We start from the raw sequence: 144179 nt of genomic DNA on the forward strand, positions 1-144179 counted from the left end.
ATATGAACTTTAAAGTAGTTTTTTCCAATTCTGTGAAGAAAGTCATTGGTAGCTTGATGGGGATGGCATTGAATCTGTAAATTACCTTGGGCAGTATGGCCATTTTCACGATATTGATTCTTCCTACCCATGAGCATGGAATGTTCTTCCATTTGTTTGTATCCTCTTTTATTTCCTTGAGCAGTGGTTTGTAGTTCTCCTTGAAGAGGTCCTTCACATCCCTTGTAAGTTGGATTCCTAGGTATTTTATTCTCTTTGAAGCAATTGTGAATGGGAGTTCACTCATGATTTGGCTCTCTGTTTGTCTGTTGTTGGTGTATCAGAATGCTTGTGATTTTTGTACATTGATTTTGTATCCTGAGACTTTGCTGAAGTTGTTTATCAGCTTAAGGAGATTTTGGGCTGAGACGATGGGGTTTTCTAGATAAACAATCATGTCATCTGCAAACAGGGACAATTTGACTTCCTCTTTTCCTAATTGAATACCCTTTATTTCCTTCTCCTGCCTGATTGCCCTGGCCAGAACTTCCAACACTATGTTGAATAGGAGCGGTGAGAGAGGGCATCCCTGTCTTGTGCCAGTTTTCAAAGGGAATGCTTCCAGTTTTTGCCCATTCAGTATGATATTGGCTGTGGGTTTGTCATAGATAGCTCTTATTATTTTGAAATATGTCCCATCAATACCTAATTTATTGAGAGTTTTTAGCATGAAGGGTTGTTGAATTTTGTCAAAGGCTTTTTCTGCATCTATTGAGATAATCATGTGGTGTTTGTCTTTGGCTCTGTTTATATGCTGGATTACATTTATTGATTTGCGTATATTGAACCAGCCTTGCATCCCAGGGATGAAGCCCACTTGATCATGGTGGATAAACTTTTTGATGTGCTGCTGGATTCGGTTTGCCAGTATTTTATTGAGGATTTTTGCATCAATGTTCATCAAGGATATTGGTCTAAAATTCTCTTTTTTGGTTGTGTCTCTGCCAGGCTTTGGTATCAGAATTATGCTGGCCTCATAAAATGAGTTAGGGAGGATTCCCTCTTTTTCTATTGATTGGAATAGTTTCAGAAGGAATGGTACCAGTTCCTCCTTGTACCTCTGGTAGAATTCGGCTGTGAGTCCATCTGGTCCTGGACTCTTTTTGGTTGGTAAACTATTGATTATTGCCACAATTTCAGCTCCTGTTATTGGTCTATTCAGAGATTCAACTTCTTCCTGGTTTAGTCTTGGGAGAGTGTATGTGTCGAGGAATGTATCCATTTCTTCTAGATTTTCTAGTTTATTTGCGTAGAGGTGTTTGTAGTATTCTCTGATGGTAGTTTGTATTTCTGTGGGATCGGTGGTGATATCCCCTTTATCATTTTTTATTGTGTCTATTTGATTCTTCTCTCTTTTTTTCTTTATTAGTCTTGTTAGCGGTCTATCAATTTTGTTGATCCTTTCAAAAAACCAGCTCCTGGATTCATTGATTTTTTGAAGGGTTTTTTGTGTCTCTATTTCCTTCAGTTCTGCTCTGATTTTAGTTGTTTCTTGCCTTCTGCTAGCTTTTGAATGTGTTTGCTCTTGCTTTTCTAGTTCTTTTAATTGTGATGTTAGGGTGTCAATTTTGGATCTTTCCTGCTTTCTCTTGTGGGCATTTAGTGCTATAAATTTCCCTCTGCACACTGCTTTGAATGCATCCCAGAGATTCTGGTATGTTGTGTCTTTGTTCTCATTGGTTTCAAAGAACATCTTTATTCCTGCCTTCATTTCGTTATGTACCCAGTAGTCATTCAGGAGCAGGTTGTTCAGTTTCCATGTAGTTGAGCAGCTTTGAGTGAGATTTTTAATCCTGAGTTCTAGTTTGATTGCACTGTGGTCTGAGAGATAGTTTGTTATAATTTCTGTTCTTTTACATTTCCTGAGGAGAGCTTTACTTCCAAGTATGTGGTCAATTTTGGAATAGGTGTGGTGTGGTGCTGAAAAAAATGTATATTCTGTTGATTTGGGGTGGAGAGTTCTGTAGATGTCTATTAGGTCCGCTTGGTGCAGAGCTGAGTTCAATTCCTGGGTATCCTTGTTGACTTTCTGTCTCGTTGATCTGTCTAATGTTGACAGTGGGGTGTTAAAGTCTCCCATTATTAATGTGTGGGAGTCTAAGTCTCTTTGTAGGTCACTCAGGACTTGCTTTATGAATCTGGGTGCTCCTGTATTGGGTGCATATATATTTAGGATAGTTAGCTCCTCTTGTTGAATTGATCCCTTTACCATTATGTAATGGCCTTCTTTGTCTCTTTTGATCTTTGTTGGTTTAAAGTCTGTTTTATCAGAGACTAGGATTGCAACCCCTGCCTTTTTTTGTTTTCCATTTGCTTGGTAGATCTTCCTCCATCCTTTTATTTTGAGCCTATGTGTGTCTCTGCACGTGAGATGGGTTTCCTGAATACAGCACACTGATGGGTCTTGACTCTTTATCCAACTTGCCAGTCTGTGTCTTTTAATTGGAGAATTTAGTCCATTTACATTTAAAGTTAATATTGTTATGTGTGAATTTGATCCTGTCATTATGATGTTAGCTGGTGATTTTGCTCATTAGTTGATGCAGTTTCTTTCTAGTCTCGATGGTCTTTACATTTTGGCATGATTTTGCAGCAGCTGGTACTGGTTGTTCCTTTCCATGTTTAGCGCTTCCTTCAGGAGCTCTTTTAGGGCAGGACTGGTGGTGACAAAATCTCTCAGCATTTGCTTGTCTGTAAAGTATTTTATTCCTCCTTCACTTATGAAGCTTAGTTTGGCTGGATATGTAATTCTGGGTTGAAAATTCTTTTCTTTAAGAATGTTGAATATTGGCCCCCACTCTCTTCTGGCTTGTAGGGTTTCTGCCGAGAAATCCGCTGTTAGTCTGATGGGCTTCCCTTTGAGGGTAACCCGACCTTTCTCTCTGGCTGCCCTTAACATTTTTTCCTTCATTTCAACTTTGGTGAATCTGACAATTATGTGTCTTGGAGTTGCTCTTCTCGAGGAGTATCTTTGTGGCGTTCTCTGTATTTCCCGAATCTGAATGTTGGCCTGCCTTGCTAGATTGGGGAAGTTCTCCTGGATAATATCCTGCAGAGTGTTTTCTAACTTGGTTCCATTCTCCGCATCACTTTCAGGTACACCAATCAGACGTAGATTTGGTCTTTTCACATAGTCCCATATTTCTTGGAGGCTTTGCTCATTTCTTTTTATTCTTTTTTCTCTAGACTTCCCTTCTCGCTTCATTTCATTCATTTCATCTTCCATTGCGGATACCCTTTCTTCCAGTTGATCGCATCGGCTCCTGAGGCTTCTGCATTCTTCACGTAGTTCTCGAGCCTTGGTTTTCAGCTCCATCAGCTCCTTTAAGCACTTCTCTGTATTGGTTATTCTAGTTATACATTCGTCTAAATTTTTTTCAAAGTTTTCAACTTCTTTGCCTTTGGTTTGAATGTCCTCCTGTAGCTCAGAGTAATTTGATCGTCTGAAGCCTTCTTCTCTCAGCTCGTCAAAATCATTCTCCATCCAGCTTTGTTCCATTGCTGGTGAGGAACTGCGTTCCTTTGGAGGAGGAGAGGTGCTCTGCATTTTAGAGTTTCCAGTTTTTCTGTTCTGTTTTTTCCCCATCTTTGTGGTTTTATCTACTTTTGGTCTTTGATGATGGTGATGTACAGATGGGTTTTTGGTGTGGATGTCCTTTCTTTGTTAGTTTTCCTTCTAACAGACAGGACCCTCAGCTGCAGGTCTGTTGGAATACCCTGCCGTGTGAGGTGTCAGTGTGCCCCTGCTGGGGGGTGCCTCCCAGTTAGGCTGCTCGGGGGTCAGGGGTCAGGGACCCACTTGAGGAGGCAGTCTGCCCGTTCTCAGATCTCCAGCTGCGTGCTGGGAGAACCACTGCTCTCCTCAAAGCTGCCAGACAGGGACATTTAAGTCTGCAGAGGTTACTGCTGTCTTTTTGTTTGTCTGTGCCCTGCCCCCAGAGGTGGCGCCTACAGAGGCAGGCAAGCCTCCTTGAGCTGTGGTGGGCTCCACCCAGTTCGAGCTTCCCGGCTGCTTTGTTTACCTAAGCAAGCCTGGGCAATGGCGGGCGCCCCTCCCCCAGCCTCGCTGCCGCCTTGCAGTTTGATCTCAGACTGCTGTGCTAGCAATCAGCGAGATTCCGTGGGCGTAGGACCCTCCAAGTCAGGTGTGGGATATAGTCTCGTGGTGCGCTGTTTTTTAAGCCGGTCTGAAAAGCGCAATATTCGGGTGGGAGTGACCCGATTTTCCAGGTGCGTCCGTCACCCCTTTCTTTGACTCGGAAAGGGAACTCCCTGACCCCTTGCGCTTCCCAGGTGAGGCAATGCCTCGCCCTGCTTCGGCTCGCGCACGGTGCGCGCACCCACTGGCCTGCGCCCACTGTCTGGCACTCCCTAGTGAGATGAACCCGGTACCTCAGATGGAAATGCAGAAATCACCCGTCTTCTGCGTCGCTCACGCTGGGAGCCGTAGACCGGAGCTGTTCCTATTCGGCCATCTTGGCTCCTCCCTCCCAAAGGGGTTTTCTTGATGCTTCTCTCACTAGACTTGGAATGAGAAGGCAGCCCCCCTCATCCCTCCCTTTTGTGCTGTGTTGGACCCAGAGAATGGCAGCTCTCTCTCTAAAGAGGTCTCTACAAATCTGCCCCTTTGAAAACCCTCTCTACTCCTTTTATATTCTCAAAACTGGTGAGGGGTTACAACAGAAAACAAAAACACGTTTTTTATATCTTTCCTTTGAAGTTTTCTATTTTTGTCTATCTCAGGACTCACCTTGGTAGCTGATATTTAATGTAACTTGGCACCTCAGCCAAATCATGTAAATTAACACGACACAATTGCAATATCATGTGGTCAGCACAGAACAAGAGGTCAATGTATGTGACATTGGGAAAACAAAGAAAAGGGGCACCTCACTCAGCTGGAGAATGAGTGATCCAGGACATTTTTGGAGAAGGTGATTCCTTTTTTTTTTTTTTTTTTTTTTGAGACAGAGTCTCACTCTGTCACCCAGGCTGGAGTGTGATCTCGGTTCACTGCAATCCCCGCCTCCCAGGTTCAATCAATTTCCTGCCTCAGCCTCCCCAGTAGCTGGGACTACAGGCACGCACCACCATGCCCGCTAATTTTTGCATTTTTTATAGAGATGGGATTTCACCATGTTGCCTAGGCTGGTCTCCTGAGCTCAAGTGATCTGCCTGCCTCAACCTCCCAAAATGCTGGGATTACAGGTGTGAGCCACTGTGGCCAGCCCTTGACTCTTTCTTAGCAGATGCATTAGAGTTAGCAATGAGATCAACTTTTAGGGAGACTTTTTTGGAGAAGATGCTCAAGAAGGCACCCCATGCCATGTACATTTTTAGAGAGAATAAAAAAAATGGTTACAAAGAAAATCTTGGTGGGTTTCCCATTTAGTCTCTGCTATGGATTGAATGTATCCCCCAAAGTTCATGTGTTGGAACTTTGATCCCCAGTGCAGTGGTGTTGGAAGGTGACATCTAATAATGAAAGATGTTTGGGTCATGAAGTCACTGCTTTCATAAATGGGTTAATACTATTATCATGGCAGTGGATTTGTTATCACAGGAGTGGATTCCTTATAAAAGGATGAGTTTAGCCCTCTCTTGCACTCTCTCACCCATGTGATGCCTTCTGCCACACAGCAAAAAGGCCCTCACAAGATGCCAGTTCCTTGATCTTGGACTTCCCAGCCTCCACAATCATGAGTCAATAAATTTCTGTTCACTATAAATTACTCTGTCTGTGATATTTTGTTATAACAACATAAAATAGAGTAAGACAGTCCCTAAATTTTCCATAAACTCATACATGTTAATGTCACTGTAAAATCAGAAACTCTATATTATTATTAATTAATCTTGGGAGATTTCTTCAATTTCACTTATGCTAATAATAAGCTTCATTTTTTAAACAAGAGTATAAGAACGGCCATTTATGGATTTAAAAGACATCCCGATGAAAACTGACGGTGGGAGTAGAGAGGTATGAGTGCTTTGAAATGATGATACCGTTTAAAAAATAGTCCAAATAGAATTTAATGGACTGTGAAACTGCAGTTTCAAATTAATGAGTGTACCTAGTAAAAAGCTTTGCACCAAGAAGGAATATGAAATGTCAACTGAAATATTATAATTAGCTTAATAGTTTAAGCAACTTGCTTATTAATATGTCATTTATTTTGGCAGGTATTTTTTGGGGTAGTGAAGGCAAGGAACTGCATCTTTTAGTATTCTTACCATATCTTTATAAATCATTTTCAGCATGCTCACACATATGCCACACATGATGGATCATGCAATCAAATGCATGCATCATCCAGGCTTCAAGGAAATTTTGACTAAATGCTTTAAAGTCACAATTACATACTTAATACTGGATCTTGATTTGATGTGTCCAAAGTTTGAAAGTCATTACCCAAAAAGAAAGGACAGCAGATATGGTCAATCAACTTTTATTTTTAATTACCCAAGTGTGTACTGTCCTTTGTATGAAGATACAATGGAGGATACAAAAGGAAGAAGAGATAAAATTTCTACCATCAAAAAAGTTAAAATCAGCTGGAGACACACCGCACAAAACAGTAAGACTTAAGGCTATATACTGAGTAGCATTTGAGAAGTGTAAGACAACTTAGCACAGAGTAAACCCACACAACAGGCCACCATCAGTAACTATGACAGGGAGTGAAGGAGGATAATTGGGGAAAACATCCAAGGAGGTGGGAAAAGCGTTGGATTTGTGTTCTAGTCCCCCAGATACCAGTGGCTTATTGTGGCTCTTAGGTAATTAAGTTCCACCTCTGTGGGCTTCAGTTTGCTCAACTCTAAAACAGAAGGTGAGGACTAAATGGTCTTTACTGTCTTTCAGCTGTAACAATACAGTATTCTAAGGACAAATGCAAAGAACTTGGGAAGGTGAGGCTATTACAGGTAAGAGGAAGAACAAGCACAAAGCCACAGTGGTAGGAAAAAATTCATTGCTTGTGCATGGGCAAGGTGTGTTGCGGGGCAGCAAGAACCTTAAACAAGCCAATTTAACTATTCTAAAGATTCTGAGGGCAATAAACTTGGAAACTGGTGAAACAGAACGCTAAGCCAGGTAAGGGACACTAAGCAGGGGCCACAACGGAGAAAGAGATACCATGTATTTTACAGTCAGAGTTGGATTTATCTTCATGCTCCCCGCCTCACTCCACATTATTTGTCTTCATGGAACTTTACTGCAACTCTTTCCCCAAACCCAAATCCCAAATACAGTAAGAAGAGAGTGTGATTACAGACACCCTCTCTCTTTAGACTCGCACAAGTAGCCCCCTTTTGTGGGCCAGGAAGCCAAGAGCCGTTGCTGAAAAGATGGTGGTCAATCCAATCAGCCTGAGCAGGCCTGGCACGGAGGGCAAATGTCTCTCCAAAAAGGTCGTGGTGATGGGCTGTGCAGGGACATCCTGGGTTCAGAAAACATTGGGTATTAGTACAGGGCTTGTGCACTTTATTCCAGAAAGTCTGTACTTTCTCCAGCTCTCTGAACATGACCCATTCTTGCCAACCTCTAGACCAGTAAACACGATGTTCCCTCTGCTTATACTGTTTACCCTGTCTTCCTCACTGGACCCTTCACTTCCTCAGGGAGGCTTTCTTTCCTGAGATCCCAGCCTAGGATGACATTCTCCTTTTGCATTTTTTCTCAGCATGTCTTCTTCACTGTTCTGTACTTTTTGGTTATCATCTGCATTCTCCACCAGATGTTGAGCTCCACAGAAATGCTGCTGTGCCTTTGCCACAATGGCTGATACAGAACACGTGTGCCATAAATACTTGTTAGTAAATGAATCAATGGTCTCCACAGCCCACAATCCCATCCCTGGCAGAAGCACTAAGAGAATGACTGTGGAGTGGCAGGCCTATTCTCTTTGACTTCACACTTAAAAGGATAGAGCAATAATTCTGACCTTTGTGACTTTGTCCTCTAAAGTGCGTTTGCACTCTAACCTCTATGCATCCCTCCTTCCAGCCAGGAAAACTTCCTAGGATTTTATTACAAAAATGATGAGTATATTAAAAATAAAATTTTAATCTAAATATTCTCCATTTCATTCCATTTGTTTGTCCCTGGACAGGAGATGCTAACACACTTTCCTTTCTTTTCCTACCTCATGTGGAGAATCACCAGGCTAGATATTTATTTGACAGGCATTTATTGAGTTATTATTTTTAGAAGTCTCCGATAAATGTCTCCCTCCTCATCAAAAAATATTTTTTCCTAATAATCTGTAATGAATGTGACAGCTACAAATTTATCAAAGTTCATCTAAATCTGTCACCTCTACCCTAACCCATGATATTTATTTAAACATTCATGTTTAAATCACTTAGTTGAATCACTTAGGAAAAGGTATGTGAATATATACAAGTGTGCTCTTCTTGAAAATAATGGGTTTAGAGAAAAGATATCTAATTTCATGAAATAAAACATAGCCTACCACAGACTCTGGTTCTGACTGCCAGATTTCATCCTCTGGAATCTTCCCCATGGCATGCAGGATCTGAAATGAAAAAACACACTGGCAAATAGCAAAAATGACACCATCTTTCTTCTAATCTGCTCCCTAAAGGACTAAGTAACTGTCTCTTGAGATATCCATCAAAAACACCAAGGTAAAGGCCAGAACACTCCATTCAACCTTTAAGAGGTGCCAAAAGGTCTTTCTCCTGTGGTATAAGAGGTTCCAATCATTAGGCTTACCATAAATTTTAATAGTTATGAACACACCTCAAATAGGGATGACATCAGAGGAACTGTCAGAAAATCTTTACTGTGAAATGAATTGAATTTTGAGTCCTAATAGAAGCATGTTTGGTTCTAGAATATCAGACCTAGGTTACCTTTCAAGTATAGTCACGTTGATCATTTGTCCCATGGGCTCTTTTTACTTCGGGTGACATATTAGGTATTTTCATTATTACTTTGCGCTAAGGTGTTCACTTCACCTGAGACAATAGTTAAAATAGTATTTTATGGGTCTTAAGATGGGGGTTACTGGAGAGTTGGTCTCCAGGCTCTCAGATATCTTTGACCTACATGTCAGGACCATGAGTTGCCTCCTTCCCCATAATCTATGACCCCAGACCCTACCTCTCGGGCTGCTCTCTCCCCGGCCTCTACAGCCCCCTCCATGTAGCCGCTCCAGTGTGTGGCAGTCTCGGTGCCTGCAAAGTAAATCCTGTCCACTGGCTGGCGTAGAACCCTTGGAACAAAAGCAAAGAGGCAAAAGTGGTCAGTCTCAGAGAGTCAGAGAAAAGTTTTCCCATAAAGACCAATGCTGGTCAGCTTCCTCAGATTCTAAACAATCAAGAAGGACATCGGCAATTTTGGAATAATGTTTATGTGGTTCCTCCAGCTCTTGCATGATCCTTGTCACAAACAAAATAGAATAAAAGCCAAAGTTCACTCCTGCACCAAGAGTTGCAGGTGAAGGAGCTGACATTAATGGACGTAAATTATGTATTTGCTTCATCAACATGAAGTGAGGGACTGTATAAGCCCAGTCACATGGCTCCCTTTATGGCTCACTGGCTCTGTGGCAAGGTGATACATGCCCCCAATTCCCCACTGGCTATTCCACTAGTGAACTTGGCAAATCACTTACTCTCACTGTGCTCTGGCTTCCTTGCCTCTTAAAGGGAATGGTCCACTGATTTCTAAGACCCTTTCCATCAGTAACATTTAACAAATCTGAGAGTCTGACTATGGCTCCATAACTCCTATTCCTTGAACACTTGCCTGTACTGGTGAGGTCGGTACTATTATTATCACCATTTTGCAGATAAGAATATGGAGGTAGACTGTGGTGGACATTGTGATGAACCACGCAGGCCCCCTTCAAGAATGAAAGACTTATTCCCAGCTGCTGGGAGTGCTGCCAGAAGAGGGCTTACTGATGTCAGCCCTCTTTGGAGATTGCCTCTGCTAAAAAATACTATGTCACCTACTAGGTCATGCCTCCTTCCACAGTTGCATCCAGTGACTGATCACCACGGGCTGTAAATACCTGATTCCCAAGCTCCAACTTGAGACCTCCCACTCTGAAGGGCCGTTCTAGTTCTGGAACTTCCTCTGGGGTCAGCTGAGGCCTTCACTGGAACTGCACTGCAGCCCAAGTTCTCCCTATGCCCACTCCTGCTTCCTTCTCCCTTCCACAGGTGCCAATCCTAAGGGCATGCCTTAATATATATCCTGTCTGCTAATCGTTGTTTCAGGGTCTGCTTCCTGGAACCTAACCAGCAACAAAAACAAAGTAATTTGCTCTCGGTCACAGCTAGTAAGTGGCAGAGTTGGTATTTGAACACAGGCAATCTGACTCTGGAACCTACAGTCTTAACCACTTAGTTATACTTCCTCTCTCTACTGCATTATTTCTTCAATCTTTTAAAGAACTCTGTGATGTAGCTACTATTATCATTATCTCATTTTACACATGAGAAGACTGAGGCTTGGAGAAATGTTCAGTGATATGCCAAGAGCCACACTCCTAGAAAATAGCAAAGCCAGCATTTGAACCATGTCTAACAGATGTCAAAGTCTCTATTTCTATCTTATATTCTTTGCCTGGTGTATCATCAGCCTATAATATTTAATAGTTAGTAGACTGCCCACATGCTATACAAGGGACTGAAATGTCACAGCAGTTGGCCTGTAAGAGGGGCGGTTCATTGTTGCTCTGACAAAAATACCATAAGGAAAGCACCGTCAACATGCCATTATTCATCCTGTCTCAGGGTTCTCTTATATCTGATAAGCGATGTCAAGAACTAACATCCATGTTGCATCTTAGTCAACACTGTACACCACTGGGCCTTTTATTAGAAAACCAAATGAGCTGGCTTGCATTGGTGGGTTTTCTTTCACCTGCTCTGATCGTAGTCATCACAAAAAGGAGAAGAAAATACAAGGAGAGATATTATATAGAATACAGATGGTCTCCAACGTATAATTGTTAACTTTATGATGGTGTTAAAGCAATACACATTCAGTAGAAACCATACTTCAAGTACCCATACAACCATTCTGTCTTTCACTTTCAATACCGTATTTAAAACTTGACATGAAATATTCAACCCTCTATTATAAAATATGCTTTCTGTTAGATTATTATGCCCAACTGTAGGCTAATATAAGTGTTCTGAGCATGTTTAAGGTAGCTAAGCTAAACTGTGATATTCGGTACATTAGGTGTATTAAGCGCATTTTCCACTTATAATATTTTCAATTTATGGTGGGTTTATTGGGATATAACCCCATCATATTTTGAGGAACATCTGTATTAGTATATTGATGACAACACATGAAATATATAGAGAGCCTAAGGGTACTCAGGAAGGAACCCTTCCTACAAGAGAAGGTGGATTGACTTTCCCCATGTTGATTAAACAATGCCGTTTTTCAATACATGTTTACTTTTTTTTTTCAATGGAGAAAACTAACCCCAGCTGGAGACCTCTAGGAGGCCTGGCTAGACCCTAAGAATGAAATATTCGAAGAAAGAACAAAGGCTTAGAGAACTAATCATATTATCAATCAGAATATGTGAAAACCAAGAATTAATTTTAAACAAAGAGATAGTTTCCCTCCACTTGTCATTTGGAAATTATGTTCCTTTAGGGGAAAAAAAGAGTCCAACAACCAGGTAAGAAAAATACCTGCCCCTTCTTTTGCAGGTGCGTGAACAGACAGTATATATTTACAAAAGATATAGGACATCATAAAGGGGAACTCCACATATATTTCTTGTGGCTTATGAGTTTTACTGCATAATCACGACAATCATTTTTTTCACCCTATCCACAAGAAACATTTCTTAAGAAATGTATATTTAGTTCTTTACCAAGTTGTACTGGTAATTCTGTCTTCTCTCTTCCTTCAGAACATGTACTGTGAACTTCCAGGGCTCTGAATATAAAACTTATTGCAATATCTTAAATACCATGGCCCTGAAGGGTCAAGGGAAGTCTTCTGGGCAGGTAGTCTCTGTTCAAGCTGGGAATTATGTTAAGCTATGCTGTGCCTTAGTTTCTACCCTACAAATTGAAGGTAGTTATAGGAAGCCTGACATATATCCCTGGGAAGGAATAAAGATAAAAGAAGGCATTACTGTATCGCCACCAATGCCAGATACAATGGGATTTATCTTGCTTCTCTCACGTGGTCAGGATCAGGCCAGTTCAGGTAAGTGTCCTCTTTGTTCCCCAAACCAAAAGGTATTTATGAAATTGAGCATAAAACCCACCACTCTGTGGTCAGAAATCTAATCATATCACACTTCTGATTTAAAACAAAGCCAAAAACAAAAGTAATGCAGTGATAGCTGTTCTCTGTTGAAATATCAAGTTTTGTATTCCTGAATGTGTCATATAGGGCAAAGTGTTCTTCCTCCCCCTTTGGTCTGATTCTCCATTCTGTCCTTAATATCACCCATAGCCCATCTGATATAATATTTTGATATTTGTCCCTGCCCAAATCTCATGTAGAATTGTAATTCCCAATGCTTGAGGTGGGGCCTGGTGGGAGGTGTTTGGATCATGGGGACGGATCCCTCATGGCTTGGTGCCTTCTTCATGATAGTGAGTTCTAGCAAGATCTGGTCACGTAAGAGTGTATGGCACCTCTCCCCACCACACTTGCTTGTTCCTGCTTTCGCCATGTGACTTGCCTGTTCTCACTTTGCCTTCTGCCATGATTGTGAGCTCCCTGAGGCTTCACCAGAAACTGAGCAGATGCCAGCACCATGTTTGTATAGCCTGCAGAACTATGAGCCAATTGAACCTTTTTTCTTTATAAGTTCCCCAGACTCAGGTATTTATTTTAAGCAATGCAAGAATGGCCTAATACACCATCCATGCAAAGTTCTTCCCCAGACTTTCCAGAAACCTGTGGGATCCTAGCGTTTTCCTCATACCATTCCATCTGCATAGACTGCATCCCCAATAGCCTTTCTGTGCCTCCTACAACCCTCAGGTGGTATGTGCATTATGAAGCCTTCCCAGATTTCTCTAAGTAAAGCTAGCCTGTGCCTCTGTGTGTTCCAGTGGTATCTCTATGCCCCTGTATTAGAGCATTTACCTCAGTGGTAACATTCTGAGTGGTGATACAGTAGTGCCCTCCTTTATCCTTATTCCCTCCCAGGGACATATGTCAGTACTTTAGAGTCAATTTTTGATATCATGTCCTCTCCCCATCCCCACCCTAGCCCTCAACACTGTCAGCTCCTTCTCAGCAGGGAGGCTGTCCTTGGTATTGAAGTTCTCAGCACAGTGCTTCGCAAATGGTTGGCACTTAGCCAATAAATGCAGAATGAAACAAATACCATTAACATATTCTACACTCAGTGATACGATTTGGCTCCGTTTCCCCACTCAAATCTCATATTGTAGCTCCCATAATTCTCATGTGTTGTGGGAGGGACCCGGTGGGAGATGAGTGAATTATGGGCAGGGGTCTTTCCTGTGCTGTTCTGGTGATAATGAATGGATCTCACAAGATCTGATGGTTTTAAAAATGGGAGTTTCTTTGCACAAGCTCTCTCTTTGCCTGCTGCCATCGACGTACGATGTGACTTGCTCCTCCTTGCCTTTTGCCATGATTGTGAAGCCTCCCCAGCCATGTGGAACTGTAAGTCCAATAAACCTCTTACTTTTGTAAATTGCCCAGTCTCAGGTATGTCTTTATCAGCAGTGTGAAAACAGACTAACACAGTCAGCATATCTAAAAATTAACTTAATGACCCAGCAGCTTATCAGGTGCTGCCCCTTGGCCCCAGAATGTTCTCTTGGATAATATTTTGCCATCTTTAAGCAGGTAAAGGAAGTGCTAACCAAAGTTATTACGTATCTTCTGATAAGCAGGTTTTACTCCTTATTCGACCAGTTTTCATGGACAGATTGATTAGCCATTTCCACTTACCCCCTCTGTTTGCTGCATACTTTCAACAGTCTTTGACTCACTAGTCTACATTTCTCATTCTGTTTAGATTAAGCTTTTGGCATTAAATTATTGCTTGGTTTAGTAATAGTATAATAGTCATAAAAATCACTGCTATATTATTAGTTCATTTATTGTCATCAAATAAATTAACTAAACAACAACACACTTGGATGTATAATGCTGTGAATGCTAAAAGCCATTGAAGTATGCACCGTTTTGAATAGGTGAATTGTATGGTATGTGAATTACGTCTCAATAAGGAGTTAAAAAATAACTCATACTTCCCAGCATCTAAAGATTAGGATCAAAAAATAAAAAAACTCATACTTTCTTGAACATACTGATTATTGCTCACTTTTCATCATTTTGTGCTTTCCCATCCACTTGCTAAGAAAGTGAGGTTCAGAAAGGAGAAGTGACCTGTTTGGCATGACAAAGTTTGTTATTGGTAGAATCAGAGCTGGGACCCAAGTCTCTTCATGCCCAGTCTAGAACTCATTTTGTTTTTATAATTTTGTCCCCGTGTTGGCAGTTGTACAGTGGCATTTGAGGAAGTTTTACTGAGTCCTAACTCAGTATAAGGACACTTCTTCTGACACTGTGGGTGAACCCTTGGACTACCTAAAATGCTACTTTTTTTATTTTTAATTTTTATGGGTACAGAGTAGGTGTATATGTCTATGGGTACATGATGTGTTTTGATACAGGCATGCAATGTGTAATAATCACATCATGAAGAATGGGGTAAAATGCTATTCTTATGCTGAAACCTTCTATGGTTATATTGATTGGAATTGCTCTTCCAGAGAAAAGCAGCACCATGATATATGTATAATTATAATGATTTCATTCATAAGATACACGATTTCATTCATAAGATACACGATTTCATTCATAAGATACACGATTTCATTCATAAGATACAAAGGAAATTGGGTTTTTTTTTTTTTTGTATTTATAAGAAACAAGGGAGAAGAGCTACCTGAACCTATTTAGGTTTTGGATTCAGGTGCAGGGGATTTCAGTAACAGCTTAGCATGCTTTTACTCTACCTTCCATATTGAGTCAGGATCCCAGGGGGGAAGTAAGTTGTGTAGCAGCCCCCAGAGTACTGCTCCTCACACCAGTTCTTTTCTTCATAATGCACTGGCTGCAAGATAGAGCAACAAAAACTTGAAGGAGACTCAGAGAAAGCTATTTAGCCTAGAATAAATCGAACAGTTTAGTAGGCTTTGTATTGTCAAACCAATGTATTTTGGAAATAGAGTTGCATTATCCTGATGTTTTTAAAGATATGTCTTTGGGCAGGTAAATGTCCTTGGTAATAAGCTTCTAAGAAATTCAGATCTTAGAATGTTTTTTTCATTTGGTTTCTTCGTATCTTAAGTACTGTTCATAAATTGCGATAGTCTAATTCCATTTTTACCTTGGTTTTACCTATTAAAAAGTTTTAGTGCCTGATGGTTTCAAGAAAAGTTTTTAAAAGGATTTATGTTTACTGGAGTGGCTGGATAGGAAAAAAGGCAGAAAAATATGTCTGTTGAAGAAAAAGGATTATCAGGTTCATGTTTTGGTGGAGGTGAGCTTTCTTGAGGGGGGCTGAACAAACATGTTTTTGTGGCAGGCAAGCACTTCTGTTGATGGTGGTATTTGTAAACAACTATTGGTCTGAAAAATATGTTTTTTGCCACGAACAGGCAAAACTGGCAGAGATTTTGTAAAGCTCAAATGCTTTTTTAAAGTAACCAAACAGAAGCTTTATCATTAAGCATTACTTCGAAAAGATAAAATCAACGTAGCAAGTTTTAAGAAAACAATGTTTGTTTTAAAGGGAGATTTTGAAAAACATTTTGTTTAAAAGAATTGCAATCACACAGCTGACTTTGGACAGTCATTTATAAGGCATCGTATTTACAAAGTATGATTATGAGGTTCTGCCTGATGGGTTAAGTGGCTCCAGGTCTTCTGTGGTATCACCACGCTACACGCCCCAGCACCTGACGGCTACATCCACCTCCTAAGCAAGCTTCTCTGGCTGTCTCCAGCCAATCAGAAGAAAAGTTGGACTTTATCTTTCAATGTATCTTGTTCCCAGGAATTTCTTCCTTCCACAAAATAGACACCAAAGCAAAAATAAAACAAGTGGCCTTCTCTATGCCAAGAGCAAACAAGGACAGGACCAACTTATTTTTATCATCAGGAATTAATCATGCACACCCTTCTTAGGAAAAGAGACTTTCTCAAATGAAAAATGATCAGCCTTTTTCAAAATATGAGGACAAATGCTTTCTCCTTCAACTGAAGTTCCCCAAACAACCATCTCACGAGTTGTTGCAGGAACTTCAATTAACAAACTGCTTTAGCCTGGGAGTGCCTCAGAATGTAACTTCACAAAGCTTGAATATCTACCAGGGTGAAATATCTTGAATGGCTTTTTTTTTTTTAAATCAACTCCACACTCTTTATTCTCCAGACCTCTAGCATTGAATGGCATTTTTTTAAATTATACTTTAAGTTTTAGGGTACATGTGCACAACGTGCAGGTTACATATGTATACATGTGCCATGTTGGTGTGCTGCACCCAGTAACTCGTCATTTAACATTAGCTACATCTCCAAATGCTATCCCTCCCCCCTCCCCCCACCCCACAACAGGCCCCAGTGTGTGATGTTCCCCTTCCTGTGTCCATGTGTTCTCATTGTTCAATTCCCACCTATGAGTGAGAACATGCAGTGTTTGGTTTTTTGTCCCTGTGATAGTTTGCTGAGAATGATGGTTTCCAGCTTCATCCATGTCCCTACAAAGGACATGAACTCATCATTTTTTACGGCTGCATAGTATTCCATGGTGTATATGTGCCACATTTTCTTAATCCAGTCTATCATTGTTGGACATTTGGGTTGGTTCCAAGTCTTTGCTATTGTGAATAGTGCCACAATAAACATACGTGTGCATATGTCTTTTACACTGTTGGTGGGACTGTAAACTAGTTCAACCACTGTGGAAGTCAGTGTGGCGATTCCTCAGGGATCTAGAACTAGAAATATCATTTGACCCAGCAATCCCATTACTGGGTATATACCCAAAGGATTATAAATCATGCTGAATGGCATTTTTAAACAGAAAAAACTAATAATTTTTAACAGATGTTAAGTTCTGTTTTTAGTGAGTATATACTGTATTTTTTGTCTTGATACTTTACTCAATATCCTTGAGCCTGGAGGCTATGCCTATATTTAAACTTGCTAATTGGTATATGAAAGCAAAAAAAAAAGCAAAGCATATTCCTCGTTAATATTGTTTCTCTAATTGTTCTAGTTTATTTGCTGAGAAAGAATTCCAAGAAACATCAAGAGCATGTGTTTCACCTGTATCAAGTACAGAAGATCTGCAATGGTGGGGCGAGGAAGGAGGGAGAGAATTTTGCTTTAAAATAGTGAACAAAAATGACAAATTTGAAAGACACAACGACTTAACCAGGAGGAAGCAAGTCACTCCAAAGCTGAGCAAAGTAAGTGTTAGAGTAACAGGACTAAGTCATGTAGCTGCTCAACTAGATTATGGTATATACTACAGAGACTTGGATTTAAGAGGCTTAACAAGTTAAACATTCTCAGCCTCCTCATTAGACTTTTCTCACGCATTAACTGCTCATTTGTACACTGGTCTCCATTGTCTTCAAATGCTTCACAGATAATTGGATTTAATAATCACTTTCAAAAGGTGACATAGTCTATGTCAAAACATTAAAAACTTAGCAGTCTGATGAATGTCATGAGAACACCAATTCATCATTTTAAATATTGATGAAGGAGGTGATTATGGGTACTTGTTATGAGTACTTTGGGCCCTCTGACTGTCACCAAATGCCCCCTACCCTGCCCCTATCCCACCTTTAACCACCTTAGAGTTCTACTTGATTCATTTGAAGATCACCGTTTTCTCAGGCTACTTCCAAAGGTGTCTAGAAAACTCAACTGGCATACAGACAGCCTGTCTTCTTTACATCTCTCATGTTCAAGGGTAAAACAAGGCAGAAAAGAGGCCATGCAGGAGTGGGGGCAGGTAATCTTATTTTTTAACTGTGAGACAGTGGGGGATGGGGTAGGTATAGGTTTATGTACCTGAGTGAGACTCTGCCCTTCTTACAAGATCACCAGAGAGGGGAAAAAGCCCTTTTCATCCCCATCCTGGCTACCAGGATCTAGGATCTCCCTATGGGTAGTAGAAGCTCCCCTCTTTTACCTCCCTAACAGAACTGGAAGCAGAGTGACCCAATGCCCTCTCCCAGGAAGAAACTCTGAATTCAGGGACAATGTAGCACCACCTAAACCACAGCATATTGCAAGTTCCCTGACCTGCCACCAGCACAGCCAGGGCCCACACTCTCTGGAACCACTTGTAAACTGACCAGTCCTGTGTAGATGCCTCTGCAAATACATTAGGAAAAACATGAACTTCAGGACCCAACTTGCATCAACCTATCCCTGCTAGTCACTTGGGGACAAAGAAAGGCCTCTCACCCTTAGTATAGGGTTGGGAAGCAGCCTTACCTCCAGAGCTTCTGGGGAACCCAGAACCTTGGCATAGAGTTCACAAAGTTTCTTCAACCTGCGAATGAAAAGAGACAAAAGAGAAAATAAAGGAAAGAAGGGAAGGAAAGAAAAAGTGAGAAAGAGGCATTTATCCCCTCATAAAAAAGATTCCATGAGCCATTGATTCCACTCCAGCATTTCATTTTAATTTTTTAAAACAAGGCATTTTGTTCCATTTCAGATGTCTTAAATCTTTGAGGTCACAAATATTAATCACACAGGATTGCTGGTAAGTCTTTAAGAAAGTAAAGCGACATGTTGCCTGAATCATGGTATTATTTTATTATTTTAAATCCAGGAGCCCTTTTGTTTATGAACAAAATATTTCTGAAACAAATGTTTATGAAAATGCCTAAGTTCTTCTCCCTCCCTCTCTTCTTTCTCTTTCTTTCTGTCTTTTTCTTTGTTTTTATACAAATGATGTAACTTGCCACAAGCAGAGGAATGGATAGAAAGAGCAAAGAAATAAGTACAGAAGTAGAACCAAATATATAAGGAAATTTAGAATTCATAAAGGTGGACATTTTAAACCCACAGGGAAAAGACAGCTTTCAATAAAATGGCACTGGGACAAATAGCTGCTCATGAAAGAAATAAAGTAGGATGCTTACATTATTTTCTTACACCAAAATATGTTTCAGAAGGATCAAAGATTTACATATAATAGGTCAGACCATAAAACGAATGGAAGAATGGGTGATTTCTAAAAAATTATCTTGGAATGAGAAAGTCTTTTCTATGTATGATAGATACTCAGAAACCATGGTTTTAAAATGGATAAGTTTGATTACATAAAAAGATAAAATTTTATTATAGTATAAAATGAATAAGCCATAAACAGGATCAAAAGGCAAAGTGGGAAAAGATTTGTTCCAGACATTGGAAACCCAGCAGTGAGCCAATCAGACAAAACATCCTACCTTCATGATCTTATATTCTAGTGGGGACATTTTTAGGGAAGAGGCCCAGGCAGACTGCTACAGCCCTGGCTATGTGCAGAGGTAACATTTGTCATTAAGGAGAACCCTGATGGAATCGGAAAGCATGCATCATAATATAATTCAGGAGCTCTTTCCTGGTAAATAGGTTATTAGCAGTGGTGTGGGAATAAATAATTGGCACTGGTGAACACTAATTGCAAGAAGAAATTGCCACCTCCTGAGGAATTAGTCCCACTGTACCTATAATCTGTAATTGTTATGCATCATTCATGTAGTATGTGTACAGCAGACTTCCCCAAAACACAGTAATTTTTCTCCCTGGTTTATCTCCTTCACAAGCAAATTTTCAGCCCCTGGGTTATATCCATTTTCACATTCTCCGTAGCCCCTAGCATGGTGTCTTATGTACAATAAACTCAATAAATATTAATTTGAATACTTTGGTTCTTAAGTTATCAGCACTATGTCTTTTACAACAAGACCCTTATAATTAACATAGCAAACACGTAGCATTGGCAATACACATATAATTAGGCAGTCCATAAGTTAAAAGTTAAGTAAAAGTGAAAGGCAGGCAAGTAGGTAGAAAAGAAGGAAAGAAAGAGAAAAGGGAGGGAGGGATGGAGTGGGGGGAAAGGAAGGAAGAAACGAAAGAAGCAGCATTTCTTTTGTTACCTTTCCTCTTTGGTAAGACGTGCCAGTTTTCTGGCTTTGTGGGCCAGGATAAATCTAAAGAATATAAACAAGAAAAAGGGGAGAAATTAATGGTTGGTTTCATCTTAGCCTCAGTTTTGTAGCTACACATGTGCCCAGTTTACACAGTTAAGTCAACGAAAAGAAACAAACTATACACTAGCTTTTCTTACGTTCAAAGTTTTATGATTTACATATCAAATTTCTGACACTGAAGAGCACTTTCTAACTTCAAGGAGTCAAGCGACTAAAAGTAAATGACTGGCCATAATTTTTGCCTTGGATAACACTATGGCTGACCCACTTCCCCTCACCCAGCTGGTGGTCAATAAGAATAACACTTGGGCCTCAGATGCCCACTTAAGGCTATGTCTGAGCTCTTCCAATTTCATCCAGTCCTTGCTCTTTGGTTTTGTCTCCACCATGGTGTCTCCCTAGCACCCAACCTTCTAGATTCCATCTCCATTTCTAGCCCCATGATTGCTTTCAACTAACAATTAGCTTTGATCTCCCTGTTCTGACTGTTGGCTCTCTCTGAGATAAACTCATACATGTCCTGAGGCCCATCTTAATTTTGGATACTCCAGGTCACCACCTCTCTGGGCCAGGATATCCTGGTCTTCCCTTCCCATGTGCTGGTCGTCCCTGGAAAGCTGAAGACTGGGCTGGTCTTGGCTCTTCTCTACTGGGACTCAGAAATCTCAGCATCTCATTTAAGTGACATGGATGCCCACACAGCCTCCACAAGAAGTCTCTTAGTAAAACACCCCAAGTCAGGTCTTTTTATCATGCTTTCAACAAAAGATGGGTCACCAAAATATGTCTACCCCCAACACTAAATACTAATAGAAAACTAACATAAAAATTTAAAAATGTTATTGGTATTCTGCTTCCTACCTAGATATTTATTCATTGGAAGACATTATTTAGAAAAGAACCAGTAATAATTTTTGTACCGCTGAATTTGAAAAATAGTACCACTGGGTAAAAAAAAATCACTTAACAAAGTTTGGGGCACATTTGTTAATAGTATGTGATTACCTTGTCAACACTGAATAGCAGCTACAACACCATAATTGTGCCTTACCCCATTATGGCAGCATAGTTGCCTTCAGGTTTGGTATCATCCAATGTGTAGGCAACTGGAGCTTCCTCTCCATCAATAATCATGGTTCCACAGTAATCTTAGAGAACAGCAAAATGGAAGAGCATATTCATCACTCTATCAAAATATCCATTACAGATACAATGAAGTGCATGTTTTTAATTGAGAAGCCCAAAGGCCAAATATAGCATGTTATACTCCAAACATATGAAGGCAAACCAAACTGATGTCAAAGGAGGGATAAGTAGCCAGCATTTTTTGAAAAAATCAAACCATAAGCCCTTCTCTGCAAAGAGTAAAGCATATGATATTAGGAATTCATCCAGGTCACCGTTTAATGAAATCTGGTTCTCCTTGCAGTTAATACTTGGGCTCCCTGTTTTCTCTTTCATAAGAAATCAGAATAAATCCAAAGATGTGTAAAGGAAATACCAGTTCATTACTGTAAAAAGGAAGAGACTGAACACTGACACTTTATGAAAAGTCACTTATTCTGAGTAGTTCTTTATTATCTGGAGGCAGTCTTTAGAGGGAAATTTATAGCACTAAATGCCCATAAGAGAAAGCAGAGAAGATCTAAAATCAACACCCTAACATCACAATTAAATGAACTAGAGAAGCAAGAGCAAACAAATTCAAAAGCTAGCAGAAGACAAGAAATAACTAAGATCAGAGCAGAACTGAAGGAGACAGAGACACAAAAAACCCTTCAAAAAAATCAATGAATCCAGGAGCCGGTTTTTTGAAAAGATCAAAAAAAATAGACCGCTAGCCAGACTAATAAAGAAGAAAAGAAAGAAGAATCAAATAGATGCAATAAAAAATGATAAAGGGGATATTACCAGTAATCCCACAGAAATACAAACTACCAACAGAGAGTACTATACTATAAACACCTCTGGGCAAATAAACTAGAAAATCTAGAAGAAATGGATAAATTCCTGGACACATACACCCTCCCAAGACTAAACTAGGAAGAAATCGAATCCCTGAATAGAACAATAACAAGTTCTGAAATTGAGGCAGTAATTAATAGTCTACCAACCAAAAAAAGCCCAAGACCAGACGGATTCACAGCCAAATTCTACCAGAGGTACAAAGAGGAGCTGGTACCATTCCTTCTGAAACTATTCCAAGCAATAGAAAAAGAGGGACTCCTCCCTAACTCATTTTATGAAGCCAGCATAATCCTGATACCAAAGCCTGGCAGAGACGCAACAAAAAAAGACAATTTTAGACCAATATCCCTGATGAACATCGATGCAAAAATCCTCAATAAAATACTAGCAAACTGAATCTAGCAGCACCTCAAAAAGCTTATCCACTATGATCAAGTCGGCTTCCTCCCTGGGATGGAAGGCTGGTTCAACATATGCAAATCAATAAACGTAATCCATCACGTAAACAGAACCAATGACCAAAACCACATGATTACCTCAATAGATGCAGAAAAGGCCTTCGATAAAACTCAACAGCCCTTCATACTAAAAACTCTCCATAAACTAGGTATTGATGGAACGTATCTCAAAATAATAAGAGCTATTTATGACAAACCCACAGCCAATATCATACTGAATGGGCAAAAGCCGGAAGCATTCTCTTTGAAAACCGGCACAAGACAAGGATGCCCTCTCTCACCACTCCTATTCAACATAGTATTGGAAGTTCTGGCCAGGGCAATCAGGCAAGAGAAAGAAATAAAGGATATTCAAATAGGAAGAGAGGAAGTCAAATTGTCTCTGTTTGCAGATGACATGATTGTATATTTATTATCTGGAGGCAGAGCAGAGAGGACATGTATAATTGAAATTCATAGAGTCCCAAACCCTCATTTCAAACATGACCTCCAAAGATTCTTTCCCCTGTCAAGAACAACTTGAGAAACAATTTCAGCTCATCCTGGATAAGAGTGTCTTCCTCAGTTCCCTCCTGAACAAAATACAGGCACACCTCAAAGATAATGTGGGTTTCATTTCAGATAATGGAAATAAAGTGAATATTGTAATAAAGCAAATTGTGTCACATAAATTGCTTGGTTTCCCAGTGCATATAAAAAGTTATATCTACACAACACTGTAGTCTATTAAATGTGCAATAGAATTATATCTAAAATATGTACATAATTTAAGTATACTTTATTACTAAAAAAGCTAACAATCATCTGAGCCTTTAGTGAGTTGTAATCTTGTTGCTGGTGGAGGGGCTTGCTTCAGTGTTGATGGCTGCTGACTGATCAGGGTGGTGGCTGCTGAAGGTTGGTGTGGCTGTGGCAATTTTAAAAAAGAAGACAACAACGAAGTTTGCCACATCAATTGACTCCTTTTCTTATGAAAAATTTCTCTGAAGGCTGCGATGCTGTTTGATAGCATTTTACCCATGGTAGAACTTCTTTCAAAATTGGAGTCAATCCTCTCCAAGCCTGTCACTGCTTTATCAACTAAGTTTATGTAATATTCTAAATCCCTTCTTGTCATTTCAACAATGTTCACAGCATCTTCACCAGGAGGAGTTTCCATCTCAAGAAATCACGTTCTTTGCACATCCATAAGAAGCAACTCCCCATCTATTTAAGTTTTATCATGAGTTGGCAGCAATTCACTCACATCTTCAGGTTCCACTTATGATTCTAATTCTCTTGCTATTTCCACCATATCTGCAGTTACTTCCTCCACTGAATCCCTCAAAGTCACTCATGAGGATTGGAATCAACTTCTTCCAAACTCCTGTTAATGTTGATGTATTGACATCCTTCCATGAATCGCGAATGTTTTTCATGGCATTGACAATAGTGAACTCTTTCCAGAAGGTTTTCAATTTACTTTGCCTAGAACCATCAGATAGGCAGGAGGACTGTAAGGCAGGTATAGCTTTACAAAATGTATTTCTTAAATAATAAGACTTGAAAGTTGAAATTACTCCTTGATCCATGGGCTGCAGAATGGACATTGTGTTAGCAGGCATGAAAACAACAATAATCTCCTTGCACATCTCCATCAGAGCCCTTGGGTGACCAGGTGCATTGTCCATGAACAGTAACATTTTGAGAAATCTTTTTTCTTCTGAGCAGTAGGTCTCAAGAGTGGGCTTAAAATATTCAGTAAACCATGCTATAAATAAATAGGCTGTCATTCAGACTTTGTTGCTGTTTGATAGCATTTATAGAGCACAGGCAGAGTAGACTTAGCATAATTCCTAAGGGTCCTAGGATTTCCTGAATGGTAAATGGACATTGACTTCAACTTAAAGTCACCAGCTGCATTAACTCCTAACAATAGAGACAGCCTGTCCTTTGAAGCTTTGAAGCCAGGTGCTGACTTCCTTTCTGTAGCTATGAAAGTCCTAGATGGCATTTTCTTCCAATATAATGCTGTTTGGTCTATATTAAAAACCTGTTGTTTCCGGTCGGGTGTGGTGGCTCTTGCCTGTAATCCTAGCACTTTGGGAGGCCAAGGTGGGTGGATCACTTGAGGTCAGGAGTTCAAGACCAGCCTGGCCAACATGGTGAAACCCCGTCTCTACTAAAAATACAAATATTAGATGGGCATGGTGGCAGGTGACTGTAACCCCAGCTACATGGGAGGCTGAGGCAGGAGAATCACTTGAACCAGGGAGCTGGAAGTTGCCGTGAGCCGAGATCGCGCCACTGCACTCCAGCCTGGGTGAAAGAGCGAGACTCCATCTCAAAACAAAACAAAACAAGACAATCTGTTGTTTAATGTAGCCACCTTTGTCAATGTTCTTAGGTAGAACTTCTGGATAACTTGCTGCAGCTTCTTCATCAGCCCTTGCTGCTTCACCTTGCACTTTTATGTTATGGGGAGGAGGCTTCTTTCCTTAAACTTCATGAACCAACCTCTGCTAGCTTCACACTTTTCTTCTGCAGCTTCAACTTCAATTGAAGAGAGTTGGGGGCCTTGCTCTGGATCTAGGCTTTGGCTTAAAGGAATATTGTGGCTGGTTTGATCTTCTATTCAGATCATTCAGTTCTCTGTATCAGCAATAAGGCTGTTTCACTTTCTTATCATTCATATGTTCACTGGAGTGCACTTTTAATTTCCTTCAAGAATTTTTATTTTGCATTTACAACTTGGGTATTTGGCACAAGAGGCCTAGCTTTCAGCCTATCTCAGCTTTCAATATACCTTCCTCACTAAGCTTAATCATTTCTAGTTTTTGATTTAAAGCAAGAGATGTGCAGCACTTTCTTTCACTTGAACACTGGGGAGACCACTGTAGGGTCATTCATTGGCCTTATTTCATTACTGTTGTGTCCCAGGGAACAGAGATACCCAAGAAGATGGGGAGATCTGAGGAACAGTTGGTTGACTGAGCAGTCAGAATACATACAGCATTTATCGATTAAGTTTGCCATCTTATATGGGTGCTGTTTATGGAACTCCTAAACAATTACAATAGTAACATCAAGGGCCACTGATCACAGATCACCATGACAAACATAATAATAATGAAAGTTTGAAATATTGTGAGAATTGCCAAAATGTGACACAGAGACACAAAGTGAGTACACGCTGTTGGAAAAATGATGCCGATAAACCTGCTCAGTGCAGGGTTGCCACAAACCTTCAATTTGTAAAAAGTGCAATTATCTGTAAAGTGCAATAAAGTGAAGTTCAATAAAAAGAGGTGCGCCTGTATATGCAATTTCAAAAGACTGTGACAGGGCACTGGTGAAAATGTCAGGGCAGAGTCTGAAATGTTATAACAATATATTACTGCAGTGTCCAACTCCTTCTGCTCCATCATTTACTTGCAAAATTGAAGTTGTTTGAACAAAATTATTGTGGAAGACTCAGCGGCAAATGTTGTATAGAAAACCCAACAAGAAGATTTCAAAATAAGGAAGAAAGAACAGAGAAAGGGCCTCCCCAACATGTGTGCATACGTGTGTGTAAGCAGACAAACCAGGAAGCCTTTTAAAGGGAACTTGTCTCTTTGTCGTCTGCTGCACCCCTCCCCACTGTGCACCTGTTAGAATCAATGTCCCAATCTGCCACTGGCCTGAGGGGTGTTTGAATGCCCTTCAGGCATGCTGGGGCAGGAAAAGATGTTGAGAAAGTCTGAAGTATGTGAAGAAGAAATGTTTAAAGTCTAAGAGCTCAAGATTTAAAAATACAAGAGAACCATCTTAGGAATCCCCTAATATAAGAAGGCAAGAGAGAGAGCAGACAAATAGGACAAGATCTGATCAAAGAACGTGTGCATACTGATCATGTGGGGATCGGCTGGACAGGACCAGCATAGAACACCAGGCTGGCCAAGGTGGAAGTACTGCTTTCTCGATATAGGGGCTCCTTGGACACTTCCTTCTCAGAGTGAATCTGGCCTCTGAGTCAAGTGAGTGCACTTAATGGAGGTGAAGGAACAAGGAGCAGAGAGAAAAGTCATGTTCATGCCAGGACAAGCTATGCAGCATGGAAGAGATTTCTGCCACTTGCAGACAGAAAGCTCAAGAGCCCCACCCATGCACACAAAACATCTCATCAGCTTTGTAGGGCCTTACTCTGAGAAAAAGAGATGATATTCAAGGACATCCAAACACTTAAAGAAGTTCTTAAAGAATAAATGCAAAGACAAAGAAGCAACAAATTCACAACTAACAAATGAAACAGAAAAACTATGGGGGGGTGGGTAGGGGGAGGAACCCAATAATTCAGGTAGTAGAAGAAATTTCCCCCAAAGTGCTAACTTTCTCAGAGAGAAAAGAAGCCATTGTAGCTGTGGGAGGTAACAAAGAGGCATGTTCAGAATAAAATAATTCAATAGAAGCTTTTGTAATGTAGGGGTGTGGAGGCAGGAGCTTTGATGAGATGATAATAACATTCATCTGGATGAATAACTGAAGAAGTTTACCAAGGACAAAATTAAAGGAAAAATAATAATAAGGGAATGTCCTACCTGACATAGTATATAACATATTATAAACATATCATACAGCTACAGATATTAAAACAGTACAATGCTGCCATAGGATTAGATAATATAAACTTGTGCTTTCCAAAGTGGGGGTGTACACCTAGATTGCACATCTAGATAGTGGAAGAAAATACTAGAGATTCTGGTTTTTCAATTTAAGCTTTTTAAAAAGTCTACTTTTCAAATGTTTTATAGTTACAACGATACAACTTTTCAGAGGTACTTGTGTATAATTTAGGAATACCTATAATGATAGTTTATGTGTACATTTTTTAATAAGTAGAGCTGCAAAAATGTTTAGAACGCAGTGACAAAGGTCAGTGGAACAGAAAGAATCAATGTATATCTGAGAATTTAGTAGGGGGAAACCATCATACGACAAATCGTTAAAAACTGATTCACTGGGAGAAAATATTTGCAATATAAACAGAAAAAAACTTAAATGAGCAAAGGTAATTTACAAAATGATACTTTGTTAATGATAAAAATTACAAATTATAGATAAATGAGGTAATTTCTCCTACCTGATTGACAAAAAAATTTTAAATATTATTAGCTGGTGTCTTAGACTGCTGGTGTTGCTATAAAGGGATACCTGAGGCTGGGTAATATATGAAGGAAAGAGGATATTTACTTGGCTCATGGTTCTACAGGCTGTACAAGAAACATGGCGCCAGCATCTGCTTCTCATGAGGGCCTCAGGAAGCTTCCACTCATGGCTGAAGGTGAAGAGGAGCTGGCGTGTGCAGATCACTTGGTGAGACGGGAGGCAAGAGAGAGGGGAGGGAAGTGCCAGGCTCTTTTTAACAACCAGCTCTCATGGGAACTGACAGAGCAAGAACTCATTTATTACCTCAGGGAGGAGGACGGCACCAAGATGTTCAGGAGGGATCTGTCCACATGACCCAAACATTTGCTTTTAGGCCCCACCTCCAACACTGGGGATCAAATTTCAACATGAGATTTGGAGAAGACAGATATGGAACTTATATCAACTGGCAAGGATGTGAGAGGACAGACCCTAACGAAAATTTCACAGGTCTACCCAAATCAATTGACTTGATAATTCCATCCTACAGCATTTATCAAAAAGAAATGCTCCTATACAAATATGTAGAGCTATATGGAGGATGCTGTTTATTGCAGCATGGTGTATAATAGCAAAAACATGGAAACAAGAAAAATGACTATCAACAGCTGACGTCTTGGGTAAATTCTGATAAGGCACACAATGAGATACTCTTTATTCAGTTGTCGAAAGGGGTTAGATTTAAATGTACTGCTATGGAGAGATGTCCATGGCATATTGTTAACAGGAAAAAACAAATTTCAGTGTGATATGTATGATGTATGTTTTTTAAAAAACATGTTTTTGTAAAAATATATTAACATATTTATTTAAAATTAAAGTTATATTTGTATAAAATATTTATTATATTATTTAACATGTATTTCCAGTATATATAGTTCCCTCTACATATATATAGGGATGCTCACACACATATATTTAAAGTACAGGTTGAGTATCCCTATCCCTTATATGAAATGTTTGAGACAAGAAGTGTTTCAAATTTTGGCTCTTTTCAGATTTTGGAATTCTTGCATATACATAATGAGATTTGAGGGTGAGACCCAAGCCCAAATACCAGATTCATTTATGTTTCAAATACATCTTATACACATAGTCTGAAGGTAATTTTATACATATTTTAATAATTTTGCACATGAAACAAAGTTTTGACTGTGACCCATCACATGAGGTCAGATATGGAATTTTCTACTTGAGACATCATGTCGATGCTTCAAAAGTTTCAGAATTTGGAGCATTTTGAATTTTGAGTTTTCAGATTAGGGATGTTCAACTTGTATTACCTATGCATACAGTAAATCTTTAAGGATAAACAATCTAAATTTTTAACAGTGGCCCTCTAGGGGGAGGAACAATAGAAGAGAAACATTTTTCACATACTTTCAGTTTTTGAAAGTTTTATGGTCATTGTATTTATTTCTGTAATTTACAAAAACAGGTACAGCTTCTGCCATTGAAAACATAAATTGAGATAAATTAGATGTAAATATTCAAGGGAAAGTAGAAACGGTTCATAGATGAACAAAAGCAAGGAGACCACAAGAATTCAGTGCATTGCTAACAGCCTACCCTTTCCACAGAAGTGGGCTAGAATGAAGGGCTGATGCATCCCGTGTAGGGTGGGGTGCTGACGGTGAGGGCAGCTAGACTTAGAATGCCTCAGTGGAAGGCCAGCAAAATATAGGAAGCCTGTCCTTGCAAATTCACAAAGATGTTACACACTAAGAGACTGGGAAGCATTTCCTGGGATAATCAATCTAGAAGCAATCAGGTGCTCTTACCACACACAAGAGATGACCATGTGAGGAAATGGGTATGTTAATTTGCTTGACCACAAATCATTTCACTATGTACATGTGTATCAAAACATTATGAGGTACACCTTAAATATCTACAATTAAAAATAAAATAAAAGCAGTGTTTAGCATGATGCTGGGATTGGGTGGGGAGTGTGGAGGGGAGAAGCAATCAAGAGTTGGCTACCACTGTCTGTATCAAAATACAAAATGTTGCCTTCTCTTTAATAACCCAAGCCACACTGAACTTGTGAAACAAAACAAAGGAACATAAAACCAAAACTCTGGTGATTACTGACTGTGTGCCTGATATGTGCTAATCACTATGCTGGATTGTTGGGGCTGCTTAATTCATACCCTTCTATCTTGTTACCTCATATTGACTGAGCTTGTATGTTACTAGTTAATTACAGTGTCTTTGGCAGTGATGTTGATAGTCTGGTGCAAAGCAAAGATCTTGTTATAAGAGTGAACTTCTTCAGATTTCATTACAGAAACTTTCAAATAAGTGTCATTGAATACACTTATCAATGTAACAGGAATCATATTGGATGTGAGTCTGGAGCCCTACTTGGTGTTTCTATAATAGCCTAGAACTAAATACATTGTGCAATTACCAGTTTGCATGACTGTCTTCCTCCTGAGTCTGGATTTTCTGGGCAAGGAAAAGTGCCTTTGAATTCTCAGTGCCTAGCACTGTGTCTGGCATACAATAGGTGCCCAGTTGAAGAAATACATTAAAGTTGTAACTCAAAAGAAATCTCAAATGCTTTGGTGAGGCTATCTCATGTCAACAAACTTTTTTTTTTTTTTTTTTGAGATAGAGATGGAGTCTCACTCTGTTGCCCAGGCTGAAGTTCAATTATAGCTCATTCACTGTATCCTCCACCTCCTGGGCTCAAGCAATCCTCCAGTCTCAGCCTCCCGAGAAGCTGGTACTACAGGTGTGCACCACTATGCCTTGCCCACAATCATTTTTTAAAAGTCTTATGCAAGGCTCATTACCAACAAGGACCAAGTCAGATTCTGAGGGGTGGAGGTCTTGGGTTTTCTTTCTGATACTAGTGCCTAACAACTTGCCTGGCACATAGCAGGCCTAAGATAAAGATTTGCAGGCATGAATGGAAAGTTACAGTTTCTCTCCATAAATAAAGGCACTCATGCTCATTCAGAGAAGACTGTATTCCTGGTCCTAAACCTTATCTACTTGCCACCAGCCAGTCATTTAAAATGGGTGACCTGGGTCACAAGAGGAAGAGATTCAGCACCAGTGTGTTACAGCCATTAGATTCAAAGACTAAAATGACAGGGCTCTTTGTGGTGGGTCACTGCACTGACTTTGCAAACAGTAGATTACTTGCCCAACTGATGCACCAATCCAATAGCAGTCCTAAACGTGATTATCTGCAATGTGGAGAATGAGGAGCCTGTGATGCAGCGGAAAAAGAGTAGTTACACAGGAAGAAGCACCCTAAGGCAAAATTGTGGCACTTTCCCCATTTGCCTCCAACCTTCTTTCCGCAGTCTTGCTCCTTCTTGGAGTACATCCCGCCCTTCACCCTCAGTTCTAGATACTGACTCTTCTTACATGGCCTCCACTTGGAAGAAAAGTGGGTTCTATAAGAGCAAATATGACAAGATTCTAGCGTTGTCCTGTCTGCATGTGGCTACTTGCATTTATATTTAAAGCAATTAAAATTAAATAGAATTCTTATGCCTGTAATCCCAGCACTTTGGGAGGCCGAGGCAGGTGGATCATGAGGTCAGGAGATCGAGACCATCCTGGCTAACATGGTGAAACCCCATCTCTACTAAAAATGCAAAAAATTAGCCAGGCAAGGTGGCACGCACCTATAATCCCAGCTACTTGGGAGACTGAGGCAGGCAAATCGCTTAAACACGGGAGGCAGGGGTTGCAGTGAGCCAAGATCGCACCACTGCACTCCAGCCTGGGCTACAGAGCGAGACTCCATCTCAAAAAAAAAAAAAAATTAATTAAATAGAATTTTAAAATCTGATTCCCAAGTCTCATTAGCTATATTTTAAGTGTTCAGTACCCACATGTGGCTAGTGACTAGTGTATTAAAGCAGCTCTAGATCATTCCCATCATTGTAGAATCCAGCACTTTAGTGAGCATCCCTGCAATGTTCTACCCAATTGAGTAGTACACTTGTTGAATATGTGCAAATGAATAAATGAATTTAATTTAACATGGTAGAATCGACACTAGTGAGAGAGAGCCAAGACATTTTCAGAATCTCAACCTTGGTGATTGGCTTTATAAACCCATACTTTAAAACACTGAATTAGAAAAGATTACTCATCTCTTTTCATAAGATTTTGGGGGAGGATTAAATAAACCTTTTATTGATTTACAAAGAGTTGGTTATATTCTAAAGAAAGTTAATTCCATGAGTTTGTGCCAATATATTTTATTTGAAAGAACTGTGCTTAGAACCTGGATTAACATTTTATGTCCAGCATTCTAACAAAACAGTTACATGCAAACACATGTCTTTAAGTTTTCAAAAGCAATTGAAACAAAAACAAAAATTGCCAAGTAGGACCTAATTAAACTAAAGAGCTTCTACACAGCAAAAGAAACTATCAAGAAAGTAAACACACAGCCTACAAAATGGGAGAAAATATTTGCAAACTATGCCTCTGACAAAGGTCTAATATCCAGAATCTACAAGGAACTTAATTCAACAAGCAAAAACCAAATAACCCCATTAAAAAGTAGGCAAAATGCATGAACAGACACTTCTCAAAAGAAGACATACAAGTGGCCAAAAAGCATACGAAAAAGAGCTCTGCATTACTAATCGTCAGATAAATGCCAATCAAAACCACGATGAGACACCATCTCACACCAGTCAGAATGGCTATTATTAAAAAGTCAAAAAATAAGAGATGTTGGAGAAAAAGGAGCACTTATGCACTGTTGGTGGGAATGTAAATTAGGTCAGCCACTGTGAAAAGAAATTTGGAGTTTTCTCAAAGAAGTAAAAATGGAACTATCATGCAACCCAGCAATCTCATTATTAGGTATATACCCAAAGGAATATAAATTGTTCTACCAAAAAGGCACATGCACTCATATGTTCATCGCAGCACTACTCACAATAGCAAACATGTGGAATCAACGTAGGTTCCCATCAAAGGCGGATTAGATAAAGAAAATGTGGTATGTATATACCATGGAATACTATGCAGCCATAAAAAGAGAACTAAATCATGTTCTTTGCAGCAACATGGATGCAGCTGGAGACTATTATCCTAAGTGAATCAATGTAGAAACAGAAAACCAAATACCACATGTTCCCACTTATAAGTGAGAGCTAAGCATGGGGTACATATGGATATAAAGATGAAAATAATAGACACTGAGGACTACTAAAGGGGGAGGTAAGGAGTACAGCAAGAGTTGAAAACCTACCTATTGGTACTATGTTCACTACCTGGGTGACAGAATCATTCATACCCCAAACCTCAGCATCATGCAACATATCCATGTAACAAATCTGCACATGTACCCCTGAATCTAAAATAAAAGTTGACATTTTTAAAAAATGCATGCCTTAGCAACAAGTTTCTTGGACCTTCTTCTAAAGGTTTTTATATAAGGAAAGTACTCACCCTTTTTCCTCCAGAAAGGCTCTTTATAATAAACTATACACTTGATGACTGAACCCAAAGGCACACGAGTGATCATCTGGTTTCTCATCATTGGCAGAGGGGGATTGAAGTGAATCTTCATGCCCAGAGTAGGGGGAATAGCACTAATCACATATTTAGCCTGAAAGAAAAGCAACATGGTTAAACATTGTTGCCGTGTTGCTTTTGTTTTTTTCCCAATGATTCTCTCTCATTCTACCGTTATATTCTTTTCAGTCTCTTAAAGAAGTGACAAGGATTTTGTCGAAACCTAAAGTAGCCTTTATTGTTCCTTAGTTCAAAACCTCCAATGACTTCCCATTGCACTTAAAGTCAAAGCCAGATTTCTCACCATCATCGCCGAGGCCACACATGAAATGGGCCCGTTACATCACCGATCTCACCTCCTGTTACATTTGCCCTGACACTCTTACTTCTGCTATTTTTGTTTTCTTTTTGAGACCCAGTCTCATTCTGTCGCCAGGCTGGAGTGCAGTGGTGCGATCTTGGCTCACTGCAACCCCGCGTGCCAGGTTCAAGCGATTCTCCTGCCTCAGCCTCCAGAGTAGCTGGGACTACAGGTGCGCACCACCACACCCAGCTAATTTTTGTATTTTTAGTAAAGACAGGGTTTCACCATGTTGGCCAGGGTTGTCTCGATCTTTTGACCTTGTGATCTGCCCACCTCGGCCTCCCAAAGTGCTGGCATTACAGGCATTAGCCACCACGCCCGGCCCTGCCATTTTGATCACCTTGCTGTTCCTTGGTCACACCAGGCTTGCTCCCACCTCAGTGCCTTGGCACTGGCTGTTCCATCTTCTTCTCTCAGGGAACCACATGGCTCAATCCCTCGTCTCCTCCAATTCTCTATCAGATATCACCTTCTCAGTGAGGCCTTCCCTGATGACCTTATTTAAACTTGCATAACCAATTCTCCCATCTCACTTTCTGGTACGCCCTCTCCCCACCTTCCTGCTTGATTTTTTCCACACTAATTATCACTATCTGACATACTTTATATTATAACTATATGTTTCATTACTGTCTTTCTCCTTCACTAGAAGGAGAATTGTATGTGGGCAGAGAATTGTATCTGTTTTGTTCACGACTGTGTTCTTAACTCCTAGAATAATGTCAGGCACAGAGGAGGTGCTTGATATTTATCAAATAAATATTTTCTGTGTTTTTCTAATTACATAAAAGCAAAATACAGAGGGTTGATAATACCTTTATATGTTTTTATAAATCCTCCCCCACCCCAAATATTCTGGTTCTCTTTTCCTTTTTTTCAGTTAGAGATAGCTTTTTCACTATTGGCAAAAAGACTGTCTATAAAGTGTGTGATATTGTTGACTTTGGCTTTGATTATCTATGAGACTGTGGCCTCTTGCCACTTGTTTAAGTGTCTTGGTAACTCTGAGTGGAAAAATTTCAAAGCAAAGTTGAGTTCAAAGCAAATGTTGAGTGAGAGAATGGAAAAAAAGTGCTTTTTTCCATTCTCTCACTCAACAACGATCACCACAGAAGACTTCTGTGACCAAATGTGGAGTGGGTTTTCCCCACATATTAAGCAAGCAAGCAATTCTATAGCAGACATCAGCCATGTGTCCTCTGAATTCAACTCAATTCTGACAGTATCTACCTGGAGATAACTTCTGATCCTACAGGTTGAGGGCTCAGTCTCCAAGACTGTCCCCCACCTTCAGATGTCAGTCACAAGTCCAGCTTCCAGAATTTCTGGCCAATCTGCTTCCAGTTGATGTTCCTACAACCCCTTCTAGTTTGATTGATTTGCTACAGTGGCTCACAGAACTCTGGGAAACATGTTTACTGTTTTATTATAAAGGATATTACAAAGGGTACAGAGGAAGAGGTGCATTGGGCAAGGGATGTGAGAAAGGGCATGGAGCTTTCATGCCCTCCCCAGGCATGCCATTCTCAAGGAACTTCCAGTTGTGCAGATATCCAGAAGCTCCCAGAACTCGGTCGTTTTGGGTTTTTATGGAGGCTTCCTTATGTAGGCACAATTGATTAAATCATTGGCCTCTGGTGATCAATTCAACCTTCAGCCCCCTGCCTCATCCCCTCCCTGGAGGCTGGGGGTGGGGCTGAAAGTCCCAACCCTCTAGTCTTTCCATGGTCTTTCCTGTGACCAGCCCCATCCTGAAGCTACCTAGCGGCTGCCAGCCATCAATCATTGGCATCAAAGGACATCACTCTGGAGATTCTAAGAATTTTTAAAGTTGTATGCCAGGAAACTGGGATGAAGATCAAATATATATTTCACAATATCACAGTTACCTCATACATCTCATGGTTTAGGGTCTCCACAAGGACATTTTCTCTTGTCTGGTCAATGTAGATCACAGGCCTCTCCAGCTTCACTCGGTCTCCAAGGAGGTCCATTATCCGCTCGCTCACTTGACCAGATCCGCCCACAAATTTCCTCTCCTGGAAAGAGAAAAGGAGGTGAAAGAGAAACGCAGGAATGGGTATAAATTGCTAAATTCTTAGTTGTCCTCACATATGTCTACTCTGAGATGTCTAATATTTCATTTTGCTGCAGTGAATAGTGGCTTTCACCATGGTTTTCTAACTAGGAATTGCTGTCTTTGGACAAAGTTACAGGATTTCTAAGTTACTTTAAAAGCTATGCTCTTGCAGATTCCCAGATTCCAACCTTAGCTGGACATCTTCAGAATGACCCCTGTGTCCCACCTTTCTGGTCACCATCCCTGCTCTCTGTCCTATCTGCAGTCTTTTGCTTGGAGCTGGAACTGGTGAAGCTGTACCTAAAGCTCTTCCCTAGCTTGCCTGAGCAGAGCTAAGCCTGCTTCCCCTTGCTTTGTGGCTCAAGCACAGAACTTCCCTGCCTCCCACCATGTCCCCTTCCCCCAGGCCAGCCTACTCCCTGTTGCGGGCTGCCCATCTTATCCTGGGTCAGATGCCTGCTGCTTCTGTAGCCACTGAACTCATTTCACCTCACTGTACCCACCTGCCCTGAGCCTTGCTAAAACTTCCAAATGTTCTACCTGGCTATGCACACAGTTGACCTGACTGCCTCCTCCTCAATTTTCAGTTAAGGTCAGAGAAGGAGAAGGATAGGGAGAAAGAGAAAAGGAGGAGGAGAAAGAGGAGGGGGAGGAGGAGAAGAGAAAGAAAGAAGAGGAGGAGGGGGAGAGAGAAGAATGGAACATGACAACCAAGCAGATTATTTAAGAACTCCAATATGTTCCTACTGTGTCTAGCACAGTGCCTTATACAGTGCCGGGGCTCAAGAAATGGGCATTGAATGAATGAATAGATAAATGAATTCCATGCATAGTGTGTGTTTTAGATTGAAAATGCATTACTGAATTTCCTTTATAAGCTTTCCAAGAAGTGCTCAAGCTAAGCTTACTTCAGATGGTCTCCTACAAACTTACCAAATAATAATTGAGCGTATGGAAAATGGCCACAGTGCATAAAGAGAGACAAGCCTAGCTTTAAAATTACATTGGACACTGGGTTCTCACAGTGGGTACCTGACAACAGACTGCCTTACAAGAAACACTTTGAGCTGCCATGGTAATGCTCTAAAAGTCACAAGCCTGCTTCCCACTTCAGCAGTTCATGATTGAAGGATGATGATCTTTCATTTCAGTAGCAGTGTTTTTCCATTGGGACTGTGGAAGAATGGATGGGTACCTGTCCTCCATTCGTTGTCGAGATGATTCTTGTTGTGCCTCCACACTGCTTCACATACCACAGGAACCAGAGAGCAGAGACCTCATGGGTCTCTGCAGTGACACACAGGTTCACAAAGAGAGTGGCAAGCTGCTTTGCAGATCTGCACAGGAAGAAACAAGAGCAAAATTGGCAAACGCAGGAGAGCAGCTTCTTAATTCTCTAAAAATTATTTAAGTAACACATTTTCTTGGTTAAGTTTAGAACAATGTGGTAAGGTCAAAAAATTGTCACTAGAATCTAATATTACAAAACGTGACATCAGAGGTTTTTGAAATATCAGATTATTTTCCCTGTAAACAAAACACCTTACTCAGAATCAGCTTCTATTCCAGATTCCATACTTTCATGATTTCTCCTTACATTCCTGCTGCTCTTCCAGTGATCCCCATCTCAGTAAAAAGCACCACCATTTACTCACTGGTAAAAACCAACACTCTAGAAATCAAACATTGTTTCTCTCTTTCCATCAATCTTCCCCCATCCAATTCATTGGGAAGTCCCATTATCTCTCACCACATCACTCCACCTTCACCACAAATTTAGCATCCATCTCTTTCCAGGAGTACTGCAATTACTTCCTTCAGACTGGCCTCTCTGCCTCCATTCATCCTCACCTGGTATCTGTTCACCACACTCAAAGCCAGAGGCTTTTCCCTCCCTCCCTACCATGATGCTCTCTCTGAAGTGTAAATCAAATCATGTCATTTTCTTGCTTAAAAAATCTCCAGTGGTATCCTATTAAAACCAGAATAAGATTCAGATCTTACACCATGGCTTCCAGAGCCCTGTGTGATCCAGCCCATGCCTACCTTTTCTGTCTCATCTTGTACCCTCTTCTTTTTACTCTAATGTTTCCTTAGAAAGACATATTCACATTTGTCTATGAAAACGACCACTGGTTTCCATATTCCCAGCATCCTGACATTCTCTATCATTTTGCTACTGTATAGTATCTTTATAACTCTTTTCACTGTCTGAAATTGTCTTGATTATTGGTTAATTCTTTTTAATTGCTGTCTCCCCCCACTAGAATATCAACCTATGAGAACAAGGATCTTCTGTTTCTCACTCACCATAGTGTCCCCTTTAACAAAATAGTGCCTGGAACATTGTAAGCACTCAATAATTACTTGTTGCATGATTGAACAAATGAATGATTGATGAGAAATATCAGTTAAACAAAATTTTTTAAACATCCATAACGTGCAAAGGATATGCTAGGTGCTGTACCAAACACAAAATTAGTCACAATTATCTATTCAGTTATTTTACTGCCTAACAGAAGACAAGCTCAAATAATGGATGAGGGGACAAACAATTAATAGAGCATAAATGGGTAAGCTTTTGCTTGACATTGGCAGGTAAATGGTGAGAGGTTATCACCTATCAGGAAGCACACCAGAAAGCAAACCATCTCATGCAATTTTGAGGACTCCATTATATCTAGCACACCATAAAATTCATCAGTAGTAATGTGCACTCTGGGATTTCTTTAATAAGGTCCAATTCCCCTTTTGACTTTGACATGAAGTTTGCATATTGTTAATCTTGTTATATCTGAGGCAGAATTTTCCACCTGGTAATGCTGACAATGGGTGGAATAAATGATATTGTCTTGCATTTATTGAACTCTTTCCACACTCCATTGTCTTTAAAATCATTATCTTGTTAAATTGTTGCAACAACCGTATCAAATATCTATTATTTTTCCACAGTTCACATGCTAGAAAACGGAGTCTCGGACAGATAGGAATATATAACGACACAACTTCAAGTCAGATCGTACTTGACGCAAAACTCGTGCTTTTGATACCTCAAAATGTTTTCTAATTAGTCAGCTGACAGCCTTGGAAGTGCAACTACTCACCAAGGGGCATCTCTCTACTTTACTGTATCTTGACCCTAGAAGTTTGTAGAATCATGCCTAACACACATACCAGTTATTGACATTATTTGCAGCCATAACAACCTGACAGCCCGTCTATGACAGTCCCCATCATTACAGCCTGTGAAATGGTGTCATATATACATTAAAGCGACTTACAGTTAGTTTTGTAAGATTTCTCAGGATAATTGAAGGGATGGAAATTGCTAGCTCATGCCTTCCTTGCAGAGGCAATTTGTAATATCTAACTAAAACAAATATCCAGACATCAATTTAAAATAAAAGTAGCATTTTATTTGTTGCTTCCTAAAATCCTATTTCTTTTCTTCCTTATTTTTTAGGTGGATTGAGGGGCATACAGTAAAGGAGTAATAAATAACTGAAACCTAACATTGGCCCAGCTGGAGAGCCAATATTTAACAAAAATACTGCTGGAATTCTAGTTGTTATTGTTGGTAATTTGGTGGGAAAGAAATAATTCTGGTTTGAAATAAAGGGAGATCTAAAAGTAATTCTGAAGGGCCAGTCCATTCCTAATCCTTTATTTGAATTTACTCTAGGAGCTTCAGTAAGAAAAGAAATAAGAACAATATTTGAAGGATGGAAGGTCAAGGAAGTTAGTGCAATATTTCCGTATTTTTTTGCCCTGTTGACTTTTTAAAAGATAAATGTTATAATATTTTTCTACATGAAAAATACATACACATTATATAAAATTTGGAAAATTTATAAGATAAAAGGATGAGAGAACGAGTATCTTCTATATTTCTGACCCTCTAGAAGATAATTACTAGTCTCATTTTGATGAATTTTTTTCTAAGTATAGGTCTTTTAAAAAATGTTTTTACATAGCTGTGATCACATTGAAAATACAATTCATGTTTGTGAAGTGCACTTTGTAAATGATAATAACTGAAAGAATAATCAACATTAGTCTTGGAATGTATGATTGTGCTTTAGTTTGAATAACAATAGGTTGGATATTCTGGGGATTACTTCATTTGAATCCAGGAAATAATACTGTGTGTATCTTGCTTGGGAAGAGTTAGAAAATTGTCTTGTGTTCTTATACTCCTAGTATCTCTGAATGCTTTATTTTGTCAAATGACGACTTAGAATATTCACTAAGTGGAGGACTAAGCCAACGGCTATGATAGAAAATGTCGGGTCCCTGTGATCCCAAAAACATATGATTGATTTTATCACCAAGAAACTTAAAAGTTCTCTGAGGAGAAAAGACCTAACTGAATTTATTAAAAGCTTTTCATAACAGGAGTTATAAAACAAATGCAGATAATTATATACTTATATTTTAAAAATCTAAAGTATATAATTTAAAACTAAATACTACAATTTTATTACTATTAAAATAAATTATATTGCAAACTGCATTCTCATAGAAGTGTTAGATAGCATTAGGTAAATGTTTAAAAGAATATAATTAATAACAGGCATTGATTTCATGACATAAAAGGATTTTACTATTCCAGAATTGGTTGCTTTCAAAGGTTGAAAACATAGGAGAGGCATAAAGATGTTTATTATAGAGTATTGTATAATGATAATAACAAAAAACAGAAAGTAACCAATGTGTTCAACAGGATGATAATGGACAAATACATTACGTATTCATTTCCCATGGAATATTCTGGTACCATGAAATATGATGTTTAAAGAATAATTTTTAATGATGTAAAGTTTTTAAACATTTTAAAAATAAATGTTTGCATGGTAATATTAAACGTTAAAAATACTTCAATGGATGTCCATTGCTTTTGCAGTGCATATATAAATAGTCGTTTTTAGAAATTAGATCATATACCATACCACAACAGCCTGCTTTTCTATGTGTTTAATATTAACTATTTTTTCCAGTCATTAAATATTCCTCTACAACACGATTTTTTAAAACCCTCAAGTACTCAATTTTTCAGATGTTCCATATTTGATTCTGCCGATCTTCTACTATTGGGCTTTCAGATCCTCCCTTTTAAAAATAATGCTTTGAATCTGCCTCTTTCACTGTTTCTCCGTCTCCCTCTCTCCTTCTCTCCCTGTATGCCTCTCTCTTCTTTTGCCTCACTTTCTTAAAGCTAAATTATTAGAAGCTGAATTTTTATATGAAAAATATATGAATTTTATGTCTTTTGATTATTTCCATTTTTAAGATTCAGATATTCTAAAAGCTTGTTTTTACTTTTAGTTGGCAGTGAATGAATGCCTAAAAATGAAGACATTAACCCCCGAGCCAAACATATTCTCAACTAATGCTCTTTAGCAAGACAGGGCAGTCTCCTTGAATTTGGCTTCCATTTCTCTTATTTTGTTTACCACAAATTTACCACGTGCTTGAATTGGAACCCTCATAATCCTTTCCATTTTCCCTGCTGTCCAAGAGCAGCGTGGCCTCTCCATGTGGTCTGTCTACACAAGCCTTCACAATTTCTCTACAGTTCCCAGTTCTGCCAACAATAATTTAATGCTTAACTCATAGGTACTTGTTTTTTCACTAAAGGGGAACAGCCAGTCCAGTCACACATGTTTCCCCTGTAGTTGTGAACTATCTACACAAAGGCTTTAGAGGTTCCTCTTTAAGTCCTTGAAGAGTTGCACTACTTCACACAAGGTGTGGCAAATGCACATGCTAACCATCTCCACATTTGACCACCAGTGAAGAATACAAAAATTGTCCTATATCAACAACTTGATAAATGAGAGCTTTAAGCTGATGGTCTTTAAGCTGTTTTAGATAAAGAAAGTGGTACCTTCTGGTCTGTTCTGAGGACTTCACAGGGTAATACCACCTTTGTGATACAAAACTACTCCAAAGAAGTAAGTTGTATGTACAGATATCTTCAGGGTAGGAGCCAATTCCAATGGTTTTCAGCATTCCACTTGGCTGGTGGTGTGGTTTTAGACACAAAGCAGCTACTTGTTGAATGGTATTGCTAAATAAACCTGAAAGTTGGTCACAGTAAATGCCTGTGCCTAATGGCAAGACTTACTCAGTCCAGCAGAGCTTGTCCAGTAGCTCCTTCATTGTCATATTGTCCCACTCTTCTGCAAGGGGAGCCTTCCATGGGGCATCACTCGGAATCTACATTCAGATGAGGATTCGAAGGAGAAAGACAAATGTAATTTTCTATTTTATTTTATTCATTTTTGTAATTTTCCACTTTAAATAACTATTCAAATAGTATTAAAAACTCTACCTTAAAGAGGAAAAATGTTAAGTTTTCCAAATTCATCCAATATTGCTTTTACTGCGTAATCAATGCTGTCTATGTAGCTTTCCTATTATAAATCTGTACCACTCAAGCCACATTTAATTTGTGATAAAACTTCCTGCACAATAAATAGAGGCATGTTGTAACTGGGCTATTTCTAGATATGGATTCCTAAGTTACTAACTTCTAGAGAACATTCATAAGTTTAACTCTTTAACAAGGATCACAGAGCTGCAGCAAATCATGTCTATGGAGTTTTCACTTAAGCTTTATGTGTGTTCAGGAACAGAAAACCAAACACCACATGTTCTCACTCATAAGTGGGAGTTGAACAATGAAAACATATGGACACAGGGAGGGGAACATCACACACTAGGGCCTGTCGGGGGTTGGGGGGCAAGGGGAGGGAGAGCATTAGGACAAATACCTAATGCATGTGGGGCTTAAAACCTAGACGATGGGTTGATAGATGCAGAAAACCACCATGGCACATGTATACCTATGTAATGAACCTGCACGTTCTGCACATGTATCCCGGAGCTTAAAGTAAAAGAAAAAAAATGCTTTATGTATGATTACTAATGACTTGTTTGGGCATGGTGGTGAATCAAAGACCCAGAAGTCTAATTTTGCTATGTACTGAAGATTTCCAAAATTTGAAACATCATTCCAAGAAGGCTGAGTGACACCCAATCTCCTGCCCACTCATCAGTAGTATACAAATATCAATCTGTTTGACATCTTATTATTGCAGAGGTTAGAAACAAGTTCATTCATTAATTTCACAAATCTTTAGTCACCATGTGTTCACAATGTGCTAGGTGTTGGAGATATATTGTACTTTCTTTCTTTGAAGGACGAAACTTATTACAAAAAAGAATACAAATATAGTCAAAGAAGCTTTACCTCTCGCCCCATGTCATCCATTGTCCTCCAAAAGTTGTTATGATCTAAGTAGGTAATTGGATTCCATACAGGTGGGAACGGCCCCCTGAAGGGGTATGATTTGCCCTGTGAGATACAAGATATTTTTAAAAGGAAATATTTACTACAATGTAAAAGTAGGTAATCTGCCAAATTGGTAAATGTCTGCAAGCAAAATTATGTGAGTTATCAATATGTGATACACACTCAACTTTTTAGCTCCTTGTGTCCTCAGAACCCCACTTAACTTTTTAGCATAGAGATTGCCAGCAAAATTCTCTGTTAATTAAGTTCACTGCCACACCAAGCACGGTGAAGAGGTTTCTCTCTGAAACTGGAGCCCTTACCATACAAAATGTAAATACCAGTACATAAGTGGAGTTAACCTAAGGAAATCTTATTTGTCAATGGTACTTGCAAATATCTCACAGTCAGGAGCCTCTGTGTGCCTGGAGAGTCAGAAAATTATAACTATAAGCATTATACAACTTAGAAGGGGATCAAAAATCAATCACAAGAATGCAACCATCTGTTAGAAGAACCAAAAACAGGGCCCAGAAAGCTTTCCCAAGGACTCAGATGTGCTAGGTAAACACAGGAGTTCCCAGAGATCAGCAAAGTCAAAGCAGAAAGATTAGACAACTTCAAACTTCTCTTCTAGACATGTTATAGCACCTGGTTCTTCCCACAGGGATACCTCGACACAGAAATAAAGGGAACACATTGTTCCAAGGATTTAAAATAAATAATATCTGGGAGGATTAACCTGTTGATGTCACTTAAGAGACACGCAAAAAAACCCACTTTGGGTCAATGTGAAAACCCGAGTCAGAAGCCAGGTCGTGCATTCTGATAGCGTCTTTCAACGGAATCAGAATAACTTAAGGTTCTCAGTCAACAGAAACTTCCCCAAAACTCTGAGTCATTCAACAAAGATGCACCTTCTGTTGATGTTGTAGGCAGAGAAACTAGAATTGTGGAATAAGAGATTTCGTATTTGTTCTTGTATTAATTCTGTGGCCATGTTGGTCTTCTCTCTCCAACAAGGCCATAAGATTCTCAGGGAAAGGTTGAGATACAGCTTTATGTTTCTTCTCAGCCAGGATTCCTTAGAGAAACTGAACCAACAGGAGAGAGAGAGAGAGAGAGAGAGAGAGAGATACATACATAGATATATAGATACATAGATACATAGATATAGATAGATGATATTGATATACATATAGATGGAGAGAGAGACAGAGACAGAGAGAGAAACAGAGAAAGAGAGAAGGATTCAGATTTATTTTAAGGAATTAGCTCATGTTGATTGAGAGGGACGGCAGGTCCAAAATCTGTAGGGTAGGTCACGGACCCATGGAAGAGTCGCAGTTTGACTTCAAAGGCAGTCTGCTGGCAGAATTCCCTCTTTTCCTGAGAGTCATCAATCTTTTTCTCTTAAGGACTTCAACTGATTGGATAAAGTCCATTCACATTATGGAAGTTAATCTGCTTTGCTCAAAGTCTACTGATTTAAATGTTAACCTTATCTTAAAAATAGCTTGACAGAAACATTAGAATAATGTTTGTCCAAATATCTAGACAAGTTGACATATAAAATTAACTGTCACCCTTCTTAACACTATTGAGATGTACTTTACCTACAATGTACTCATTTTATTTTAGTTTAGTTTCCGTATTTTATTTTGTTTTTTATAGTTAAAAGTAATTTTAAAAATTTTAACCTGCCATTAAAACTGTATATATTTACAATACACAACATAATATTTTGAAATATGTATATCCTGTGGAATGGCTAAATTGAGCTAACTAACATATGCATTACCTTACATACCTATCATTTTGGGAGGTGAAAACACATAAAATCTATTCTCTTAGCAATTTTCGAGACTACAATACATTGTTTTTAACTATAGTTACCATGTTGTACAATAGATCCCTTGAACTTATGTCTCCTAACTAACTAAAATTTTGTATCCTTTGACCAATATCTCCTCACAAATGTACCCACATTAAATAATTTAACATGCAATTTGGGGAGTTATGACACATGTGTACACCTATGTACACCACTCCAATCAAGATATAAAACATTCCCATCATTCCAGAAAGTTCCCTCTTTCCCCTTCCTAGACAATCCCTGTCCCCTTTCTGGCCCTGGGCAACCACTGTTCAGTTTTCTGTCACTTATAGATTGTTTTTGCCTGTTTTCACATTTTTTAATGGACTCATACAAGATGTACACCTTTGTATCTGGCGTCTTTTGCTCAGCATGACATTTCTGAGGTTTGTCCAAGTTTCTGTTTCTTCCTTTTTATTGCTAAGTAGTAGTCCATTGTATGGATGCACCACGGTTTGTTTCACCTGTTGATAACTATTTCTAGTTTTGATCTGCTGTGAACAAAACTGCTATAAACATTCTTGTACAGGTCTTTTTGTGTACATATGTTTTTTTCTTCTCTTGGGTCAATGCCTAGTAGTGCAATGGCTGAGTCACATGGCGGGTGTATGTTTAACTTTTTAAGTTTAATAGTGTTCCAAAGTTGTTGCACTGCTTTACGTTACCAACAGCAATGCATGAAAGTTCTAGTTGATCAGCATACTGACACTTGCTGACTTTTCTTTTATGCTTTATGCTTTAAATATAGTTTCTATTTGTTTTACACATTTTTACAAAGTAATTTGTTTTACAAATTTTTAAAAAGTAACTTTGTTTTACAAAGTAATATTTGTTTTACAAAAAAGTTGCAAAGATAGTACAGAAAGTTCCCATATACCTTTCACCTAGTTTTCTCTAATGTTAGCATCTTACATTACATGGTACATTGACCAAGACCAGGATATCGACACTGGTAGATCACTATGTACTAAACTTCAGATTTTATTTGGAGTTCACCCATTTATCCACTAACCATCCTTTTTCTGTTGCAGGATCCCATCCAGGATACCACATTTCATTTAGTTGTCCTGTCTTCTTAGTCTCCTATGGTGTGTGATAGTTTCTCAGTAGTCCCTTATTTTTCATAACCTTCAAAGTTTGAAGAATACTGGTCAGTTATTTGGTAGAATATCCCTTAATTTGGATCTGTCTGAAGTTACTTTTTTCATTTTTAGATTAGGACTATGAATTTTGGGGAAGACTACCACAAAGACCAAGTGCTCTTGTCATCATGTCACCTCAGAGGGCACGTGATATCAATATGACTTATCACGGATGATGTTAACCTTGATTCCTTGCTTAGGGTGGTGTCTGTCAGGTCTCTCCACTGTAGAGTTGCTACTCACCCCTCTTCCATGCTCTGTTCTTTGGAAGAGAGTCATTAAGTTCAGACCACCCTCAAGAGGGGATGGTGGGAGCTAACTTCCACTTTCTGGAGATGGAGAATCCCCACAAATTTTTTGAATTCTTTTCTAAGGAAGATTTTCCTCTTTTCCCCTTTTACTTGCTTATTCATTCATTTATTTATCACAGTGGACATATATATATGTTTTATACCTTGTGTTATAATCTAATACTATATGATTTATTTGTTGCTCAAATTATTCTACTTCTGAGCACTCCTTCAGGTCGGCTCCTGTGTCCCTTTGACATGTCCCCATCCTTTTGTCTGTTGAGCATTTTTTTCATTTTTGGCACTAGAAGATTATCCAGACTCATCTTCTATTTTCTCTTCCCAAGCCCTAGGATCTGTCATTTGTCCAAGAAGCCTTTCCTTTTATCAAGAGAGTGGTATTTAGAAGCAAGTTCTGGCTGCTGAGTGCATGCTGATTTTGTTTCATAATCAGCTTTATTGAGAAATAATTCATGTTCCATACAACTTGCATGCTGACCTGAAAACCTCCACTTATCCCTCCTTCATCAGAGTTCAACACATAAAACTTGCTCATCAGAAACCTGTGGATTGATCCAGGGACCATTCTCCACGAAGAAGAAGTCAATCCCCATTCTAGCTCTGCCTCTCCTAAGATGACTGACACAGAGTAAGACAGTTACTTAATCGTCCAGGCCCCAGATATCAGTCTTTGTAATTCAACATCTATTGACTCCATTGTCTTCTTCCAGGAAGTATGCCCAGATTACCATAAACAGTTGGGTTAGGTGGTCTTCTCAGTGTCCCAGAGTTCTCTGTTTCTCTTTCATCTGCCACTAACTCCACTGCACCAGTTTCATGCATTTACTATTCTATCTCATTCACTGGGCCCTACGCTGCAAGAGCATGGGCTCTGGAGCCAGTCTCCCTGGGTTGAGTCATGGTCTGCCACTCACTAGCTGTGTTAAGTTGCTTAACTTCTCTGTGCTTCAGTTAACTCAGTAGTGAAATGTGATCATAGTAACTGTCTTGGAGGCATGTTAGAAAGATGAAGTGTGTTGATACATGTAAATCACTTTGAACAGTGGCTGGCATGTTGTAAGTTCTCAATCAATATTATTACCGCAGCTGCTACTATTATAATTATAATCTTTGTATGCCTAGGATGTGCTGGCAGAGACTGCTGGCACACAGTAGGTTCACAATACATGCTTGATATAATCTCAGCTGTGTGACCTTGAACTTGTCATTTATTTGACACACAATGCCCCGATTTATAAACTGATCTTTTGTACTTTGGTTCCTTATGTTATAACTATCTATCCTACTTGTTTTAAGTCTCCCCTTGAACCCAGACCCACTATGGTCTCTGCAGATCCCTACCAGCACAGTAGTGCCCAACCCTGCCCCCTCAACACAATGCACTTGTACAAAGGGGGTGTGGGATGGAACTTAAATAGCAGAGAACCAAATCAAGCTGCACATTGAGAGCAATGTGCATCTATGACTGGTGTACAAAGTCATCCTTCTGCACTATCAATGTGGCATTGTGCCCACGAGTAAAGGGAATCACAAAGAGATAAAACCATAAGCAGCTGAATAGCCACACCATAAGTGAGAAGAACAGCATATTTTTGCTTGAAAATCCATTAATAAAAAGATAGGAAGAAATCAGTATTCAGCCAAACAATTAAATTATTTAGGTTTTTTTGTTTGCTTGTTTTCACAAACGCATTGGTTCAGCCAGAAATCACCACCAGATGACTTGAAGAAGAGTGTGAGCCCAGCAGATGTGGTTAATTAATGTCTGTCTGTCACTGCCAGGGCCTGCACCAGCAACCATGGCAGCTCCTGGAAATATAAAGACATTTGATTCAGAAAGTGAGAGCTCAGTCTGACACATGGGACTTGGCCTGGGAAAAGGTGAAGGACAGCTTTTGGAACAAGGCAGAGTTAACTAACTAACCATGACCTGCATGTGGAGCCCTGCCCAACAAAAGCATCCTGCACATCTATCTATATCTATATCTATATCTACATCTATATCTATATCTATATCTATATCTATATCTACACACACACACACACACACACACACACACACACACACACACACAGAGTCTTGCTCTGCTGCCCAGGCTGGAGTGCAGTTGCACCATCTTGGCTCACTGCAACATCTGCCTCCTTGGTTCAAGCGATTCTCCTGCCTCAGCCTCCTGAGTAGCTGGGATTACAGGTGCACACCACCACGCCTGGCTAATTTTTGTATTTTTAGTAGAGACATGGTTTCACCATATTGGCCAAGCTGGTCTTGAACTCCCGACCTCAAGTAATCCTCCCAAAGTGCTGGAATTACAGGTGTGAGTCACTGCACCCAGCCACATCCTTCTATATTAACCTCCCACCAGAACACATAAGATGGGCACCTCTCCACCATCCCTTCTTCCTTTCCCCAGAGATAAATTATTTGTACAGTACATGTCATATGGAAATGCTGTGATGAGGGTGGGAAGGGGCCCTTTCCAAGACTCTATTTGACAGATCCCATCTGAATAACCCAGTTGAAATGTCACCTTAGCTGAATTATATGGATTCTCATTCAATGGAGTCCCAAAAATATTGAGGGTTGCCCAAATAGCAATAATCCCAGCAATGCAATGGTGTCAAAGACCAGCTGTTAAAGCCCTCCTAACTCAGGAATGCTCCTAGAAAGGAGGTTTGCTCAAGACTCTAAAACCAAAAACAGAGTAAATGGGAACCAAACAATATGTAAAGGAAACTACCATGAGGCAGAATAAAACACTTTACCCTTTAACCTCCTTGGTGTCTTATGTCTAAGCAGGCAACAGCTTAGTTTAGCTAAATTCATAAAAACAAATCTTCTTTTGTAAGATTAGGGAAAACTTCTGATAAACACAGGAAAGAGCTATTGTTAGACTCATAAAAAATTGCAAATCTTCAAGCTTCAGGGAGTAAGTGGGGTAAGGAGGAAATGTCTAAGTTTATAAGATTACACGATCTGAGGCAAGAGTTTTGTGCCTCAGATTTGGCCATGATGGAAACATTCCAGTGATTATTACTGTTTTGAACATTGTCCAGGGAGGCTTGTTCTTCTGAAGAAATCATGAGAAGACATTAGAATAAGTCCTTGTCCTAGGATGTACCTAAGTTAAAAGGTCTAATTACATATAGCATTTTTCTTTGATCATTACAGCAGCCCTGTTAAGTAGGTCCAGCAGAAGTTATTTCTTCCTTTTACAGGTAAAGGAAATAAAGCTCAGATAAGTTTAAATGACTAGATTGGGATCTCATAGCTCATGAGTGAAAGCTATTGGAAGTTCAATTTGATTTACAGTAGCTGCCATGGTCACTGTCTTCTTCAAGCCAGATGTGAACAAGATACGCAAAATGTAAATTAATGTCACTCACTCATTTTGTTTTAGAAAACAGTTTTTAATAAAAATTTATTATGTTTACTTATAGTAGGGTTATTATTGTTATTTTAAGTAATTAAGTCATGTCAATAAATATTGTTAAGATTCTCAATTTCAATTTATAAGATGGTAAGTATAGAGAGATAGAGCCACAAAAACAAAAGCTACTTGGAATTCTTAATAATTTTTAAGACCCTAAAACTTAAAGTATAATAATAATAAAAAAAAAAGAAAAAAAAAGAATGTAAAAAGGTTAGAGGCTCTGGATTAGAATCTCATTAGAAGGATTACAAGATGATTTTTAAGAGACCAACAGAACTGACTTGAACCGGCTCTTCAAAGTAATAGCTGTATGAATACAGGCAAATTGCTCAACATTTGTAAGCTTCAGTTCTCTTATCATTAAAATTGGAATCATGATACCTATCTTGGATGTACTGCAGGAATAATGGAGATTATACAAAGTACACAGGATGCATGCACTAAATGGATATTGCTGATGGTTTTGTGATCATTATGAGTGTACCATCATTTATACAACCACTTCTTACCCATAAATCCATGACCACACTTTTGATGAATCTCCTCTGGATGAATTCCTAGCATCAGAATTCCTGCCATGAAAATTTGTCTTTGACTTTTTAAAGCAGACTTTCTGAAAAACAGTAAGCAAACTGATTCTCACACGGCCTCATTTTGGAGCCTGTATGTTCAGTTAAATCATTTGAACTCCACTTCCTAGAATTGTCACCTAGTGAGTGAGTGAGTGGCTCTCAGAAACAAGCTGGCTGGGTCACACATCCATTACTATTATCAACATCAATGTTCTACATGTCCTTCTCCCCTCCTTACCTCTGTTCTGGAGGTAAAGACCCAACACCCCAATTTCTGTCACATTTGGGAAGCCCTTTTGCCATCATATTCTTGATGCTGGACCCAGTCCCTGTCAGTAGAAACAGGTGGTCTGGTCCTTCTCAGATTCAGTTCCTGAGGAGTGACCTTTTTCTCTCAGAATGTCTCCTCTGATGTTCATGGGAACCTTGCCCTTCTAACCATTGGGAGCCAGGGTAAGCCACCTTCCCCTCTATAACGCAATCATTTTTACAGTTACGAACAAGGGTTGTTCTTGGGCCATAAACTAATTTGAAGGACCAAGCTTTCCTTTTGACCTATACTTGAAGTTTGAGAGAAAATAAAATTAGTCTTTCCCATCAGGGAGGAGGGGAGAAGTCCTGCAAATTGTAGTTGGGCAAATGGTTGTCTTCTTCTGTTCCTGTGCCTATTTCATGACCCTTGTTCACATTTCCAATTTTTTAAATTTTTAAAAAGTTTTCTGGGTACATAGTAGATGTATATACTTATGGGGTACATGAGGGGTACATGAGATGTTTTGATGATACAGGCATGCAATGTGTAATAATCACATCATGGAGAATGGGGTATCCATCCCCTCAAGCATTTATCCTTTGCATCACAAACAATCCAATTATACCCTCTTAGTTGTTTTTAAATGTACAATTAAATTATTATTGACTAGAGTCACCCTGTTGTGCCATCAAACAGTAGGTCTTATTCATTCTTTAACTATTTTTTTTTATCCATTAACCATCCTTGTCTTCCTCCCACCACCATTCTACTATCCTTCCCAGCCTCTGGTAAGCATCCTCTACTCTCTATGTCCATGAATTCAATTGTTTTGATTTTTAGATCCCACAAATAAGTGAGAACATGTGATGTTTGTCTTTCTGTGCCTGGTTTACTTCACTTAACAAAATGATCTCCAGTTCCATCCATGTTATTGCAAATGACAGGATCTCATTCTTTTTATGGCTGTATAGTACTTCATAGTGTATATGTACTGCATTTCGTTTATCCATTAATCTGTTGGTGGACACTTAGCTTCCAAATGTTGGCTATTGTGAACAGAGCTGCAACAAACATGGGAGTGCAGATACCTCTTTGATATGCTGATTTCCTTTCTTTGGGGTGTATACCCAGCAGTGGGATTGCTGGATCATATGGTAGCTCCATTTTCAGTTTTTTGAGGAACTTCCAAATGGTTCTCCATAGTGGTTGCACTACTTTACATTCCCACCAACAATGTGCAAATATTCCCCTTTCTCTACATCCTTGCCATAATTTGCTACTACCTGTCTTTTGGATATAAGCCATTTTAACTGGGGTGAGATGCTATCTTACTGTAGTTTGGATTTGCAATGAGGTTGAGCAGCTTTTCATATGTCTATTTGCCATTTGGATGTCTTCTTTTGAGAAATGTCTATTAAAATGTTTTGTCCATTTTTTGATCAGATAATTATTAGATTTTTTTCTTATAGAATTGCTTGCTAACATTTCTAAGCACACAGAATTGGCACTGACACTGTCTTCTGATTGCACCATCACATGGGTGAAACTGGAGTGAGGTGCAGACAATGGCAATGCTGCATTTTTGGAATCTTCCAGCAGCACCACAGCATGTGAAAGGCCTGGGATTGTCCACATAGAAAGAAATGGGGAAGATGGGAGTCATAGTGGCTGAGAAACCAGGCAAAGCCCTGCAAGAATAATAATAAGAAGCAATAATGACAACAAGTAGTATTGAGTGCTTACTCTCTTCAGGCCCTGTTCTGTGCACTTCATATGTATTGACTCAATCTTCACAGTGACCCTATGAGATAGGCATCATGTTGTCCTTTTCAGATGAAGAAACTGAGGCATACAGAGATAAATAATTATATTTTGCCTAAGATCTCACAACTAGTATGTGGCAGCAGGATTTAAATTCAGACATTCAAAGACCAATGCTCTCGATCATGAAGCTTCCCAGCCTTTCCTTTTAATTATAATGATTGAACACTATTTGTCAGACACTGGGCTAATAGGTTTAAGTTAATTCATTTAATCCTCACAAAGATCCAGTGAGTAAGCTGCTGATAGTTTCATCTTGCAGTTGAGTTTCATAGCACATAGGGTTGAGTAACTTGTCCAAGGTCACACAGTTTGCATACTGCAGAAACTGAATTTAACCTCAGATTTGTGTATGTAGAGCTCACGTTCTTTCTTCTTAAACAGCTTTATTGCAGCATAAGTGACATACAATAAATTACACATGAGTAATAGAGTTCAAGCTCTTGTCAGGTCTCTGCTCTATGAGCCACTTCTCATGTGGTCCAAAGATAGTCTCTGGAAGGCATTTAATCAAGTAACCACTTGAGATTCTTACAAACTAGTTAGAAGCTAATGATGGACTCAATGACCAGCCAGATCATTTTTGTGGCTGTCCCTCCTGTTCCCATGCAAGGCCTAGTCCAGTCCATCCTCTAATGGCTGTCACATCAGTTCATTCATTCATTCATTCAACAAATATTTCTTGAGTGCCTCCTGTCTGCCTGGCACTGTTCTGGGCACTGGAGGAACAACAGATAAAAGTCTGCTCTCCTGGGAGCTTATATTCTAGTAGGTATAAACAAGGAAAAACTGACAAAACGGACACTACACAAAATAGATAAGAAAATCATGTAGTAGATTAGACGGTGAAAAGTGCTGTGAAGACAAAGTAGCAGGGAAGGCAAAGAAGAACTGTTGGTGGTTTGAGGTTGGTTGCAATTTTAACTAAAGTGATGTCAAGGAAGGCCTCAAGGAGAAGGTGACAGTTGAATGAAGAGATGAAAGAGGTGAGGGGGGAAATCATGTGAATATCTGGAGGGGAGAATGCTCCAGGCAGGCAGAGGCCCTAGTGTCTTCAGATGGGAGCATGAATGGACTGCACAAGAAACCAGAAGGGGGCAGCCTTGCCCTATCTCTTTTCCAACTGGACTGTCCCCTTGTTCACTGGAACAAATTCAAGCTCCTGTGCCTGGTTCTCAAGGCTGCCAAAAGAAGGTGGCTGCCAGGAAGAAGATGCCTTCCAAGAAGAAGGTGGCTGCCTCTGTGCTCTGGTCAAGCAGTTTCCCTGATGTCAGCAGGCTATCCTCTCCTCACCAGTGTATCATCACTGCATCTTTCCTCAAAGGCTTCTTATTTTCTAATATCCATCAGCACAAAGTATAAACAACTTTCTTTGCAAAGCTCAAGACTGACTCCTTCAAGAAGCCTTCCAAGCTTCATCTCACTACCCATCAGTGCTCTGCACATAAAGTTCACTCCATTTGAGTCCCTACCATCTTAACTTGTACTTGCCCATGTTATCTTGATAGTACTGTATTCTCTAGGTATTCCATGTGGGTATGTCTTCCCTCTCCAGCTATATCAGGAAATGAACCAATCATCTGTATCATCCCATAATGCTTAAGAATGTTATATATTCAACTGGTGTTTGACATGCATGGGATGGTTGGATGGATGAATGGATGTTTGGATGGACAGATGTAAGGATGGAAATGGATGGATGAATGAATGGATAGATAGATGACTGGATAAACAGTACTAAAATAAGAAGAATTCTTCAGAGTCTGAGTCAGAAGTTTGACTGCTTTCTAAACACAATCAAAATTAATTTATTCTGAAAAAAGTAAAGTGTTTAAGAAGCTGAAAATTGTAATTCCTCCCTCAAAGACCTGCCTTTCTCCTATTTACCCTCATAATCTGGTGTAAATGCATCTGTCAGTGGAGACAGGTTTGAGTTCCACAGAAGTCTCCAAAATTAGTCCGTGCATTGACCTCAAAGAATAAGGGTGTGTTCAGAAAGATGCAGGGTTTTATGACCCTAATTCTTTGCTGCTTGTATCAGCCATTTTCAGCTGTATCAGCCATTTCCAACTGTATCACATTTCTAACCATCAGGACATGCCATCATGCCAAGAGGTTGTTTCCAAAGCAGAATAATGCCCACGACTAAAATCAGTTTTTCTGTGCCAACTTCCTCACTCTTTCAATTTGTAAACACATAAGTGTTTATTTGATCAAATAGCACAGGCATCTAAAGTATCTCAATAAATATCATCCCTTTATTTAGGACATGTAATTTTTGGATATCCCCAACATATTGCTCAACATGCACACCAGCACTAGCAAAACTCCAGAGTGTTCTGGCCTTGAATAATGTGCTTTTCAAAAATAGAGACGACTACCTACCTGTGTCAGCTTTTCCAGGAGAAATCTTGGCTCAAATAAAAGGCTGTTTCACCACAATATTAGAGATTATAAGAAAGCTGAAAACTGCAAGCCATGGTTTTTCCCCTTCTCTGGGACAAGGGCTCCTCTGAAAATTTGTTGCAAACCATGAAGTCTCTCCAGCAGAGTGCATACATATAGATAATATAACACCAGGAGAAGGTACTTGAAGCTTACTCAGGGGCCCTCTGGCCAGAGTCCAGGAAGATGAGGTTGAGAAAGCTTGATGACAACACCAAGTGTTGGTGAAGTAAAGAAGCCACCAGAACTCTCATATCTTGCTAATGGTAGTGTAATATAGTATATTCCCCTTTGGAAAACTGGCAGTATCTACTAAAGCTGCATATACACATTACTATGACCCACTTCTAGGTATATGCCCCAGAAAATATTCTCCAAACACATATATGAAAATGTTAAATATCCATCAATAGCAATATGGACAAAAAATGAATTACAGTTCCTTAATGGTACACCATACAGCAGCTATCCATCAGTAGCAATATGGACAAAAAAAGAACTTTAGTTCCTTAATGGTATACCATACATCAAGGGGAATAAATCATCCTACAAATACTCCTAATAGCATGATTGAATTTCACAGCAAAAATTTACAAAAGCAGCTGGACACAAAGACTACATACTGTAAGATTTCATTTTTAGAAAGTTTTAAAACAGGGAAAATTAATCTATGGTGACAGAAGTCAGGATACTGGCTCTCCTTGGGGATGGGTAATGCCAGTAAGGGAACATGAGGAGGCCTCTGGGGGCTGTAGCGGGATGAAAGCTGGCTTTATGAATATGTTCATTTTGAAAATTCATCAGCTGTTCATTTATGTTTTGTCCTGTTTTCTGTGTGTATGCTATACATCAACAAAAATTTACATACTCAGAATAGACTAAAAATCCATTGACTTGTACACTTAAAGTGGTGAACTGCATGGTATGTGAATTAGATCTCAATGAAACTGTAAGTAAATGAATGGTTGATGTAACTTCTGAGTTCGAGGTGAGGAGGGTTAGCAGCCAGCAAAGGAGCCCTGGAATGTTGTAATATACAGAAATATACAGTAGATTCATTGACTACTTGAGTAGAAAGAGACTTCAACTTTCAACTTTCTACAGCCAGCATCACTCTATTGTTATGGAGAAAAGCTTCCTAAGCAACCTGATGCACTGTAAAGACATCCATATCACTAGACAAGGTAACTTCCCTGGAAAGGGATGTTCAATGTCCACACTTGCTGTAGTGACTGACTTCCTCTGAGAGAGAAATAAGAGGAAGGGGTTTAAAAATCAAGTTCCTTTTTGGATTCCAGTGGCATTGGATTTGGAGTGGTCACCGTAATAGGTGACACAGGCATTGCTGATGTGCTGTGCCAGGCTGGTCGTTGCTAGGCTACCCTGAGGAAAGAGATCCACATTTCTATGTTTGATGCCTCCCAGCAAAAGACACTTTTTTCTTTAGTAGGTGAGCTTCAGAAGCTTCCAAGGCCATCTCTAATGATTATCAACAAGAGCCTGAGGTCTTCTAGTGTAGGATTTCTTCCTCCCAGAAGTTATTTCTTCCTCTCCTCCTCCTCCTCCTCCTTTTCTCTCTCTCTCTTCTTCTTCTTTTCTCTTTTCTTCTTCTTCATCTTCGTCTTCTTCTTCTTCTTTTCTCTCTCTCTCTCTCTGCTATAGCTCTCTGTTTTAACTACTGACCAAAACGATTCTTTGGGGAGTCTGGTGAATTTCACTGACTCATTCTACTGTTTTCTGTATCCCTCATCCCCCATTACTTTTACTGCTAGACAATAATAATCCATTCATCTGTAAAGCAGATTGCCCGAAATCAGTTGCTTGACTTCTTTTTTTCTCCTATCCCATACATAATCAGCCATCAAAACGACCAGTTCTAAATTCAAAATATATCTAGAATCCAATCACTTCTCATCTCCTTGACTGTTAACTCCCTGCTCCAAGCCACTGTCAGCTCTAACCTTTATTACTGCATTAACTTTGTTAATTCTCTCTCTGCTTCCACCTTTGGCCCCCAGAATCTCCTAGCAGTCAGAGTGAGTCTTGTAAGATACAATTCAGAACATGTCACTCCCTTGAGAAAATCCTTCTAATGACTTTTTATCGTGCTTACACAAACTCCAAAGTCCTTTCCATGGGCAACACGGCTTTTGTACTTCTCTTTCCCCACCTACCACTCTCTCCCTTTGTTCACTTGCCTCCCTGCTGTTCTTTAGACACATAAACTTATTCCTGCCTGAGGGCCTTTGCACCTGTCACTCCCTCTTTCAACAATATTCATCTGCCAGATATTCACAAGGCACTATTTAAATGTCACTTCCTCAGAGATGCTTTTCCTGTCAACCTTTATTATTCTTCATAGCAACTGAGACTATGTGGTACATTTGTTCATATATATATACATATATTGAGTGCCTCTCCACGCTGGAATGTAATCCCCACGAAGGTAGAAATCTTGTCTTTTTCACTGGTGTATTCCCAGTACCTGGAAGAGTACTCATTCAATAAATCTTTGAAGAATAAATAAATATCTGATAGTGTGTTCATTTGAAACCATATTTAGTGGCCAGAAGAGATTCAGAGCACATAGTAATAATGCTCATATAAACAAGGTCATACAATATCTGTCTTTTTGTGTCTGATTTATTTCACTTAACATATCTTCAACGTTCACCCATGTTGTAGCATGTGTCAGAATTTCATTCCTTTTTAGGGCTGAATAATACTCCTATATATGGATATACTATATTTTGTTTATCCATTCACCTGTTGATACACAGTTGGGTTGTTTCCACTTTTTGGCTATTATGAATAATGTTGCTTTTTGAATATTTGTGTAGTAACTCATATTACAGATGAGGAGAATGAGTCTTAGGATAAACATCTTCGCCAGGATTACACAGCTGATAAGCAGAGTTCAAATTCAGGTGTGCTTAACATCAAGCTAGTTTCCCAGCTCCTGCTTCCTCTCATGCAGCAGGGGATCCAAGTCCTGGATGGATCCTTGCACACAGGCAACAGCAGGCACCAACATTGCCCACCTCATCACCATTCTACTCTACTTCAATATAATTGTGACTTTAAGAGTATTAGACAGAGAGACAACGCAAAGAATAACTACCAAATTAGAACTAACACTGTATTTGGGTAACTGATGAAGACAATCAAAACTACTGACAGGCTCAGACAGACACAGGAGAAATCTAGGCATCATACTTTTAAGTGCTACTAACACTTAAACAAAATGGAATAAGCGCAAGCTATGAAACAGGCATTAAGAAATACACTGAAGAAACAGAAATTAAACAAGACATAGTTCCAGGCTCCAGAAGCTCCAAAGTCCTGGAGAGGCAGGTCCATGAAAACAGAGATTTACGGCATCATAATTATAACATGGCATATGGCTGGCTTCATAGCTTCGCCTGGCTATGTGGCTGTGTATGGAACAGCCCCTTGACGGCAACCCTAGTCTTTGGATAAAGGAAGTTGTTTCATGGAAAGGGTAGTCAGCAGGATTCATGACTCTATTGATCTCACCAGACACTCTTATGCTTCTCTGTCCAGAGCCATTGGGTCATCCAGGTGGCAAGGTCCGCAAAAGCCCCAATAAACAAAGTTTGGCGTGGAACTACTAAAGAGAAGAGTGGAGTTCCCAAGTGGTCAATGTGGCAGATGCTGTGATGAGCTTGCACAGATTGCCCTTCAGAAATTAGGAACTTATTACTTCAGTTACTCGGAGTGCTATTGGCAGGCAGCCCTTGATTTTCAGCCTCCTTCAGAGATTATCCCAGCTGCAGAAAATCCACTTTTCCTAAGGTCATGTCACCTTCTCTGGGCACCTCACTTCCAATGACTGATCTACATGAGGATAGAAAGGCCTGGCCCTCTTGCCCCACTCACGACATCTCCCAAGGGCCATCTCATCTTCATAATCCCTTGTCAGGTCAGCTGAGGCTTCCACTGCAACTACATCACACTTATTCCTCTGGCCACCCCTGCCTTCTTGCCTTCCAACAATCAATGGCTGTTGATCCCCACAGTACCCACTAACAAACCACCAACATGCTATTCTCCACCTCCAAGTCTGTGTCTTGAGGAACCCAACTGCAACAGCCATCCATTGAAATGGGCACAGCAGCCTGTAGCAATGTCTAAAAAATCTCAATCCCAGGGCTCTGGGGTGGCCCAGACCTCATGAGAAACTTCTGACACAGGCCTAATGGGACCTCATTTGAGAATTGAGGTGTTTTCTTTTGGGGTGGAGATTGGTGGCAAGGTCCCAATTGTTTCTATCATTCTTATCAGAACCTTGCTAAAGGAAATGAGACATACAGCAATAGCTGCTACAAACATACCCAAATAGGTGAACAGACCAAACTGAGAGAAGAAAGTCTGTAGTCAAATCTAACTAAGGCCCTCAAGACAAAGCTTATTTTTACATCATAGCTCATAATTTTAAAACACCATTAATGTCCTTATAAAGGTTTGTGCCATGGACAAAAGTGAATTTTCTGTTTTAGAAAGGTCTCCAACCTAAACAACAACTCCTATTATACATTTTGAGTTATTTAGGAAAGGACCTTGGAGTTAAAGTCCACTTGATCTCCAAATTCCAATAAATCTTAAACAAGTCTAAATATTGAAATCTTGTCTTCCATGCGTTTTTAACATGTTCTATCAGCTGCATTAGCTTAAGTACAATTCTTAGAGAAAAGATCACTCCACTTTTAGTCTTACTACAAGAATTTCATAAACTCCCACCAATAATTTACATAGAAGGTAGTTTCCCAGCTCTAATATTCTAATTTAATTAATAAATCTAATGTGGTTTTTCACAGACAAAAATATAAAAAAAAGTGCTTGTTTAAATAGCTGTTATTAAAGAGTTGTAAAATTTCAGGTTCATAAAGATATGTTATGGTTTGGAAAATTTCACTACGGACATAAAGTGATTTTTATGGTGATTTCATTGTACAGCAGCAAAGAAATAAAACCAAATACAATAGCATTTACAAAAAAGGGAACACTCAGTTTCACCATAATCATCGCAAACTTATTTTATAATATTCAAACATCAGAAACCACTTGCAAAAAGTCCGTTTTTGCGTACAGATACACGATATTAGATACCAGAGGTGAGAGCACAGCTTGTGATGTTCAACATCCCAGTAGGTAACCATGAACTCAGGCATGCAACAAACTGGGCCTCTGTATATAATGTGAATGTAAATAGAATAGAACCAATGCCATGATAGTATTATGGGTCATCAGTGATATAATGCATACACATCTCAACATAGTGACTTGCACATAGTAAATGCATAGATATTGACTAATATCATCCTTACTATCCCTACACTTTTCTTTCCACAAAAAGTATTGCCAACTTTCATGTAGATGATGAAAGCATTGGCTCAAGAAATGACTATTCTAATTCTATGACCTCAGGTAAGTTACATCTCTGACACTTTCATCATCTGTAAAATGTAGGTACTAATACCTACCTCCAGGGCTGTGGCAAAGATTAAATGAGATCATATATGCAAAGTTCTTAGAAGGATATTAGTTGTTGTTGTTTTTATGATTTTAATAAATACCACAAAGCCCCTTTCTACACACACCTTGAGCCTCCCATAGGGCAGTTGCCTCCCTCTGGGATAATTCTACCGTATGAACTAGCAGATGACTTTGTAGAAGAAAGCTCAGAGCTTCTCGCCTTTACAGCATCACTGAGCATGCTGGGATTCACCAGCATAAAAATCCATCCCCAAATGCTTACCCTAGCACCTCCTTGTCATGGAAGGTACTCGTTTAATTGCATTTTCTGGCAAGCCCTCTCTGAACCTCCAGGACTGGACCCTGAACTCCAGCCCCAGAGAGCAGATCAACTAATCCAAAACAACTGCACCACTCTCCTATCCCAGCTGCAGCCTCGCTGGGCTCACAGGTGCCGGATGACAGGTGCGCCCCTTGTCTTTCAAAAATATTATCCAAATGCTTTTGATGCCTCTGAAATGTATAGAGTAATGAGAAGATGGAAAAGTTCTTGGTAACCTGGGTACATGCCTTAGTATAATATACAAGGATGGATGGGGATAGAGAGGGAGAGAGAAATTGACTTCTAAAATAAATGATTTTTCTCAAAACAAGTTCTTCCTTAAATGTCAATTATTATCTTCAGATTATTAGACTATCCTTTTGAAATCTGAGGACATGTGATTATCTCAGTTGAGAAAAAATTGTTTCTAAAAAACAAATTGTCAAAAAACTCCTTTCTAAAGAGGTTCTCTACCACATAAGATTTTAAAAATGATGAAGGTACCTGATATTTATAAAGTCATTTCATATATTATCATATTTAATTTTCAAGGGAACACTTGGAGGTTAGAAATTAATAATCCCACTTTACAAACTAGGAATTGAAGCTTCTACGAAGCATTAAATTACATGCCCAAGGTCCATGGTAAAGTTATTGAAGCCCCGGGAGTGTAACAGAAGTCTGTGACTCCAGAATTAGCATGCCTTTCTCTACAGAGAGAGCCTTATGAGACAGAAATTCATATCCTCGAATTTATCCAAGCACAACATGTTTTCTCTTCTCCATTGAATAACTCATCCAGTACCAAAGTCAGCCTCTGATTAATGCTGGGGCAGGTACCAACTTTTCACTCCATAAATTGTTTGGGAGAAGTGTTCACTTTCTTTAGTGATACAAGCCAAAATGATGATTCACTTAGATGAGTCAGAATACTTCTCCAAAGAAAGTCAATGCTTTGAAATAAGAACTCCACTTTAAAATAAATCAAAGGAGACTTTATGCACAAATAGAAAGGTTTTCTTGGTCCCAAAAGGAGCTCTGTTGCTATGAACATTAATCCCTAGTGTAGAAATTGTGTTGATTTAAAGGAGATTCACTTGTTGAGGGAATAAGAAGGATGCTGGGAAGATTCTGATTAGAAGAATATTCTGAAGACTAGTCGAGAGATGACACAGCAGGAGAAACCTGGAGTGAGATTCAGATGAAGGAAGAGGCAAGTTTGGCCAAAAAGCTACTTGTGAATTTTACATGGAAGACACCCTGGAGATACTTAAAGGGCATTCAAACTTTACCAACTGGACTGAGATAAAAAGAATATCAAAGAGGCATCTGTTTATTTGAAACAATTATTTTCAGGAGGAAAAAGTTTTCAAAGAAATTCACTTAATGGGTACTTTGAATTGACACCCATATGCTTTTTGAAAAGCCATTTCAAAGGAGAAGTCATGAGCACAAAGAAAGTGGGTATGAGAAATGAGGATTGTGATAGGCAAGTATCATAATTACCATCATCACCATCACCATCATCACCACCACCACCACCAGTATCATCATGATCATTACCACCATCACCATCATCATCATCATCATGGTTAACACTTTTTTCACATTTGCTGCATACTAAAATCCTTTTAATAAGACTTTATATGTTTATTTTTATTTATCTCCCTCAACAACCCTATAAGCAAGGTATTATTATTTTCATTTTTTAGATTAAGAAACAGAGGCACAGAGAGGTTAAGAAACTTGCCTCAAATCACACAGCTAGTAAATAGCGAGTTCAGAATTCAAATCCAGGCCCCTCTGGGTTCTAAGCCTATGCTCTCAGTATCTAAAACAGATGGTCTTTTTTTTTTTTTTTTTTTTTTGAGATGGAGTCTCACTCTGTCACCCAGGCTGGAGTGCAGTGGCACGATCTTGGCTCACTGCAACATCCACCTCCCGGGTTCCAGTGATTCTCCTGCCTCAGCCTCCCAAGTAATTGGGATTACAGGTGTATGCCACCACACCCGGCTAATTTTTGTATTTTTAGTAGAAACAGGGTTTCACCATGTTGGCCAGGCTGATCTCAAACTCCTGACCTCAGGTGATCCTCCCGCCTGGGCCTCCCAAAGTGCTGGGATTACAGGTGTGAGCCACCACGCCAGGCCTACAGATGCATTTATTGTTATAGCTTTCAACTTTCCCAAGAAAATACACAGTCACATATGTTGTTCAAGGCTCTGAGGAGCTTTGATATGACAATGTCTACATATCTTGGGGCTGCTAGAAGATATTAGCAAAAGACCGCTGAGGCAAAGGCTGTTTCTTTCATAGCTAGGAGAGAAATTCTTTGGGATACATTATATAATAATTCATGGCTTCTGTTACATTTATAAGCATCTGCCTCTTTCTTTTTCTTGACACTGTGTTCAGCTATCTCACCTTTTCCATCTTCAAGCCTGTGTATTTGTGCTCAGGAAGTCGGTCACTGTGCTAGTATTTTCTCTTTCTTTGATCTGTACCATTTGGACCCACCCAAAATTAAACTTTTAATTCAGAAGGTCCCTACTTCCCATACCATTCTTATGTATAGCTTCAATTTTAAAATTCTGTTCGGAGATATTGTCTCATATGATGGCTTTAAATTCCAAAGCAGGCCACAAGGTGCTAGCTAACTCATGCTGACCTAAAGTGGGTTTCAGCAATGACCGTCATAATGAAAACTGCGGGTTGGTCTAAGTGTAGTTTCGAAGTGCTCCTCTTCAAAATTATTGAATGACTGCTGACAGCCCTCCCATTTCTCACACATATGTACATGAGTTTGAATAGGATGCTGTGAGTTTCAAAGCTAGAGAACATAGCAGGATCCTAAGAATACTTCAATTACCAATTGATGAGATGAAGTAATAGAACGGATTGTGATGATATATTAAGGCTTCACACATGTGCTGCATTTCACTTGTATGAGAAGCTCTATGGTTGAGTGAGCCACATAGTCTTAAAAAACATGATTAATATTGTCATTTTTATTTCAGTGGGTTCTGGGTTAAATGCCTAAATGAAGAAAGAGGTTTGGCCCGTCATAGGAAAAGATTTGTGGCCGGGCGCAGTGGCTCACACCTGTAATTCTAGCACTTTGGGAAGCCGAGGCGGGTGGATCACCTGAGGTCAGGAGTTCGAGACCAGTCTGGCCAACATGGCAAAATCCATCTCTACTAAAAATAGAAAAATTAGCTGGGCATAGTGGCAGACACCTGTAGTCCTAGCTACTCAGGAGGCTGAGGCAGGAGAATTGCTTGAACCTGGGAGGTAGAGGTTGCAGTGAGCCGAGATCACACCATTGCACTCCAGCCTGGGCAACAGAGTGAGACTCTGTCTCAAAAAAAAAAAAAAAAAAAGATTTGTATTCTTCTTTTGTATCTGCCCCCAAAGAAAGCAGAGTAACAGCTGGAGTGAATTGCCGTCCATGAAGAAGAAACAGACACAGATATATGTGTGGCCATGTGCACGTGCACACACACATGCACACACGTGCACACACACGCACACATGCACACACACATCTATTTGCTCATGAAGGAGGTTCTACAGAATAGTACTTTACAAAGGAAAGTCACATCATGTTACTTCTCTACTTCAAACCTTCCAGTGGCTTCCCACATCACCCAGAGTAAATGTCAATGTTCTTAGAATTGCCCTGTAGGCCCTATGCCATTTAGCCCTGTTCTCTCTCTGACCTCTTCATATTGTGTTGGAGTCTGTGCGTACTGTGTCATGAGAACCATCTGTGTTCACTTCTTCCCAACTCTGCCTTCAGGGATGGTAAGTTGGTAGCTTGACATCGGACATTAAGTATTTACACCGTGCAAAATCTACAGGTGAGAGTTTTGTTTTTTGTTTGTTTGTTTGTTTTTTGAGAACCACTGTTTCCCTCCTCCAGCTTTCTTTTGTCTACTTCACTCCAGCCACAGGGGGTTCCTTGCAGTGCTGTAAAAGTAAGCTTTACAAAACAGCTTCAGGGCTTCTGAACCTCACATTCCTCTGGCTGGAACACTCTTACCCAAACAGCCATTTTTAATTTATTTATTTATTATTATTATACTTTAAGTTTTTTGCTCTCTCGCCTCCTTTAGGTTTTCTGTTGAAATGTTACCTCCTCAGTGAGGCCCTCCCTGACTACCCTACTTGAAATTGGATCCCACCCTCTCACACAACCCCACACTCCCGTTCTCCATGGCACTCATCACTTTCTAATACAACACACATATATATTTTCCAATGTGTGTAGATATTGTATTATACATTGCTATTAACATAATAACATCTTATACATGCATTTGGGAGATTTAGCATATCTGGTTAAAAAGTTCAAACCCTTACTAAAAATTACTAAATCTTGACAGGGGAAAAGCAATAAGATTTTGAAAGCCAAAGCTTTTTGCATAATTCAGCAAGTTATTGGTTAACTAAACTTGAGCTCTAAAATATACTTGAAAATCAACTCATATCCCCATTAGAATTGAGAGTGTTAAATTTAAAGTCCCATTTTTTTAAGTTTCAAGGAACATAATATATGAATTTTTGTTACATCTGAATTAACTTCATTTAAGAAGATCCATGTTTTATAGCATTTTTTATTCTGCACTGAGCCATATTTCTTGATTGTGCCTGTTACTGCAAGTGAAAAGCAATTATAAAATCAAACATGACTAATTTTATTTTAGGCATACCAATATTTTTCTATATATTTTATTTGTTTGTTTATATCCTCCCCAGATAACACATAAGCTCCACAAGAGCAGGGATTTTTGTATGTTTTGTTTGCCTCTGTATCTCCAGTTTATCTGTAACTCAACTATGGACAAAGAAAATAGTCTTTTTTTTTTTTTTTTTGAATATCAGACAAGAATTTTGTACTTTATTCTGTAGGCAATGATCTTGGAAGCTAAGCAGGGTCGGGCCTGGTTAGTACTTGGATGGGAGAAAATAGTCTTTATTTGTGGAATTTGGGTGGGAGCCGGTGGTGTTAAGTGTTGAGGTGGGGGACCCTCCTGGTTTCTTGACACCATACTAGGTGGCACTTCTTTTCCTGTATGGACTAGAGTGCTTGTGGCTAAAATATTCCCGTCTTCTCCTAAGAGTGATGCCAAATCAGGGTCTGCCCAATTGTGCTCTAAAAGGGACAGGCTCACATACGGGCAAAGACCCATTCTTTCAATCATTTACACAAGGAACATTTACCTAAAGCCTACCAACTGCCACATCCTGAGCCAAGTGCTGGAGATGCAGCAGTGGACAAAATGGAAAAAGAAATAATTTTGTTGCCTTAGTCCATTTTGTATTGCTGTATTAGAATACCACAGACTGAATAATTTATAAAGAAAAGAAGTTTATTTCTCATAGTTCTGGAGGCTGGGAAGTCCAAGAACAAGGTGCTGGCATCTGGTGAGGGAATTCCTGAGGCATCATAACATGGTGGAAGGCATCACATGGTGAGAAATCACAAGTATGAGCAAGAGGAAAGGGGCCAAACTGGTCCTTTTATGAGGAGTCCACTTCTGCCATGACAGACCCACTCCTACAATTAACTAACCCACTCCTCCAATAACAGCAACAATTAATGAGAGCAGGGCCCTTATTACCTAATCACCTCTTAAAAGTCCCACAACTCAAAACTGTTGCACTGGGGATTAAGTTGCCAACACATAAACTTTGGGGACATATTCCAACCAAAGTATCTGCCGTCATGGAACTTGCCTTCTACCAGGAGAAAGTAGTCAAAAACAAATACATGTATAATATGATATACATGATATAATTTATAAGTGCTATAAAAAATAATAAAGCAGATAAAGCCTAAATTAAGAATAGAGAATACCAGTGGGGGTGGGAGAGGCTACTCTGGCATCTCTGAGGAGGTGATATTTGAGTTGAGGCCCAAGAAAGGGCATTTCAAGTGGAGAGAATAGCAAGTGTGTTTTGGTTACCAATGGCTGCATAAAAAAATAACCCCACAATTTAATGGCTTAAGGCATCACTCTATTATTTTCTCTCACAGTTGTGTGGATTGACTGAACTCAGCTGGGCAGTTTCTTGCTTGAGTTTACTTATGTGGCTGCATCAGATGGCGGCTGGGGCTGGAGTCATTCAAAGGCTCAACTGGGTTGGATGTCTGACACAGCTTCACTTCCAAGTCTAGTACCTTTGTAAGGAGGGTTGGAAGGTTGGATCTGGCTGGCACAGGAGACCAGAGTGCCTACATGTGGCTTCTCCAGTATGGCAGTCTCAGGGTATTTGGACTTCTTACATGGTGTAACTCAAGGTTTCAAAAGTGGAACCCACCAGTTTCTTAAGGCCTAGGCTGTCAAACTGAAGTAGCATAACTTCAGTCATATTCTCCTGGTCAAAGCCGTGACAGAGTCCTCCCAGATTCATAGAGAGGAGGCATGGACCCCAACTCTCCCTTTCCATGGGAAGACTATCAAAGAATGTGTAGCCACCCATCTTTAATCTGCTTCGAAGCACAATAGCCCAGGGGCAGGAATAAACTTGGCACACTAGAAGCCAGAGTGGCTGGACCAGGGTGAGCTGGGCCAGGAGATTGGTGGGGCATATCATTTAGGTACTTAGAGGTCATGATGAAAATTTAATTTTATTCACTATCTTTCTAACTTATTTATTTTTACTGCTTTTTCTCCCAGGGTTCTACAGTCAGGAAACCTTAGCTCCAGCCTGGATACATAGACAAGATGTCAACAGATATCTGGGAGAAATGCCTGGAACCAATCAGGGAGAAATATGAGGTCCCTAAAATAGCAGCAGCACAACTATCCTGGCCTCATCAAGAAAAGTAGCAGCTTAAAAACAACCTGTTGTTTTTAGATGGACTCTCATCCTTTCTAATCCAAAGGATCAATGTTATTAGATATAATGACATCCTTTCAATTGCCAAAACATCTACTCCACATAGGTCACCCTTAAATATGTAATTTTAAATTCCTGGATTAAGAATGAAATGAGAGATTTCAATGTCTCTCACTAGTCCTTGATTTAACCAAATAGATGATTCATGTCAGTGTCCTCCACTGGAAGGTCAAGTAGGTCACAGGTGGTCAAATGGAGATAAAAAGAAAAATCAATGATGAGGCATAAGACGAAAAATAAAATCAGCATTAGGAAGCAAGAACCTGAACGGAAAGGGGAGAAGGGTTGAGGGCCTGCCCCGCAATTCAGTCCTCAGCACGCTTATCCTTTTCCTTGTCTTTTTTGAGACTTCATCTGCTCTTAAGTATAATCTCTATGTTGGCCTGCACCTAAGCTGAGCTGCCAAATCCCTGGATGGTGGAGTGAGATGGATCAGGGTTAAAGCCCCCACTCCATCACTTACCAACTGGGGCATCTTGAGCAAGTTGTGTAAATGCCTTGTACTTACTTCAATGCTCTCCTTTGTGAAGGAGAAATAATAAAAATCATCAGGCTTTTCTGAGTATTAAGTGAGATAATGCATATAAACTGCTTAGAATGGTGCTTTGTATCTATCAAAATCTCAAAAGATGTTGGTTGTTGTTATTATTAAATTGAGTTTGGAACAGAATTTCCAGGAGCCACCATGTACATATGAATTTGGTTTCCCTTGAGAGCCTAAATTATAGGTAACTACGAATTGTGATTTTTCTCACGGTTTGCACATGAGTAGAAGCTGTCTGTAGCAACTGCCCTTAACATTTGCCAACTTTAAAAAAGGGGAAATAGTAAATGTCAGCAATAAAATGCTCCAGGTCGCTCTGCAATTCTTTTGCTCAGAATTTTGCATGAAGCATGTGTGCTAAAAGATGAAAAGAGTAAATAAACTTCCATTGAACTACAGGCTTATCTTCTCTACAACTCTTTACTTGTTGGACTTTTCTCTGACTGTATTTTAAGATAATCACCATTTATGGCACTTTGGGACAGTTCTATTGTTTCTCCTGAATTAGTCATAGACAGGGACAAATGAGCAAGTGTATTAAAATAATGACACTATATGAAAAGTCTTTATGCTCTCCATAAATTTATTCCCTTGAATTTATTGTGCAGTGTCTTTTAAGGTTTTTGTAAGTGTTCAAAGCATTCTCTTAGGGTAGTCTCTCTGACCACGTCAACCTCAATTACTTCCAGCTTGCTCACTTTCTAATGCATTAAAATCACAGGACATAGCATCTCCCTGTGTACCTAGGATAGTTTTCTCAAAGTGATTCAAAGTTTCCCTGCCCTTAGGAAGTAGCAGGCACATAAGGAACTTCACTCATTGTTTACTTCTGGATTCTTTGTGATAACAGATATTTGAAGTTACCAGAATAAAGGAAGTTAATTTGCGATGTACTGTAGGGTCTCTGTTGTGAGATTTAGACATATGTTTTGTATGGGTTTTATTTTTTAACAAATTTAAGATGGATTAGCAATGTTTGCAAAAATACACAGAATCTACTAACCTTTTATCCCTGTGCTATGCAATGCAGTAGCCACTCACCAGGCTATTGAGCACTGTGTGCCTGGTCCGAGTTGAGATATGCTGTGAGTGGAAACCACACACCAGATTTTAAAAGCTTAGTACAAAAGAAGAACGTAAAATCTCTCATTAATAATGTTTTATATTGATTACAAGTTTAAATAATATTTTGGATATACTGGGTTAAATAAAATGTATTATTAAAATTAGTTTCATCTTTTTCACTTTTTAATATGGCTACTAGAAAAATGTAAAATTATCAATGTACATATTAAATTTTGATTGGACAGTGCGGTTGTAAGCTATTTTAATACTTCTAGATTTCACACATACATCAAAAGAGATTTTTAAAGTAATGTATTTTACTTCTCTAAACTTAGGTTTTCTTAGAGACTAGTAAATCCTGAGATGCCTCCTGTCTCCCGACAGGAGGAGACATTCCTGACTCTACAAGAGTGCCAGCATGGCCAGTTAGGGACCCAGAGGAAAGGATCTCAGCTGAGCCCAGTAATAGCCATTGTCCCCTATTCTAGGGTATAAAAAATCTGACTGGAACTGAAGGAAACTTAGAAGGTAATACAGCCAGAAAAGATCACTTTATTTATCTATTTATGATCTATTTAGCCTGTTTGGGCATGTGAGTTTAGTTGCAGCCAAATGCTTCTCTTCTAGCCTACCAATAACACAGAAGAAAAAGAATACTGGATTTTAAGGGAGAAAGTTCACAGTTCAGTGTATAAGAAGCCCATGAAAATATTTTCAGGTAAGTTTATTGGCCTGGTCCTCTTTTGAAAAGAATTTGTAAAGCTTCATCCTACCTGGTGTCTCATCATTTACATTCTTACTTGCTACTAAGAATCCCCAGAACCTATTAGAAAAGTTTGTTTCCAAAAGGAAAGTAAACAAACTCTATCCTTCCTATCAAAATGTTCTTAGGATCTTCAATGTATCACAGCAGCCTCGTGACAATGATGTTAATCAGTGTCTTGTTAACATCTTGTTTCTTTAAACCTCAAAATACTAAGTGGGAAAGGTACAAACATCCTTCTTTTCAACAGAGATATCAAAACACAAAAGCATAAATAACGTGGCCAAGGACACACAAAAGGTCAGTGATGAAGTGTGTGTGTGTGTGTGTGTGTATGTGTGTGTGTGTGTGTGTGTCAGACACTCAGAAAATTCTGCAGCACAATAATACCAGGATAAGGGCCTTTGAGGTTCTGCATTAGAACAGCTGCTTTGGGATCTAGACTGTCTGAACTCAAAGGATCTAAGCTCAGTCACTAAGCCTGGCTGGAAGCAGTTTGGTGATTGTTAATGGATATGTAACCCAGGAGACTGCTGCCTAGGCAGGTGAGAGGCACAGAGATCTGCTAGAAACGCTGGGCCTAACCTCTTCTCATAGATCATGAGCTTTCCAAAGTAAAGTCTGTGTCTAATTACATTTTTAAAAATAAAAATGAGAGGAGCTCTTTATAAAATGTTTTGGCAGTACTAAAAAGTACAAAGAAGAAAGCAACGAATTACTCCATGTTGTACCATCAAGTTAAAAAAAAAAGCTGTAACATTTGGTGTATGACATTCCAGACCTCTTATATAAGCATCTACAAGATAGAAAAATGAATAGATGAATGGATGGATGGTTGCTATGGATGGATAAATGAACAAATGGATGACTGAGAGAGGGAGGAAGGAACCAAAAAACAAGAAAGGAAGAAAGGAAGGAGGGAGAAAAGAACAAAGAGAAAATAAAAAATATGAGAATTGAATCATATTATATCTGTTATTTTAAATGATGGAAATATACTTCAATTTGATGGAAGAAACATAAACTGAAATGAACTGAAGGAAGTGCTAAACTTCAAGTAGATGTTTCACACACCCTAAGAGATATTAGTTCCTGAGGGAACTAATTAATTTATTAACTACTATTTATTAACTATTAATTTTGGTATAGATTGATTCATTGCTATGAAAGATTTAAGCAGCTGTTACCTCTCTTATGTGTCTTCCTTTCTCACCTTCTCTACATTCTGAATTTGTTGATTATATAATTTTTACCATATAAAAATTTTTAATAACATTTACATAAATTACTATGATTGTAATTCTTCCAATTGTTTAAATCTTTATTTAAATATATTTTATGTTCAACACCAGTTTCACTAAAGCTGATCCATTCCTGAATTCTTGATTTATCACTTGGTGATATTCTGAACTAGAATGCTGCTATGACAAAATTTCCAGTTGTGTGCCTTTGTCTTAGTGGACAGGCTGCATGTAGCCAGCAAACAGGTGCCACAAGACTGACAGGTAGAAAAAATGATAAAGCATTCGTAAAACTGTCGCCAGCTTTACTTGTTCCTCAAGTACAATAATCTGGATAATCTGGAAGGCCAACCAAGTACTTACCAACCTTAAAGCTCTAAGAGAAACTGTTAGAATGTCAGTGGTTGTTAGCATTTACTTGTAATACATTTGCTTTTTTTTGCACACATACACAAAACGTTGACCCCTGAACAACACAGGTTTGAACTGCATAGGTTCACTTCCAAATGGATTTTTTTCTGCCTCTGCCACCCCTAAGACAGGAAGACCAACTTTTCCTCTTCCTCCTCTACTTCTGCCTACTCAATGTGAAGACGATGAGGATGAAGACCTTTATGATGATCCACCTCCTCTTAATGAAGAGTAAAAACATTGTCTCTTCCTTATGATTTTAATAACATTTTCTTTTCTCTAGCTTACTTTATTGTAAGAATACAGCATATAATACATTTAACACAAAATATGTATTTACCAACATAATTAACAGCAAGCTATTAGTAGTTTTGGGGGAGTCAAGTTATATAAGAATTTCTGACTGCACAGGGGGTCAGCACTCCTGACCTCCACATTGTCCAAGACTCAACTGTTTATGAAGTCTCGATGTACAAGTAACAGAAAACTGTTTATCCTACTTAAAAACAGACTTTTATAAAGAATAATCAGGAATGTGAGGAGGATACAGGGCTTTGGAGGGAGCCAGTGGAATAACTGTACTCAACTGTGGAAAATCTTAAGGAAAGGAGGATCTTGAACTTGATTTTTCCAATATGTGAGAGTATAAGTTTGGCAAGAAGAAAGGCGGGCCAGGTGGGTGCTGAGGCTTAGAAAGAAATGACAAAAAGTAGTCCCCAACCAGCAGAGAGTGAGCGCTTTGCGGTGTGTTCTTGACGCCCAAAAGCCTCAACTCATGCTCTGACCCCATTGCATCTTGTCATTTGCAATTAATCTCTTTAACCTTTAGGTCCTCACCTGTTAAATGGGGATAATACTTCTAATTCACAACTAAATAACTTATAGTTATTTGAGATTGAAAACACTTGGTAGTTTCTAGATGTCCGTATAAGAGTAATGTTACCATTGTTATTACTTCTTGGTGGTTGCAGAGGCCAAGAGAAATGCCCAGGACATGTGATACACAGCCTGGGAATCCACGCCTAAGCCTTTCTGTAGGCTGCTGCTCTGCTGAGGACATGGTAAGGCAGGCTAACACATTTCAGGCCATCTTGCACTTTCTGTCAATCTCTTGGTACTGCAAGTTGCCAAAGCTCTCTTTAATCTGTTACATGGTTCCCTTATTAGTCACCGTCTTTTGGTGAGCTGGGCCCCCTGTCTTTGCAGCTCCTTTGGACTACTTGGCCATAACACATGATCACATAGTATAGAAGCTGTAAAATTTTGCTCAAGATTTAAGCTATATCGCTGTTTCCCTTAGTGAATTTCACTATCATAACTGAATTCCATACATTGTCTACCCTCCACTCCCACCAAAATTTAAAACTAACTGTTACCCACAACCATAGTCACTGTTAAGTTTATCCAGATATGTGTGTGTATGCATAGAAAATATGTTTACTGATTGTACCATATTTTAAGTTCCAAATGGAAACCTTGGAGGCGGAAAATGAATTCATCTCATATCCTAAATGTTGCTCCAAATCCAGCCATCAAAGGCATAACTTTCAGCAAATTATTACATGCCAAAGATCTGCCTGTATTCTCTAAAGAACACAAATGAGCACTTTGGTTTCCAGAATAACAGCATAAGCTTTAGAATGATCACTAGACAAATGTGTTTCACTTACTAGAGAGAAAATTACTATTCTCCACATTTTTCCTTGAAAAAATCTTCCATAATAAGACATATTTGTTTCAAACAAATAAGAAATGAAATGCAGTGTGGGTGGAACTTGTAGAAAAGGTTCATTAAGCCCACTTCAGAAAGGGCAAACTCACAGAGCCAGTAAACTCAACATGGTAAGTGTGAAGTTCATGTAAAATGGGCAACTGTTCCTGAACAAAAACAAGAGTTGGTCTAACCTGTTCCTGGAGACTTCTGTCTTCATGAGAGAAGCAAGTGTATTCTGGACTTTGATCCAGCCTCCCCTGGATTAATAGGATCGGGGACAGGGGTGTGAAGAAGGGAATATTGAGGACCTAGAGAAGACTGGATACTTCTGGCCTGTTGATTTCCAGGAGATGCCAAGACCTTACACAACAGGACGATTTCCATTTGCTAAATGCAATTATCATTTGCATTTTTTTATGTCTCAATATTACTACTCTAATCCTGTTGCTGTTTCTTAGTACTGAGAGGCCATTTAGACAGAGAGATTAACTGAAATGACATCGCAGATAGATAGCTATGGTTTCCCCTCTCTGCCTTTGTGTGCATTTTGTGTATCATATTTTCAACTGGATTTCAGAGTTGTCAGCAAGACTGAGGGGTTGTGCCAAATGCCTCCTCCTCTGTGAGGCTGTTTGAGCAATAGCAGCTATGGCAGCAACAAGCAGACAATATATTTGAGAGATGAATCCTCATTCGCACGCATCTTTAGCATTGAAGGTTGACCATATGCAACACAAAAAGGACTTTGACAATAAGCTTTGTTTCTGCCCACTGGGAAGTAGGTTAAGACCAAAATGTCCTTTTGCTCAGCTTCTCCAGATAGCTGAAGTTTGGAAATGAACATCAGTATGAAGTTGGACTCTTAATTTTAAGTCACACTACATCTTTATATTGGCAAAACTCTTAACAGTTCAACCTTCAGACCTAGAGCAGTTTCATGGGTGCTTTTACCAGAATTTACTTTCAAATTTCAGACTGATGAAAGCTTCTGAAACAGAAAAATTTTATTTGCCTACATTGTACCAAACCTTAGAATTTTCTCCAACTTCTTCAAAGAGCCCAAAAGAACAAAGACAACCATACATGCATGCACAAGTAAACACACGATGAAAGAGAAAGAAACATAAGTCAAAATATAGCAGGATTCCTTAAGAAGTTTTTGTTTTTATCTTTTTCTTTTTAATTATGAAATATTCCTTAAAAGAAAACAATTTTTTCAAGTTACTTCCAAGACATCTAAACAGCTGCCTTCTAAACTATACCAGTGGAAATTAGCATGCCTATTTGTAAAACGGATCAAAAATCTCAGTAGATATTTAACAATAATTGTAAAGTACTAACAGCTGCATCACTGACTCCAGAAGTAAGGAAAACACCTTCTAAATTATATAGATTTGAGCTGAAGCGATCCCTTTCTCACTGATAATTAAATCCCAATATAGTTTGGTATCACATCTTTTATTTATGAAGTTGTCTTTGGAAAACCCTACTTTAACAACATATAACAGATCTACAGAGCATTAAAAATGAACGCCACTCAGTAGATACAAACATGTCTGACAGATGAGATCAAGACAGAGGCCTGTTCATCACAGCACACTAGGTGTTTAAAGATGCCTATTATGGAGCTGGCATGAACACACTTCCTCTATCAGAAGAACATTTCTATGACAACTACCACAGAACTGGTGATATTGGGAGTCATCCTCTCTTGAGGAAACACACTCTTTCATTTGGGTAGTTAGCCCACCATGAGCTACTGTGCCCTTCCCCTTTTCTGGGTAGCTCCACTTCATTCATTTCAATATCAACCAGTATATCCAAGTTCCTTAGCTTAATGTTACTAAGGTTGCACATAAAACTCTATTTCCCATTATCAGCCACATAAAAAATTTTAAAAGCAGATTCCTTTGATAGCAGGATCTGACAATATGGCAAGTAGCATACTTGATACTCTCAGGATTCAGATTAAGAAATACATGCATGTTCCCTGATAAAAAAGAAACAAGGCCCAAATATACTATCTATTTACATGAACTGTAGTTTGCCCTTGGGGACAGTAGTTATTAAAATAGGTAATAGAGGGCAGTGTTCAAATTCCCAAAGTACTGCTTTCCACGACACAGGAGGCAAATTTCTCCACTGCATTCTCTAGTATGTGGTAGGAGAAAGAATGTCAAAGTTCTTGTTAATAATTCCGGAAATGAATGTAGCCATCCAAGATGCTTTTTACAGGTCAAAAATGAGAAAAATGACATATAAAAAGACATGGAAGTGGAGATGGTAGAGAACAAGTACTTAGTTTGAGAAGGACTTCTTAGCTATAAGGTCTTCGTCATTATGTATTATCATGTAGCTCTTCACTGCATGTGACTGATCACGAGGAGGCCAAATTGGCACCTTTGTCAAGACTGCAGAAACCTTTTTTTTACAGCATCATTATTTTTTCAATTTGTCTCATTAGTGATAATTAATTTGAGAGTAAGTTACGTAAAACATATACACATATGCATGTGCATACAATTTCTTAAAATGCACTGATATTTCCCATTTCCTCCAGCAGAGGTCAGAAAATAGCAATACAGGAATATGAAAATCTACGAACCAAGAGAGTATTTTAGAGTGATCTTCTCAAGATAGTATTATAAAGGGGTTTGTTAATTGTTCTTGTTTATCTATATTTTCTAATCATATTTTTACAATAAACATGCTTTACTTTTGTCATAATTAAAAAGCAGTAAGACTTATTTTAAATATAAAGAGCATTATTGGCATATGTATTTACCCTGTATTAAGTAAGGACTATGGCTTAACTACTTGTATTTTCCTAACTGCACATAGAGTAATGGAAATAGTGAAAAAGCAGCACATTTGGCCATCACTGTGAAATATCATTTAAGTGTAACATCATTCCTGTAATTGATGACTCAGCAATTTCTCTCAGACAAGGGACTTAATGTCAGGAAAAAACAAAGCATCCTGGACATAGCTCTGAGCTGACAATAATCTCTGCACACACAAAGACAGGCAAGTGAATATAATCGCTGGTCATCTCCTTTGTCTGGAGAAATTTAAAGATCCTAGTGTTCTGAGAAGTCAATCTCTGCAAGCCTTACAGGTAGAATAAGACATAAGAAATCGGTCAAGAAAATCTACATTTAAAAAAACAAAGAACCCAACAAAGGGTGTTAAGAACTGTTGATTGATGTTCAACAAATCACATTATCACCATGGTAGATTTTCATTTCTAATTCATGTGTCTCTTTTTCTCCTAGACACATAGGGAAGGAAGGTGGAAAGGCTTATAAAATAAAATTTGGTATTTTTAGTAGAGACGGGGTTTCGCCATGATGGCCAGGCTGGTCTGGAACTCCTGACCTCAGGTGATCCGCCCGCCTCAGCTTCCCAAAGTGCAGGGATTACAGGCGTGAGCCACTGTGCCCGGCCAATATAAAATAAAATTTGAAGGTCAACCAAAACATTTATTTATAAATTAAGGAAAACTTTTACCCACATTATACCAAATTAAGTAACTGCTTAGTTCCCATTTTATTAAATGTTTCATGGTTTATGGTCAGTTATTTGTTTTGATATTATCACTCACAAATAATATGAGGATGTCAAAATTGTTATATAAATCAAAATTGACCGTTGCTAGTTTCTTCTGTCTTCTAAGGGGATATTTTCTACCAGTGAGGAATAAGTTCCTGTGCTGCTTACTTCCACCCACAGGAGCAAGTGAAGATGAGAGAGGAAAGACTGAAATTGAAAACCTCCGCCAGTTCTTCCATGGGACTCCTGGATGGGGCCCAGATTAGGTGACTGTTTGATTGTCAGAGAACATGAGTGACTTTGTGGACCAAGATGAGGATGCTGGAAAAACAGAGGAGCAGGGAGATGTGAAGAGAGTCTGAGGACCAGCAGCATGGTGGGAGACTGGAATCTGCAGAGAAATGTGACCAGTGAGAAATCCTCAGGGGATGCTTTGATCTAAGAGGTTATTAGAATGAGTGTCCAACATTCAGTTCTAATCTGTTTGTATTTCTGCAAATTTAAGAGCCTTCCCCCGCCCACCAACCCCAAGCAAACTTCAGTCACGTTTGCTTTTCACATATGCTTATGGCGGTCTGAGAAAAATCAGGACAAAGAGGTGACTGTGAACCCAGGTTGGCATAAGCAAAGAGAAGAAAAGAGTCACAGGCCATGAGATGTGAATGAACATAGGTATTATGGAAGCCAGAACCATGAGCCACAAATGATCACAGGAATGAGAAACTCAGTAAATTCACAGAAATCTTGGGGAGAACAATGAAGCTTCCTTGCAAAAGACGGGATCTGGGACTTGAACCACTTTGATGTCAATCTCCAAAGAAGAATAACTTTAGCTGATATATAGGCCACAATGATAAAATGTAAGAATATTCCATTAGGCATATTGCAAATACTCTTTACAATGTGCAGTCTAGGGCAGCATTTTAAAAACTTTGCACAGGTTTTTATATAACATAAAAGACTTCCAGGTATTTAAACAGATATTTAATAAATAAAGCACAAATGTTTTTTCTCTATGGGTTTTGTTAAACATTTTACCACATGGACAATACCACTTCATCAATAACCTTCCTAAATAGGTAGAATTCCCACCTAATTCACCTTGATAACAGTGAATGAATCTCAGAGTGGCTGAAATACCATTATAAAATACATTTGCATCATCCAGAGATATAGAAGATTCTCTAAGAGAATGATCTGGAATTTGTGTAAGGAAACATCATAGAGAAGTTTTCAAATCCTTCGAAGTCTGGCCTGATCTTACCTTTACATGGTGGATCAGACGCTCAACCTCATTCACTTTGTAGGTCTCCAATCCTAGCTCCTTGGCTAATCTCAAGATACGATTCTGGGTTGGTCCAACATAGGATCCTCCAAGGTCCACATATTTAACCTTTTGGTTCTGTTTTCCCACAGGAAAAAATAAAAAAAAAATTTGTAAAAAATGTATAAAATAACAAAAGACAGTCCTGAAATAAGCAAATCGACATTTCACAAGTTATAGATACAACTTAAGGGTATATCCACGAAAAACTAGATTTTGTTATCAACTCTACTTCATTCACATGACTTAGTTATTAAATCAATCTTTAAAGCAAAATTGATTGAACGCTGAATAGGCAAGAGCTTCTAAACCTCATCATTTACAATATACCATAACATGGCTTGGTTTTTAGTGCTTTGAATTTGTGAGCTGTGACTTATTGACGAATCTCTTTACTCAGTACTTCAGGTGAATGTTGAGGGGCCTAATGCTAGAGAAAAAGCAAGAAAGAAAACGATCACTTCTTATGTGATTTGTTAATCCAGGCATTTGAAAATAGCACTAGGGAATATTTGGTCATAATTTGGACTTTGAAATTGCTTTTATGTTTAATAGTATATTTATGTAGTTTTGAATTGGTTTCATTTCCAATGACTGAGGGGCGAACTTTGAACAAAAAATTAGTAGAAAAGTTTCCTATTTCTGAGTATGTCTAAGAAAAACCAGGTTCCTACTAGTTAGAAACACTAGAAATGGTCCTTCTCTTCTGTTTTTGTTTATTTGCTTATTTTTTGTCTAGCTTTCCACTCACTTACCCTTCAAAAATGCAGTTTTCACAAGGCATCTTTGTTTTACTCACTAAAGTATTCCAAACGCCTATAGCAGTTGTCCAATAAATTTTCTCAAATAAATGAAAGAAGGATGTTTTTAAAAATTCAGCACCTAATTGTACTAAACCAGCTTCTTTACGTAAAAGGCACTCTTATCTGCTGTATTTTTCAAGGAATATGAAGATTTCAAGAACTGGGGGAGATAAGATGTACACAGGCAAAATCTTGTAAAGCAACATATAATAATTGTCCTTGTGTGGAACAGGTAAGTGGTATTAACACAGAAGAAAGGCAAGTAGCTTTTGATTGGAGTAGGAAGGGATGAGATCCTGGAAGTATGTGAAGATTTTGCCATACGACAAAGGTAAAAAGAGATATTTGAGGAACACATAATGGCAAAAACAATGGCCAGTAGACAAGAAGGGTTAGACCAAGTTTGAAGGCTTGTGTGAAATCATAAATAACTAGGTTAGGCGGTGTATGTCACAGTCAATAACAGATAAGGCTTTCAGGCTTATCTGAGTCTCTGGCTCTCAAGACTGTTAAGGTGCCCTCTTATGCCTCCTATGGCACCACTCCAAGCTGTCACCCACCCTCATTGTAGCATTTTCCTTGATAAGCTATAATTAGGCATCTACAACAGTCAGTGTCCCCCTGGGAGACTGTAAAGTCTGTGGAGCAAGGCCATTTTGGGGGGATTACTGTGCCTGATTCATAGTAGGTACTCAGTAGATATTTGCTGAGGACAAATTCAATTATAAAGGAGATGACTCAAAGTAAAGAATGAGTACAGAGGGCTGGCAAGATGGTCAAATAGGAACAGCTCCGGTCTGCAGCTCCCAGTGAGATCAACACAGAAGGCGGGTGATTTCTGCGTTTCCAACTGAGGTACCCGGCTCATCTCATTGGGACTGGTTAGACAGTGAGTGCAGCCCATGGAGGGTGAGCCTAAGCAGGGTGGGGTGTCGCCTCACCTGGGAAGTGCAAGGGGTTAGGGAACTCCCTTCCCTAGCCAAGGGAAGCTGTGAGGGACTGTGCCATGAGGAACAGTGCATTCTGGCCCAGATACTATACTTTTCTCATGGTCTTCACAACCCGCAGACCAGGAGATTCCCTTGGTCCTATGCCACCAGGGCCCTGGGTTTCAAGCACAGAACTGGGCGGCCATTTGGGCAGACACCGAGCTAGCTGCAGGAGTTTTTTTTTTTTTTTCCATATCCAAGTGGTGCCTGGAACACCAGTGGGACAGAACCGTTCACTCCCCTGGAAAGGGGGCTGAAGCCAGGGAGCCAAGTGATCTAGCTCAGCAGATCCCACCCCTGCACATGTATCCCAGAACTTAAAGTATAATTTAAAAAAAAGAATGAGTACAAAATGTCAAATATATATCATTGATGAATCCTTCCAAAAGAAAAGCTGTGAGTCAGAATTTTATGTCTTATCTCTCTGGAAATGAAAATACAGTATGGAGATTCCTCAGAAAACTAAAAATGGAAAACTAAAAATAGAACTACCGCATAATTCAGCAATCCCATTTTTGGGAATATATCCAAAAGAATTGAAGTCAATATGTCAAAGAGATATCTGCACACCCATGTTCATTGCAGCATTATCTACAGTAGCCATGATATGAAATCACCCTAAGTGTCCATCAGTGGATAAATGGATGAGGAAGACTTGGTATATACACACAATGAAATACTATTCAGCCTTTAAAAATAAAGAAATGTCATTTGGGACAACATAGATGAATTTGGAGGACATTATGCTAAGTGAAATAAGCCAGGCACAGAAAGACTTATAAGTGGAATCTAAAACACATTGAATTCATAGACGTAGAGAGCAAAATGAATATTATCAGCGGCTGGGGGGTGAGAACTGAGGGAATGAGGAGTACAAAATTTTAGCTAGACAGGAAGAATAAGTTTTGAAATCCGTTGCACAGTAACTGTAGTAATAATAATGTATTGTGCATTTCAAAATAACAGAGTAAATTTCAAATGTATCACCACAAAAAATGTCAAGAAAGTGAGGTGCTGAATATGTTAATTAGCTCAATTTAATCACTCCACATTGTATACATATGGTGAAAACATCACATTGTACTCCATAAATGTAATACAATTATGATTTGTTAAAATAAAATTTAAAAAATAAATTTAAAAATGGGAGAAAGTCTCTCCAAAAAAGTTTAGTTTATGATTAGAATGATTGTGTTGGTGTAACGGAAGCATCGAAGTTAGGAGTGGAAAGTACATATAATTATGTTATTTTTCTTCCTATTTCTCTCTCTGTCTCACACACACACACACACACACACACACATACACACACACAGAGGCACACACATATCTGTCCATTTCCCTCTTACTCAATCCTAACTCTATGAGGCCAAATATCATGAGATGAAAAGACAAAATGGAACAGAAGAATTGAAAGGAAGGCAAACTGGGAGAGAGGCTGTGAAGAATGTTTCAGAGTTATTTTCGCCCTCTTAGAGTCAAATGAAATTGAAGACTTTTGGGGAAAAAGACAAAAATGAAACCCCAAACTCAGCTTCAGTCCCATATTTGTCCACCGGATTCTTAATGCCTTACCCTAAGAGTGTAAGTCCTGCCTCCCACACGGTCCCGGGCTTCCAGAACAACCACATTCAGTCCAGAGTCATGCAGAAGTTTGGCTGCTGCCATACCTGGGAGAAAAGACAGTAAGACATCAGGATCAAATACAAGGATGCCAGACAAGCTCCTCATGCTAACAGCCAATGAGAAAAGTCCATGCTGGCTCACGTGCACAGCCTATTGTTACTTTCAACTTACAAGTGGATATGGTTTGTCAATAGAGGCCCAGAGTCTGATGTTTCTGGAAACGACAAAAGGGATTTCATTTTTTGGTAAATTTCTCAAATCTTAAACACATCCTCTGCCACTATATCAAAATGTCTATTTAAATGACTAAATTGCATGTCTGATAACATAAATGAGAATACAAGGCCATGCTCAAGAGAAATATATGAGTCGCAGACACAGGGCTAAGTCCAGTCACTGACTTCATTCTCAGGGTAAATATGAAAAACCGGTAAACTGAGGGACAGTGGACCTTCAAAGCGTGTGCCAGGAACTGGGACTTACTATTAAAGTTGGACTTTTAGAAGTTGATGTAAAGTTTCAAAATCAAGGAGGTAAAATTCGACCCCTTATGCATCTGGATTTCCTGATACGACCCATCACTGAAGAATGAAATAATTCCACTCATAACTAATTTAACTATTAATTTAGTCAAAAATACTTAGTGAATGCCTATTACATTCTCACCACCATGAATTTAGCTCTTAAAAAAACCCACAGCTTTACTGAGGTAAATGTACATGCAATAAACTTTACCCATTGTGATGGTTAATTTTAGGTGTCAACTTGACTGGATTGTGGGATACCTAGATGGCAGGTGAAGCATTGTTTCTGGGTGTCCCTGTGAGGGTGTTTCCAGAAGAAACTGGCATGGGAGTTGGCAGACTGGGAGAGGAAAACCTGCTGTCAATGTGGGTGGGCACCATCCAATCCAATCGGCTGGGGCCCTGCAGGGACAAACAGGTGAAAGAAGAGGGGACTCTCTCTGTCTCTGCCCTCACTCTCTCTTCCGGAGCGGGATGCTTGTTCTCCTCCTGCCTTTGGACATCAGACTCCAGGTTTTGGACTCTGGGACTTACACCAGTGACCTCCAGTGGGCTCTCGGGCTTTTGGCCTCGGACTGGGAGCTGCACCATTAGCCTCCCTGGTTCTGAGGCTTCCAGACTAAGCCAGCTTCTCTGATGCTCCAGCTCACAGTCACCCTATCATGGGGCTCCTCTATCTGTGTGATGGTGGGAGCCAATTCCCCCAGTAAATGTATTCTTCTATGTATCCTACTGGTTCTGTCTTTCTGGAGAACCCTGACTGATACATCCATTAATGCAGAGTTCAATACGTTTTGACAAAGGACAAAGCATAGTGTGGAGTACATGTATAAAGTTTGGGGTACTAATCCATTCTGGATGTAGTTTTTGACCTCAAAGCTCTTAAAATACTGTATTTTTTTAAAAGCACTCTTACAGAATTTAGCAAGTTTTCTCAGAGAACAGACACCTGGTGCTCTTCCCATGATGAGTGGGCTGAATGTGCTCAGTTCCAATTACCTTCCTCACTTGCTTTATGAGACCAAATATTAAGGCCATGCCAAGATGCTCTCGTGCCTTACAACGTAAATAAAACCGCTTCTATCTTGTCTTTCAAAAATAATAGTTCTGTGACTTTTAGACCCCACTACTGCAAAATTAAAAAGATTCCTATAAAATAGCTAATACTCTTATTATACTGGGTTCTAAGTGTTTTAATAAATTAATTCAGTGAACTTCTACGACCCCATGAGATAAGTACTGTTGACATTCCCATTTTATGGCCGAGAAAACTGAAGCCCAAAGAGATGTCCAAGGTCGCATAAGGAGTAGGTGACAAAGCCAGTTTAACTGCAGCATCTGTATTCACAGCCATTATACAACACTGTCTTCCCCGGACCCCCATGGCCATCCTCTTCATTGATTGCATCTTCCAATTTTTGCTACAGAGAGAAATTACACTTCAAAAGATATTTCTCACTTTTTTGGATCAAGTTGTTTTTAAGACACACTTATATGTTGTGGTTTATAAGAATCCATATAACATAAAATATGAGCCCACATTAAAAACCATAATGAAAAGCCAAGGCTTTAGTCACCGTCTATCAGTGATCTTAAAGGAGGAATTCCCATTTTTTAGAGAGGCTGATTTGACATTTCATTATTTGAGTTAATCCATCTTCCCATCCCTGTCACCGGGGGCAGAGCCAATGCTTCCAGTTGCTGATGGGATAACAGTTCCAAAGTCCATGAACCCCATGCAGTGCACACAAGCATTGCACAACCCTGATTTAGGAATACAGGGCACAGGATTTATAACCCAAGTTTCCTAATTTTACCTCCATAAGGAAAAAAACCCACTTCTATTTAAATTCAAAATTGCAAACAATTCAATGACATTTTTCTTACCAAGCATCAATTCAACAAATGAAATAACATGCAGCCATAGTAACAGCTGTTATCACTGAATTTAGATAAACCGCTTGAGCATGCTGAGGCTTAAACAAAAGGGTTCAGAAGGAAATACATTGTTACTTGTATACACTAGCATTTTATATTCCACAAAAGGTACTGTCTTTTAGTAAATGCATTTACCCAATAATATCTGATGTTAAATATAAACAGTTATTAAAACAAACAAAGGACTTATCAAATCATTGAATGGAGTTCTCTATGCTCATGTACCTTAAACAATTATAAACAGAAAATTACAAAAATATCTTTAAAAAGGGCAACACAAAAATATGTTGCTGGAAGTAACTTACAATTTAGCTCACTAATGTTCATAGGGGTAGTCAAGAGGCTTGTTGGAAATCAATTGACATAAATTAATCTGAAAAAAAAAATTGGTCCAAATATCAGTGGCTTAGGGAAGTCACTGCAATTTAGAAGGAGGGAATTTTAGGGTACATAGGAAACTGAGTTGGAGTCTGGTCAAGAGGTGATTAAGATTGTCTAGAAGAGGTAGCTCAAAAACCTCCCTCAGTGATGACTGATAAAAGGACTAATAGTTTGACTGCTCAAGGACTAAGCAAACAATGAACTCTACAGAGCATCCCTCACCTAAAGACTGTTATTTCCCAAGAGTTCTTTTCTATGTTGGTTGTTTGGAACTTTTAATACATTTTGCCATAGAAACAAAAATATGAGAGATGGTATATCCTCTGGGAAGTATGAAAATTTTTGAGTGCAATACTATTGCAAAAAAAATCATACAGTAGCAGAAATACATTTGCCTTAAAAACATTAGACAATGTAATCGCCACTGTTTAAACACTTATGCAATAATCTCCTGATATAATGCAATTAACAATTTGTTTGTTAAAAATGAAAATACCAGCCAGGCACGGTGGCTTACGCCTGTAATCCCAGCACTTTGGGAAGCTGAGGCAGGCAGATCACCTGAGGTCAGGAGTTCAAGACCAGCCTGGCTAACATGGGGAAACCCCGTCTCTACTAAAAATACGAAAATTACCCGGGTGTGGTGGCAGGCACCTGTAATCCCAACTACTCGGTAGGCTGAGGCAGGGAGAATTACTTGAATCTGGGAGGCGGAGGTTGCAGTGAGCCAAGACCATGCCACTGCACTCCAGCCTGGGTGACAGAGTGAGACTCTGTCTTAAAAAAATAAAATAAAATAAAATACCCAGAGTAATAACAGCCACCATCATAACGCATGAAGCACTTTGGTCTGGGTGAAGCGCTTTACACAAAAAGCTCAACTGATCCTTACCACAATGGTGAGGAATATTATTATCCTCATTTTAAAAAGAAAAAATGGCAGCTTAGAGACATTCAGTGACTTAACTGTAGGTTACGCAATTAGTAAGTGGCAGAGTCAGAGTTCAACCCAAAACCTGAACTCTTAGCCGCTACCCTTGGACAAAAAACAAAAAATTAAAAACACAGTAACTCTACATATACACTGATTGATATAAAGTGTCTTAAAACATTCTACTATCTGACTAAATATAAGAATCTTAAATACCAGCTTTTCTCTTAGAAATTTAACCTTTGCAAACAATTTAGGAGCAAGCTTATCATCACTTCATCTTTTTAAAAAGCTAATGACACTTGAATTTAACATGCAGTATCAATTATAATCTCACAACCAAATGGTAATTTGGCACTTTCAGAAGCAGTCCCTATGTCCCCATGACAGGCCCCTCGGATGAATAATCATAGCACAGCACACACAAATAATGGTAGACTAATATTTGATGTTATGAAATTATAAAAATATTGCATCTCTCTTCTGAGAAGTTTACTTGGAAAAGGTTTCGTAAAAGTGATGACAATCTCAATTACGAGTAGACACCCAAATTATTTTAAATACTTAGAAATCAGTGATGTACAACATGATTAGCATTCTGCACTTTTAGTTTTTTGCCAAGAAAATGGCCCAAGTTAGACGCTGTAGGAGACTGGGAAATACACAGTGGCAGTAACACAGAAGTGCCCTCTTTACAGTGTCTTAAGGGCAGTTAGAGGAGCCAGAATACAAAGGGAGGGGTAAAATCAAAATCACCACCTGCCTCATGCTTGGCTTTGTCAATCTGTTTCACACTCTTCATATCAAAATTTGATATTTAACAAAACTTTTTTAAAAAATTAAAATGCAAAGTTAATAGTCTTGAAAATACTACATAAGGGCTCTTTCCCAGTTTAAAGTTATGAAAAGAGAGAGAGGGAATCATGTTAACCAAAATTGACAATGAAATTCACTATACCTCAAAGAATCCCTATTGTAATCCTGGTAAACTATATAGGCATTCCCTTGGGACTGTTCTTTTTTTTTTTATGTTGTTGTTGTCATTTTTGTTTGTTTGTGTTTGTTTTTGTTTTGTTTTGTTTTGTTTTGTTTTGTTTTGTTGAGACGAAGTCTCACTCTGTCACCCAGGCTGGAGTGCAGTGGCACAATCTCGGCTCACTGCAACCTCTGCCTCCTGAGTTCAAGTGATTCTCCTGCCTCAGCCTCCCCAAGTAGCTGGGATTACATGCAAGCACCACTACGCCCGGCTAAGTTTTGTACTTTTTGTGGAGATGGGGTTTCACCATGTTGGCCAGCCTGGTCTCGAACACCTGACCTCAGGTGATCTGCCTGCCTCGGCCTCCCAAAGTGCTGGGATTATAAAAGCCAAGAATATGCAAACATCCCTCATCACCTCTATCACTCTGACAAAGCAATGGTTTTATGAGAAAATTCTAAAAACTACCAAGTCACCTTCTCATCAAATAACTGGAATTCTCTGATTTCTCTGAAGAGAATACTTTCTAGTTATTTAACACAAACACACACCAAAAAGATCTGAGGTAAGGAGATAAATATCACCAATTTGACATCAAATTCATAAAAGAAAAGTGGTTTTTGTAGGTAGAATTTAGATGTTAATTGTTGAACTTTTCAACACAGAGTAGCAAGGAGACCCTGAACAGTAAAGCCATCACTGAAAACAGCTAACATTTTGAGCACTGACCGTGTGCCAGCTGCTATTCTATGTGTTTTAAGAACTTATTTATCCTCCCAATAACTATGAGGCAGGCAGATGTAGAAAATGAAGCATAGAGAGGCCAAGTAATGTGCACAAGGGTCACACAGCTAGCAAGTAGCAGAGCCAGTATTCAAATTCAGGCAATCTGACTCCAGATAACAAGCACGCCAGCAGCCTTCATCATATTTCACAGTGAAACATTGCAAATCTTCCCTTTAACATCACGGATCATACAAGCATCAGGGCCACTGCTAGCACATTCATGCATGCCTTCATGTATATTGCAAGAAGGCACACACTCCTGGCTAGTAAATTTCCAAAACATGTCCTTCATTCAGGTGAATGCAGCTCACAAGGTGCATGAAAACGGCTTGGCTGGCAGAGTGGGGGACTGCATTACATCCCCCTTCTACTTCATCAGCCGAATGCCCTTGGGCAGGGCACCACCTGAACAGCTTATGCTGTGGCCTTGAAGCTCAGAAAACTTTTATTTCCTGAACAATAAGAATTTAATTGTCTATTCTTTGTCTCGTCAATGCTAGTACACAGTTGGCACTTAAATGTTTGTTGAATGAATTTATTTAATACCCTTCTACAGGGGTGACATTTGATTACTGAGTAAATAAATAATTAAATGGCTGTAGTGATCAGTGTCTGTATAAGTATTTTAAATACAGTATAAGAAACTAAAATACTTAAGACATGCTGAAACTGATTTCCTCTGGTCATCCAGAAGTGGTAACATAAACTTTTGACTTTTTCAAAGGGAAAGAAAGACAGCCAGCCAACAGTAATAACCACCTTACATTTGTACAGCATTGCACAGTTTCCAGCACTCACACGCATTCAATCCTTAACAATAATGCCGTGAATCTGGCATTGTTACTCCTATTTTTCGGATTAGTAAAAGGAGGTTCGAAGAGATTCAAGGGTTTGCTCACAGTTATACACCTAGCAATGGCAGAGCTAGGTCTGAAACCTGGTTCTGTTTCTTTGTCTTAATGGGTGTTGCCTCAGCCTTATTACCTCCTATAACATACAGAGATCCATGTTGCTAAAACAAAATTCTTGAAACAGGCAGAGTTTTAAAATCGGAATTATTAAATTAACTTTCTTGGAAAGAATATGTTGATAAAAATCACCTGGAGTCTATCAATGTCCAAAGCCTTGGGACTGTATCATTAGAGGAATATTTGCAGGCATGTGGAACAATGCAGCATTCTCCAGGGCAGCTCTACTGAACTACATATTAGGAAGTGTTTTGGCCAAATAGTTCCTCCTCCTTAAGTTCAAACTGGCTTGTCTTCCAGAGAATGCACCAGTCACAATTTTGGGGAAAATCTAAACAACACATGACATAAACCAAATATTGCAATGTGTACCATTATTTTGATCATTGAGAAGCAATGTTTAGAATGATGTTATTCACGTCTTGTCCCACAAAATGAAAAAAAAAGAAAATAGACTCCAAGCCTTCTCGGAAACATGATAACCTTTGCTCTCTTTCCTCTAAGACAATCAAAATATATAACATGAAAACAAATGGCAATAGCTTGTAAAATAATGGAGACCTTTACTGAAGCCTCAGGCCGTGGGATGATTTATGCTCTTGAAAAAGATAAAAAACATCAAGCTTTCATAAGTTGCCATAGAAACCTTTCTCCAGATGCAGCCACTTTGAGATACTAGAATGAGATTGCCTTCCAAGGTCTTTCAGAATATGTCTAAAACCATAAAAATTGTCTCTTCATCACAGTTTATATGCAAATGATTGCATTTTCTAAAATGTCAGCAATCATAATGAGTCTTGTTTAATAACCAAGCTTTTGTCTCTACCCTTTGTTGTTTGAAAGGAGTTGACTATCTTTTATGTATTGTAATCGTGGAAGACAAAATTTGTTTTTGCTTTATCTCAACATAGTCTCCCATGAATAAAGGAATCAAACCCAGAAATTACAGCTTTGTCTTTCTCGGGTTTGTGTGCTATATTATTCATTATAAAAACTGTTAAATAAAACTAAGCTTTTAATTTACCTGCCTCAAATCCTTCTGGGAATTAGAGGAAGTGTGTATGAATAAATAAACATACTCTCAAGAAAAATTTTTTTAAGTATAGAAGATAATTATATGATGCCATGATCATTTCCTTTTTTATTTTTAATTTTTATGGGTACATAGTAGGTGGATGTATTTATGGGGCACATGAAATATTCTGACACAGGCATACAATGTGTAATAATCACATTGAGGTAAATGGGGTATCCATTTCCTTAAGCAATTGTACTCCCTCAGTTATTCTAAAATGCCATGATCATTTCTTTGATGGGGATCTGAGGATGAAATATTTCACTACTATGATAGTAGCCCTCCTACGGATTACCAACACAATTTTTAGAATCACAAGCATCTTTAAGGAAGAATATAAAACTGAAGAGCTACCATTTCTGCTTTGGGTCACCCCCTCCCCAGATCCCATTTTGTGATGGGTGTTACAAATGTCATGAAGAGGGTTAGAAGTCTGCTATAGAGTATGCTGACTACCTCTCCAGGAAAACATCCCCTTTCACCAAAAAGGAGAAGACAGATTAGGAAATCTGGAAAAAGAGGACATGTGGGAGGTGCCAAGGAAAAGAAGTCTGAGTGTGATGTAATCAGTGATTGGAAGAAATAAAATTACAAAGGAGTCATTCAGTGATGCCAGAGCCTGGCCCTGCTTCCATCTTCTAGGAGCCTAGTGAGTCTGCCCCAACAAGAACCTGTGAAACAAAGACTAAGGTAGTCAGCAGTGTGCAAGGACCAGAACCAAATGAAAACACCACCTGGTCAAGAAGAAGGCAGGACTTTGCCCTTCAGTAGAAAAAGCTTTATGCCCAAAAGGCCACCTCCTGGCTGCATAACCTCAGACAAGAGTCCTCACCTTTCTGGGACTCACTTTCCCCATCTATAAAATAAGGTGATTAAATTAGGCCCCTTCCAGTCTGTGATCAACCCAAATGAGACAGGGTGGCAATGTCACATAAACTGAGATTTCATTACAGAGGTAGTATCTTTATGACCCCAAAGCATCTAGCCCAAAGTCTGCCCTGTGGAGCTTAAAATTTGGGTGTCATCAATAGATGTGAATAAAAATATGTGTTTTTTTGTGTTCATATACGATAAGGAAATGCTGATTTAAACAAAGCTGTTTAGGGATAGATGTGCTAAGATAATTAGGGATGAAATGTCATGATGTCTGTAACTTACTTTGAAATGCATCAAAAATCAAGAGAGATTGATAGATGGAGAGAGGGATAAATAGTTGGATATACTGGAATAAAGCAAATATAGCAAAAACATTAATTGTGGAGTCTAGTTGGTTGGTATATGAGTGTTGACTGTATAATTCTTTGAAAAATTTCATAATAAGAGAATTCTGGAAAAAAGTTAAACTGGTTTCTATTCTGCTGGACTTGTTCAGAGCCCCAAGTTAATGTATCACATAATTCCATAAAGATACTATATACCATTTATATAATTTCTTAGTCTTTAATAACCTATTGGGCAACAGGGGACAAAAGTGATTCTCTTGAGGGCAGAAAATTCTCCTTATATTTTTTCAAAAACATACCTAAAGCAACTGGTCAATTTGGTCAATGTGGCTAAAACTGGTGGTGGGTTCCTTAGAGTGATATCCAAAACACGATGTGCCTCTAGAAAAGAACAAAGCCTAACAGAAGAGGCACCATGAAGGCAAGGAAGAGGGTAACTACAGATATTTGGAAAGGGAGCTTCCTGGGGAGGTCAGAAGTGCATTTGGTACAGCCAAGTTACAGAAAAGTAGAAAATGATGGGCCAGGCACGGTGGCTCACGCCTGTAATCCCAGCACTTTAGGAGGCCGAGGCGGGCGGATCACGATGTGAAACCCCATCTCTACTAAAAATACAAAAAATTAGCCAGGCGTGGTGGCAAGCGCCTGTGGTCCCAGCTGCTCGGGAGGCTGAGGTAGGAGAATGGCGTGAACCCGGGAGGCGGAGGTTGCAATGAGCCGAGATGGCACCACTGCATTCCAGCCTGGGCGACAGAGCGAGAGTCCGTCTCAAAAAAAAAAAAAAAAAAAAAAAAAAAAAAAGGAAAACGATGAAATGAGAAGGAAAAGGACAGGGAAAGTTCCCCTGTTTTTTTCCTGGCCATGCAGTCTGGCAGGATCACCCAGGAAAAGGTACACCAAAGACAGGCCTGGGGGCAATGCCCTCAGCTAGAGCAAGGAGGAAGGGAAAGTGTGCTGCCACCTCTGAGGAGCTGGAAGATGGCCAGATGAGTAAATTTGGGTAGCATGGTGTTGCGAAATGAATTGAGTATGCCTCAAAATTCATATGTTGAAGTTCCAACCCCCTAGAACCTCAGAATGTGACCTTATATGGAGATAGTCTTTACAGAGGTAATCAAGTTAAAATGAGGTCAGTACTGTGGGCCCTAGACCAACCTCACTGGTGTCCTTGTAAAAGGAGGAAATTTGGAAACAGAGACATGCACATAGGGAGAACTCCATGCAAAGATGAAGGCAGAGATAGAGTGATGCCTCTATAAGCCAAGAGGCACTAAAGATCGCCAGCAAACCACCAGACACTGAGGGAGAGGCATGGCACAGGTTCTCCCTCACAGCCCCTAGAAGGAACCAACTCTGCAAACACTTTGATCTTGGGCTTCCAGCCTCCAGAACCATATGACAATACATTTCTGTTGTCATAAGCCACCCAGGGTGTGGAATTTTGTCACAGCAGCCCTAGCCAACTAATATACATGGGAAATGTTATCTTGTGTACTAACTAACTTCATTGTTAATTAAACTTATTTGGGCTTATTTGGGGATAACATGGTGATGAAAACCCTGGGTAGCCACTCCAGACTGGTTTTTCTTATGTTGTCAGTAGTGCTGAGAAGTTGGGAGAGGGTAAGAGAGCAGAGAGGGAGTTCCTAGCAGAAGCACTATTTCGAGTGACCTGTTGGAACTGGGGAATGGGGCATTAGCCCAAACAGATGTTAAGTAAGCAGTTGGGTGAGCCTCATAGTGACAAAGCTTAATAATCTCAGTTCTAACCCAAATGCCCATCAATGATAGATTGGATAAAGAACATGTGGCACATATACACCATGGAATACTGTGCAGCCATAAAAACAATGAGTTAATGTCCTTTGCAGGAACGTGGATGAAGCTGGAAGCCATCATTCTCAGCAAACTAACACAGGAACAGAAAAACAAACACCACATGTTCTTATTCATAAGTGGGAGTTGAACAAGGAGAACACATGGACACAGGGAGGGAAACATCACACACTGGGGCCTGTAAGCGGGTGGGGGAAATGGGAGGGAGAGCTTCAGGACAAATACCTAATGCATGCAAGGCTTAAAACCTAGATGACAGGTTGATAGGTGCAGCAAGCCACCATGGCATATGTATACCTATGTAACAAACCTGCATGTTCTGCACATGCATCCCAGAACTTAAAGTAAAATAAAATAAAATCTAAGTTCCAGCTTTGGAGCTGTAAGCAACACAATAAAGGAGAGGCCTTTCTCCATTCAACACAGAGCAGTAAATAATAATGAGGGGATGTGAATAATCTAGAACTTAAGTGAGAAATAAAGCTTCCTGAACTTTGCATCAAAAAATTAGCCATTGCCAAGATTATACAAGTCCTATGCTTCATACAAATTCTGTAGAATTTTTAAAGTGTACAATGTTTAAGTCTCATTAAACTCTACTTTAAAATTCAATGATTGTCAATGACATTTATGTAACTATTCAACTCACCGAGACATTTTCTGGCTTCAGAGCCTCATTGTCTTTCTCAGTGTCAAGGAAAAGTTTTGGCAAGTCCAGGCACAAGAAGTTCCATCCTGCCAGCTCAGATGCTCCAGGTCTCTGGGCACCCAGACCAGGTAGGATGAAACATGGTGGCAGGTCAAGACTGTGAACTTGACCAGAATAGGTTATTGAGAAACATGTGTGTGGGAAAATCCTTTCCTTAAGACCTTAATAGCAACTTTCAAACAGAAGTCACAAGTGGTAGAAGAATCAGTTCTGGCATTAAAAACATTGGCTTCAATAATCACAAGCCAAGCAGATTCTTCTTCTTTTCTTAAAGTCTAACCCAAAAGACTCATATTAAAACTGTACAGTCCCATCCTAACAGTGTATAGACTTTGACCCACATAGGAGGGCACAGACTCATGCTCAGTGTCTAGCATATACGTGTGTGTGTGTGTGTGTGTGTAGGTGTGTATGTGCACTGAAGCTGTGAGCAACATACATAACCAGGGGCATTATCCAGGGCTAAAGGTATCATTGAAACAGCAATGCACAAGGTAAAACTGCTTCTTCATCTGTCACTGGGGATTCAGTGGCACCCTTCCTGCTAAAATAGAGAGACAACATAAAGGTATTACAATACATAACTGTAGTTAGAGAACAAAAACAAGGACTCTTGGAAGTCATAACACAACAACCAGACTCCTAGAGAATTTTATTTTATTGACTCAATTAGAATGGGCCTTGCATACAGAATTTGAAACAGATAAACAAATGCAATGAGAAAAGGCAAAGGTATGGCTCTCTTGGCAAACACCATTAAGGCAAGTGACCTGTGGGAAGGAGCAGGAAGGGATAGGGGAACAGGTATGTTTTCTTGGAAGCTGCTTTCATAAGCAGATGGCCTCTGTCCCAGTGCTTTGGAGCTAATTCTCCCTGCTTTAGTCTACAGTCGGTGTCTCTGGCAGCAGCCTAAATCTAAAGAGACAAAACATGTCTTCCATCACCATGGAGAAACAGCAGCCCCCCCAGCATTCAGGAATTTGCCCTTGAAAAAGCAAAAATAAAAAATAAATATAAAACAAAAAAAACCCCAAAACTCTACATGATTTTTTAAGCAGCGTTCAACTTTTTTTTTCTTTGGAGATGGAGTCTTGCTCTGTCTCCCAGGCTGGAGTGCAGTGACACCATCTCAGCTCACTGCAATCTCCGTCTCCTGGGTTCAAGCAATTCTCCTGCCTCAACCTCCTGAGTAGCTGGGATTACAGGGACACGCCACCATGACCAGCTAATTTTTGTATTTTTAGTAGAGACAGGGTTTTGCCACGTTGGCCAGGCTGATCTCGAACTCCTGACCTCTGGCGATCCGCCTGCCTTGGCCTCCCAAAGTGCTGGGATTACAGGCATGAGCCACCACACCTGGCCCCTCAACTATTTTAATTCTGATAAAAGACCCTGCTGAAATCCTAGTGTTTTAAAAATTCAATTATAGTATATTTTACCTTCTGCTTATATCTATAGTTGACGCTTGAACAACACAAGGGTTAGGGAAACCAACCACCTGTATAGTCAAAAATCCATGTATAACTTTTGGCTCTCCCAAAACTCAATTACTGATAGCCTACCGTTAGTCTTACTGATAACATAGGCAGTCCATTAACACATACTTTGTATGATATATGTATTATATACTGCATTCTTACAATAAAGTAAGCTAGAGGAAAGAAAATGTTACTAAGGAAATCACAGGGAAGCGAAAATATATTTATTATATATATAGATATATATATCTATAAATATATATATATAGAGAGAGAGAGAGAGAGAGAGAGAGGGATGGAGTTTCGCTCTTGTTGCCCAGGCTGGAGTGCAATGGCGCAATCTCAGCTCACCGCAACCTCTACCTCCCGGGTTCAAGCCATTCTCCTGTCTCAGCCTCCCAAGTAGCTGGAATTACAGGCATGCACCACCATGCCTGGCTAATTTTGTATTTTTAGTAGAGATGGGGTTTCTTCATGTTGGTCAGGCTGGTCTCGAACTCCCGGCCTCAGGTCATCTGCCCACCTCAACCTCCCAAAGTGCTGAGATGACAGGCATGAGCCACTGCTCCTGGCCACAAACTACCTATTCTGTGATCATCTCCACATAAAATTAAATCTTGCAGCAAGGCTAACATCCCCAAAGCACTTTCCTGGAGTCCTGCGGTCCATCCCACCCTGGCCTCTGCCTTCCTGAGAAAGGAAAGACCCTGCCAATATGGCTGCAAAGAATTTCCTCCCCAATTTCTTGCTGCTCTGAAAACAACTTCCACCTTCCACCTCCCGAGTGCTAGCTTCAGGAAGTTACGTTGCCTGGACTTGTCTCGGAGTCAGAGATATTGAGGTTCTGGCAAGATTTCGTCTTCATTTTTCATTCTAAGTTAGGACTTGGAAACCCAAAAGTCCCAGGGAGCTGAGTAGAGTAGTAGGTAAAGTGTGAGATGGGCAAGTGTAAAACAATAGCCAAGAGCAAGGGCTTTGGAGAGCTGAATAAAAACACTAAAATCAAATTTTAAAACACTGGCGAGCCAGCCCCAACTTGTGAGAGATTTGGTCCATGGGCTACCAATTTAGAACCTCTGATCTAAGCTACCATCTAGGCCTCATTCCATTAACAGGAATGTGGCTTCAGCAAAGACAGACACCATTTTCCTGAGCCCTCGCAGATTCAAGTCAGCTGGCTGCATGGCTCCAAAGATGGAGGCTCTTCCCATTCCCCAACAGGGCTTTCTGTCAACCCACTGAGGAAATTCCTCCTTCCTGTATGTGAAGCATATTTACAATGTAGGGCTCACTGACAAACCTGAACCAATACATGATCAAATCCTACTCATTTTCCCAGGTTTCCTTCTGCCTTATCACTTGGGCCCAGTCATTGGGCTAGGAGCTCAAACCTAAATCCTGGGCTTCATGCTTCAGTCTTTCAGGTTCCATATCCCATCTTACCCATAATACCCTGCAATACCTAGCAAGACCTGCCCTCTGCCAATCTCTCTAGCCTTCTTTCCTTCTGCTCCACATCCTATACTCTGGCAACACTGAACTCCTTTCCCCTCATTGTTGTTCTTCTCACACTCTGCACTGTTTAGTGTTTCCATGCCTTCGTTCTGCTGAGATTTCATGTAATTCCACCTCATCCCCCAAAATCAGTTCAAGTGTCACCTCCTCGAGAGAATTTGCCCTAACCAGGCCCCAGGGTGTGTTAGGACTCCCTAGTGTGGATTTTCCACAGCAGTAAATACTTTATCCCTTACTAGATCACCCATAAGAAGGAGGATACCATGGCAGGCTAGGAGAAGGCAGACTGAGGCAGAGTTTGCATCTAAATGCACAAGAATCTTTGGGGAGCTCCATAATTTTGAACTTTTCACTCAGATTATTTTTGGAAAGAGGCTTTTCCTGTTATTTCATACCAACAGATTGGAGATAGGTTGAAACCCTTCCATGTCTGGCCAAAACCCAGCTCGTAGTTTGATAAAACGATTTAACAAAAGCCAAAACAAGCTGGCAATGTTTGTGAAGACAAGGCCTCAAATGGAACTCAGATGAAATTACTTATACCTTCATTAGGTTCAATCCCTTTGAGATAATTTACACTTAAAAAAAGAATCATTCTAGATAGATCTCAGTGAGACACCCTGAATGCAGTTGTCAGGGTCAAGTATCAGAAGAAGACCTGGCATACAAAAATTACCACTAGTGCAAAGATTTAGAGAAAAACAAAATACCTATTGCTGATTGGGCAAATTATTACAGGGGTGCCTGTGGCTGAGATCTAGTTTCCCCATTCACTTTAGGATATTTGCTCAGTCGCCCCAAATCAAAAACAAATCCAGGTGTTTTTTTTCTATCGATAACATTTTTATCATAAACCTGGAGCAATCTGAGCAGTATCTTTTGCTTAATCATCATCAGAAAGAATACTTTAACATCTCTTCTCTGAAATTAAGGCCACCGTATTTGACAGATGCCTTCCTACAATTAAATGAATCATATTTTTGAACAATAGTTTTTAATTTTCCACTGTACAAAATGGCTGCTTTATATCTTTTCTTCTTAAACTTCCTACATGACACCATCCCACCTCCATCCCTCTTCAGCTGATGATCATGCCTCATTTTTATGGAGAAAGTAAAAGAACTTGTTCATCTTTCCATAATCAACCCACCTATACACACACCTTCACCTTTGCCTGTATGTGAAGTTTTACCTCCTATGACTTAAATGAAGTGTTATTTCTTTAAGGAAGCCAATCCTCCATACAGTTTTTAGATTCCATCCCTATCAGGGCTTCGATCCTCTAATCATATATTTTCTCTCCTACATCATCAATTTCTTCTTCTGTCCTGGATCATTACCATGAGCACATGAGCATGTTCTGGTATCTTCCATCTTCAAAAAATATGTGGTCGAATACCTCCCTCTCCCTTTGAATCCCTTCATAGCACTTCTTCAAATAATAATCTATACACATTGCATCTATTTCCCCATCTCTATTTCCCCAACTCACTCCAGTCAGACTTTCATCTCTACTATTTCACTGAGACTGCTCTTGTCAAAAATGTCAGTGATTTTCATATTGCCAAATCTGGTGGGCACACCTTTGTCCTTAAATGACTTGTTCTCTTAGCAGTATTTGGTCATGCCTTCCCTCTTGACTCACTGTCTTCACTTGTTTCTGAGCCACAGGCTTTCATGGGTTTCTTCTCTAACTCATTGCTCCTTCTTAAATGCCTTTGCTGGATTCTTCTCTTCCCAACCTCTAAACGTTGGAGAGTCCCAGGACTCCACTTTTGAGCCTCTTCTTTTTTCAGTTATTCACAGGTGATCTCAACCAGTTCCATAGCCTTGAAACTTCAGACTTGATATGTAAACTGCCTACTTAATTGTGCCTTCCTCTATGTAATAATCATGTCCAATATAACATGTCCCAAGCAGAGCTTTTAAGTTTCCTTTCCCAAATCAGTTCCTCTCTAGTCATTTCCATCTCAGTAATGTTACCACAATTCATCCAGTTTTTCAGGCCAAAATCCAGGAATTGTCCTTGATTCTTTTTCTTCCTGACCACTCTGGCCTGCAGTCAATACATCAGCAAGTCAGTGTCACCTGAATACAACCATTTCTCAGCACTCTTCCTAATACCTTCTTGATCTAAGACAATATTGTCTTTTTTTGGGACTACTGCAAAAGCCTGCAACTCCTTCAATTCTTGCCTTTCTAAGATTTCAAATTACACATCTCAGGGTATCTTTCAAAACAAAATCCAACTCATGACACTTCTGTATTTCAAATCTTCTAATGACTTCCATTGCAAACAGGAGTCCCACCCTGTAACTTACCTTACAGGGCCCCATATGACCTCACTCTTGCTTAGTTGTCTTTCCTACCACCCCTTGCTCATTCTACTACAGCCACATTGTTTTTCTTTCTGTTCCTTGAAAATGCAAGGGTTGTTCCCACCTTAGGGGATTTACAGTAACTGTTCCCACATTCTGTAATGCTCACCTCCCTGATAGTTACATGTTCAGGATCGCAGATCTCAGTTTGAATGTTCTAAGGAAGAGGTATTTCCTGACTCTGCTTCATTACTGCATCCTATTTTACTTTTCATCGATTAACTTATCACTAGCAGTACTTTGTAGGTAGCTAAGTATTTATTTTGTTGGTCCATTTGGTAATTTATTATGTGACTGCCCCTCCACCAAGTAGACAATAAGCTCTGTGAAAGCAGAGATCTTGCGTGTGTTATTTCCTGCTTTATCCCTAGCACCCGGGAGAATATCTGGCATGTAGCCATCCTCAACAAATATTTGTTGCTGGCAGGAAAGAATTCAGACGAGTCAATTAATTCACCTCAGAAGGATGAAGAGCAACTCATTTTGCAAAGAACTAACTCCAGTGCGTCCATCAGAATGCATTCCTACTCAAAACCTGATGTATCAAAAATGTATTTTAATGTCAAGGTGACCGTTTGATCACAGGTATCCTCCAAAATTTTTAGTCCCAAATTTTCTGTTCCAAATGTTTCTTTAACTACAAATTTAGTACAAAATTTTGTCAAGGAAAAAATTTAAAGTACCAGTGCAGAAGGGTAGTTTTCCACCTGGACAAGGATTCAAAACAGACCCCCAAATATCAATAGCATAATGTCAGCTCCATAGCTTATCTGCCTCATGTCTAAAGTCTACAGTCTCCTTTCATCAGTAACACCATTTTGGGCACTTGTCAGAAAACTAAAACGCTTCCCCTGCTGAATGTCATGTAAGCACCTGAAATTTTAAAGAGTTATTTTAAGGGCTTTGTTAATTATTAATTCCTCTGGGGTATTTAAATTCTAGGCCTGCACTGTTAGATTATTGAAAAGAAAGATACCTATTCAGTGCTGTACTAGCTACTTACAGAAATTTCTTACATTTTAAACGTATTTTAGCATTATGCTCCAGCTGAAACGTGTGTGTGTGTGTGTGTGTGTGTGTGTGTGTGTGTGTGTGTGTGTGTCTATTTTTAAGTACTTTGAACAAACTCTCTGTACTCTCAAGTTTTGGGCATGGTCCAAAATTGTCAAATGAGTCAGCAACCCAAGTTGAAAGGTAAAGCCTCCTGTAACAGGAACGGCAAATTCCATCATGTTGAAGGGAGGTATAATCCAGACCTGAGAAACCTGTACTACTTTACAAATTCCTCCTGAACAAAGAAGTAAATCCTTTGCCAACTCAAAATGGCAATGTCACCCCTTACACCCACAGTTGCAAAATTACAACATTTTATATGTCTTTAGTGACAAAATTTTAAACCCAGAAAATTATGCAATGATATGTTCTTCTGTGCTTCTTTGTCCCTCTGGATTTGTGTTTGATTCTATGAGTCTTTATTTCCTTTACCCTGTATTGTATTTTTGTGGGGTTCTCCATGTATATTCTTAGTGCTATGTCTTACTATGTCCATCTGTTATCTCATGCTTCCCCAATTCCTTGTCTCTCTTAACTGACCCAAATTCAAAGCCAATAAACATTTATTTACTTTCACATTTGTTAACTCAGCTGAAAATATAGAGATTTGGGAGTCATCTTAGGAAAAGTGAGTTTTGAATCCACTGAGTTTCACTAAAGGCTTGTGAAAGCAGTAGAATTACATCACAAATTTTACATACACTAATACCACACAGAAAATATGTTCAAGGAAGTCTACTTATTGGATTAGGCCACTTTAATTGCAGTATCAGGACTCACCCTGTGGCTATTGGCCATACACCTGGGTGTGAAATCTGTACACTGGAAGTAGTTGGGACACTCACTGAATACATGCACCGGAAGGGCATAAAGGCTCTTAAAGGCAGAGAATGCAACTCAAGAGCTTGGCTAAAACATTTCTTTTATGAGTTACCTACCCAGTTCAGAAACATAAACATAAACAAATACTGGTTCATTCAGAAAGAAGAATGGATTCCACCCCATATTCTAACCACAAGTCAAAAAAATTAAATAAAAATAACCTCCCCAGAAAATATAATTGAATAAGAGATACAAGAAAAATATTTGACTTTGCCAGCAATTAAAAATGAAAAATAACCATTTTTCACCTCCCAAGTTAGAATACCACATTCACTCTCAATTTGAAAAAGATTGATAAAGCAAAGGATGCTATTAAGTGATCCCAACAGTGTGATAAAACAAAGCTGGCTGGAAGAGTAATTGGTAAAGTACTTGAGAAAAACAATTTGGCAGTATCTGTCAAAAACATTAAACTGTCCATATTTTAAAATCAGGAATTATTACCTTATGAGTCAATCCTAAGGAAGAATACCAAATATGGGAAAAAGTAATTATTTCTGAATATCTTTAGTGCACTGTCATTTATAATAACAACACACACACATAATACATAACGTCCAATAGTCTGGTATTAGTTAAGTAAGTTTTGGTATGCCTTATTTGATGTTACTTAAATTACGTTCATAAAGACTGTAATAATATGGAAAATGCTTATGTTAGAAAATCAGGTGAAAAGATACAAAATCGTGTCTATACTATGACTGCAAACATAAATGTGTGGTACACATGTGCGCACACACACATAGCCAATGAATATATTTTTAAGAGGCTGGAAAAAATATATACCCAAAGTTAAGAGTGGTTGTCTTTAAATGGTAGGTCTTTAAAATGAACTTATAAAAATAATTATAATTCACCCAGAGTTAGTCAAAAAACCCCTATTTAGTCATGATACTACATGGGCAATTTCATTTACTGGACTATTTCCTGAATTATCTTTACAACTGATCAACTTTCTTTATAAATTTATACTTTTGAGATCCCTAAATTAAGCACTTAGTCACATAATTGCAAACTTCTCTATAAATCACAGTCCACCTTCCTTGATATTGCTACTAACCTTCTCTATTTCAGAAAAATAATGGGTACAAGTAAACTGATAGAAATGCCATCTCAAAGGTCAACTACTTGGTATTTTATGAAATTTACTTCAATTACAAGCTAATGATCAGATTGGGAGATGGAGAGAAAGATGCATATTATTTTTTCAAGGCTAAGGAGCTATTTCTTTTAATTGCTGTTTTAACACCACCAATACATCTCTATTAGATTACAGTGTAAATCTTGGAATTTAATAATATTGTTTATATTATGCTTTTTAAACTGATGCATACAACATAATTATTGTTCATCAATTAAGGAACTGAACTTGACATCACTATCTGTAACTCTAGGCTAAGGAAAATACTTACTACACGTTAAACATAATGTTGAAATATATGTATATATAAATATATTCATGTAAGTAAACACATTTCATATATGCACACATTAAATATATACGTATTTTCTCTAGTTGGAGTTTTCATGTGAAGCATTTTGTTTATTTTATAAACATATAAATATATATACAATACATACATACATTATCTGTATACGTATATATGATATTACTTACCAAATGCTTACTGTTTAGGATGATTGTTTTGGATAATCATTTTCTTAGTGATAAATGTTTTAGCTTCATTGGTCTTGTGAGACACATTTATGAATGTGTCTTAATTTCCATTTAGTTTGCATTTCATTCCTGGAAGCTTACCTTGTTTCACATTATTTTCCAGGAATACCTACAATCCAGGAAACAATCACCTCAAACAATAGATGGATAAACTTTGATGAGTGGATTTATTCCTGCCAATATGATATCTTATTTGGGCTTTGGGATTAACCACATAGAGGAGGTTTAGGTTTGATTTCAACACTCAAGATGGCCCAGAGTCAGCTTTTAAAGGACGGGAAGGGTATGGCTTGGCATGGTACATGGATGCTCTACTTAATGTTTGGAACTGGGTCAGAACTAGCCAGAACTGGGTCAGCCTCAGGACAGCATCTTACCTAAAGAAGCTGAACAGGCTAAGAGTTTTTCCCAAAGGATCTCTCCCAGCACCAACCATCTCAGAAAAGCATATGAGAGACACAGGCAACCCAGTAATCCAGGCATCTCTACCCTCTATCCAGGAGGCAGCACAAAATGATGGCTTTGTAGGTGTACCTGCACTATGTGACATTCAGTAAATCACTGCAGATCATACTTTAAAATCTTAAGAGGGTGATCCTCAAAAGGTTAAACAAAGAGTTACCTTATGATCTAGCAGTTTCGCTCCCGGGTATATACTGAAGAGAAATAAAAATATCTCCACACAAAAACTTGTACAAGAATGTTCATAGCAGCACTATTCATAATAACCAAAAAGTGGAAACAACCCAAATGTCCATCAACTAATTAAAAGATAAACAAATTATAGCACACGCATATTATAGAATATTATTTGGCCTTAAAAAGGAATGAAATATTGATACATGCTACAACATGGATGAACCTTGAAGACATGATGCTAAATGAAAGAAGCCAGACACAGAAGGTCACACAGTGTTTGATTCCATTTGTATAAAATGTTCATAATTGGCAAACATCTCGAGACAGAAAGTAGATTAATGGTTGTAAGGAGCTGAGGGACTGACGGTGGTGATGGGGAATGAGGAATGACTGCTAAGGGATGTGGAGTTTTCTTTTAGGGGAATAAAAATGTTCAAAAATTACATTGGGGTGATGATCATAAGACCCTGTGATTCCATGAAAATCCACTGAATTGTACATTTGAAATGGGTGAATTGTATGTGAATAATATCTCAACAAAGCTATTATTTAAAAATCTTATGAAGATAAAAATTTTAGAACTCAATAAGATTGATTATTGTCATTACTTTTTCAAGTGATTCAGAGGTTTTCATGAAAAATGTTGTAGCAGGTATTGTCGATGTTATACCCATATTCCCTCCTCATTCACTTCTACGAACAACCATTGTTTATTTGAACTACAGTGACTGACTCTTTGCCCAAAAGCTTTTTTTTTTTTTTTTTCTGGCTGCAGGCACTAAGGTAGTTCACACAGGTCTGTCAGACAAGAGGAAGGACCCCTAAAAGTGAATTTTAAAATATATTTGGAAGAATGATCAAAAGTTACCTAGGTCAGGGGTGGGAGGGAGGAGAACTAGGAAGACTACACGTGACAGAAGCAGGTACAAAGGCCAGAGGTTGCAGATTATTCGAGAACTTCAAAGTGGATCAGTGTAGCTACAGGCCCTAGGAAGAGTCACAGGAAACAAGGCATCCGAAGTAGGCCGAGTTCAGGTCTGCAGTGTTTCTGGGCCATAACCATCATTTCAGACTTTATCCTTGGGGTAATGGAGGGCCATGGAAAGATCTGAAGCAGCAGAGTAAACCTCATGAGATTTACATTTTAGAAAAATTGCCCTTCCAGGAGAAACGTGTGAAAGGAAATACACCAGGCTGTTAACACAGGTCACCTCAGGAGGGCAGGAATGAGGTGACGGTCGACAAATATTTAGCTTTGTCTTTGAACAACTTTGTTTGCTTCACTTCTGACAATAAATATGTTTTGTGACTAAAAAATATCCAATCTGCTTTTTCCCCATTCACAAGTTGTACTTCCTTTATTGTAAGAATGAACTAGAAGGATGAACCTTGAGGATATTATGCTAAGTGAAATAAGTCGGACACAAAAGGACACATTCTGTATGATTCCACTCATATAAGAACTGAGAGCAGTCAAATGCATAGAGACAGAAAGTAGAATGATGGTTGCCAGGGGTTGGGGAAGAAGGGAATGGGGAGTTATTGCTTAATGCGTACAGAGTTTCTGTTTGAGAAGATGCAACGGTTCTGGAGACAGATGGTGGTGATAGTTGTGCAACAATGTGAATGTACTTAATGCCACTAAACTGTACACCTAAAACAGTTAATACAGTAAATTGTATGTTAGGTATATTTTACCATAATAGAAAAACAGAATGGACTGGAGAAGGGCTAGATCGAATGATGGGACACAAATGAGCAGACTCTGGGAACTACAGTGGTCCACGTGAGGAACACGAGATCCAGAAGGGGCATGGAGACAGTTAAGTGGTTACCACTGTGGGCAACTGTGGGGAAATCTGGGAGACAGTGTGGAACACACTTTAGCTATCCTAAGAGATGAGGAAGATGGGTTACTTATCCATCAAATCATGTTAGTCATAGACTCATGGCTGCTTTTCAGGGGGCATTAGCCCCACCCGCACTGCTCACCTGCCTGGGTTTGAGCCAAGAGGAGCTCCAGTGGCCAGAGAAAGCCTGCAGGCAAAAACTTGCATCAGACAGAGGCCTTAAGTTCATGTGTATGAAAATAAGTGCCAAGGAGATTTGGTGGGATCCCTGCAATGTCTGCTACAAATGTCAAGACTCTTGGCTGGAAACCTGGCCAGAATATGGTTCCACTTCCTGAAACCAGAAACATTGGTGGCCAAAGAAGAAGGAGCAGGCAAAGGAAGGGAGCTGGCAAAGGAGACTGGTGGAGCACTAGTGATTTAGGAGGGAAGCAGGAAATTGTGCTATCATGAGAGTGATGAGAAGTGACGTTTTAGAATGCCCAGTTAATACATAGCCCAAGAAACTAGAAATTCTTTTCTTAGATCATGGAAAGTATTTTAGAAAACAGTATTAGTTAAATAACAGTTTATAGGCTTTAAACACCCCATACTGCACTGTACTACAAAATTCAAATGTCAAAGATGGAAAAAACAATATTCAACTAGACAACAGTATGAGATAAGTGTTTCCACTCCTCATCTCTTTCTTTCCTTTCACTTAATGTGTGAATTATACAAACCAATATACCGTACAGACCACCTTATAGGAACGCTGTATTTGTTGAGGAAAAAATTAACATTCCTTTTCTTATCATGCGTACAAGAATTATATGTAACCAAAGTCCTTTAGAAATACCAGGCAGATATTGCTGTTATTATATTTTGCACATGTATTTTGTTTGTTCTTCACATACAGCTATAATTACAAAATTGAATAAGCTCCCATTTAAAAAATCACTTGCAGATTTCGTTTTTTACCTGTCATTGAGATCTTCATTGCATTTTAAAAATATTGAAAAATGATGCTAAAATTTATATATAGGATGTATATATATATAAAAGCTGGTTTAAATTCTAAGTGCTAATATTTCTTTTTTAAAATCCCTTTTTTTCCTAAGAAAAAGTATTCAAACATCTTTACACATAAACATATATTCAATGGAATTTTAAAATTCACTAATGCCTTTAATTTTAAAGATTAATTTTAAATGTATTCTGAAGCAACCTTTAAACCTACAGACTCCTTTCAAAGGAATTTATCTATGGGGAAGGAAGCCAGATTTTATAAAATATCTGTTTGGTGAAATATATTTTTAAAAGAACACAATAGGAGAAAAGAAATGCTTTCCTATTTTCATCAGCTTCTGCTAGTTTTCTGATCACAAACTAAAACCCAGAAATAAAGCAAGTGCACACCCCAAATGATTTTTCTTCTACATGCAAAATGCTTTTACCTTTCCTACTTACTGTCATCTCAACCTCTTTGTATTTTTCCCCATTTCTCAGACCTGTCCACTGGAAGCTCAATACTGTGGACTGGCCAACTGATTTATCTACAGAAAACTCATTTCCCCCTTGGACACATTCTCTATGAAATCAGAGAGAAAGGAACAAGGGGAGAGAAGCAGGACACGGGTGGTATATTTTGGATGTTCTGCCTTTTATCAACTAGGACCATGTGATTTCCTTTCAGACACTGACGGTTCCTGTGTGCAGCCCAATTTCTGATAACATAAAAGGCAAGTATGATATTTTACTTATACCCCTTATAAGGCCAGGAATATCATACCACCCATGAATAAAACTAAAAAAGCTAGCAGAGGACAGAGACTTGGAAAGCAAAGCCAAAGTGATCTTAGCATCCATTCTAACTTTGTCCAAAGGTAAAGCTCTTTCACGGCACCGAGAGGCTTCTTTCATTTAAAAAGTACATTTTTGTGCATGCACCAAAAATAAATAAGCACAGAAAATGTAATTTCACATCAATTCTTGTGTGTGTGTGTGTGTGTGTGTGTGTGTGTGTGTGTGTGTGTGAATGTGTTGAACTGGAACCTGATTATTCATTCCTAGCACTTAGCACACAGGAGGCATTCAGTTAATGTTTTCTAAATGATAGCCTCGTAGCAGACAGACGGGGATAGAATGGCATGTTGCCAGCAAAGATTTCGGGTAGATAGTAAATATATGAGGCTGAATCACAGGGTTGAAAACTAGCCCGCAATTTCCTTTTACAGACCCTTCCATAAACAATGTGCTTTTTCTTTTTCAATCAGAGAACAGAATTCTCAAAGTGCTAATGGTATCATAACACTAATGGTCTAGCTGCATAAAGTGTAGTTTGATGGGGTATGGGAAGGACAAGATCTCTCTCTCTCTCTATTATAATTTGTTTTGGAATAGAACAAAGTGCTGCTCCCACTGGACTTTAAATAACGCTAAATTTTGTACAACCTCTGACTTTTTTCTATGCTTTTCTGATCATCTTCAAGAAAATGAGCTGGGAGATAAAGCCTGCCTATGTCTCCCAACTGCTTTGCATTGCTGTAGTTTGAGCACCTTGCTTTGGTTCCCCTCCCCAGCCTGCTGTACATCACTCACATAGCAAATCAGCAGTTGAGGGGTTAGCTTCCCCAGTGACCTGCATGCAATTTCAACAGAGACCTGCTTAGAATCTTTAGGACCCCAAAGTGTATGATTCCTGCCTTTCTCAATAAAACAGAGGGACTTTTCTGTCAATCTCTAAACTTAGATTAAATGGACAGTTGTCTCTTCTGCCCTGTTGTAAAACCAATAGCAGATTAGTAAATATAAAATAAAATGAAAGAAAATCATTTTTCTGACTCTTACATCATTTTTTGAATCACATAGAAAATTAAATCTCTGGATATGCTGATTCAAAATGTTGCAACTCATTTAAAAAATGGTTATTTCCAAGTAGCACATATCAAAAGGTTGATCGTCAAAACCCTACAGAACACCCCCTCACAATCATGATTTCCTATCTTTCTAGTTCACCTGCTCAAATTGCTCTAATATAAATGTTCTTTAATGACACAAAGACCTCCAATCTATTAACATCTCCATTTGAATCTATGGACCAGCTTGCTCCCTCACAACTTCCCTTTCTCCCTTATCCATCAAGAACTCCATTGTCCATTTTTTTTATAATCACTTTCAGCATTTTCAACACCCTGCGAGAAATCCTACAGGAAGCTGCATAAAATGGTAATAGGATAAGGGAAAGAATAGAGGTATGTGCCAACAGCACTATTTTTCCAAGAACCCAGAATCTGAGTTGGATCCAAAATGGTGGCTTGGAATAGATGGACAGCGTCCAACCTTCTGTATCCAGTCTTCACAGATTAGGGGTGTTTCATAATTTCTCTCTTGGCTGTACTGCCACGGATTCCTCCAGTAAAAGAAGGAATCCATATTTCGAGCACTTCCAGATCGGAGGCTCTAAATTTCAGCTCTGAATCAGCACACAGAGTGGTAAGAGAATGGGATTCCCCAGAGAGTGTTTGGGCCAGCATAGTGATCAACCTCTACCTTTCACCCTTACTTTGGGGGCTCTCAGGGGACCAAAGAGTGATTATCCAGAACTGATGAGGCTAAGCACCGTCTCCAGGCCCTACGACCTCTTGCATCCTTGGTGGAGGCCATTAAAGAACATGGGCGGTGGCTCACGCCTGTAATCCCAGCTCTTTGGGAGGCTGAGGCAGGCGGATCATGAGGTCAGGAGATCGAGACCATCCTGGCTAACATGGTGAAACTGCATCTCTACTAAAAATACAAAAAATTAGCCAGGCATGGTGGTGGGCGCCTGTAGTCCCAGCTACTTGGGAGGCTGAGGCAGGAGAATGGCGTGAACCCGGGAGGCGGAGCTTGCAGTGAGCCAAGATCTCACCACTGCACTCCAACCCGGGCAACTGAGTGAGACTCCACCTCAAACAAAAAAAAAAAAAAAAAAAGAGAAAGAAAAAGAAAAGAAAAGAACATGGGAAAGGTCATGACCTTTAACTGCTTCTCCCTCCAACTGTCTGAAACTTCACGATTAGAACATCTTGTGACACACTGAGCAAAAATGCTGTTCAGTCATCCTCTGTCTAGCTTAGGGTCCCCTGGTAAGCAGCCTCTGAGATGGGTTTGCATATAGAAGCTTTATCGGGGTTCAACATGTATAAAGAAAGGAAGCAGGATTGGGCAAAGGAAGGAGTTGAACTGAGAGATGCAATCACAACAGAGAAATCAATCAGTCCTACAGTGAGCTCTCAGGCTAATGTGGCCCTTCAGAGTTGTCCTGGATTGAAGCAAGAGGGTACGAAGGCCTGGGTTAGTCAGCTCCCTTCAGTCAAGGGTGACTTTCAGAGAGGGACTTGGCTGTGAGCCAGCAGCAGCCAACACTCTCAGCAGGTCCTGAAGGTAGTGGGACAGCCTACTATAACATCCACTATACAAAGAGTGAAAGTGAAATTTCAACACTCTATGTATATTAGAATATAGATTTAAGTTCCAACTACTTAAAGCTATATTTCAAGGAAGAACATTTGAATTTGCTGGTTATCTCTCCAGTAAATTCCATTGCCAAATCCTCCTTCAGGGCCTCTGAGGCCCTTGAGGTGAAGCTGCTATCCTCCTCTTCTCTGTCTCATCTGATCCAGATAAGCATGTCTTTCTCAGCACCCACCACCCCTCAGAACATTCACCTGTACATGTCTGCCTCCTTCTGCTTGGTGTACCCCTGAAAGATGGGCACATGTATCACCCATCTGTGTATTCCCACACCTAGCCCAATGTTTGGTAAATAGGGCTCTCGATAAGGGTTTACTGACTGACTGAATGAATCAACGAATGAACAAATTTCTTTTTCTCCTCTGCAGAAACAATGACATAGGGAAATACATTTGATGAAACGAGGACAACTCTTTTAGTGCACGCCTTTATGTGTATTTATCATCGGTGCTTAACAAGGGCTGTTTGATTTCCACTAACTGGCACAGCATAAAAGGGCTATTCTGAAACAGTCGACTATATCTTATGGGTTTCCTAAATAAACTAAACTCTATCACAGGATTTGAATGCAAAATACAGAGGAAATTAAAATGTAAAACACGAAACAGCTGTTTGATCAGCTGTTACAATAGGCTGTGAACAAAGGCTATACTCATGTGTTATCTAGATGGGTAAAAATAATTAATCATAGAAAATGGTTTGTTACAGGGCTATTTTCTTTTCTGCACAGAAACACAACAGTTATCTAATTAATGATGGCAAACTTCTGGAAGCACAGGCTAGATGGTACCCCATAAATTTAAAAGTACTATAAAAGTATATGTTCCCAGTAGATAATGGTAGGCATAAGGTCGTAATTGCAAAAAACAGCTTTCCTGCATGTTACAGAGAGCAAAATTTACTTGTCACCACTAAAATGTTACAAAACTGAAGATATTTTTAATTTCTAGTGCCTACAACTTCATTAAATTACGACTACAAACTGGTGAAGAATCTTGATTATCTCTGTACTGTCTGGGGAAAGGTTGGGTGGGGAGGAAATGTTGGTTTCCTATTGAAATGGCTAAGAAGTCCATTATTACAATTCCATCATAAGGTAAATTGGTAAAACTTTCTTGGGCGACAATTTTGCTATAATTATTAAATGCCTTAAAAGGATTTCTAACATTTATCTCTGGAAATTTCCTAAAGAAACAATCAGAATTATGTACAACAATTTAGGTTCATAACAGCTTTGTTGAAAATAGCAGAAAGTTTGAAAAAACACAAATGTTCAGCAATAGGAGATTGATTCAACAAGTTGTGATACAATCATATGAACTAATGTTATAAAATCATGAAAAAACATTTAAGACATAGGTAAACATTCATAACATGTTGGTATTTATTTTTAAAGGGGATACAAATAAGTACAGTAAATACAACATAAAGTTTGCATAAAGAAAATATAGGTGGCAATAGTAACAGTGGTAAATATTTTATGGAGTTCAATTATGGATGATTTTCATTTTCTTTTTGCCATTTTCTATAATTTACAGATTTTCACAATAAATGTGTATTATTTCTGCATTCATGCTATTAAAAAAGATACTCGCACCTCTCTAAAAAATGTCCTCAAACTGTAGATCATCAAGATGGAATGTGATTGCATCTTTCATTTCTATCAGTGGCCTTTCTTCTTACCAAATGTTTGAAGTAATTTTGGTTATTAACTAATTTGGTTATTAATTCTTAACTTTATCCTTCTGAAAAAAGATGCTTTGCTGGATAACAAAAGCTCTTCCAATGAGCTTGTTTCTTTAATGTAGAAAACTGGAAAATAACCCAAAGAAATGAGATATAACTAAAGACATAATTATCAATACACAATTTAATACACACACACAACTGGGATCACAGGAATAAAACGTAGCCCAACTTCAAAATATGAAGTAAGGATTCCAAATTCAATTAAAAGAATCATTAAAAATGTTGGAGAGGTTAAGCAAAAGAGACAATTATTTAGGCTAGAAGGAGAGCAAATAAAACTAAGTATCTAGTAGGACATCTTCATCATTGTATAATTCTGATAAATGTTATTGAAGAGGAGAGTAGAATTAAAAAAGGCCTAGCTAAGAGATGCCTAACATAAGATCAAGAGCTCAAATTTCAGATATGAAGTGGAAATTAGATAGTATATGACATTTAAGATGCCATTAAATGGAGACTATGGTAAGATGACTAACATTTGAAAGGTCAGACCTACCTGAAGATGTTTTCTGATGGTGCCCCTCTCTCACAAAACAAAAGGTTTAAATGACATTTTTGTTTGTTTTTGTTTGCTTGTTTGTTTTTGAGACGGAGTCTCTCTCTGTTGCCAGGCTGGAGTGCAGTGGTGCCATCTCGGCTCACTGCAACCTCCGCCTCCCTGGTTCAAGCGATTCTCCTGCCTCAGCCTCCCGAGTAGCTGGGACTACAGGCGCCCACCACCACGCCCGGCTAAATTTTGTATTTTTAGTAGAGACAGGGTTTCTTCATGTTGGCCAGGATGGTCTCGATCTCTTGACCTCGTGATCCGCCTGCCTTGGCCTCCCAAAGTGCTGGGATTACAGGTGTGAGCCACTGCACACGGCTGACAGTTTTTATATAACAAATAAGATGAACTATTCATTTTGTGTTTGAGATTGCCAGAGATACACGTTTTATCATTTAGTAAACTGGGTCACAGCCCTTGGGAAGAAAATCTCTGTTTTTAGTTTTTTAAAGAAGAAAAAATGTAAATACAGTAAAGTCCTTCAATCCCAATGATAAAACTTTGGAGGGAAGTTTGCAAAAATAAAATATAGGTGGCAATAGTAACAGTGGTAAATGTTTTATGGAGTGCCTACAACTTCATTAAATTACAACTAATTATTGTTTGTGATACTTCTTTTCTGGATAGGCTGCCAGCAAGACAGTGAAGAAAGCCAAGTGCAACTTTGGACACCTCCTTCTACTCATTCTTCCCTTCTTTCTATCCCCATTTCTCTTGAAACCTCCCTTGGGCATTCAGAATAACCCAATACATTATAATCAGCTGATCACCTCTCAATCCTTTCCTGAATTTCTATCCATGTTTTGGCTTCCCTGGTTATCAGGCACACGACCATCCACCCTATCTTTATAGTATAAACTGTCAATGGCTCCCTATTTCTTACCACAGGAAAACCTAACTTTTCACTTTGTTTTTCAATCGCTCATTTTTGGATCCTGCCCCCCTCCTACTAACTTTCCTTCCCATGTCTCCCCTTCCTTTTATTCTAGACAAGCTGGACTTTCTACTGTCCTGTAAATATAAAGATCACCTGCTAACTGAAGTCTCTGGCCCTATGATTTAAATGATTCTTCTCATCTTTAAAGCCTCTCTCTTCTCTACCCTCCCAAACCTGGACTGTTCTTCAGAATCTGTTAAATTCTACTCCCTTAATGAGACCTTCTCCAACTCCTGGGGTCTTTAATGATTCTTCTAACTTAGTCCTTGGGTCCCACAGTTCAGAATTCAATTATACATTAGTTTAATTGTTCCTTATTGCATGTATGTGCTGGTCTTGTGTCTCCATCTGCATTTTAAGTTTCCTGAGGCTGGGAACTTAGTCTTACTCTTTTTCTATACCTTCCTTCAGTAAATAAATGCATGCTGACTTAGGAAACATTGCTAACAGGGACTTGGCTTTCTGTATCTTTATTTACTGAGTTAACAGAGGAGGCCGAAGATGGATCCATTTTGTGAGCATGAAAACAGAAAGTAGAAATAGTGCATTCAAAGTATTAGTGATTCTAACCTCTCACCCAGCACCATTTGATCAGGCTGTCCTTCTGTTTGCATTTTCTCCTAAGGCTGAGGGCTCATCCTCCAGGACAATAATTTTATTCAAAAGAAGGGGCTGTGAGGTCTGGAGTCAGCCCTTTGCACTCTCTAAATGTGCTTTTTCTTGGATGCAAAACCAGGCGATCTTAACTAGTAGGTAAAACTCTAAAGATGCTTCCATCTTCAGTCACCAATGATTCTATTAAACCAAAGTATTTTTTAGCTTGGTCTTCTAAGTTTGTTCCTTGAATATTCAAAATCAGGAAGGAATTTTATACCATTATGGCCTCCTCTTAGGGGAACTAACAACTTTTATGCAGACACACTACTAATAAGTTAAGCCCAGCGAATGAGATTCTTGCAAAAGCACAATGGTACACATTTAACCTGAGCAAATTTCCAGAGCATTCTCTTGTGGGGCTGAAAACACTCGTTCTTCAGACACATATTACACCTGAACGTGGCCCCTCAATTTGGCTCACTTTTGCACCCTTCAAGGGTATTCGATCTTGCATGATTCCAGGGTGCCCTCAATTGAGTACTGCCCAGTGACTTGTACAAATAACAAAGTTAACATTTATTGAGAATTCTAGGAGTTAGCCCAGGAACACTCACCCACTTTTCAAGTACCAAGAAAAATTGAAGAAACTTGGCTGAAGAAGTACCAAGACAAATTGAAGAGACAAGCTCTTTGAAAGAGCTTTTGATATCTAGCAGGGCATCTTTTGCAGAAGGATAAATTGAAGAATTAATAACCACATTTATTTATTTATTTATTGAGACAGAGTCTTACTCTATCTCCCAGGCTGGAGTGCAGTGGCACAATCTCGGCTCACTGTAACCTCTGCCTCCCGGGTTCAAGTGATTCTCCTGCCTCAGCCTCCCAAGTAGCTTGGGACTGGAGGCATGCGCCACCACGCCTGGCTAATTTTTGTATTTTTAGTAGAGACAGAGTTTCACCATGTTGTTTAGGCTGGTGTTGAACTCCTGACCTCAAGCAATCCACCCACCTTGGCCTCCCAAAGTGCTGAGATTACAGGTGTGAGCCACCACGCCTGGCCAATAACCACACTTATTAATAACAAAAATTCCCTCAAATATTTTTAAGAAGAAAAGCCACTGATATAAATGAAAGATGCAGTCACATTCCATCATGGTGATTTATACTTTGAGGAATTTTTTGGAGAGGGAAGAGTATGGTGTTTCTGGAAACATGAGTTGCAGAAATAATACATATTTGTTGTGAAAATCTGTAAATTACAGAAAATGGAAAAAAAATGAAAATCATCCGTAATTGAACTCCACAAAAAATCTAACCTGTTACTATTGCCACCCCTATTGCCCAAGCTCCACATTTAGGGGAACAGATGGGATTTGAACCCAAGTCCCAGGCCTCCAATGCCCTTGTGTTTAACAGCTGTGTTATCTTCCTTCCTCTTCGTATACAAATGTTTTGCATTTATAGTTTCTGACATATTTATCTCTTAAAATACATATTAAAATAATTAGAGTTAAAGCCTTTTGTTTAAATTAAGCTGCTGACTTTCTCACATCATCTGTGTTAGTAAATCATATACAAGCCAAGAAAACAGGGCTTGGAAGCAGAATCTCTGTTACAGGCTAATGTTCCCCGAGTGTGCATGCACGCGTGTGTGTGTGAGTGTGTGTCAGTGCATTCACATGCACAGCCACAAACCACTTCCTCAACCCAAAGTTTGACAGTGAGGAAGCTGGCACACTGGCACTTCAGACCACTAGTTGCTAGCGGACATTTTGTCAGCCTGATGAACAATAATCATCAATATCTATTGTGTGTCTGCCAAATGCCAAGCCACATTCCAAGCACTCTACATGTCTTTTCTCCTTTAATTCTCTCAGCCACTTTGTGAAATAGATACCATTATTATCCCCATTTCCAAATGAGAAAAGTAAGGCATGGGAAGGTTAACTAACTATTTTGCCCAAGGTGGCACAGCTAGTTAGTGGTGGAACCAGGGTAGACACCATGCTCTTAACCCCTATGCTCCACCACTGCCCCTGAATGTATGGCAGGGAGCCTAGACCTCAATACCCAGTCAGAGGAGAAGAAAATTGTGACCATTGTCAATGCCAAGCCAAGCCTTAAACCTGCCCTGGTGACTTCTGGGGACACATGGGGGCCTAGAAATTGTGACTCTAGTGGCAACTGGCTCTACTCACACAGCCCACCAACCGGCCCCATCACTGTGTCCCAGGGGTGTTAGAATCAAGCAGAAAGAACAAGGCTTTGTCATTCTTAACCTTCACAGAGCTTTTGTCATTCTAATCAAGCTCCTAACACCTTGCACAGCATGTAGATAACGCTTGATATGCTACCTTTTTATCATTTATTATTAAATAAATAATATCATTTGTTATTAATGCATTTATCTTCTATTGTAGTTAAGACAGGAATCAAATGGCTGAAATGAAGACCAGATCAGAATTGGAATAATAGCCAGGTTGAGGTGAGGCTGAAGTACAGATCTAAGACTTCCAGAATTTCTCCTGATGCGGAACCCAGTGGGTCTCAGAGCCCAAAGTGAGCCTGAGTTCCTCAGGCCCCTTGCGGGGGGATAAAGGAATGGGCTGAGCCAGGATGAGGCTGAAGTCAGGCAAGTCTCTCCTGATGCCCACATGTATACATGGCGTCCTGTTGCCACCTTATCTATGCTGCACATCCAGAAAAATTATTGGTTGGTGAAAAGAAGTGATTACATAGAAATGCCTGTTTTTCCTCCCTTAGATTGAAAAACTCTACAAGACAAACAAGGATATATTTCCAAAAAGGTAGAGTAAGGCACCTATAAGCCAAAGCCGAGTGATCACTGTTTATGGTCCTACATGTGCATTCTTTCCAATCCTTGAAACAAGCCGGCCAGGAAGGCATTATGAGTCTCATTTTAAAGATGAGGCAGCTGAAATACAGGGAGGTTATGTACCTTTTAAGGTTCCATATAGGTAAGCATAGGAAATGAGATTCATAACTAGCGTGTTTGACACTAAGCCTATTCTCCCCGTCCCGGTCTTTTTTTATAGGCAGTCTTTGTCTGTGGCCCACACTGGAGTATAATGGCAGGATCATAGCTCACTGCAGCCTCGAACTCCTGGACTCAAGTGATCCTCCCACTTCAGCCTCCAGAGTAGCTGGGACTACAGGTGCACTCCTCTATACCCAGCCTTTTTTTGTGTGTGCGTGTGTGTGTGTGTGTGTGTGTGTGTGTGTGTGTGTGTGTGTGTGTAGAGACCATGTCTCATTACATTGCCAGGGCTGGTCTCGAACTCCTGGGCTCAAGCAGTCCTCCCGTCTCAACCTTCCAAGTTAAATCCTATGTTCTTTTAATATTGCTGTATTACCTCTGTGTATTCTTTCCTTGACTAGGATATACAAATTTTCAGGCATATCTATATAATTATTATTTTTTAGGACATTCAAGTGGGTTATAGGAGCCCAGGGAAGTTCTCCGTTTTTCTTCACCAAAGGTGAGAAAGAGGCTTTGCCATTAACATATGGGCCACATCTGCCCACCACACACCTCAACTCATGACCCCTTGTGAGCCATCTCTGACATTCCCTGCCAAAGCCAGTACCACTAGCCTGCAGCCAGGCTTGCTATCCCTGCCACAAAGATCACCTGCCAGGTGTTGGTTACAATTTGGAAGTCTGGTTCCAACACTTCTAGGGATCTCAAACAAGTGCCTGCCACCCTCAAATGACCAAATCTCCTCTCCTAAGTCTGGCCAAAACTTTCTTGTTTCTGCTTCAAGTTGCCTTTTTTAGTTTTTATTTTGGGGACTGAACAAGAACTATTCCAGAATTGCAAAAGATAGTTTCCATGGTTCCACCCACCCAAACACTAAAACTGAGAGACGCGGGACAGATGCAACGTGCTGCTGTCCAGTTCCATGTGGGAGATGTCATTGCTCTGCCAAGTCTCAGGAGATGATCTGCCCCTTGGGTAAAAGAGATTTCAGTGAATACTCATTTATAAACCATACACATTTCTAAAAAATTAGTCTACAACTATCTTGGAACTTTTAAAACATCAAAAAAGAAAGTTATGTATTAACCAGCTATCCTCCCAATACGTCTCTGTTTATCCCAAAGGGAGTGATTAAAATTTGCTGACAGCTTTAAAAATTATCAGGGAATTGCCAGAATGTCCCAAGTTTAATAATTAACAAAGCTTATAACACAGAGTCAAATCCAGAGACTTTTAAACATAAATCATTGTGTTGGTCACCTACTAATTCGAAAATTCTACACACTACACTCTTGATTTTGGCCATTTCATCTACTAAAACCTCTATCGTACACATTTGTAACCACAATTTCATTCCAACTGCTAGATTTCTCTCCCTGGGTGTCCTCCCAGAACGTCCAACTCTAGACGTCCTATCTTTTCCCAAAACCTTCTTTCCCTCTTCTTCATGTCCCTCTTTTTGCTAATATCACCATCAGACGTGACACACGCCATTTGATGCATGGCACTCTGTGAATAAAAAATAATCAGTGCTATTCATTGATCACAGAAAGAGCTAAACCTTTCTGATATACAAGGCTCCCCATAATTCATCCCAACTGACTTTTCTAGCTTTCTCTCCCACCAGACCCCTCTGGCAACTCTCCGCAATGAAGTTCTTAAGTTATCCTACACGTTAGCATGTTCTTTCACATATTTGTGGTTTTATACAAGCTGCTCTTTAGTTTAAAAATGCTTTCTTCATCTAGTCCCCTGGTGAATTCATATTCATTCCTTAAGACATAGTTCAGATGTCACCAACTCTGTGAGTTCTTCTGAGATTTTCTCAGACAGAGTTTGATGTTCTCTCCAATCACCTTCCCTAGAACTTTTTATATGCACTATTAAAGCACCTATCATATACCAAAGAGTAGTAATTATTCTTGACTGTCTTCCACATCAGCTTGTGAGGGCCCCAGGAACAACGGCCCTGTATAAATCATCTTTTATTCCTTTTGGAACAAAATGTAGAACAGGAAGTAAATGTTCATTGAATGAATGAATAATGAATCAATGAATGGACCCCTCCTATGGCACGCACCACCTTCTACCTTGTATTGTCTGAGTATCCCATCACCCTTCTTGAATTGACAAGTCTTCCGGGGCAAGAACAACGTGATCCATTTTTGAATCCCCTACACAGCCTCCCTCAATTCCTATTGTCTGAATAAATGGGTAAAACTCTTGAGGGGCTTGTGCCATATTTCAGACTCTGCAAAGCTATTTTACTCACATTGTTTCACTTGCCCTGTAATCCAGCAGTGACTAACTGGTGTTATCCCCATGTAGCAGATGAAGCAATTGAGTAAGACTGGGCCTTGGAAGGCTGCTTTCTTGGTTCTTAGAACAATGCCTATTCCATGGAATGTTCTTGAGAAAAGTCAGATCTACTCATCAGTACCTTGTTTTGATCAGAGTTCGGGAGGATGAATGCAGAGGTTTCACCAGTGCTTGCAAAAATAGTTAAACCCTTATCTACCTTTTCCAGATGAGTCTAACATGAGTAATGTGATTGAACCTGAAGGTGTGGAGTATGAATCAGAAAGGGACAAATCATGAAGGGAAAATAGAAAAATCTGAACCCATTGGGCATACTTTAGTGAGAAAATGACTTCGGGGGCCTGAAAAGAGAAACTTCAGCTTCCGTAAGATGGGGTGCTATGCAAGGCAGCATCAAGAGGCACTTAGTAATATTTTCTAAAACACCTAAGTAGGTATGCTTTTAAGTCCAAGCTCCTCTAGGAGAGAAGATGTCAAAAATACTGAAAGAAAACTGAATTTATACACAGCCTTGGCCAACCTCAGCATGTTGTGATTACGCATCTATGTACCTGCAACACCAGGCACAGGGCCTGGCATGGGCGAGCTCACCAGAGCCTGCTAGACAGATGTGGTAGCCTGAGATCCCACCCAAAGGGGAGAAAGGCTGGAGCAGAGGCAGGAGGACGGGACCATGGTCAGCACCAAACATCCAGTGCCTTGGTTTTTTCTCCAGCCACAGGAGAGTCAGAACAACTCTGCCCTGCCCTCCTGGCAGGGAGCAAGGCCAACCCCTACTTCCCAAAGGCCACTTGAGAACTCCTTAAGGCAAGTCTTAGACAATGCATTCACGGGTCTGGAGGTGTCCTAATTACTGCTCAAGTACTAGGCAGCGTTAGGAGGTGGGCCAAAGCATGCCCAGGGGGCCATTAAACAGGCTGTGCTGAGAGCATCATTGATTCTCATTGACCCTATCCCATAGGATCTGCTTGATCCTCCACAGAGGGTAAGTTCCCCCACTACCCCCATCCCTTCTTCTGGCTTCTATTTTTCGGTGCCCTTGGTATGTACACAGCCCCGTGTGGCTGAGGGGGTAGTGTCTGTCCCCATCCTTGCCAAATATGGGCTAGGCCAGAGAGCAAAGCTGCAGCTTGGCCACCCTGCGCTAGGAGTGGGGTGGGGTGGAGTGGGGGTGCGAGAGGCATAAGAGGAAAACAGGCATTTGCCAAAAAGACACTGCAGCCTCAAGTTACATCCGTGACAATCACAAAACCTCAAAGAATCAGGAAGGCCTGGAAAGTCTTTGGCAATCGATTGGCCAGGCTCCAACCTCTTCTGTTCAAGGTCGTTTTCCCGATGCCAGGACAACAATACGATGTGGTGCATGCTTGCTCTAAGTGAGGGTGCGGAGTGTCCAGGTCAAGTTGGAGCAAATGACTGACCTTTGTGCCACCTCCCCACCCCTTTTCCCTGGCTTCGAAAATTCCAGCAAGCGAAGGCCTAGCAGCCTTCTGGGGGAGAAGTTCAAAGTCTGGCCCCAGAGCTGCAACAGGCTTCCAGCCTCTGGCCTCTGCATCCGGGAACGCACCCAAAATTGCCCCCAAATGAGGGTTCAGTGCACGGCGCTCCGGACCCACTAGAGCCCTCCCGTGCGTGGACAGTCTGGGGACTCCAGGGTCAGCCCCTGCCCCACGGCCGCCCCCCGCGTCTCCCCCAGGCAGCCACGTGTCCGAGCGCGTAAAGAGGAAGGAGGGCGCACAGCCGCGACTAACCTGAGATGCCGCCCCCCACCACGACCACGTCGCATTTGTTGCTCATGGCGCTCGCCCCGTTCCAGGCCTCCCTGGTGCCCGCTGCTCCGTTTTCTGGGCCTCGATCCCAGTCCTGCCTGCCAGCCAGCCCGCCCGCCTGCCCGCCGGCCTGCTGCGCGCTGCCCCCGCGCACCAGCGCCTCGGCGAGCCGCTATATTACCCGCCCCGGGAGCCCGGACGCGCAGCCCCGCCCGCCCGCCTACGCGCAGGCAGGCCGGGTGCAGCGCAGGGCCACCGCCCCCGCCCGCAGCTCTGCAGCCCAGGCCCGGGGAGGGCGGGTGCCTGGGCGGAGAGGTCACCTAGGACCTCAAAGAGTCCCGCCCTAGAATCCCCACTCCTTAGCCTTCTGCACGGTATTTTCCCATCAGCCTCCCTAGTGCACTATCAGGCTTGGCGGCTGGGAGGACGGCAAATTGGGGTGTCTTCCTTAAGGGCCCCAATTACTCCTTGGGTGTAGGGCAAATAATAAGAAACTTCCATTGAGTGATTTCAAGGTACCAGGCACTGTGCTCAGTACTTTATGCATGATTCCTGTTCAAGCTTACAACAATCCATTTTGCAGATGAGGAAAACAAAACATGGTGAGTGACAACGTAAGATAAAAAGTCAGAAAGAAAAAAAAGAAAAGAAAAGCTAGGAAGATTCCAAGACCCACTTTGATTCACCACACAGTACTACCATTTCTTGGCATTCCCAGCCCACCTCACCCTCCTTCCAAATACCTACTTCTTTCCCCAATCCCCCTACGTGATTAAGTCAGGAAGGCTCCTCCCTAGCATCACAAATGCCGCACCTTAAATACACTCTTAAGCAATGCACTGTGTCCTTGGTGGAAGCTGTTGAGGCTAGACCCCAGGAGACTAGTGGCAGCAGGGAAGAGGTGGTGGATGGGCATTGTGGGATTCAGAGCCCCCAGAAGCAGCAAGCCAAGTTACCTGTGTGACCCTGGAACGTGGGTCTGAGGAGCCTGGTTTAGCCAAACATAGGGATGATTCAACAAGATTATAGGAGTTTAAGCTAAGATGACTCCAGGGAAAACAGAAGTTTATGTCTTCTGGACAGTAGGAAAGCCACCTCTGAGAACTAAAAGTGGGAAGAAGCAACATAGAGTGGCTTTTCAAGAAATAAACAGGTGAAGTGCTTCTGTTCAGGCCTGAGAGGGGCTGGCTTCAGATCTGGGGAATTTGATGAGAACCTGAAGCAAACCTCTGCCTCATCCCACACCATTCCCTGTATCTACCTGCTAGCAAGGTATCCTGAGCTTCTGCTGTCCTCAGACCAGAAGACAATTTGGGCACTTCTGTGACTGAGTCACAGGTGACAGGAAAAGTCTTTGTCCACCTCTGACTTCCAACTGTCCTGCTTTGGTATAAAACAGTCAGACCCTGTGCCTGAACCCCGATCCCTACCTCATGTCCCCACTGCAGAGAATGAAGCTACCTCACCCTGCAGAGAGTTTGTGCTGACCTCCTCCTTGCCATCCCCTATCTGGTCCACTTCTGTTCACAGGTCCCTGAAGCTGTGGGCTTCTTGGCTGTGGATACTCTTTTCTCCCCACCTAGCCTGCAAGTGAATTACGTGCCAGGTGAGGTAGGATGAATGGAGAGGATCTGCTACGGTTTGAATGTGTCCCCCAAAGTTCACGTGTTGGAAATTCAATCCTCAATGCAACAATGTTGGGGCATGTTTAGGATCCAAGGGCTCCATCCTCATGAATGGATTAATGCCACTATAAAAAGGGCCTGAGACAGCGAATTTGACCTCTTGCTCCTTCTAACCCTCATTGCCCTTCTGCCATGGGATGACATATTGGGAAGGCCTTTGCCAGATGCCAACATCTCATCTTGGAATTTGCAGACTCTAGAACCATGATACAACAAATTTCTCTTCAATGTAAATTACCCCCCTTAGGTATTCTGTACTAGCAGCACAAAATGGACTAACACGAGATCTTTGTGGGATCTTCTTGGAATCTCTTTTGCTTAGTTCCAACAGTGCAAGTCAGCCAGGAGCCTGGGGATCTAAGACTTTGAATAAAAGGCAGACTGATAAACCCTTCTGTATGTCCAACTGGCAATGAGGGCAGGAGAGGAACCACACGGTTCCATGGTATCTGGAGAAAATTCATTAGCAAACAGCATTTTCCCCAAACAAAGGTAATCAGTTACCTTGTGCTCCATGAGGTATATTTTTAAAAGGGATGGGGGCAGGGATTGAATTAGAACCCAGGACTTGGTTATAGGAAAAACAGCAGCCACCTGTTGTCCCCACATACAGGCAATCATCCAGATCCATTCAGGACCCTCAGTCTCTTAGGTGGGATGATTTCTGAGGTCTATCTTCTCCATCTGCATTGTGTGGCCAGATGAAAAGCAGGACTTTTCTAACTTGAGCGTGCATACAGATCACCCAGATTTTGGGTGGGGTCTGAGAAGACACATTTCTAACAAGCTCCAGGTGATGTCAGTGCTGCTGGTCCATGGAACACACACTTTGATCACATTGTCTATTCCAGGCCTCTGCCTCCCCATCATTTTGAGAACCAGCTCCATGCTCTAGAGCCCCTTACCTATTCCAAGGTGCTCTTTGTAAGAAAGTGTCCATTCATTATACCAGCATTTATTAAACACCTGCTATGCTGAGCCCTGGGAAAGAGATGAAAAGGATGGAGTCTGTCCCTGCCTTCATGGGGCTCATGCTCTGTCAGGGAAGACATACAGGAAGAGTGATCACAAGCATAATTCTGAATATTGCCCTGGAACATAAAGCAGAGCTAGATAACCCAGCCCAGGCAACCACAGAGGACCTCCAGGAGGAAATGACATTTCTACTGGGGCTTGAAGGATGAATAGGAGTTAATTAGCTACTAAGGAAGATGAGCACTCCAGGCAGGCTGATCAGCAAGTGCTAAATTGAGAGGCAAGCCTGAGGCTGGAATAGTGGAAGAAACATACACAGGCTAAGGTAGAAAGAACATCTTTGGCTACTTTTATGACTTATCACAAATACCACAAAATTAATAGTGAAGAATACGATGATAACAGTAGATGATTAACAATAAATACAATGATAGGAATCATCACTTATTTTTGTGTATGTTTCTGTCTTCCCCTCCCAACTAGATAATCAATTCCTGCAGGAAGGGATAATACATTATCTTTTATTCATCCATTCAAGAATAATTTATTTAGCAACAACCGTGTGTCAGACATTGTGCTCATCATTAGGTATATGCCATTATAAACAAGAAGCAATGTGAATTCTGGGAAAACTAAATATGGAAACAGACCATTACAATAAACCTAATTCACGTTCCAATGGAGCAGTACTCAACAGCTCTAACCAAAAGGCGCAGAGGAGTGCAGTTTGCCCCTAGCAGTGTTTGTGTGCCTTTTCAACTTGATGAAATCTATGTCCCTTTCATCAATTAAAATGAACTTACTTTCCTTTCATTTTTTTATTAGAAGATTCCCAAAGAGATAAAATGTTCTTATTACTTCTTTCTTACTGTCCAGCTTTTCATTAACGGATATTTCAGCGAATGTCTCATGATGCCACAGGCGGTTTCAATAAAGAAGTAGGCTGTGCAGAACAGAGTTAACCAGATATTATCTAAGTTGTACATTTCGCTTTTTTTTTTAATGCAGGAAGCTTGACAGGGGATAGAAAATTTGTTTTAAAATTCGATTCTTCAGAGCTTTCCATTTTTTCCCCAATGACTCTGTTAATCTTTTTAAAAGCATATAGAGGGATAAAGTGATGAAAGGGTCAGCCGTTACAGCCAGGATAGCTTTTTAATAATGTTAAATTGGAAGTGTTATAGGGCTCCTGGTTCTTCCCAGTGCAGTGTTCATCATCAGCTTGGATCCTAATCTGAAAGCATCCAAATCTTTCCCTTGAGGTCAATGAGAAGGTGGTAGGGGACCCTTCAATGGGGCAAGACCTTGCTTTTGGACCCAAGGACTTGTTTAGGGGGGATCACACATCCTCAGGCAACACAGAAGTTGGAGGAGCCCAGCTTCAATCCAAGTCAAGGCCTTCCACAGGAAAATGGGCTACAGAATCTAGGCCCACCTCAAAAGTCCACAGGCTGGTTTAAGATGCCAAAGGAAAGACCTACCCCAGAGCCAGGGATTGGTCAGGTATTTGATCAAAGTAAAGTTGGCAAGGAACAAGTCAAGTGACAGGTGGGCATTCACAACTCACCTCAATAGACCGACAGCCATGTGAAGGTGCTGACCTGGCTTATAGAGACAAGATTGAGACAGAAAGAAAAATAACTTTTACTCTCCAAAGAACCAGAATATGGCCTTTTTCCTTATGGTTCCATTGTCATAGTATGAGCAGGACAGGACACATAGGGGCACATTACAGAGGGGTTGGCCCCAGAACATACAAAGTCAGGCAGAGACACGAAGTCACAGGTCTTTGGAAAGATAGAGGTCATCCCCAAACATGCTGTAGAGCATGTTGAAGAAAAACAAGACCTTATTTGCATTATAAGTGCTAAGCAATCTGCACCCAAAGTGAATTTTTTTTAACAATGAGTGATGTCAAGACTAAGAATATTTCTACAACTTGGCAGGGTATGGTGGCTTATGCCTGTAATCCTAGCACTTTGGGAGGCTGATGTGGGCAGATTGCTTGAGCTCAGGAGTTTGAGACAAGCCTGGGCAATATAGTGAGACCTCATCTCTAAAAGAAAATAATAACTTAAAAAATAAAAAAGAATACTTCATAACTCATACATGGGGCCTTAAACAAGGAATGATGTATCAGAACAGATGACATGAAAAGAACTGTATGACACACAGAGGAAGGTCAAATAGCAAAAATTCTGATCAAGAAGTGAAAACCAGAACAAACATTTCTTAAGAACATTGGGTCAAGGATTTTCACCAATTCTTTTAGTAAAAAGGAAATTAAAAATAAATATTAGGGGCCGAATACTAATTATTGGTTGTGGAACAGAGTTATTTTGAATGAATTTTTCTGCTTTATATAATTCTAACTTCATAGTGTAAGCTCACCGATGCAGAATCAATTATTTGGTTACATTTATGTAGCCTTGAGTTAAATAATCTCTCCATGTTTTGTTATAAAATAGATATTTATGTCATGTAGACTCCTGATGATGATTGCAATCAAGCGTCTGGTAACTATGGGTAATCAGATAAGAAAAGTAGCTCTTCTTATAGATGGCTACTGTAGTAAGACATATTCCTGGCTGGGAGAGTTATTCGTTACAAAATGATGCTCATAGCTTGGACTTGTGTTAACTTAAACTCTTCTAAGTAATAGAAAGCCAATTTTTATGAATGGTTGAAACAAAGTATTTGTTTGTATGGGAGAGGGAAAATTGAGACACTACAGGAAGTTAAAGCCTATGGTTGAGGGTAATGTGTCTACTCCCACAGAACTGAGGATTCTATGCTCACAAATCAACCAAAATCCAAGAGACTGTGTCACAGCCTGGAATACCTGGGAAACGAACGGGAGGTATTCTTATATCTGAAAGTTTGTATCCTTTGACCAACATCTCATTTTCCCATCCCCAAGCTTCTGGCAGTCGCCATTCTACTCTCTGTTTCTATGAGTTTGACTTTTTTTAGATTCCACATGTAAGTGAGATTATGCAGTATTTGTCTTTTTCTGTATAGTCTTACTTCATTTGGCATAATGTACTACAGTTTCTCATCCATGTTGTCACAAATGGCAGGATTTTATTCCTTGTTATGGCTGAATAGTATTCTACTGTGTATATATACCACATTTACTTTATCCATTCATCTGTTGTTGGACACTTAGGTTGATTCCATGTGTTGGCTATTGTAAATAATGCTGCAATGAACATGAGACTACAGATCTCTCTTTGACATACTGATTTCATTTCCTTTGTATATATACCTGGAATATATACAAAGGGTTATATGGTTATATGGGTTATATATCAGTTCTATTTTTAGTTTTTTTGAGAAACCATCATGTCAGCTGTGGTGGAAATTTCCACCAACCCACCAACAGTGTACAAGGGTTACATTTTCTCCACATCCTCACCAACACTTATCTCTCTTTCTCTCTCTTTTTATAATAGTGCATAAGGTGATATCTCATTGTAGTTTTGACTCACATTTCACTCATGATTAGTGATGCTGAGCACCCTTTCAGGTGTCTGTTGGTTTTTTGTATGTCTTATGTGGAGAAATGTCTATTCAGGTCGTTTGCTCATTTTTTAATTGAGTTATTTGATTTTTTTTGTTTTACTGTTGAGTTGTATGAGTTCCTTTGATATTTTGGATACCAGCTTTTTATCAGATGTATGATTTGCTAATATTTTATCTCATTCCATAGTTACCTTTTCATAGTGTTGACTGTTTCCTTTGCCGTGCAGAAACTTCTTAGTTTGATGTAGTCCTCTTGTTTATTTTTTATTTTGTTGCCTGTGCTTTTGGTATCATATCCAAACAACAACAACAACAACAACAGCAACGAAACACTGCCAAGACCAATGTCAAGGAGTTTTTTTTCCTGTTTTCTTCTAGGTGTTTTATGGTTTCAGGTCTTATATTTAATTAAGTCTATATTCCTTTTTTAGTTAATTTTTGCATACAGTGCATGATAAGCGTGCAATTTCATTATTTTGCATGTGAATACCCAATTTTCTCAACACCATTTATGGAAGAGACTGCCCTTTCTTGGTTGTGTTTTCTTAGCACTTTTGTCAGAGATTAATTGACTATATATACATGGGTTTATTTCTGGGATCTCTTCTACGTTTCATTGGTCTGTGTGTCTGTTTTTATGCTAGTAACATACTGTTTTGATTACTATAGCTTTGTAACATAGTTTGAAACCAGGAAGCGTGATGCCTCCAGCTTTGTTCTTCTCTCTCAAGATAGTTTTGGCAATTTGGGTCTTTTGTGGTTCCATATAAATTTTAGGATCATTTATTCTATTTCTTTGAAAAATGACTTTGGGTTTCCTTGAATCTATAGATCACTTTGGGTAGTATGAACATTTTGACAATATTAATTATTCAATCCATAAGCAAGGGATACCTATAAAACATATTTTAAAGCTCCTATGACTAAAGCAGAGTGGCATCAGTTCATGAATAGACAAAATATTCAACAGATTGGAAATTAAAGAAATTGATTCAACTGCATATAGAAATTTATCATGTAATTAAAAGGAGCATCACAAACCCGTGAGGAAAAGATGGAGATTGTCATTTCTCCATAAATTTTATTTTACACAGTCTCAAACTTACAGAAAATTTGCAAGTACAGTACAAAGAACCTTTTATTCCCCTGAAGCATTTGAGAATAAGTTGTTGACATTATGTTCTATCACTACCCCCAGTACTTTAGTGTGTATTTTCTATGAACAAAGTCATTCTCCTACATAACTACAATATGGCCCTCAAAGTCAGAAAATTAACAATGAATTATAACTACCAACTAATCCTCCTATCCCATTCAATTTTTGCCAATTGTGTCAATAATACCTTTTCTAGCAAAAGAACCCAGTCCTGGATCACATGTTGCCTTTAGTTGTGCAGTCTCTGTAGACACTCCTTTAATTTAGAATAATTCTCAATATTGCCTTGACTTTTCATGACCTTGACACTTTAGACTAATTTTGTATAATTACAAGACATTTTGTAGAATGTCCTTTAATTTGGGTTTGTCTGATGTTTCCTTGTTATTAGATTCCTATTGTGTATCTTTGGCAGAAATATTATAGAGGCACATTTGTGTTCTCCTAATTGCCTCCTATTCTGTGGTGCACAATTTTAATTTGTCCCATTACTGGTGATGTTAATTTTGATTTCTTGGTTATAGTGGTATCTGCCAGGCTTCTACTATAAAGTTACGCTTTTTACTTTTGTAGTAATTATTTTGTGGAAAAGTACTTTGAGACTATGTAAATACCTTGGTCTTCATCAAACCTTCAATGTATTCACTTATTTATATAAGTATTAACTCACAGATTCTTATTTTATTCAATGGGTTATAATCCATTGCTAACTTTATTTATTTTCATACTCAAATTATCTGTGAGTTAGCCAGTGGGTATCCCTTCAAGATGACTTCTCTGTGTCTAAAATTTCCCTCAAAATGTAGCATTTAATAAATGGTATCAAAATAACTGTATAGCCATAAATAAAAAGATAAAATTGAATCCATTCTTCACATTGTACACCAGGATACATTCCAAATAGATCTGGAATTTAAATGTAAAACAATGAAACATGATGAGTGAAATGCTACATAAACTGAGAGTGGGAAAAACTTCCCTAACATTGACCCAAATGCAGAAGTATCAAAAGAAAAGATGAACAAATGTGATCAACCTCGCTCTTGTGGTGTTCACATGATGTCCAGGATCCTTTACCTGGCTTCAAGGCATCCTGTGAGCTGACTTTAGTCTCGCCTGCTTTCAGCAGCACTCCCAATAATTCCACAACATAGATCCTCTTGGGCAAGCCTCCTCAAGTTCACCCAGGCCCATTCCAGCCTCTGCATATTTTCCAGGAACAAGGAGAGAGCCCTTCCCAGAACCCAAGCAGCTGGCACCTTCATCTCTGACTTCCCAGCCTCCAGAACTGTGAGAAACAGACTTCCATTGTTTAAGCCACCCAGACTGTGGCATTTTGTTATGGCAGCCTGAGCAGAAGAAACACAGAATGGCAGGCTCTTTTTCTCTTCTACTCTTAGCCCTCCTCAGGCTACATTTTTTTAAATTTTTTAAATTTTGTTTACTTTTTCTGCTCATGTACCCTTTCTGAGTCACTTTGCTAAAGACTCCTGTGCCATCTCTGTTACTTCTGCATGATTTCTTCCTTCTTGTTTCCCCGGTCACATGGTTTCCCAATTTTCCAAGCCTAGCTACTAAGCTACTTTGGTGAAGCCTTTCATGTTACTGGGAATGTTGCCTTTTCTCTCTCAGTAAATCAAATGACCCATTAGCCAGTCCTTGAAATACCTTATGCCCATAAAAAATCTACAGTGGAAATGTCTTCAAATTTTACTGTGATTTCTCTAATAGATAGTCTTGAGTTTAGGTAGTTGGGGGTGGGGAGGATATTTTAAAATTGGAAAATTTTAGCTAAAGTATTTTTAAAAGGAAGCCGGCAGAGTTCAACTAAGTCCTTTACACACTTTTTGAAAGAAGCAATGTGACAAAGCCTATGGTCTCACTTTGGTTTCTTGTGTGTTACTTGGAAAATTGCTAAAACAATGGATTTTTAACGTTCTTACCATACACAAAAAGAATGATAAGTTGGGGAGGTGATGGATATGTTAATAGGCTTAATAGAATCTTTCTACAATGTATACATAGATCAAAACACCACATTGTACTCCATAAATATATACAATTATTATTTGTCAATTAAAAATAAGTGAATAAATATTATCGGTTTTAAAAAAATGTTCTGTATGCTGTAACAACTTTTTCACAGCTATCTGGACACGTAGAGTAAAACTATGATTATGCTAAGGATTCCAAGATTCTCTGAACTCCTAGGGTGCTTTCTAAATTGTCTAACAGAAAAAAGATAAAATTATGCTCACTATAGAGACCCAACCAAATGCAGTGTGTAGACTTATTTGGATCCTGATTAGAGGAAACCAACTGTATTTTGGGAACAGCTGAGGAAACTTGAATATGGGCTAGATGACATTAAGAAATTATTGTTCATATTGATATATGTCATAACAGCATGGTGGTTATATTAGAAATGTCCTTGTCAAATAGAGATGCATACTTAAGTATTAGAGAATGAAATGACACAGTGTTTGAGTTTTGGTGTAAAGCACTCTAGGAAAAAAAATAGTGGTGGCTTGTAGATAAAACAAAACTGGCAAAACAGTGACAGGTGTTGAAGCTGAGTGAGAGGTGCATGGGGGATTTATTATATTATTCTTTCTACTTGTATGAATTTATGAAAATTTTCAGAATAAAATGTTTTAATAGTGTATTGACTATAATTTTATTAAACATATTTTACTATGCTCAAATGATTTGAAAGTTGGTAACCAGTTGGTAACTTTGTGCAACTAGGTTGAGTAATAGAGGATTTGCTATAGTCTAAAGAAAATAAAGTTTTTCCATCTTTCTTACTCTGGTGAATCATTCAGTTTATTTTTTCTCCACCTGGAAATTCCCTGGAAAAAATACAAATAAACCTTTCTACCTCCTCAAGACACATGAAAATTTAATACCTTTTAATCTTTAGAGGACTAGTGATGTGAGTCACAGAGCTGGTAAAGATCTTTGGAGCCATTTGTACAACCCCTCTGTTACCTCCCTCCAGCAGCCTACCTAAAGCCTTGGAGGCAAAGAACAAGGTCAGCAGCAGGCAGGCTCAAACAGTGAGGGAATAGAACACCCAGAGGTCTCGAAATAGGAACAGGAAGTAATGTCATCTCTGAAATTTCCTTCTGTTAACAACAGCACCCATTTGTACAGCCAAGATGAGAACTCAGAACTCCTGGCTAAGAAAAGCAAGTAAAAAAAGCTCAAATATTTTGAAGTCACATTTTATGTGATGTAGCTCCTGTTTGTATAGTACTCTGCTATATGTGGGACATTTACTGGTAAATACCAGGTAGCAGAACATTTTCAAGTTCCAAAAAGCACTACTCAGAGTTGGTGTTGCAAATAGAAATTGACCTGCTGAAATCAGGTTGGGTGCTATTTTGCCAAAACTGTGCTTTCTTGGCATTCAAGTGAAGTCATTTCATCAAGTGCTGAGATTTTAGGGAAATCCAAGTAATTTTCAGTCATAATATTCACTGTAGAACTAGAAAAATGGTCATTTATTGCAAAGTGCTACAATGAAAAAAATATTATTTGAGGTATAATTTCCATGGTTAATTATCTAAGTAATTGAGGTTAGAACAAGTTGTTTCTCTACATTACCAACATACCAATGCCTTATGCAAAACTCAGGTTTGGAATGTAAGGAACTAAAAGGCAACTCATCTGCCCTATCCTTCCGCAAAACAAAACAAAACAAAACAAAAACAAAAACAACTGCAGGACCAGCCTCCTCTCCTAATGTGATATTTAGGAGTCATATCCTAAACTCCACCATTTCCTGGAAGTCTGTTCTTTGCTTTAGATCACAGTTGATTTAGCTATGATGTGAATATGAACTAGTATTAGGTTGGTGCAAACATAATTGTGTTTTTTGCCATTAAAAGTAATGGTAAAAAACCACTGGCCAGGTGCCATGACTCACGCCTGTAATCCTAGCACTTTGGGAGGCCGAGGCGGGCCGATCGCCTGAGGTCAGGAGTTCAGGACCAGCCTGGCCAACATGGCAAAATCCTGTCTCTACTAAAAATACAAAAATTAGCCAGGTGTGGTGGTGGGCTCCTGTAATCCCAGCTACTCGGGAGGCTGAGGCAGGAGAATCGCTTGAACCCGGGAGGCAGACTTTGCAGTGAGCCAAGATCAAGCCATTGAACTCCAGCCTGGGCGACAAGAGCAAAACTTCGTCTCAAAAAAGAAAAGAAAAGAAAAAAGAAACCACAATTACATACCTTTGCACCAGCTAATATAAATAGTCACTGTCCCTATCTTTGGAGGAAGAATAACTTTCTACCTACATTAAAGGAATAAGGCAACTGATTGCTTATTTGGGTACTGACTGTACATCAAGTTCTGTGTCACATGTCCTTGGAGATGTAGGGAAAATATTAGAGAGCCTTTGCCCTAAAGAGGGTTGCCATATTGAGCAAATAAAAATATAGATGCCCAGTTAAATTTGAATTTCAGATAATCAATGAATAAAATTTTAAGATATATTTTCCCATGCAACATTTGCCACATACTCATACTAAAAAAATTATTTAATGTCTCTCTGAAATTCAAATTTAGGTAGATGTCCTGTATTTTTTCTGGCAACCCAGTCTCCCAAAAATATTTATTTCTAGTTCAGGAAGAGAAATCAACACATAGAAATCAATTTGAGAGTAACAAGGAGTAGAATATAATCAAATGTTATATTATGGGGCACAAAAAAGGCGAAGTGTTAACAAAAGTGGAACTCCTCCAATAGGCAATATGCTAATCAAGGAACTATGTCTTTTGGGATTTTTCCTAAGTCCCCAGACCTTAGCACAGTGGCAGTGGTGTTTAATGGATCCTTAATGTGTTTAATAAATGAGCAAATAAATAATACATCAGTCAGTGTGAGAGGATTTGAGGTGGGTCTTGAAGGAAGATGAAGATATGTATATATAAAGAATAGCAGAGAAAAGGAAAGGACATAGCTGTGTTGGCAGGAGACTGGGCAGAAGCAGCTGTCACAAAGGAAAGTTTCTATAGCAGTGGTTCTCAAAATTTTTTCTAACTGAGAATGACTTAAGCGGAGCAAAAGATTCCACAGCTGCTCATTCTACTTGTTGCACTTTCCAGTAGAAAAAAAATAACTAATGAAACAAAATTAACTAAAAGTCTACAGAATTGCATGTGATGCTCCTAGAAAGACTGATGTGAAGATTACATTTTTAGGTCAGTTTATACCTCTTTAGGGGAGTTCTTGTTACCCACTAGTGGCTTAGGAACTATATTTTTAGAAATATTAGACTAGAATGTAGGTGTTAAGTTTCTTGAGACAGAAAATGAAAAGTAAGAAGGCAAATACTAAGTCCTCAACATTTTTTTTTGAGACAGAGAGTCTAGCTCTGTCACCCAGACTAGACTGCAGTGGCAGGATCTCAGCTCACTGCAGCCTCTGGTTCAAGTGGTTCTCCTGCCTCAGCCTCCCGAGTAGTTGGGACTACAGGCTGCAGCACCACACCTGGCTAATTTTTGTATTTTTAGTAGAGATGAGGTTTCACCATGTTGGCTAGGCTGATCTTGAACTTCTGGCCTTCAAGTGATCCCCCTACCTCGGCATCCCAAAGTCTTGGGATTACAGGCATGAGCCACCACACGTGGTCAACATTTTGAAATGCAAGTGTTAATATGAAGTGCATACACTCTGGCCTGGCAGAGTTTAAAGGATTTTTTTTTAAGTCGTTTAAAGCCACCTGGGACGAAGAAGGAACAAGACCTAAATTCTAGAATTGCTTCAGGGTAGATGAGGTTGAGACCTCAGTATAATTGACATTTGGACAGGATAATTCTTTGTTGTGGGGGGCCACCCTGTGCATTATAGCATCACAGCCTTTTATCCAGTTTCTATGGTTTGAGCATTTGGATCCTTCCAAAATTTATGTTGAAACTTAGTCTCCAGTTGAATAATATTAAGAGATAGGAACTTTAGGAAGTGGCTAAGTCATGAGGACTCCTCTCTTGTGAATGAGATTGAAGCCTTTATGAAAGAGGTTTCATACAGCATTCATCCCCCTCTTTGTCCTTCCACCTTCCACAAAGTGAGCACATAATGTCTGCCTCTTCTACCATATGAGAACATAGCAAGAAGGCCTTCACCAGACACAGAACCTCCTGGTGCTTTGACTTTCTAGCCTCCAGAACTGTGAGAAACAAATTTCTGTTCTTGATTAATTACCTAGTCTCTGTTTTTTTGTTATAGCAGCACAAACGGACTAAGACACCACTAGGCGCCAGTAGTACTCCCTCCCCTATTTGTTTGTGACAAATAAAAATGTCTGCAGACATTGCCAAATGTCCCTGGGGGACAAAATCACCCCCTATTGAGAACCACTGCTCTAGATGAAGGCACCCTGTACCAATTGAATTACATGACTAAGAAGTCTCTACTGTAATTATTTTTCTATCCAATTGAGGCAAATAAGGGACAATTCGGGCAAATAGAGCCTGTGAATTTGAGAAATTTGTCTCAAAGATGAATAAAAGTCCTGCCAAACATGAATACCAGATGATGAAAAGGCGAATTATGACCTATATCCATTCAGATCACACACATTTACTTCAAAGGTCCAGACTTCAGTGGTCCTGGGTCAAGCTCAGTTAGATTTCCTCATTGAAATAAGTGCACTTGAGAATGAAAGACAAATAATTATCAGCTAATTACAGGGATGACTACCTTTAATGTATGCTTCTGCATCTACAATGTTGGGTAGAAGAAAAATTACCCAAAATAAAGAAAAAGGAGAAAAACCTTTGGAAATCTGGGATCTTTCCTGAGAGGCAATTCCCCTCAAAAAATAAATGTTATACTCTAACAGTTCAAAACCCCTCTGGAAATTTGCACATGCAATATCATTCTACCAAAACATGCAGGTTTCATATTGCTTGCCTTTTGCTATATTATACTAGAGACATCATTTCATCATTTTCAGAAACAATTACTGCTTCCAACTAATATTAGGGAGCTCATAAATCTCTCCCTATGGGAGAGATAGGATACATTTTTCCATATGATAACTATTCTACTTTTCCTATTATGAACTTAGTGACTGACTTTAAATAAATTCTTATTTTTCCTGATAATTTTTAAAGTGAAATTTAGTATGGGATTTAAAAATATGGATAAGGCCGAGTGCAGTGGCTCATGCCTGTAATCCCAGCACTTTGGGAGGCTGAGGCAGGTGGATCCCCTGAGGTCAGGAGCTCCAGACCAGGCTGGTCAACATGGTGAGACCCCATCTCTACTAAAAATACAAAAACTTAGCTGGGCGTGGAGGCACATACCTGCAATCCCAGCTACTCAGGACGCTGAGGCAGGAGAATAGCTTGAACCTGGGAGGCAGAGTTTGCAGTGAGCCGAGATCTCACCACTGCACTCCAGCCTGGGCAACAGAGTGAGACTCCATCTCAAAATAATCAAATGAATAAATATAATAAATTTTTAAAAATGGATAAAAAGAATCCATATTTTGAAGGCCCACTGCTATAGGGGAATTATTAACCAAATATTAATGAAAACAGTCTTAGTCTTGTGTTAAAAAAAATAATAAAGCACTGAATAAAAGTTTTGGAACTCCAAGTGATAAGTATCAGTCAAAAGGAATTTTCAATAAAGTCCCTTAATTTCCTACTCGGTCACATATTGTTTGATCCCTTTTATATAAAATATTCAAAATAGGTAAATCCATAAAGACAGAAAGCTGAGTGGTAGTTATCAGGGGCTGAGGGACGGGTAAATGGAAGATTAACTGCTCAATGGGCATGGAGTTTCTTTCCCGTTGGGGTGATGAAACGTTTTGGAAACAGATTGATGTGGTGGTTGCGCAACATTGTGATACACCAAATGCCACCAAATGTATGCTTCAAAGTGGTTAATTTTCATGTTATGTGAATGTCACCTCTATATAGAAAATAAAAATTAACAACACTTTCTAAATGGTGTTTGTTTTATATATATATACAGATTTCCATAAATTATATATATAAACAAAAATTTATATATAAACATCTTTTTAATTGTATAACCAAGTTAACAAGAAAGTGATAGAAATCATAAGGGGCTCAATATAAAAAGCAGATGGAAATACAAGTGGTTATATGAAACTACAGTTATCCTGGAGCCTTTGATGATTTCCCTAACCAACGGAATTAGACTTTAAGAGCAGAACTAGGACCAGGGGAAACATTTGGGCCCACATGGCATGAAATGTTCTGAGACTAAAAATGAAGTTCAAACGCTAAAAGGAATAAGTTGATGAAAGGGTTCATTGGACACAAGCCACCTGTCCAGACGGGAGGAAAAAAAGGAACATATTTTGGCCTGGGATCTGGATTTGAAAAAAAAAAAAAAAAAGTTTCTTCCCTGTAACAGCAAATTACAATGAATGATAGAAATAGGTGGGGAAAAGTAACAGTTAAAGACTTAAAAGACTTCTAATGAAAAAGGATAAATACTTATATTAAACTACTAAGTAAAATTAAACAAAATTATCAAAACTTAAGGAGTTGAAATCGTAAAGTTTAGTATGTGGGAAGTAAAAAGGAAAAGAACTAAAATATATAAAAGTGATTTGAAAAGCAAAAGGTCATATAAAATTAAAAGATAAAAGGAAGGGTTTTTAGAAAGCATAGCCCTTAGTCAAAAAATAGAAAGAGAAAATAGGATACTAATTCATAGAAAAATAATTTATAACAATTTAAACAAACTAATAGTGTACATAGCTAACACAGAAATGCCAAGTTACTATTAGCTTTCAAATAAAATAAATTTGTACACAACCATAGTAAGGAAAAATAACAGCTATACAACTAATAGCAAAGTTGGTGACAGTTCCTAGAAAATGGTAGGCAGTGGCCATGCCCCATGTAAGGGCCTGGGCAGAAGCCCTCAACAGAGGCCAGGGTGGCAGGATCCCAATTCCAGAGGTCAAAGCCCTGCCCTTTGGCTATTTATAAGATTACTTGAAATCCAAGACACTCCCTCAGTACAAACACATATGTAGAGACACTATGATACTAGGGATAGAGGTTTCTCTGAGATCAGACAACTGACAAATGAGAGAGCTGTCACTTCACCTCTGGTCTTCTGAGTCAAGAACATAGATTTCTGTCACTTCCCCAAATTCTCAACTTTAAGACGACGAACAGTGAAGCAATTAAACACACAATACCACGTGTTGGCTTTTACGATTTTATTTTCCATTTATTTTCTTGGCTTTGGAATCTCAAAAATGTTATGTCTAGTTAGAAGAATGAATTGCGTAAGGCAAATAAAAATCCTCCTGCTCATACTAAAGAGAACAGAGCTGGGTGATATTACTCAGAGGGAGGGGGAGAGGGACCCAGGGACCCAGGGGCCAAAGAGTACAAGTGGAAAACAATAGAGTCCACCTGGGACCCCAGCAGGAGCAGATAATGCCTGTGCTCCACCAAGGACGATTAACCATCCTCAAAATAGGAAAACTAAGAATTTCACACTGCAGTGAAATTTTCAGAAAGCTAAGATTATGCTAGTTGGGAACCATCACCTAGTCTGAGATTACAACCTCATGCTTTTTTGGTGTTAACATGATTTTTCTGTTATAAAATGATAACAAAAGTTGTCTCTCACATCTGTTTATTTGGAAAAATTAAAATTTGGCAACCTTAAACCAGTCAATCAATTGATTATTACTATTATTTTTAGGAAAATCGTATCAGTCTGAGAAATGGGAAGGTCTGAGTATTCTCCTTTTGCAGACAAAAATGGCAAACCTTAATAAGAGGGTGCGAGCAGCCACGATGTGTATGTGTGAGTCTGCATGAGACAAAAAGCTAGACACACACACACACACACACACACACACACACGAAAGAGAGAGAGAGAAACACGGAAGGCCACTGCAGAAGGCGGGAGTTTTGGAGAGGCATTCCGAGAACGAGGAAGGAAGAGACTGAGATGGATGAGGGTCAGTGCCTTGTCTCCGTTGTCTCAATATGGTGCTTTCCTTAGCCTGGGTTGTCCTGAAAATCAGAGCCTGGGACAAGGGTGCTCATGCAGGTAGTTGATTTGGGGGAGTGATTCCAGGGAACAGTAATGGAGGCTGGGAAAAGGGAAACAGGGAGGTGCAACACACATGGGGGCACCTGGCGTTTAAACTCACTGGGACCTTTTGGGGAGCGTTAGAGAACGCACCTCAGAATTGTCTGCCAATGGCACAGAAGTCGGGAGCATTTATCACATTCCCCATATCTCAAGGGTTGCCCCGTGGGCTGGTAACTCCCCCACACTTCCAACTTACGCCTATATGAGTACCAAGAGAGCTTCTGCATGTCTCCCAGGTAATGATGTCAGAGGAACCCGGGAGCAGAAAGTGAGAAGTACAAGATGCAGTTGAGATGAGGTGCTGCAAGGTTATATAATATCTGTGCAGAACTGGTTGCCACTTCTATGGCTGGGGTAATAGGTGGGCTGAGGGATGTCACATGCCCCTGAGTGTCTTAGCCAGTTTTTTTTTTTTTTTGTCAAGTGGTAGGATCCAGAAGCAGTTGTTTCATCATAAGAAACAAAAGCTTTCAGGCGAAATATCAGTCAGATGTGTTGTTTTTCTCATTAGCCTGTAGCAACTGTGGCCTCATCTTAGTGACAGCTTTGGCAGACAGACATTCTTCTAATATGCCGTGCACCTAAGCATAGCTAAGACTATAGCTGATGTCTCAAAATATCTCACTTCCCAAAGTCCCTAATGTCCTCTCACATTTACACAGCAGTTATAGTGACCTGTTCTTTGCATAATTACTTAATAATTCTGTCTCAAGTGTTACTGCAATGGGACTCCTTAAATTCTCCATAATCCAGACTGGCTAAATCCCAGCCTAGGACAGGCTTGAATTGCCACATTTGACCAGCCCTACTAAAGTTACAGAACATTTTCACATGATATTTCTCCTTTGGCCTACACATCCGTGCTGCAGGGATAGGCTCAAATGGTAAAAGTGACGTCTACATTCCAGAGTTAGCATAACAAGCAAGCCATAGACTAGCCATAGAATGCTAGGATCTCTGACAATGTTCTTTCCTCATTAACATTCTGTTTCTTGTCTGTAATAATTCGAAAACTGTTTTTAGGAGAAACTGGCCTGCCTTCTACAAATTAAAGCTGGGACACTGCAGTGTGAACAGCTTCTGTCATAGTTGTTAATGTATCTCCCAGTGGTTCACTTGATATTCTTGATATTCAACTGAAATCAATTCTGCCTATCTTAAAAAAAGAAAGATCTTGTTGAAAAGTTTTGGGTTGTTGTCTCACAGAATCAGCAGGAAGGCTAAAGAACTAGATTAATGAATAAACAGGAACCAAAGTTACAGGATTGACTAGGTTCTCTTTTTTTTTTTTTTTTTTTTTTACCAGAACATCACATAAGTTTATTTCAAATGTAACAGCAATGTTAAAATTGACGAGTTTAATTCTTAACTGCACCAAGTAAACTTAGCCATTTAAGTATTTTTTTAAGTTATTCCCTCCAAAACCTGAGGGAGCTTTTCTTTTCCACCACCACACACACACCATGGTTTCCCAATAGTTCTCTTTTTGGAAGACTTTTCAACTGTTGAGTAAACTGCTTTAGAGATATTTCAGAACTTCATTCCCCATATGAAAACTAATCTGGACAAACTATATATTGCGTAGATTTCTCTACAGAGTTTTTGCTTTAAAACCTAAATGTAGTTACCATACAGTGTAATTTTAACCTATTTGCTGCACAGTTAAAACTATTTGTCCTGAAAAATAAGATGGATATATCCTGTGATTTTCCAATTAACAGAATTGTTCTACCTCAAAGATAATTATTATCATATATCAAAATAACCAGCTCAACATGGGACATTACTTCAGTCTTTACTGACTCATAGGCATATGAAGTTGTGCCCAGCTTTTTACCTCTTCCACATTCTCCTCCTCCTCCATAAGTGGATGGAATGACTTAATATAAGTTTGATGTAGGACAATTAATCTTTTACAAACATTTACAATTTAGGTTAAGTCGCTGACTAGCATGGAAAAAGAAACTCTATATATAATGATAGGGAGCCTACACAGTCCATTCAAAATTTAATATTTTTCCCCCTTAAATTACATACACTTGTCATGAGGCAGCTATTCAGTTTTCAATAACCACATTTAGGGATACATTCATAGGACTGATGAGATAGTCCAGGTGAAATGGTTGTAGAAATAGAGGCAGTGTCGTCTCAGAAAACCATTTAAATATCGAAGTCTATTTTGATATCTGGAAAGTTTACCAAAACGCTGCTGTATTCTTCAAACTAATTACGCCTTCTGTAACTCAAGCACTCTTCTCTTGGCAAGAGCAAGCTGAAGCTTATCCATGAAGATAAAGGTGCTTAATGCTAAACTTTTCTTCTAAGCTTAGATTTGGATTGTTTAAGAAAAGAATGCCCCCAAAAAACCAGCAAGGTCTTTCTACATTTTTACCATTTTGAGATTAGAACCCTATAAACTCATTCATCAACTCTCTTCTTTTTCTGTATTATTCTTGGCACTCAAAACTGTTGAAGTCTACTGCACTTTGTACTTTCACATTCTCAAATAAAAACTTAAGGTTATAAAGTGTGCATAAACATTTTATAAAATAATTTTGTCATTTAACATATTTGGAGATGAGACTTTCATGCCATAATTTTACATAAGAGGGTAAATATTATGAATGAAACTTCCTTTTAAAGTCAAATGACAGAAAGCTCAAGCCCTGTGCATTGTTTTAAAACCTAACTGAGAACATTTCTAAATATTGGAGATGGGACTACAAGAGGAAAACATGAATATTTTAGATGTCTCCCATCTTACAAAGTTATCAACCTGTCAAAGCTTCTCTCTATGTGCTGGAAAATGATCTGGCATAAACCAGTCCTCTCAGTGGAGGAGGTCACAGTGACATTTGTATTATTACACTTTACACTTCTACTTTTTCAAGAATAGAGGCAATATGTTGAACAATTACACCTGCCCCAAATCCTTAAACTCAATATCATAGGCACAGAATGTAAGCAAATCTGGGGTGTTCTCTAACAGATATGCAACAGCACAGCTATGTTAGTCTCAAAAATACTGTCTAGATATTTTTTCCTATAAAATCAAATGCTCAGTGGCCACTTTTAACAGCTGGCATTAGATGACATTAATTGCATTTATTGTGTCACAGTCCGTCTAAGCTTCCCGTTAGGTATTTTTAAATATGTCCAAGAGAAAACACCTGCTTCAGGTTTATTTAGGGATAGTGACCTAGAAGGACATCAACTCCATTTTTAAGGTTAGACTATTATCGGGTTTACTGAAGGAAAAGGAACAGGGGAAAATTAAACCACAACAAACATTTTTAGGTTAGTTAAGGGCCATATCTCTAGCTGGGATATGAAAACATTAATCTCAGCAGCCCATATTCTAAAAGTTAATGCCGCTAGTAACAATCAACAGCAGGAAAAACAAACCTACTAACAACCAGCCCACTCATTAGCAAAAAAGCAGTTTAACTCAAACACTTAGACCAAAGTATAACACTACCTAAACCAAACTGCCCCACCTACTAGCAAGAAGAGAAGAAATAATTGCTTAAGTATCAAAATAAGCTTAGTATTTCTTACAAGGATAACGATGTTCCAACTCCCGAGAGAGTGCTCAGAAGGACCAAAGGTGGGGTGAAGGCAATGTCTAGGGATTAGTATCCCACAAATTCTGTAAAAACCCAAAGTACCATAAACACACTCAACTTGTCTATGAACTACAGAACAAGATATTGCTGCTACTTCTTTTTGTCTTTTGAAATATACAATATTTTGTAGGCCCTTCAATGTGAAAGCAGGACATTCAATTTGAAATTATTTGACAACTAAATTTTTAGGACCGTCTAACTTTAACTGCAAAATTAAACAGATCTACCTTCTCCTTCCTTCAAACCATCTCAAAAAATAAGATAAAACAATCCAAGCATGATTTTTTAAAGTACTTGAAAGTATTAAAACTCTTAAAGGAAAGGCAAGGAAAGGAAGAAGGAAAAACAAGAACAAGGAGGGAGAAAAGCTTTAAAAGAAAAGGTTAAAAGAAAAGGTGGGTCGGGGGAATCAATGGGCCTCTCTTTTATTTGGTCATACGGCTCCACTCATCCACAAGGCAGCGAGGTAGTGAAATTGTACCACATACTCAGAAGAAAGAAAACACTGGAAACAGTCGATAAGCAGCACTTAAGAGTGCCACAGCTGTGCAAAAGGAATATTCCCTGGTTAGGGCTCCACCACTGGGCACTGACGGTCACCACTAGTGTCACCAGAATGAAGCCTAAACTGCTTTCATCACTGATTCTGAATTCAAAGACCATAATTTGACTGGGCTAGGGTCAAATGACCCACGACCTAGCTGCCAGTAGCTGTCTCCTACCATGTCATTTTATGAATTCCATGGCGGAATTCCAAATATAAAAAGAGGCTTAGGTCCTGTCCTAGACAGTCAATAGGAAGGATCATGCCCACCACATGATACATGTCTAATACATTCAAAGTGCAAGAGAAAATAGAAAAGCATATACTTAAATGGTCCTGTTCCAAGTGTCATTACTACCTGTCCTCTGATTAAAGTGGAAATTAGTGCTACATGGCCTATTCACTCATATCTCCATTCACATATTCATTTAGGCACCAAATGTTCATTGAGATCTCACCTGCTTCCAGGCACTCTGAAGATACCAAGATGAATATGACATGGTCCTCCAGAGTGTTGTATTCCAATAGAGAAAATAGACATTAAATAAATAATTTTAATGCACTGTAGTAAGTCTTTATATACAGATTAATGCTAAGGACTGGCCGCAGTGACACATGCCTGTAATCCCAGCATTTTGGTGGGGTGGATTGCTTGAGTTTAGGAGTTCAAGACTAGCCTGGTCAACATGGCAAAACTTCATCTCTACAAAAAATACAAAAATTAGCCATGTGTGGTGGCACACACTTGTCATCCCTGCTACCCAGGAGGCTGAGGCAGGAGGATCACTTGAGTCTAGGAGGTGGAAGTTACAGTGAGCCATGATCATGCCACTACACTCCAGCCTGGGCAACAGAGGGAGACCCTGTCACACACACACACACACACACACACACAAACTAAAAAAAAAAAAAAGAGAGACAGATTAGTGCTAAGGGGTGGTGTTGGCATGAAGTAGAAAGTAATTAACTTAAACCAAGGTGGGGTGCATTAGCCAGGGATGGCCATTCTGGGAATAAGCTATAGTAGTGGCAGATGAGGGTAAGCTGCAAGGTACCTGCATTAGGTAGAGATGAGTAACATAGTGTATCAGGGGCACAGAAAAGCAGATAGAGCTGAGGGTGAAGATGAAGGCCAGATCGAAGAAAGCCTTCCTGGTCATGCTGGGCACGAGCTTTGTCCTGCAGACAGTAGCAGTGCTGACATTGGGAGTGGGATGGTTAGTCCAAACTAAAGGAGGGGTGGGCTGGTGCATAGAGGCTGGTATATTCCTTGAGATAGGGCAGGGATTTCCAAAGGACAACCCCATAGGAAGGACAGAGAACCCAGATGACATGTCCAGAGCCACTGAGGCCCAGCAAGGTGAGGAAGGGTCATTTCAGCTAGACTAGGAAGTCTTGCTACACATGCTAGTTCCAGGGATGGGGTCTCAGCCATTGGGCTGGAGTAACAGCAGTGCCCACAGCTGGAAGGTGTGAAGTCACCAAGTTCCACCAGTTGGTAGCAGGTGGAAGGGAAGCATGGGACTGGAGCCTAGAGCCTGCAGCCTGGGGCTTACAGCAGTGACTTGAGGGAGCCAGTACTTGACACCTGGAAGCTCAATTTATGAAACTTCTGGAGTAGACAAAGCAGGTGACCAGAAAGCTAGTGAGCTAAGTCTGCACAGATTATAGGGGGCCTCTTAAATGGGAAAACTTGCTGGCCCACAGTTTGTCTCTTAAAGTGATAGGTACAACAGAGTCTATAAAACATGGGTGAACAGGGCCGGATGCGGCGGCTCACACCTGTAATCCCAGCACTTTGGGAGGCTGAGGCAGGCGGATCATGAGGTCAGGAGATGGAGACAATCCTGGCCAACATGGTGAAACCCCATCTCTACTAAAAATACAAAAATTAGCTGGGGATGGTGGTGCATGCCTGTAATCCCAGCTACTCAGCAGGCTGAGGCAGGAGAATTGCTTGAACCAGGGAGTCGGAAGTTGCAGTGAGCCAAGATGGCGCCACTGCACTCCAGCCTGGGCAACAGAGCGAGACTCCGTCTCAAAAACAAACAAACAAACAAACAAAACATGGGTGAACAGGCTAGATGGCCCAGGCCCAGCGTTGGAGGAAGCAACAGAGGTATTGGGCACACGTACCAATCTGAGCTAGTATAACTATCTTACAAGGTAAAACTGATTACAGAATGATGGAAAAAAAAAAAAAAGGCAGAAACAAAAACAGAAACAACACAGAGAGCTGGACCCAAGGCACATCTTGCAGAAGGTTGATTGAATTCTCAGCATCATCTGTTATTGAAACACAGCTCCTTAAATTCTCCACAGCCCAGGCTGGACTGGGCCTGACCATGGCAGTTCTATGGCCTTGCTGCAGGAAGAAGAAAGAAGGAGTGTGGGGACAAGGAGCTATGCATGACTTGGCAGACATGATTAGAAATGATGGAGATGGGAGAGTTCAGAAAATATATACCCTTGCTGCAGACATCCATGCATTCTGAGTCTGAAGAGTAAATCATCTCCTGTAGCCTTCTGTGTTTTCTAGGTTTGCTCAAAATGGAAACAAGAATTAAGTATAAGCTTCTTAGCATGGCACACCTAT

At 39.5% G+C, this 144179-nt stretch overlaps 1 protein-coding gene across 1 annotated transcript; it reads right to left on the minus strand.

Moving 5' to 3' along the window:
* Positions 1-6472: 6472 nt before the first annotated feature.
* On the minus strand, positions 6473-120204 carry MAOB (monoamine oxidase B). Its single transcript, XM_004064033.5, has 15 exons — positions 119938-120204; positions 81675-81769; positions 78248-78385; positions 43074-43178; positions 41946-42037; positions 37014-37155; positions 35628-35777; positions 33309-33468; positions 21332-21428; positions 20227-20280; positions 18569-18626; positions 15067-15164; positions 9170-9281; positions 8517-8579; positions 6473-7481 (listed from the first exon to the last, which is right to left on the minus strand). Exons 1-15 carry the CDS (start codon positions 119981-119983, stop codon positions 7329-7331), a joined length of 1563 nt encoding a protein of 520 aa, XP_004064081.3. The 5' UTR covers positions 119984-120204; the 3' UTR covers positions 6473-7328.
* Between the last annotated feature and the right edge of the window lie 23975 nt (positions 120205-144179).

This window comes from Gorilla gorilla, chromosome X (assembly GCF_029281585.2).
Source record: "Gorilla gorilla gorilla isolate KB3781 chromosome X, NHGRI_mGorGor1-v2.1_pri, whole genome shotgun sequence".
In the NCBI taxonomy this organism is placed as follows: Eukaryota; Metazoa; Chordata; class Mammalia; order Primates; family Hominidae; genus Gorilla; species Gorilla gorilla.

Coding starts and splice junctions, on each gene's coding strand:
- MAOB (XM_004064033.5), bottom strand. CDS start 119,983: ATGAGCAACAAATGCGACGTGGTCGTGGTGGGGGGCGGCATCTCAG. Junction 78,386..81,674: donor GCAGGACTTACACTCTTAGG/GTAAGGCATTAA, acceptor GTGGGAAAACAG/AACCAAAAGGTTAAATATGT. Junction 35,778..37,013: donor CGACAACGAATGGAGGACAG/GTACCCATCCAT, acceptor TTCTCTTTCCAG/GAGAGGAAATTTGTGGGCGG.